At 37.7% G+C, this 144,179-nt stretch overlaps 3 protein-coding genes across 12 annotated transcripts; 2 read left to right on the forward strand and 1 right to left on the reverse strand.

Annotated features, from left to right (window-relative positions):
* Positions 1–22,745: 22,745 nt before the first annotated feature.
* UTP3 (UTP3 small subunit processome component) lies at positions 22,746–24,334 on the forward strand. Its single transcript, XM_054589729.1, has one exon. The coding sequence runs from the start codon at positions 22,886–22,888 to the stop codon at positions 24,308–24,310; it is 1,425 nt and encodes a 474-aa protein (XP_054445704.1). The 5' UTR covers positions 22,746–22,885; the 3' UTR covers positions 24,311–24,334.
* Positions 24,335–32,063: 7,729 nt separating this feature from the next.
* On the forward strand, positions 32,064–102,160 carry RUFY3 (RUN and FYVE domain containing 3). 10 transcript variants are annotated; one of them, XM_054591325.1, is made up of 20 exons: positions 44,954–45,425; positions 45,672–45,894; positions 60,751–60,804; positions 74,778–74,951; positions 75,768–75,885; positions 76,732–76,833; positions 77,626–77,749; positions 78,909–78,970; positions 80,398–80,463; positions 81,882–81,951; positions 84,661–84,753; positions 86,320–86,403; positions 88,025–88,192; positions 88,697–88,794; positions 92,879–92,998; positions 94,066–94,165; positions 95,972–96,036; positions 98,146–98,173; positions 98,915–98,983; positions 100,708–102,160. In XM_054591325.1, the coding sequence occupies exons 2-20, from the start codon at positions 45,717–45,719 to the stop codon at positions 100,849–100,851; spliced, it is 1,917 nt and encodes a 638-aa protein (XP_054447300.1). In that variant the 5' UTR covers positions 44,954–45,425; positions 45,672–45,716; the 3' UTR covers positions 100,852–102,160. The 10 variants fall into 10 exon arrangements, with proteins under 10 accessions (XP_054447273.1, XP_054447291.1, XP_054447282.1 ...); XM_054591333.1 differs by lacking the exon at positions 44,954–45,425 and having other exon boundaries at positions 45,570–45,894; XM_054591298.1 differs by lacking the exons at positions 44,954–45,425; positions 45,672–45,894; positions 60,751–60,804 and adding an exon at positions 32,064–32,622.
* An 8,219-nt stretch (positions 102,161–110,379) lies between these two features.
* GRSF1 (G-rich RNA sequence binding factor 1) lies at positions 110,380–125,133 on the reverse strand. The gene is made up of 10 exons (XM_054591394.1): positions 124,705–125,133; positions 122,305–122,461; positions 121,101–121,256; positions 120,541–120,684; positions 119,775–119,910; positions 117,797–117,978; positions 116,873–116,994; positions 115,597–115,732; positions 115,166–115,241; positions 110,380–114,167 (listed from the first exon to the last, which is right to left on the reverse strand). Exons 1-9 carry the CDS (start codon positions 125,056–125,058, stop codon positions 115,192–115,194), a joined length of 1,437 nt encoding a protein of 478 aa, XP_054447369.1. The 5' UTR covers positions 125,059–125,133; the 3' UTR covers positions 110,380–114,167; positions 115,166–115,191.
* Positions 125,134–144,179: the final 19,046 nt, after the last annotated feature.

Raw genomic sequence — 144,179 nt, forward strand, 5'->3', positions numbered from 1 at the left:
ACATTTTCATGCAACATCAAATCTATGTTACTTTTGGTACTTAGTTCTCTAATTTTTTAAGCATCTCCCACAGTTTTTGAGAGGTACTAAAGAAATACTTTAGGATCGTTAAGTAGGCAAGCAGATTTCATAGCAAGCTGTAGAAAACAGCAGAATGAAAGCTATAAAGTCTAGCATGTAATTGCTCTCCTTAAATCAATATGTATGTAAAGTTTAGCAATGTGTATTGAAAGTCAAGCTCTAGAACACACAATACTGTCTAGAACACACTATACTGTCAACATTTACTCTAATTTTAATTTCCACTATCATAGCACTTAGAAACTATTCGGGGTTAAGAAAATACACTGGGTTCACATGAACAATTATACCTAGTACAAAAAGAAACAGACCTGAAAGCACATTATTTTAGGTATGTGGTCAGGATGTAAAAACAAATATCAACCACTTAAGGGCTCCTCATCTTTAACTGCAGTTTCTAAATAACTGATTTATTCCATACTCCAAAAAAAGAGTAAGTAAAGTTAGCTTGATACATTTTTAGAAATTGTTACTCCCTTGAAAGTAAACTCAAGACTAAACTGCCTCCCGAAAACAATTGGATAAATTCTTAGGGTCAAATTAAAGCTTCCCCAAAAGCTTATTTTGTATAAAAGCAAAAGTTACTTGATTCATAAATACTAAAGGAAAGCTCTATATTTGGTGTTCAGATTCTTTCAATCTTATAGTTTTATATTTCTCTCATGTAAACTATGCATCTAAAAAGTTATTTTAATAAAAATAAGGTGTGGAAATCCAAGTGGCAGTTTTGCCACCAGAAGAGTTACCTAGACTTGCAATACAGTATCAGGACCAGTGTTTTGTCAAGTGTGTTCCAGGGATTATCTTCCCTAGAAATACTTGGAGAACTAGTCAAAATGTGGCTTTCCTGGCTACACCCAATCAGAAATGATGGAGGTGTAACCTTGAAATATATATTATTAAAAAGACTTTCAGTTGATTGTTATGTACACTAAAATTTGAAAATTGGTAGACTAGAAGCCAGGAGAGGGGGTGGGGGAATGACTAGCAGCATTAACTATAAAAGAGCAAGAAGTTAATAAAGGTAATTATTAAAGCAAATTTATTTTTACAACTCTGTGATGTAGATAAATTGTTTCATCTTTTTAGAACTAACCAAATATATCTATATGTTGGCTATTATATAGTTATTTGGATATATTCTAACCAAATATACCTGTATATTGGCTATTTTATATATATACATATATATATTCTATAGAATGTGTGTGTGTAGATAGATAGATCCCAATTTAATTTTTAAACCATTTCATGTGCAGATTTTGTTCTTCCCAGTAAAAAATGTAAAATGTGAATAGAACCCTTCCTAAGCAAGTGAACTAATTGGGAGCTTAGCTACATGTTCTAAATTTTTCACCAAAAATGATTTATTTTTTCACGTTCATACATAATATTCTTACAGTAAGAGGTTCAGTGATAGACTCATCTGAGAAAAAGATCTTATGGTAATTTTATCTCACCTTCGTTACTTCCACTCAATTTTTGTTTCAATTTCCTATACAGCAGACAGTCTGAGTTCAGCATTTGTTTAAAAACCACCTAAAATAGGGCAATGCTTCACTTCCTCTGACACAGCTTATTAATATTTGAGATACTCAAATCATGACAAAGACTTTATTCTCTTGGGACATAGAGAATACACTCTCCTTGTTTTCCTGCTCTCATTGGTGACACCTGTCTCTTGCTGAATTTTCCTCAATCCTCAGCCTTCACTTTTCTCTCAGCCTCTCCCTAATTAATTTTATCTGATCCCATGGCTTTGAATATAGGACATGCTATGTCTTTCAAATGAATAATTCTAGACTTTACCTCACCCACTGAGCTCCAGCTTCCTGTTTGATAGCTCCACGTGGCTGTCTAAGAGGTTACTAACAGGTAACCAAGCTAAACAGTACTCTTGAGGACCAAGTCACCCTCATACCACCATTCCAAACTCTTTCTGTCTTTAGTCTTCCTAAATCAATAGCACCTACATCCAACTGGTTGCTCAAGCCAAAACCCTCTTCTTTGATTTCTTTTTTCCTCTTTCCCACATTCAATTTGCCATCATGTCCTGTTGGTTTTATTTCCAAAATATATCCCAAACTTATCTGATTCTCTCCATTTTCATTGCCACCCTAGTCCAAGCCTCCATCCTTTTGTCAGATACTACAATAGCCTCAATGATAAAAAAGTGGTTTTTCCTTTGACCCAGCACTGGCAACTAGGACTCACAGCTGACAAACAACAATAGCGAAGTACCCCAAATTCTGAAGAGAGTCAGGCACATCCTCCAAGGCTTAACAAGAGGCAACAGAACTCAGCTCACTGCCAGCAACCACCACCCCACCTCTTCCAAGCTCCCTCCTCCAGTCTTTAGATGATTTTGGAGGCAAAAGTAGAAGGTCATCACAGGAGCTGCTGACCTTGCAGAAATAGTAGTGTTTGTGGTGTAAGTAGTGTAAGGGATGCTCCCCCCTCTACTCTTCGGAGAGAGAAGGACAAGGTGTTCTCTAAGGACAAGGTGTTCTCCTCTCCTCAACGTCAAGTGACAGAGAGATTCAAGAAAATAACTCGAAGAGATGAGGGACCCTGCAAAAAAGGGAAAACTGAGAAGCACTATAGCATAATAGTTAAGTGAATGAATTCTGAGTCTGACTGCTTGGGTTTATCTCCCAATCCACCACGTACTAGTTGTGTGACAATTTAACCTCTACCTTTTGATTTCCCAACTGTAAAATGGGGATAATATCTACATAGGGTTGCCATGAAGCTTAACATGCATTACTGTATATAAAGCAGGTAGAGCATATGGTATTTACCATAGATCTTGGCCTATGGTAAATGCTATATAAGTAATTACTAATTATTACCAGAGGCATAACCATTAGCTCATCATCATCATTCTGTTGGTCACTCCTTGTTGAGTTGCAGAAAATGAAATGCAAACCCAACCTGAGGATATCAACTCTAATAAAGTTTGAGGGAAGCATTTTCTCTCCTTGGAGAGCTTGAATTTCCCCTTGGGTTACAGGCATGTAGGAACATAGACACCGATATGCACTCACACAAAATGACCCTTATAAGGTATATATGAAAATATTCAAAAAGCTAGAGTAGTAAAAACAGTATATTACTGCCATAAATCAAGACATGTAGACAAATGGAACAGAATCAAGAGCCCAAAAATAAATCCACACATATGGTCAACTAATATATGATTAGGGAAAGAAGAATACTCAATGGGGAAAGAATAGTCTCTTCAATAAAGAGTGTTGGGAAAACTGGATATTCATATGTGAAAAAATAAAATTGGACCCCTATCTTACACCACTCACAAAAATTAATTTGAAATAGATTAAGGATTTAAAAGTAAGACACAAAACCATAAAACCCCTAGGGGAAAAAAAGGGAAAAGCTCCTTGACATGGATCTTGGAAATGAATTTTTGGGTAAAACACAAAAAGCATAATCGACAAAAGCAAAAATCAACAACTGAGACTAAATCGAACTAAAAAGCTCTACACAGCAAAAAAAAAAAAAAAAAGGCAATAAAAAAGTAAAAATGCAGCTCATGGAATGAGAAAATAATTTGCAAGTCATGTATCTCATAAAATTTAATACATAAAATAATAAGAAACTCATACAACTAAGTGGAAAAAACCTGGTTTAAAAATAGAGGACTTGGGTAGGCACTTCTCCAAAGAAGGCATACCTACGGTCAACAAGTAAATTGAAAGGTACTCAACATCACTAATCATCAGAGAAATGCAAATCAAAACCAAAGCAAGATACCACCTCACACCTGTTAGACTGGCTATTACTAAAAAAAAAAAAAACAAGGAATAACAAAGTCTCGTAAGGATGTAGAGAAAAGGGTACCCCACACACTGTTGGAGGAAATGTAAATTAGCACAGCCACTATGGAAAACAGTATAAAAGTTCTTCAAAAAATTAAAAATAGAACTACCATATGATCCAATATTTCCACTTCTGTGTGTATATCTAAAGAACATTAAATCACTATATTAAAAAGATATCTGCACCCCCATGTTCACTGCAACACTATTCATAACAGCTAAGACATGGAAACAACCTAAGTGTCATGGACAGATGAACGGATAAAGAAAAATGTATTTGTGTGTGTACACACACACATGCCTACACACACATACACACACACACACACACACACAATGGAATGTTTATCAGCCATAAAAATGAAGGGAAGATTTCACTTTTTATGGCTGAGAAATATTCCATTGTGTAAATGTAGCATCACTTTTATATCCACTCATCTATTGGTGGGCACTTGGGTTGTTTGCATATTCTAGCTAAATAAGGCAGCAATGAACATAGGGGTGACATATCCTTTGGAATGAATGTTTTAGGTTTCTTTGGATATAACAAGAAGCGGGGACGCTGGGTCATAAGGCAGTCCCATTTTTAATTTTTTGAGGACCATCCACACTGTTTTTCACAGTGGCTGCACTACTCTGCATTCTTAGAGGGCATGCTAAGTGAAATAAGTCAGAGAGGGAAAAATGAATACCATATGATTTCACTTATATGTGGAATCTACAGAAAAAATAAACAAATGAAATTGAAAAAGACTCATAGGTACATAGATCAGACTGTTGGTTGCCAGAGAGGAGGGGGCTGGGAGATTGGATGAAAACATGAAGGGATTAAAAGGAGAAATCGGTAGTTACAAAATAGTCACAGGGATGTAAAGTACAGCATAGTGAATACAGTCATTATAACAAATGCATATGGTACCAAGTGGGTACTAGAAATATGAGGGGGAACACTTTATAAAGTACATAATTATCTAATCATTATGCTGTACACCTGAAACTAATATAAAATAATATTGAATGTAAGCTGTAATTAAAAGTAAAATTTTAAAAAATAGATAAAAATAACTTTTAGAAAAAGAAGGGAATCCTACCATTTGTGACAATGTGGATGAACCTTGAGGGCATCGTGCAACTGAAATAAGTCAGACAGAGAACACTGAACTCATAGAAACAAAAAGTGGAATGGTGGTTGCAGGCAGGGAGGGCGGGGTGAGGGTTCGAGGAAATGGGAAGATGTTGGTCAAAGATCACAAACTTCCAGTTATAAGATGAATAAGTTCCGGGCTTCTAAGGTACAGCATGGTGATTATGGTTAACAATATTGTATTGTATACAGTTGTCCTCCCTCACCCGCAGTTGCATTTTTCATGGTTTCAGTTACCCATGGTCTACTGTGGTCTGAAAATATTAAATGGAAAATGCCAGAAATAAACAATTCATAAGTTTTAAATTTTGTGCTGTTCTCAGTAGCATGAAGAAATCCCATGCAGTCCTGCTTGATCCCACTCAGAACGTGACTCATGCCTTTGTTCAGCAGGTCCATGGCGCATATGCTACTCATCCGCTACTCAATAGCGGTCTCAGTTACAAGATCTACTGTCGAGGCATCACAGTGCTTGTGTTCAAGTAACCCTTATTTTACTTAATAATGGCCCAAAGTGAAACAACAGTGATGGTGGCAATTCAAGTATTCCGAAGAGGAGCTGGAAAGGGCTGCCTTTAAGTTATAAGCTATGTATGTACAGGAAAAAATATAGCATACATAGGGTTGGATACTATGCAAGGTTTCAGGCATCCACTGGGGGCCTTGGAAGGTATCCCCACAAGGAAGGGAGGAGGACTACTGTACTTGAAAGTTGCTATGAGAGTAGAGCTTTAATGTTCTCACCATAACAACAACATTGTAATTATGTGAGGTGAAGCATATGGTAACTAACTGTGTTGTAGTAACCATTTTGCTGTATATATGTGTATCAAATCATCCCATTGCACACCTTAAACTTACACTATGTTATATGCCAATAAATTTTCAACAAAGCTGGGAAATATAAAGAAAAAGAATATATCCAGAGCTTTCTGACTTGGAAGGGAGGCAGAGGACACTTAAAAGAAGTGTTAGCTTTATTTGTGATTGCCTAAAACTAGATGCAGCCTAAATGTCCATAAATAAATTGGAAAGACAAATTGTAGTATATCCATTACTCAGCAATACAAGTAAATGAACTGTTGATATACATGCACAACAGGGATAAATCTCAAAATAATTATTCTGAGTGAAAAAAGCCAAACTATTAAAAACAGAGTACATACTCCATGATTCCCTACATTATGTATAACACTCACATATACATTATAAAAAATATAATTATATTTATATTAAATTTCATATTACATTAAATATTATATATTTTAATAAAATTTTAGAAAATCTAAGCAAATCTATAATGACAGAAAGCAGATTAGTGATTGCCTGGGAAGGTAGAGACAGAGAGAAGAAGAGGGGAAGAAAGGGTTACAACAGTATATGAGGAAATTTTGGGTGAAGATGGCTATGTTTATTATCTGGATGATGCTTATGAATTCACAAATGTGCATATATGTCAAAATTTACCATATTGTTTGGCTCAAATGTATATAGTTTATTGTATATCAATTACATCTCAAGCTGTTAAAAAATTCACATCTTCAGAATTCAGAATTTAAGTATGATGTTACATTTTCTTCTAATGTCCTTTTATCAAGTTGAGAAACTTCTTTTCTGTTCCTAGTTTGCTGAGAGTTATTTTAATTAGAAATGGATACTGAATTTTTCTCAAATGCTTTTTCTCTATTGAAATGGTCATATGATTTCCCTTTTCTGGTTGGTTCATATGGTGAATTACATTAATTTTAAGTGTTAAACTAACCTTGCATTCTTGGGATAAATCCAACTTAATATATAATAACATTTTTATAAACTGATGAATTCAATTTACTAAAATTTTGCTTAGAATTTCTGCTTTTAGGTTCATAAAGAGGATACTGGTCTGAAATGTTCTTTTCTTGTAATGTCTTGGCCAGGATAACAGTGGCCCAATAGGATGAGTTTAGAAGTATTTCCTCCACTCCAATTTGCTGCAGGAGTTTATGTAGAATTAGTATTATTTTTTTCTTTAAATGTTTGGTAGATTTCACTATATTAGGATCCACTGGCAGTCTTGGAATGTGTCCCCACAGGTAAGGGAGGACTGCTGTGCTTGAAAGTTGCTATGAGAGTAAAGCCATGGCCTGGAAACTCTTTCAAGGCAGCCAACTGGGACAATTGTTGGGGCCTCCTCATGCGTTTTCTGTCTCTCAGAGATCACTCTTCTTCATTGCCTAATGTCCAATGTCTTAGAAATCATTGTTTTATAAATTTTGTCAGCTTATTTCCTTCCAGTTGTTTCCATTGGGAGGGTCAATCTTGTCCTGTTATTCCATCTTGTTTTGAATTGGGTGTCAGAGATTGGAAATTAAAAGTGAGTTTGAGATACAAGTTTTTAGACTGAACTAGAATTTTATGACCACTTTTTAGAGCAGTTTTAGGTTCATAGCAAATAAACAAGACATTTAATAATAGAAAACCACTAAAATTATTGAAGCTTCTTCTTTGGCCAAAGTCACACAGCAGATTTGCACCAGAGTTGGGACTAACCTCATCCCTGTGGGCGGGGCAACTCTGTTTGGCCCTAGAACTGAATGGCGAGCATGGGCAAGGGCGCGGGGTTAGGCTCAGCAGTGTTAGAGAGGCCTCCAGCAGTGTCTGAGCAACTGGCACTTTCAGGAGTGTGTCAGGGATGGGGATAAGGGCCTGGGCTTGGGCTGTGGAGCATCTGAGAGAGGGCCCAGAAAGGCTCGGTGCTGCTGGCCGTTGGGTGTCCGCCTCGCTTGCACTCAGTACCTATGGCCACCTCCCCATTTTCTGTCCCTATCTCACTGTTTCACCTCACTCCAAATTGTTTACTCTGTTCCTCTCCAGAGGTGTTCTGTCCCAGTTAAACAGCTTACCTTTGAGTCCTAAGCCTTTGCCCCACAAGCCATGGAGAGGACCAAAACCAAGCTGCTTGAGCCCACTCTCTTGCTGCTAGTCCAGGCCTGCCCGCCAGCCAGCAGAGCCCCTTATGCAACCCAGTACTACCAGCCTGCTTCTGGGAGCCAAGAGTGGGGAAGGCACCTGGGAGGAGCCCCGGTGAAGAACTGGACTTGACCCAAAGGGTCAGGGTGAAGACTTAGCCCTCTTGGTTTGTCCAGCCCTGGGGTAGCAGCCTTCCTTATTGACCTTTTCCCCTTGTGCCACCAAATGATTTCTCCTTCCATAGGGGAAGGAAACGGGCAGACCACACAAAGAAGGCCAGAACCCCAATTCTCACCGACATGGGCCTGTGGCTGGATGCAGGCCTTCAAAAAGGGGATACCAAGAGATGGAGAAGTGGGGACCGCCTGGCCACCCAGTGCCTTCCTACCCCTAAAGTAAGCACAAAGACGATGAAGCAGAGAACTGTCAGAGCTAAAAGTTCCCCTGGTTGCTTACAACTCAGGTGTGCATGCTGTGGGGCAGCTGGGCAGCAGAGCCCTACCCGACCAATAGTCCTGTGCACCTGGACTGCGGCCAGGTTATGGACTCCAGCGGCCTGCGGCTTCGCCTTTTTGCATAGGGTTTTCCTCCATTAGTAACTACGGGGACACAGACATCCTCCACATTGGGCACACTGGTTCTGCCTTTGTCCTCGTAAGGTGATACCTGGCATTAGCATGAAACTTGTGGGTATGGAAGGGTTTAGAGAGAATTCTAACACAAAACATCCTATTAAATTGTACTCTAGAGACGAAAACAACTCCTGTTGTATTTTGATAGGATTGTTTTATTAAAATACACATACATGAACAAAAATAAATAAATTTATGGAAGCTTTTTATAACACTGTCAAGTCAAATGAAAATTTAATTATAAGTAATTTAGAAGCAACGATTGGGAGAAAAAAATGGTTTCATGCTTAAAACTCATTATTCACTGCTCCAAGCTCTTCTCCACATCCAAGTCTTACCCTTATAAATCATGTCCACTCAGCAGACAGCAATCTTTTCAAAGGGGAAGCCAGACCACACTTGACTTAAAGCCCTCTACTGGCTGGCTTCTCACAGCACTTGGAATGATCTCAAACTCATCGTGACAGATTTCCCACTGCTCTCCCTTTCACTTGTCACTCCCCAGCCACTTCTGTTCAGGGCATTTGTACTTGCTAGTTGTCTGCATGAACACTTTCCATATCCTTGCATTGCCGGCCCCTCACCACCACTCAAGTCTCAAGCCAATCCCATTGCCTCAGAGAGAATTTTCCTGGTTGCTAATCATCCTAAACCACCCACCAGTCACTGTCCTATTGCCCGAATTTACTTTCTTAATAGTATTTGTCATTGCTTGAAATTCTTATTTACTTTATTTAATACCTATCTCCTCCTCATTTGAATAAATCTCCTTGAGAATGGCATTGTCTTGTTGTTCATTTCTTCTTCCAAGAAGCAAGCACAGGAATGCCTAAAATACATGGACTGAATAAAGCATGAATGGAGAACATTTTCACAAGGAAGTGAAAACTCTCTGATCTTAACAATATTAGTCTCTTTTTTGGACAGGCTCCATATTGTCAATGTTGCTTTTTTAAGTATATTATCCAGATGTATACAACAGTCCAAGTGTCATCTGACCAAGGACAAAACATAGCAGAACTGTAACACTTTTCAATAAATGCCACTTAAAATGATTACATGACACTATTGGCTTTTATTAAGTGTAGAGTCAACTAAAATCCATTTTTTTAAAAAATGTGTTCATACAAAGTAATAATTTCCCCACATTTAATAAATAGTTGAGATCTAGGTATGCAATTTAGCATTGGTCTCTCAGTTTTATCTTGCTGAATTCAAACCAACATTATGCCTATTTAGATTCTTTTTTGAGTCCAGATTCTGAAACCTAGCACATTAGTTATTTCTCTCAGCTTCACAGCATCTATAAACTCAATATGCATCCTATCAGAATCCTCATTTAAATCATTAAGAAAAATGTTCAAAGTGGTAGTGCTGAAGATAAACTTCTATGGCATACACCTAAAGTCCCACTTCTAAGCTAACACCAATCCGTTAATAAGCACATTTGGGGTATAGTAGTTCATTTCAAGTTAATTCACATAATACTATCACACAGACTATAATTCTCCATTTTGTCCACAAGCATAGCATTAATAATTAGTAGTACTCAGTCTCTCCTTAGCCTCTATCTTTAATATCATGTGATTTCTTCCCTTAAGTCTCCCATAAAATAAAAGGCTCTTGTATCCTGGAATCTTGCCACTTAAACACTTAAAAGAGATGATGATATTTTTAAAGAACTTCTTGGCTCTAAATCTGAGATGTGGCTGAGCTCTCCTGATTTTCCTTTTAATGGATTAAATTCTCTTTTTTTTAATTTGTTGTTCAGTTACAGTTGTTCCTCCTTTTTCTCCCTTGCCCACTACAACCCCGCCCCCACTCCCACAGTCAATCCCCCCCGCCATTATCCTTGCCCATGAGTCCTGTATTTGTGTTCCTTTGCTTGCCCCCTCCCCTTCTTTTCCCCCTTACTCCCCTCCCCCTCCCCTCTGGTCACTGTCAGTTTGTTCTTTATTTCCAAGTCTCTGGTTCTATTTTGCTCATTTGTTTATTTTGTTGATTAGGTTCCACTTATAGGTGAGATCATATGATATTTGTCTTTCACTGCCTGGCTTATTTCACTTAGCATTAGTGTAACAATTCATCGTTCCTACTGGTCCTTAAACATTATATGAAAAACAATAATTTTGGTAATAAATAGTGTTACCCAAAAGAGCTCCAAAACCCCAGCTTCCGAAATAAGTTACAGCATCACCAGGAACAGAGCCTTCACACTGTCTCCACACATACTCTATCTCTTGTCTTCCGTACCTTTGTCACACTAGACAATAGAAAAGTAACTTTTGATTTAACCCTCAAAAATAAACTGAGGAAAGATCCTATTAGCCCTGGAGGAAAGATCTTTGCCAGAGAGGCTAACAGCAAAAATGGTCTCCAAGATAAGTGAAGCAAGATAAAGCACTCAAAAGTGGAAAATACTTTATCTGTATACATACACAATAAAATGAATATATAATTATCCGTTTAATTTTAAACATTCTAAGAGTCCCAAAACCTCCTATAGTCACTCAAAGTTCCACAAATCCATTGTACATGAAGTTAGTCACAAAGATTAAAGAGAGAGTTTTCCTATGACACAAGTGAGCTAAAGGTTGATCCAATTGGCAATCTCTTCCTCCCCACAATGACCCTGGCTGGGTTGCTCTGGACTTCCCAAAACCCTTGGAGAGCACTCTTGCAAACTCCACAAAAGCAAGTATAACTTATCAAGAATCCCTATCAATAAAAATGTTAAGATATATTTAATAATGTTTAGGAGGATACAAGTGATTACAACTGTATTCATCATGCTTTATTTCTTAAAAACCAAGGTGTGGTTATAGGAGTGTTATCCTTTACAACTTGTATATTCATAATAAATTTAAAACAATTGAGTTATTATCCAAAAAAGACCAATTATCATTCCAAACAATGAATGCCTATCCCTTCCCTTTCAGAATCTTTACTATGGATCTATTTAGTCAGTTAAAAATTAACTAATGACCCCACATTTTGAACATTATTATAGGTTAAGCAAATTCTTAGTATTAAATGCAGAATTAAAAATACTAAACTTTATTTCCAAAATCAACTTCTAATCTTTAAAAGCATATGTAAATGCATTTTTCACAACTGTACTTTTTTCTGCAAACTATTTTGTGTTCCTTTTTGTCATATATGTTTTACATACCAAGTTCCAAAAATTGATATATGAGGTCTGTCCAGAAGATATCCAGCCATGTCATATGAAAAATAGAGACATTTACTGAAGAAGATACAAGATAGAAGAAACATTGTACATAGGACAATGATACCTCAGTCCCATTCAAAGTAGGGACCTTGGGACCTCACACAGTTCAAGTAGCCATCAGCTGCCCCTTAGTACTTTCCTGAATCTCACTGATGGCCTGAAATCTCTTCCCTTCCAAGGGTGATTTTAGTTTTGGGAAAAGCCAGAAGTTTCACGGTGTCAAATATGGACTGTAGAGGGGCTGAGTCACCTGTGTGATTTGATGTTCTGCCAAAAAACTCTGCATGAAACATGATGCATGAGTGGGTGCTTGTTGTGATGTAGCTGTCAGTCACCAGTTACTCATAGCTGTGCCCTTCTGAATCATCCGCATAGTTTCCCTAGAGATATGTTCAAGCTTCATGCAAAATCTGATGCAGAATCATCACTCTACTCACTCAGTCATTTTGAATGGGATGGCCATACTGTATACATACTCACTTATCTGTGTCTACTGCCCCCACTGACTAGTATAGTGAAGTCATCATTGTTCACACATGTGCATTCCAGTCCACTCTCCTTGGCTGCCAGGTTACATCAATGTCACACAAACCATTCTCATGTTAACAATGGCCGGACTTTTTCCGAACAGACCTTGTAGAAGCCATATTAACCTTTGATATAATTATGTAATATCCCATTATGCTGATATACCATGGTTTGCATAAAGTCTCTACTACTCCATTTGGGGTTACTCTATTTACTATTAAATCAGAAACTATTTTCAACAAATGTATGTTGCAGACCTAATATGCATCTGATATGTTGAACCCTTGGTGCTAAGATATAAATGACCATGAACAACCAGGCTCTGCCTTCCCAGAGATAATACTCTAGTGGGGAGGACAGATAAGAAAAACAAATAATCAGTTTGAAATAAATTCAATGAAGGAAATAGAAAACATCTGGGGTAGGGTTGAGGTAGTCTACTTTAGAAGACATATTTAGGAAAAGTCCTCTCAGAAAAGGTAATATCTAGGCTGAAAAGGGGGTAAAGGAAAAGGTGCCTGTACTAGCATAGGGAATGTAGTCCGTAATATTGTAATTACTATGTATGCTGCCGGGGGTGCTGGAAATATTGAGGGAACACTTTCTAAAGTATATGATTATCTAACCAGTACACTGTACACTAATACAAAATAATGTTGAATATTACACACACACACACACACACACTCACACTCACACACATACACTTTTGATTAAATGGTAAAAATGAAAGAAAGGGGAGTCTATAGTACTTTTTGGTGCTCCCTAACAAATTACCGAGTGTCTTAAAACAACACAAATGTATTATTTCACAATTCTGTAAATTGGAAGCCTGGGTAGGCTAAGCTCCTCTTCTTACCTTTCACAATGTGGAAACCCAACGTGCCAGCCAGCCTAGCTCTTATGCTGTCTCTGGGAGAGAATCTACTTCCAAGCTTATTTCAGTTGTTAGTGGAATTCAGCCCCTCGTGGTTTCAGAGCCAAGGTTCCCATTCCCTTGCCTACCAGATGGAGGCTGTCCTTGGCTTCTGGATGCTGACAGCATTCCCTGACTAGTGGCCCCCTTGACCTTCAAAGATGGCAACAGTAGCCCAAGTTCTTCTCACGCTTCAAATCTCTCTGACCCTTGATTTTGCCTCCTTTCTCCTGCTTTCAGCCAGAGCAAGTTCTCTGTTTTTAGGGATTCATGTGATTCATTGGACCCATCCAGATAATTGAGGATAATCTTCCCATTTTAAGGCCCATACCCTTAATCATATCTCCAAATTCTTTTGTTATATAGCAGGTAATATATTGACAAGTTCTAGGAATTAGGGCCTGCACATATTTTAGAGGGATATTATTCTGCCTACCACAGAGTCAAACTTGTCTTCCAAGAAGAAAGGAAACAGCAGTAAAAGGCCCAAGACAGGGAAAAGCTTGGTTTGCACAGGACAAGTCGCAGGGAGCAAGACCCCTGGAGGGCCAGCAGAGCGACAGGGACAACCATAGCAGATGACACCTAGTACTTCTTTACAAGAGTAACTTTTTTCCCCATTTGAATTATACAAGGTTAGAGTCTACTTTGAACTTTAGGATCAATCTTAACCATTCTAAAGGTAAACCTGGAGCACAGGCCTCCTAACTTCCAGTCCATAACATTTCCCACAAAACCAAAAGCCATTATTATTCCTTTCGCATCTATATGAAGAAATTTCTTCTACTCGGACGGTTTTCAACCCTAAACATTTTGGTTCTTGCATGCAGACTTTCTTCAAATATGCTTCTGTATCCAATCAGCATATGTAAAATTTATATTTAGACATAAGGAGGTAACAGCTAAATTAACAAAAAACTGAAAATAGGAGGTAGACACTGCATCCCAAGTTCTTTTTAAAACTTAAAAAATTAAGATAAACAAAAAACTGAATTCTCTTTTTTTTCCAGCGGCTTTCCACATAGACTTTAGGGTAGCGTTTTGTGGTTAAATGTTTATAAGGAGAACGGCACCTGTGTTGTGGTCTGTTTTTAAATAAACTTGCACCTGCAGGGGCTTTTCATAGAACAGCTGTTTGGGATATTACATGTCAGTTATTTGACCATTACTCAGAGCTCTTTCCCCTCCCCACACTACCTTCTGGGCGTGCCTTAATTTACGACTAGGCTATTTCCAAAAATTCATTTGAAAAACAACAGTTTAGAGTTCATGATCATTTCCCTAGAGACATAATAGTAAACAAGATTCCCAGGAAACCTCTCAAACAATACGTCTTTCAATTCGTTAACTTCAATGGTGTGACCCCTCACTATTCTAAGGAAATACTCATCTATTTTCAGGGGAGGCCCAGGCTCTAGTCAAATTTGTCTGCTTTCCTCTTCTTCTATGTAATTAGCTAATTCCTGATTCAGAATCTTTTTTCTCTGTCGTTTTCCTCATCATAAGTTTCTTTTTCCTTCCTGCTAATCCTTGCTAAAAATCCAAGTCTTTAAAACTAATTCCAGTATGACTTCCGTGCTTAATATCATCCAGTTCTGTTCACCATGTTGTTCTGTTTCTTCATTGCTAATAAATTAATCTTGTCTCTTTTGATAACATTTTACACAAGCTGGCATATTACTTTACATTTTTATCCCTTTTATTCATATATAAATAAAATTATTTCTTATACTATAATTAATGCTTCTTAGATGCATAGAGGGTTTCATAAAGAGCAGTTGCAATTGGATAAAAGGATACAAGGAAACACTCAAAGACAACTATAAAGATTCAGAAAAATGGGTGATAAAATAAATTTTTTTTTGTTCTAATACATAACAAGGAGGAATGTAGTTTGCAGGTAAAATTAGGCTGCTAATCAGCTAGCCTGAATTATCCAGGTGGGTCCAATGTAATCATAAGGGTCCTCTTCTATTCCAAGTTTTACAACATATTTAAGTACCATACTGTCTATTTACCCTAATAACAAGGAAAAAGCATAAATCCATAGTGGAGAATATCCAGTTAATTATTTTAAAATATCTGAAGCCTTCTTTTAATATAATCATAATAAATATTTTTGAATCTCTCTCAAATTTCAAATAAGTTGCTTTAGCCCAAAATATGTATAATAATTAATTTCCAACTAACTTTGCAACATTATAGCTATAAATTGAATATTCAAATAATTAACAATACCTAAAACACCATAATACTTTACACTGTAAAGATATGTCTTAAGAGACACACCTACTCCATCTACCATCTTCCCCCTGAACAAAGAGCAAAGGTGCTGGTGTCAGACTGTTTGAGTTCAAATGGAACTTTAGTGGGTTATTTAACCTCTCTCTTCCTAAATTTCATCCATAAAATGAGTATGACTGTAGAACTCAATTCTTAGAATTGATTAGAATAAACTTAAAGAAACTAGAACATGATTATAACATATAAACACTGAATTATTGTAACATTTATTATTATTATTATTATTCTTTTATGTTGAGAAAAGATGGCATCTTCTTTTCCGGCTAATGTAAATACTAAGCTATTATGGTAGGCAGGAAAATAGCCCATCAAAGATGTCCATGTCCTAATTCTCGGAACCTGTGACTGTGTTATAATACATAACAAGGAGGAACATAGGTTGCAGGTAAAATTAGGTTGCTAATCAGCTAGCCTGGATTATCCAGGTGGGTCCAATGTAATCATACGGGTCCTTATAAGAGAAAGAGGGAGGCAGGATAGTGAGTGAAAGTGTGAAAGAGAGGACTGAAGGTTTCACACTTCTGGCTGAAATAAAGTTGCCATTACACCAATGATGTTTTTGTGGTCTGTAAGGCTAATGGTGCTTACCAGGCCCTTAATTCAAATGGTTATTCATTCATTTTTTCTTTCAACAAATATCTACTGACATCTACTCTATGTAGCAGAGGAAACAAATGAGATAGGCATGACCTTTGATCAGGTGGGTTTACAGTCTCTTGGGTAATGACATATATTACATGATGACAAATGTGTCACAGGAGCACAGATAACGTAGAGGAAGGGTGGACAGGGTCAAGGAAAGCTTTCCAGAGGACATGATGTCTATGATGAAACTGAGAGATGAGCAGAAGGCAAAAAAAGGGACAAATATGGTCTAGAAAAGAATATAACATTGACAACTTAGAGTTGAGAGAAAACATGACTATTCAAGGAAATGAATATCCAATATGGCAATATGAGTCCAGAGACCATATATTGTATATGTTTCAACATATTTAACCTTAAGCACCTCCTCTGATGCTGCATGCTGTGCAAAATTAAAATATTTTACATGAATGTAAATTTGGCATTATTGTATGATGTGGTTGTAGTGATTTTACATAGACAACTATAAATTATACTTGATTATAAAATATCTTCATTCAGTGCCTTAGTGATATGAAACAACTTTTCAAATATGATATGAGAATATTAGTGATTTATATAAAAGGAAACTTAAATAATGTGTTCATTGCTATGTTAAATATTGTACAATAGAACATTAATCATAGTAGTTAACAATCACAGTGTGAAGTAATATTCTGATACGGCAATCACTATAGAGAAAAATAAGTTGAAAGAAAATATAGTAATTTACAGTGAATAAACAATTTTACCAAAATCACAGAAGCAAAAAAACAAAAGGCATAATAAATCTGCCCCAAATTAATCAATGAAGGAACAATAGACCAATTTCTGAATGTTATCCTCTAATTATACTTTATCAATATTTGCCTATATATACCTACTGCATTCATGCTTTCCAAGGTTCCAGAACAAAACTGAAGGGATTCAACATGGCTGAGGCCTCCTGCTTCTCTCCTTTTTTTTTGCCATTATATTGGTTGAAATTGATCCCATATCTCTCAGTGATCTTAATCTATAAATATGAAGGGCCAAATTTTTTCAATACACAGTGAAGCATCTGTTTCTGGGCCCTAAAAGTTTATCATTAGTGATAAAATATAGACTAGGGTCTTGGCTGGGTGGCTCATTTGGTTGGAGTGTACAAAAGGTTATGGGTTCAATCCCAGTCAGAACACATACCTGGGTTGCAGGTTCAATCCCCAATCGAGATGCATATGGGAGGCAACCGATCGATGTTTCTCTCTCACGTCAATTCTCTCTCTCTCTACCCCCCCCCACTTCCTCTCTCTCAAATCAATAAACATATCCTCAGGTAAGGATTTTAAAAATACACATATAGACTAGGAAACTGTATAATAAAACCATTCAGAAAACCAACTTCAGAGTGAGACAGCTTTGAGTTTAACAACCAGTTATATAACCTTGGGCAAATTACATCACATTTCTGAGTCTCATCTGTGAAAAGAGACATAATAATGGCAACCTTCTTATAAACATATTATGAAAATTAAATAAGAGGATGTACTTAAAGTACCAAGAACAGTGCCTATACATAATTAGTATCTCCCCAAATAGTCAATATTATTGGCAATAGCAAGTGGAAAAAGCCCAGAGAGGTATTAAAAATTGAGGACATGCTAAAAATATGAGTTGAGTGCATATGAAGGTTTTATTCAGATGTATTTTGTTGGTGGTGGTGGTGGTAATTTTTCACAGGATAAGTTTAGAGGTCTTAAACTTGAATAAATTTAAATTAGACATTTAATTGCATATAGCTCATTTATCAATCCAAATCTTTTAAATTTGACACTTGATGATAGATAGTCCTACAACTGTAGGTAAGTAGTATACCCCCCTGGGCTACTAGTTCATATGTGCTAACTACTTAGGTAAAAACAATCCAAAACCTTACTTTATCTGTTTTTAGTTTAATATGTAATAAAGTTCTGTGTTCTACTGAATATGGAAGTCCCCAAATCTTCATCTAGTTCACATTTTTCTCCCAAGCCACAGACTCACATATCCTACTTATCTAGAAGATGTTAGATACTTGAACCTTTTCACATCCAAACTTATTTCCTCATTTCCTGCACCTTGCTCACCTTTCCTCCCAAGTTTTCTTAGTGGAGGGCACTGTCATTTACTCTGTTGTCCAAGAAAACCTGGGAGTCACTGTAACTCCTCATCCCTCATACTTAATCACACACTAAATCCTATAATACTGTTTCCTAAATAGTTCTTAACTTATTTTTTTAAATCCTTATTCCCAGGACCCTATTTAGACATTATAATTCATCACCAAGATGACATTAATGGCCTCACACTAACCTCCTACCTGCAATCTTACCTTTTTTCATCAATTCTTTAATCTTACCCTGTTGAAAACCCTCCAGTCATTCCCCATTGCTCTTAGTATAAAGTCTAAGTTACCTCTGAATATCAAAAATAGATATAAATCAATGTCACATTTTCAGGCATCTTATTAATTTCTTAGGTTGCTTTTACTAACTTCTAATACCTTATTGAAATTTAACAGAACTTGATTTAACTCATTATTTGATTACTTATTTATCAGTACTTATAGGTGTAAGTTGCTGTATTAGATAATGTAAAGATTGCAGAGATGCATAGTGATATATCTGGCAGAAAAGTATATAAATACCTGTAGTTTTAACACAATAGAGAAAAAGTTTTCACACTGTAACATAGGAAGAGTTAAAGGGCTATTAGATGCTAATAAGAAGACATTTTAGCTGGGCTTTGAAGGCTAAGAATAGAGATGTGGACAGCCTAAGAAAAGGCCAAGAGAAAGAAAGGTCAAAAAGAGAACAATGAGTAATGTAGTTTGGCTAGAATGTAGAATTTCTCAAGGAAAGTACTAAGAGAGAAGCTGGAAAAATAAGTTGGGGCCAGATAAAGGCAGGCCTTGAATATTAGGCTAAGAGTTAAGGACTTTATGCTATAGAGAATTAGGAGTGACTAAAGAAAAAATTTTACATGAACAGTGTTTCAAAAGACCTTCACCATCAAAGCTATAATTACCATTAAATCAATAGTTAATATATAAATAATTGTATCTATAAGGTTCCTCATGATAAGAAAAAATAAAAAGAGATTAAAATAATGTTCAGAAAATAATTACACAGTATTTCCTTGGGTGAGAGTTTGGAAGGGAAACCAGTGTCACAACTTCATTAAGTTCTTTGTTTCATAATTAAAGCTAGCAAACCAGTCATTTTTCATTAAAAGCTTAAAGGGGTTCATATGTTTATCCCATATTTCAGTAGAAGTTCTGTATTTTACTTCCAAATCACTTCTAGGATTTTCGTGTCTTTAAATAAATACTGACCTTAGCTGCAAAAAGAATCTACAGCTTACTGGTTTCAGGGTAAGTGGTTTCCACCAGAAATGAAAGCAGATGGCAACTATTCTTCATTTCTTCCATTTTCCTTCTTAAACCTAAAAATATCCCTTCTTTCTATTTTTGTACCCAAAAATAGTTCAAGGAGTTTCTGTGATTATATTAAATTATCTAAATAAGTTGATAGATGTTAACACCAAGAATCCATTTCCCCATTATTACTATCATATCAAACTATTTTTATTACTATTACTACTTCTCCGAGCATTAAAAAAAAAAAAAAAGCTACTTCTTTAATAACCTCACTCATCAAACCTTAATAGTCTATGATGCTGGAATGAAAAATAAATACACAGCTAACTATTAGCTTAAATTTACAAAAGTCATATATTAAATATCTTTTAAATTAAGTTAAATTAATTTTTTAAATTAAAAAAAAAATTGTGCTGATGACTAGAGAAGCACAAAAGACACTGCAATTCATTGTTAAAGGCTACTGTTTTGATATGCTGACAAGACCTAGATTCTAGGATTTTAAAAAAATGACTGCTAGGATCTAGACTTAATGGAGCTCACACAGTTAGTGGAAGAAAGCAGTAAATATAAATAGAAATAAGTATAAAACAAGAGGAAGTTCTTCTCCTGTCTGCGGAGGCCAGGAAAGGCTCTTGAGGTGAGATTTAAAATGAGTCTTAAAGGATGAATAAAAGTTCTCTAGAAAGCATAAAAGAAACATGTGCAAAGGAAAAGAGGCAAGAAATAGCACAGCCTACACAAGGTTCATGAGAAACCTTGTAGGTATAATTATTTATATATTAACTATTGACTCAATGATAATTACAGCTTTGATAGAGAAAGTCTTTTGAAATCCAGTTCACATTAATTTTTTTCTTTACTCAGTCCTCATTCTCTATACAATAAATGGTTTGGCTCTTAGCCTAATATATTATATATAATGTATATGCACATGAAAAAAAATATGCAGTGTTATGCCTCACATGGTGGCAGTGAGACTGTAGTACAATGTCAAGTTAAAGATCTATGCAGGAGTCAGGTCATAAGGAATATGAACCTGATCCTGTAGATGCTGGGAAGCTTTTAAAGGACTTTAAGTTAGGGGTCTATATGGTCATTTTTTTGTGTGTGTGCTTATTTGTTTATTTTTTTTTAATTAAACCTGAGATGCAAACAGTTATTCTCCTCAGTTCCTGGTACATTCTCATTCTTGGTCCATGGAAAGTTCTCCTATTCCTTCCAATCTCCAAGCCTCATCCCATTCTTTGCCACTCCATAGTAATTGTCTTCTCATATTTAATGTATGTTATTTTGTTTATATATGCCTTACAAAATATGTTATACTGTGCATGCATTTCTAATTTATGTTAATGCTATTGTAGCACATACCCAATTGTTTACTCTTTTCCTTAAGCACAATGTCTTTAAGAACCATTCTTGGTGCTTTATGGATATACTCATATAATCTACTATTTCCAATGACTGGGTAGTTAAAATAGCCATATAATTTACGATTGAAATCATGAAAGTAAAAGGGTGTGCTATTAATAACTATACTGGAATAACAGGTTAAACGGGGCTGTACTAGGCAAACCAAGATGTATGGTCACTCTATGCTCTTAAATTCCATGCTATTCATCCATGACATTTTATTGATCTTCTCTTCCAGGGATGAGTGTCCAGCTTGTCTCCAACTCCCTGCGGTCAAAATAGCTTTCCAAACAGCTTCACACAGCTCCATTATGGACCTGTGTGAGAATTTGTTAGCCAAAAAGATGTCTGTAATATTTATAAATTTTTGATAATTATGAGAACACTGAAAAGATGAGCAAAGAGCAGAGAAAATTGCAAAGCAATGTTTCAAGAATAGAGTGGTAGAGCACTTCAGTCACAATGGAAGGTTTTAGTGGGGGGCAGGGGGATGGTAATGAAAGATATGACTGGCGGGAAAGTTGGCTTTGTGGCAAAGACGTAGGAGGGACACATAAGAACTTTGTTTTGATAGTAACTGAGAATCATTGAAAGTTTTTGTAAGAGGATGTGGGACGATGGACATGGCATTCTAGAAAGACTTATCTGATGATACTGAATCAAATGTACAAAAAGACTGGAAATGAGAAAATGTATTGAGTGAATATTTGAAAGCCAGTACAATACAGTAGTCAGCTACAGTACAGTATGGATTCTGAAGCCAGCTGTCTGGATTCAGATCTAGTTGTACCAATTACCAGCCTTATAACCTCATTTAAACTCCATATGCCTCAGTTTCCTAAATTAGAGACTATTATAGTACCTTCCTCATAGAGATGAATGTTAAGAGCTTTTAACAGTACCTAGTACAAACGGCTCTCATTCTTAAGTATTATTATTGCTGCATAGTCCAGGAGGAACTTCAGATCAATTGAGCTAATCTGACGGTGGAATACCTTCAACACCCAGAACTCATGCCCAGAAGAAAATATGCTAATTTTTCACCCCTCCGAAACACAAATTCCCGAGGAGTCACTGAGCCCTGAGCGTAGGTAGTGGCTAACAACGGTCCAGAAGCCCGGCCTCCGCTCTCGCCGGGAGCCGTTGACAGGATCTTCAGTCCAGCGGCACCAGCGGCGCCTCAGGCAATGGTGCTCGGAAATGTATTTGCACTTGGCGGAGAGAAAAACAACCTGATTAACTTCCAGACCGAGAAGCAGGAAAGATAAAACAATTCCAGTAAACTAGGAAATCCTATACACCTGCTCTTGGCTCCTAGTCGGAGATACCGTACACGTGCGCAATACAGCCCACTGCACAGCGCAGGATACCTCCCCTAGCCGTAGAGGCAGAGCGCCCTCTACTGACTCTGGCGACCTCACTTCGCGGTTCAATCACTATACCCGCCCCCGCCCCGTTCAGAATCGCGAGACTAAGAACTGAAGTGTCCGTAAGGGGCGTTACGGAACTAAACTTCTTATATCTATTGTTCCTACACGGAAAGATTTTTCTTTACCCGATTCGACTGGCATTAAAGGGCAAAGCGAAAAGGGACGTGCTATTAACCTAAGCCTGAAGGACCTAGCGGAAGTTCCGGTTCACACGCCACACAGAGAGCATCCTGGGAGCCGGAAGGATGTGGTATCTCATACGGCCGACCAGAGCGCGAAGTTGCATGGTAGGAGAGCGCGTGGCTGTTTCAGAGTGTTGCTGGAGCGTAGGACGCGTGCACGGAGAGCAGGAGTGACAGATTGCTGGACCTCGGTTTAGACCTGAGACCGTGAGCTATGGTGGGGAGATCCCGGCGGCGCGGAGCGGCCAAGTGGGCGGCTGTGCGGGCCAAGGCCGATGGTGGCCCAGCGGACGAAAAAGAAGACGATTTAGAATTGCCGCCATCACCAGGGGACTCCAGCTACTACCAAGATAAGGTAGATGATTTCCATGAGGCCCGATCTCGAGCCGCCTTGTCTAAGGGCTGGAGCGAAGTAGAGAGTGGGGACGAGGAGGAGGATGGCGATGAGGAGGAGGAGGTGCTAGCCCTAGATATTGCTGATGAGGACGATGAAGATGGAGAAAGTGCCGAGGATGAGGATGACGATGATGATGGTGGGAGCTCCGTGCAGAGTGAGACTGAGGCCTCTCTGGATCCCAGTTTGTCGTGGGGTCAGAGGAAAAAACTTTACTATGACACGGACTACGGTTCCAAGTCCCGAGGCCGGCAGAGTCAACAAGAAGTAGAGGAGGAGGAGAGAGAGGAGGAGGAGGAGGCACAGCTCATTCAGCGGCGGCTAGCCCAGGCCCTGCAAGAGGATGATTTTGGGGTTACCTGGGTGGAGGCCTTTGCAAAACCTCAGGTGCCTCAGGTAGATGAATCTGAGACACGGGTCGTGAAAGATTTAGCAAAAGTTTCGGTGAAAGAGAAGCTAAAGATGCTGAGGAAGGAATCACCAGAGCTCTTGGAGCTGATAGAAGATCTGAAAGTTAAGTTGACAGAGGTGAAAGATGAGCTGGAGCCATTGTTGCAGTTGGTGGAGCAAGGGATCATTCCACCTGGAAAAGGAAGTCAATACCTGATGACAAAGTACAACCTGTATTTGAACTACTGCTCCAACATCAGTTTTTATTTGATACTGAAATCTAGGAGAGTCCCTGCACACGGACATCCTGTTATAGAAAGGCTTGTTACCTACCGAACTTTGATCAACAAACTGTCAGCTGTGGATCAGAAGCTGTCCTCTGAGATTCGTCATCTACTCACACTTAAGGATGATACTGGAAAGAACGAACTAACTCCAAAAGCAAAATCCACCAAGGCCAAACCTAAATCTGTTTCAGGGGCTGTTGCTCCCTCTGCTGCTACAGTTCTTTCTGATGATTCCAATTTTGATGAAGCTGCACTGAAATACTCTAAAGAAACAGAAGACAGGCAAAAGCTGAAGAGAAAGAAAGAAGAAAATAGTACTGAAGAACAGGCTCTTGAAGATAAAAATGCAAAGAGAGCCATTACCTATCAGATTGCTAAAAATAGGGGACTTACACCTAGGAGAAAGAAGATTGATCGCAATCCCAGAGTGAAACACCGGGAGAAGTTCAGAAGAGCCAAAATTCGCAGAAGAGGCCAGGTTCGTGAAGTACGCAGAGAGGAGCAACGTTATAGTGGTGAAATATCTGGAATTCGTGCAGGAGTTAAAAAGAGCATTAAGCTTAAGTAAAGTTTTTGCTTTAAGTTTTGTTTTTTTTTTAGATCAATAAATAATTTTAAGTAGTGAAGTGATTGTATTAATATATAATACCTAACCTTAAATTTTAAATATTCTTGTCAGTAGGGAAATTCATTTGGGCTATTGCTCAATTTCTTTGTCCTTTAATTTGTATTAAGGTCATACTAAGAACTGTGGGAGCAATATTAAGGTGTTTGGGAAAAGAGAAGGTGTTTAAAAAAGTTCTCTAATATCCTAGGGGAATTTCACAGCCAATTGTGGAGCAACAGTCAAAAACTTAGAATACTTCTGTAATTTTTCACGTAAGCAAGTGAATGCACCTTTCACAATTATTTGTAAACCAGCCTATAAAATAGATCTGACATATTTCATTTACCTAAGTATAATTCGTGAACAGAGCATCTGTTAATAAGTAGGTTTAATGTTAAGAATTTTGTACATTCTGGGTGGTAAAAGCTTAGGAGTGAAGAGGAACTATGGTTAAAGATAGAGATATTCCTTAATTATATTGTGATATTTTCTAATAGTCCTTAATGTGGTAAGTAAAAATTCCATTTCCCTTTCTGTATTGGTGACTTTCAGTGGTTGCTGTTTCTACACTCCATTTGCTGAAAATTTGGTATAATTATCCCTAATTAAGTGCCCACTTCAAGTGGTAACAAAGTTAAATTTTCATAGTTGCTCTGGTATTTACAGTAGAAGAGATTGAGATGGTGAACTTAAAAATATTTAGGATGATGCCAGGTAAGAAAATGAGAGGACTAGTGAAGGAAAGCACAAAAGATGTATTAACTGTGTCACTTTTTGATTAAATGCTGTGCTACCTGCTAAAGATGCAGAGATGATCAATGGTTAATATTTAGTAAATACTTTCCATGTACCAGATGTGTATCACTTCATTTAATCTTTGCAGTAACTTGTGAGGTAGTATTGTTCCATCAGCAATGAGGATGCAGGTTAAGTTTCTAAAGGACATCTTGAGATATGGGTCCAAACCAGCTAAATTTGAGCCTTTACTCTCTTAATCTCTGGCGTACATCTACTTCCTCAGAGTAGCACACATGTCAAATAAGTTTATCTTGTGTTGTAAATAAAAGAGGTAGAAGTAAAATTAACATTTGCTGAGTAGCTAAAGTACACTTGATACTTTCTTTTTCCTCACAACTCTTGTAAATTCTGTTATCCATAGTTACAAAGATGAAAAAACTGATGAAGCTGAGCAACTTCTCAAGGGTATACAGCTATTAAGTGGCAGAGGTAGGATTTCATGCCAGCTTTTCTGGCTTCAGAGCCCTGTCCTTTTGGTAACACATAAAAAGTAGAGGTTTTAGAGTTAACTTAGGGTGTTTTTGAATTAATTGATCTGATTCATTTTCTTCATCTGTATACTACTATTATACCTACCTTGAAGGAGAGATAAAATGATGGTTAAGAGCTGTGAGATCATAGAAAATATGTCTTGCCCCGCACCCCCTACTCAACATTTCTCAAACAGGGCTCCTAAAAGCCTTGTCAATTCCTAAGTGATTAGAACACTTGGGAGCCTCTTTTGTTCTGATGAGGTAGCTGGATAGGCTCTTGAATGGCTCCAGAATGGGGGCTGGTCACCAGAAAGACCAAGCCATGGTTAGAAACTTGATATTTTTAGTCCCATTCTCCAGAAAAGGGAGAGAGGCTGGAAATGGAGTTAATGATTGATTATACCTTCAAGAGGAAGTCTCCATAAAAATCCCAATAGTGTGGGGTTCAGGGAGCTTCCATGTTGGTGAATATACCCATGTACTGGGAAGGTGATGTACCCCAGTTCCACCGGGATAGAAGCCCCTGTGCTCAGGACCCTCCCAGACTTCTCATCCTATGCTTTATCAGTTCACTTGTACCCCTTGTATCCTTTTAGTAAACTGGTAAACGTGATTCCGTAAGTTCTGTGAGCAAGAAGTGTTAAGGTATGTTTTAAATTTCACCTACACAGCTGACAGGTATTTTCTCATCAGTTTTTAATATAGTCTCTTTACATGTACCAAATGTTTTCTTTTAAAAAAATAATTGATTTTAGAGAGGCATTTGATTTCCACTTATTTATGCATTCATTGGTTGCTTTTACATGCCCTAATCGGGGATGGAACCCTCAACCTTAGTGTATCAGGACCTATTCTAACAAACTAAGCTATACCCAGCCAAAGTTCCAGATGTTTTAACTCAGCTATTCATTTTTTGGGGGGAAAGCAATGATTTTCTTTTATATCTGCTTCAAATTGAAGCTTTAAATATGGTAAATTTTGAAAATCAACATTTTTTAAAGTACAAAACAAAAAATAATCCTGAAAGGGACTAATAAATAATGTTCTGCCTTACGAGAAACAAGATAGGGTAGCAATTAGGAACTTGATCTCCCAAGCCAGACTGAGTTTAAATCCCAGTTTCACCACTTAATAGTGTGTCTGGGGTCTACTTAACTTTTCTGTGTCCCAATTTCCTCACATTGAATAATATATTATTGTTATAGCCATTTAAAAGGTAAACCATATAACATACACTTAGAACAGCACCTGGCAGGTAGTTAAGTAGTTAGTATTACTATTATCCCATTAAAAAAAAAAAAAAGCTTGAAAGCATTAATTTTCTCCTTAGTTTTATCATGCTTCTTAAACCAGAATGCCTAAGGATCAGTTGGTAAGTTTAAGATGCAAATTTTGATTTAACTGGCCTGATGTCTACTCAGAGATCTGTATTTTTAAAAAAGTAACTCAGATGTTGCTGATATAGATGGTATATAGCACTTCAGGAAACACTGCTCTGGGCACACTGGTTTTTAGGTTTCTCTTTAGTGACAAAGACATGAATGAAATTACAAGAATGAAATATGTGGAATTACCATGGGACTACAAAAACCTCAAGGGTAGCCCCAGAAGAATCTGTTGAAAGCAATGGATCTTCTCCCCAACCCCCAGAACAGTAACATAGGCCTAATCACATTTTACATACCATGTCAGTGGGTTCCTGAAGCCAAGAGTCCTTGGACCTCAGTAGGAATACTTACACTAGGGAACTGTTCTTTTCATACCCTTAAGCATTGGTTTACATGGCCTGGGTTAATATGTATACTAGGAGGTATTACCATGGGTGGGAGAGGGGATTATTCAAAGTAGATGACTGAACAGAATTTTATTAGCACCCAGAATTTTTTTAGTATTTATTAAATGAGCTCTTTTAGACACATTTCTAATCACACACGCCTGAGTACACAAGGGAAGTTGAGGCCAAATAAGTTGATTAAAATTATATTCAGTTAAATTTTTCTGAATCACTTCTATTTAGGGTTTCTCATGGCCACAGAATCAAAATTTTGATAAGATTTTAGAAAGGGATTTTTAAAAAGGTGTGGGGGTGGGTAGAGGAATAAATTGGTTGTATGTTGTAAAAAGGAGAAATTCAAAGATGACAACTTAGGGAGTGCTGATAGAAGAGAGAAACACATTAACAGTTCACCCATTTGCTGCATACTAGCTCCAAGTCCTTTGCAATAGCACAAGCAAGAAAAGATGAAGATTTCAATTAGCGCAGAGAGCACAAATTAAACAGATTTGAGAAATTTATAAGAATTTGAACACATAAAAGCTGGAAAAAAATAGTTACAGAAGCTCAGCAAAAGCAAGCAAAGAGGTTTAGCAACACTTAAGATATTACAACTCTTAATAGACATAAAATACAATAAGCTCCTTTAGGATAGGAATTCTACTCCACAGTATACACAAGGAATACAACTTTGCTGTTTGCAGATCTTCTTAAAAAAGATAGACTATTAAAACAGTCCCTCAACATGTTTTATTATTTTCTATTATAAAATTAACATATTCATGATAGACGACTTGCAAATACAGAAAAGTAGAAAAATACATCCATATTTCTACCACCCAAAGAAAACTGCCATTATCTGACCTAAATACATTGCTTATGATAAAAGATATTTATTGAGAGTGCATCATTGCATTAATAGTGTTTATATTAAGAATATTACAGCCCCTGGCCAGGTGGCTCAGTTGGTTGGAGTGTTGTCGTCCTGTGCATCACTAGGTTGCAGTTTTGATCCCTGGTCAAGACATACCTACATTGTGGGTTCTATCCTTGGTCTGGGAGCATCTGGGAGGCAATTTCGATCTCTCTCTCTCTCTCTCTCTCAAATCAATAAGCATATCCTTGAGTGAGGATTTAAAAAAGAAAAAACATTATAGATTAAACATGGAGAGGAAGTATATGTTGACTGTTTTTGTAATGTTTTGGAAAAATAATCATCAAAACAGTATTTAATGACAGCAATTAAAACCTAGGAATGCAAAAGCAAAGAATGATGGAATCTTAAGAAAGCTTTTCAGCGGGCTCTCCCTCCAGAGGCATGCACATGCCTCTCCAATCCCTTTCTTCTTTCCCTACAAGTGTGCATCTCCTAAACTCTACCGGTCCCCAGGAGACTTGCAACCAGGGAAGCAATGGATAGTGGCAGCTCCGCCCAAGCTAACCCTCTGAATCTGTCTCCAGGTCCCCCTTTCCTCTGACTTCTCAGTGAGCTAAAGCAGCCCCACCTAGGCTTATTTCTTTCCTATAACATTTTCAGAGGACCAAAGCAGCCCAGGCTAGGCTCTTTCCTGTTGCTGCTTCTATCCTGAGCCCTTCCTTGTTTCACTGCCCCCAGGTTTAATAAAGTACTTTCAAAATTAAAAAAAAAAAAAAAAGAGCTTTTCACACTGAGACTTAATTAGTACAAATAAATTCCTGCATTTATTAAAATGAGAAGTTTAACATTAAGAATTAAATTGCCTTGTTTTCAGATAAGACTTTTCCCAAGTACCACACAATGAAAAACAAATGGTTCAAGAAAGCCATTTTAGAATCAAAATAAACCTATGTACTATACAAAAAAAGAATATCAACACTTCCCAAGTGTTTTGTCTGATCACAGCTCTAAGAAGCTTATGCTAAATGTACACCCATGACATTGATCTCTAAAAAGTTGTGTAATCTAAGTGTCCACCCTTGAAATCACCAAGGGGTTTCAAAAAACCAAGCATGGACAAATAAAAATAAAATACAGGTACAGTAGAAAAGCAGCCCTTTGTATCACAAGAAAATAGAGCTTGTTCTTACAATGGCTTGGATTTTTTTGCTCTGCATTTTCAAGAAGCAACATGTTTAGGCTTATTTTTATAATCTTGGCTTCTCTAAATATGTGTAGCAGCTGAATCAGCCCTTTATGTCACTAGAGGTTATGCAGAGCTGATGACATTATTGATCCAAATGCTGAAAGCCTAAGAAGCTAGGAACTTGGAGTACCATCCATCTTTAAAGACAATGCTCATAAATAGCATTCCCTGTAAAATTTAAAGGACTCAAATTTCAGTTGATTTTCTATATTCATTACACTGTCACTTAATGACATAAAGCATAAGTAGAACTTTTTTAAAGTAGAGAGGTATACAAAGCCCCAATACTCTGCAAGATTCCACAGCATGTCAGTGTTTCTAATACCTATAGGTATCTTAGCTAACTAGAAAGGAGAGTTAGCAATTTAGGCTCGATAGCATTTCATACTTTGTTAACTCGATGACCCTCTTGGCTGTTAATTGGCCTTTCTCAAGAGTGATTTGTGAGGTCCCTGCTCTTCTACCTACAATGGCATAAGTGTATATTGTCAAATTCTTTACTGAAACACTACAAAACATCTCTGTGAAGGAACCTGACAAGAATATAATGGTATTTCAAAATTTCTACAAGCAAAAACAAGTTAAAAGAGCCAGTTAAGGATGAGTGTTAAAAACATATAATGTAGGGCTGGGAGGCTGGGTGAAAAAGGTGAAAGGATTAAGTACAAATTGGCAGTTACAAAATAGAAGGATGTAAATTAAGACATACTGGATATAGTCAATAATATTGTAATAACTATCGTGTCAGGTGGCAACTAGACTTAGGGGGATCATCACGTTGTAAGTTATGTAAATGACTAATCACTATGCTGTACACCTGAAACTAATACACTACTGAAAATCAACTGTAATTGAAATTTTTTTTTTAGGTTTTTAAAGAAAACTGACGGAGACAAATTTTTAGGACAAATTGTGGATTCTGTGTCAAGTTGTGATAACTAAAGTCTGTCTACCTGTAGTTATGTCTGGAGGTTAAAATAAGATATAAACAGTTCTCCACAGGGGGGAAAAAATGACATCTGTAATCTCTTCATTTTTCTCCTCAAGATTTTATACAATTTGCAACTCCTAAAAGGCTAATATGTTTTTTTATACCCAGTCTCTCGCCATCACCAAAACTTAAATAAAAAGGCCCAACAAACATCCAGAATATTAAGGAAATGATGAAAAAAGGCTTTTCTTTTTCTCAGCTGAGTTTGTTCTTAAATTATATGCTGTTTTGCCAAAATGATAAAATATAGCTAATAACTATTATTTTACCTATGCCAGACTGTTTTAAAGGCTTTACTTATAGTTCTTATTTAACCCTCACAATATGCCTATGAATAAGTAATATAATCATTTTTACAGAAGAGGAATCTAGGCTCAGATGACAACTTAACTCAAATGGGCAGTAGCTGTGGGATCTACAAGTTAGGAGAAAATCAAGTGAAAAGCTACTAAGAAATTTTCTGACTGCTTCAAGTTAACTTCTTGTAAACATCTTTTTACATGTCTTATTTAAAAGATTTGGTGAATGATAGTATGGTAATTTCTTGTAGTAATTTCAAGAGTGATTTTCAGAGAGTAACAATGAAAAGGTTTACTTATTCTTTCAGAGAAGTAACTTCTACAGGAAGAAAGACAAACCAGAGTAAGAGGGAAAAGCAAGTGGGTAAAGTGTTACACAACAGTGACTTTTAATTGTGAATCTACATGAATTTCATGCCAGCATTTTGTAAAATGAACACAAAGCCAATGAGCTGGGAAATACGGGAGCACATTCACGGAATTCAGCATAAAGAATAATGCGAGTAACCGGAAATGTCTTTATTAGAGAAAGATTGTTTACTTATTGGAATTACTGGATCGGCAATCATTGATTCAAATAGTCCAAACAAAGCAACAGAGGCCAATTACTAGCGAGGCAGTATGAAAGTGAAAACTGTCGACCTGTAATAGATGCTTGTCATATAAATTCTAAGCTGTTTGGCTTAAAATGCACTCATGCGCACCCCGAACACCGGAAACCAGGGAGTGAAAGTCAACACAAATTCAAGGTTTCCATAGAGCGCACATGACAGGGAACAAAAGAGGTGGTGAAAGAAGACACCCGCCTCTGGTTTCTCACACAAAAAGCTCCGGAATCAAAACAGTGAATCCGCGTTTAAAATTCTAGCATGTGAAAGGCAAGCGGTACAGTTTAATGCTCGGGGGAGAGAGGAGGTTCCTTTTTAAAATTAGCTTTCGCCTCATCTTCAAACCCTAATCTTAGTCCCTCTGCACTACCGATGAAGTTAGGCGGTTACACACAAAAACGCCTCTAGGCATCTCGTCAGGGCTCCCACCATTCAAGCCCCGGGGGGCAAACACCTGACCGCTTAGAAGGGCTGTGCGGAGGGCAGCTGAGGACGAAGCACAGCCAGCTGTCTCCTCTCCCGGGTCGCCAGGGAGAGGCGCGTCGCGGGAGGGGAGCGGAAGGTGGGAAGTGGGAAGAGACACCGCCCCCTAGGGGAGCCGCGCCGCAGACTGGGGGCCGGGGCGGGAGGGGCAACGAGAGGAGGCGGCCGGTAGGGAGGCCGGGCCGTCGGGCGGGGCTGTCGCTCCAGCTGGCTTGGACCCCGGCGAGGAGGGCTGTGGACCGAGCGGCGGAGCCCAGACGGCAGCCTCGGAGAAAGGTGGCGTCGGCACGGACGGGACGGGGCAGCGACTCCCCACCGTAACCCACTACTCCCTTGCCCAGGCCAGGGAGCGAGTCGAAGGCGGCGTAGGAAAGAGCGAGCATGGCTGAGACCTCACCACCGCCCACAGCCGGCGCGGAAAGTTACAGCGAGGAGCCCGCGAGGGGCGGGGAACAGCGGCTGGAGCAGCCGCGCCAAGCTCCGACCGGAGGCACGGACCCAGAGGGCGGGGCGGGGCCGCTGCTGGCCTCCCCCAGCGGGCAGTCGGAGCCCGACTCGCCGGTGGCCGCCCCCTTCTTCCTGCTCTACCCGGGAGATGGAGGAGCCGGCTTCGCAGCGCGCCCGCCGCCGCAGCAGCAACAGCGCGCCTGGAGGACCCCGCCGTCGCCGGGCTCCCCGCTGCCCTTCCTGCTGCTGAGCTACCCAGGCGGCGGCGGAAAGCACCGTGAGTGGCGGCGGGGAAGGGTCGGTCCGGGCCCGCGGAGCCCCGCAGCTCGCTCGGTCTCCGGAGCGGGGCACCGGGCCGGCGGGGAGGCGGGGGCTCTGGGGAAGCTCCAGTCCCGGAGTGCAGGAGGCGGCCGCAGTCCTGGCGCTCGATTATTTACCACCAAGTCTCTCCAGGCCGCGGGCTCCCGCCCGGCGCGCCCTCCCCTCCTCTCCCTTGCCAGGAGTTCATCCTCGGCTGACACTCACGTGCTCGCTGGGTCCCAGACCCCATCCCGACCTGGGATCTTCCCCAGGAGGAGGGAAGGAGGGGGCGGTGCCCAAACACCCGGCAGCCTCGCCGGCCCGCCTTCTGCGGTCGCCCGGCGCCGCGGCAAGCAAGTAGGTGTGGCTGCTACGCCGCCGCCACTGGAGCGGCCTCTACTGTACCAGTAAATCTTTTACGAGCGTTCGCCCGACCCCGTTAAATAGTACAGATTCGTCCGCGGGAATGGGAAGAGAAATCAAGAACGGTGCGCGAGACGTAGACAAGGGGGGGGACGGTGGGGCGACTTTGGAAGGGCACCTCGCAGAATTATATCGTTTCGCTGGAAGAGGCCTCCACCTTTTTAAAACCAGTGTCACAGGAGACCTCTGAATGCAGTTAATTCCACACTGTGTGTGCTCTTTAGGTCAACAAATGTTTACTACTACTTATCGTGAGTGGGGCCCTAGGGTAGGCAGTTGGGTATAAAAGACTCTGGGAGGAGTGTTAAATCAGATTTAAAAGACCAGAACTTACACTGTGAAAATGTGACTGAAGGTACAAGACATGAGATAGATAGATACATACATACATAAATACTTTGCTGTATGAGTTCTGAAAAGGCAGAGAAATTTGTCTGGAGTGACGAGGATCAGTCTCTCTCACGTTCTCACAGAATTAGGGACTTTTTTTTTTAGCACCAGCGCAAACCTTTTAATTGCTCTGTACTGCCAAGAAACCCTGACAGCCTTTCTGCCCCTGATCCATCGTCTAGGACATGAACCTTAGTTGAATATTTCCTATGTGCATCGACTGTGATTATCATAGTTTATCATCATGTCTCTGTGAGCCAAATACAATGCACTTTTTCAGGTGAGGGATCTGAGGATCAGTATTAAGTGATTTGTTCTAAGTACAGAGTAAAAGAAAGAAAGACGCTGACCCAGATTCCTTACCTACCAATCTCATGCTCTTTAAGCAAACACTGCATGTCCAAAACTGGTGGGATAGTTCCTTCTAGGTTATGGTCCATTGGATTCAGTTACAAGTAGTCCAGTGTCACCTTTCTTACTTCCCTTTCTTTCTTACTCTTTATTTCGGTATTACTTACCTACAAAGAGCTAACACTGACCGGTGACTTAGAGTCAGTAAAACCATGAATTGTGTGTTGCGTTGGTCAGCACTAATCTCCAGATGGGAGTATCTAATCAGGGCAGGAATGAGTGCTTTTCGTTTTCTAAGGAATCTGCTTTTTACTGTGTTCTTTAAGCACAGCCTCTTTTTTCTCCGTAAAGTTTTTTATTTCTGTGTAATCTGTTTATTAACCACATCACTATAGAATGAAGAAGATACTCCTATCAGTTCTTTGTAACTGTAACAATTGTGGTACAGGGTTTGAAATAGAAGAATATTTCAACAGTTGGCTAGTATAACTAGTAGGGATTAATCTCAATTTCATTTAATTTTATTTGATTCCTTCCTCTTATTAAGGGTTGACACTATTTTTTTAAGTATTGTTCGAAAATTGGAGCCTAAATATGTATGATCAAGATCAGAAATGGAAGACTTAAAGCTAAAGTTTCACATGTCCCTACAATAAAAGCAGGTGTATAGCACAGTTTGTTAGTACATAAAGCTCTAATAGTTCCTCATAGTCTTTATTTCTGAAATAGTTTATAGTATAAGTGCTCAGAAAAATTACCAGGAAAATGTCAGTGTCCCACTTCCACTGTGTTTAAAGACCAGTCACTGAGGACATTTCAAATTAGTAAAAGTTCACTGATACATATTTTACTGACATATAAAATTGACTTAAGGTATTTCTTGTTTTAGGCTGAGTTTTTACTTTTAACCTATTATTTTTATATATACTTTAGAACCCACACATACTTGGAAATAGGAATATTCTGTTTGTTAGTAAAAATATTTCCTTGTCACTGCCCTGCAGAGTCAGTGCGATACTGCTTTCAGTGATGTCCCTGAATATCAGAAGCCTGGCTCTCCTGGCCATCTGAGCAACTGAGACCAAGCAGTTTTTTAAAAGACTTTGCATTTCAATTACCAGGACAGTACTTGCACTCAGCCTAAACAACCAATGAATATTTGCCTCCTCAACACCCAGTTTTTAACTCTGGCTAATATATATGCCAAGAGTGTATAATATATAACTTTGAGAGACTATACGGGGTGGGGCAAAAGTAAGTTTACACTTATTCGTATAGAAAAGAATACAGTAATTAACAATATAATACAAAAGTAAACTCTTTTGCGTACTCACAAGTATAAACCTATTTTTGCTCCATCCTATATGTTAGGGCATTATCTTTTTATTTTAGAAATCCTGACTGTACTCAGAGATTTTAAAGTTAACCTTTACGTTTGAGTTAAAAAACACTGATGAAGATAGCAAAAAGGTGTGCAGAAGAGATAGCCTAAAGTTTTCAGGCTTCATGTGTCAGTGTGACATCTGTCAGGATATAATGTCCAAAAAGTATTCAGTGTGCCGAAATGCTATGTGAAGGAAAGGTGTCTGATATGCCTTGTTATGTCCCTTGTTAGTCTTCGAGGGCTGGTAATCTGCTAAATTTTTGTACTTCTACCTTTTAAATCTCATAGAAGTTTCTACCATGCCATTTTTAATTGATATTTAAAAATCGCAAGTAACACATGGATCTATTTTCATTTTAAGATGTTTTATAATAATAACATATTGAGTACAAAGTGAACTTTCCTCTCTGTGGGTCCGCAACCCCCCATCACCACCATTTGTTACCTGAGGACACCACCTTTGAGTTCGGTGAGTTTTCTTTCAGAACTTTTACATACATTCACAGACATGTAGATGTTCATATTTAATGGGGCCATTTCCCCCTGGGTATATAACTTTCCACACCATTTTCTCATCAACTATGTACGAAGGAACAATTGGGTTGGCCAAAAAGTTCATTTGGTGTTTTCCATAAGATGGCTCTGGTAGTGCTTAGTTGTCTTTAACGTCATTCAAAACAATTTTGTTAGATTATATTATAACAGGTATCATATCAGCCTGTATTAAAAAGAAAAACTTACCAAATTGGTGAATTTTTGTGTAGCAATTTTAGTATTGAAGATGAAAGAAAATATGTGACATTTTTGGCACATTATGCTTTTTTATTTTCAAGAAAGGTAAAAACTGAAACACAAAGATTTGAGCAGTGTATAGAGAAGGTGCTATGACTGATCGAATGTGTCAAAAGTGGTTTGCGAAATTTTGTGCTAGAGACTACTTGCAGGGCAATGGTCTACAGTTGAGTAGGCCATCGCAGTTGATAGTGATCAAATCGAGAGATTAATTGAGAACAATCATTGTTACACCACGTGGGAGATTGCCGAACCACTCAAAATATCCAAATCAATAAAGTTATTTGTGAAAATGAAAAATGTGTCTTTTATTTTACAGATAAAACCAAACGGACTTTTTGGCCAACCCAATACTGGCATGCCATTGTCCAATACTTTTAATACCTTCCTTTTCCATCCTAACTTTAGAAATCATCTTGTGGATGGATAGGATGGGTAAGAGATGGCTTCTTCTTGGCTTACCTACAAGGTAAGAGGCACGCCTGCCATCTGCGAGTTACTCTTTTTTTTCTTCCAACTCTCAGAGCTGCAGTAAACATTTATTTTTAAGGCAGTGCCATGCAAGTAGCCCCCGTCTGTGCCCTGGTCTTCTCTCTCCCAATTACATCACTAAACCAAAAAAAAAAAATTACCCCACTCACAAAGAAGCAGCCTTCTTTCTATATTTGTATGTGCTGTTTTGAGATGGGAGGAAGGCTAGGAGAGGAATAGAAAGGAGGAAGGAAAAAACCTTGGAAAGGACTGGCAGCTATACTGGATCTACCCACTTCAAAGTTGAGTATACGTACCTATGAGTGCTTTGCTTGAGCCATGGGAAGTGCAGAGAGTAAGGCTCCTAGAAGCATTTGACTGTTTTTCACAGAAGCACTTAAAGAATTTCTGACTTGGGAAAGGTGCTTTCTTACTTATATATAAACCCAGGGATGAATATTTAAGATGAGAAAATTACTTTTATGTTCACAGTTTCATATGCACACAATATAAAGATATGTATATAGTATGTATGCATGCATGTGTGTATATATATTATTTGTGTATATATATGTATTTGTTGATTTTAGGTTATCCTTCATAAGACACTTACTATTCTCTCACCTTTCACTGTTTAGTAGTACCCTAGAAAACATTCTATTGTATCTGGTCAGGAGTTGAATACACATTAATCAGTTCATCTGCTATATGCTTTTCAAATTTTGAAAAGACAAACATACTTTATTCTGTTTTGTAAATATTGAAGCAGCTCCTTAAAACTGGGAGATTGGAGGGGAGAGTGTTCAACCATCAGAACCAAAAAATTTTGAGCATTTACCTTAATGGTAATCATTTTAGAACAGCAGCTTCATTTGTGACTTTTTTAAAAGACAGCATTTTAATATAATTAACATAGAGAAGTGCTGCATTTACAATACTGTGATTAAGAAACTCTTTGCCATCAGCTCTTTTCCAACTGTTAAGAACACAAACAGCCACTTTCTGATCTATTAAATGCTGTTTTGTCAAATGGAAGCTATAAGCTAGCACCCATAGGGGAAAATAAACCCCTCAGAAATGGTACTTCTTCAGACAATGTGTAATTGTAAATTACTGACTCCATAGAACTGGAGGTTAGCCCTTAAGAGTATTGAAATGCAGGTGGGTACTTTCCACCTGCTGAAATAACCAGGGACATCTTGAGCTGCTGAGGTATAGGGAGCTGGTCATGCCCCATTTCCTGCCTCATGGCTAAACAGCCTGTCTGCTGCTAGCCTTCCCGATTCAGCTTTTATCACCACTGGCGCCTAAACTATCAGTTTGTCTTCCCAGCCCATTTCTCCCTTCTCTTCTGCCACCTTTCTTTTCTTTTACCTACCCTTATGGCCTGGCTTCACCAAAAAGGCAGATGACCTTTCTGACTGATAAAGTAACAATTTCATAATGTTAGGTGGAATCTCTAAGTCTTTGATTTTGTTTTGGCTGCTCCATAATAATCATTCGTTCATTCTTTATAGAGTTTTCTTTTTTCTTAATTCTGATCTTCATTCTAGATACTAAAGGATCCTAAAAGGCTCTTCATTAGGTAACAAAAGTTTTGCTATAGTTAGGTAACCCAAACAGTTACGAATAAAGAATGTGACTAGTAAGATAATAACAATACTTATTGGCTGCCATTTATAGAATATTTTTATGTACCAGGCAGAGAGCTAAAAACTTTACATGTATTAATTTTTTGTTTTATATATATATATTTTTTTCTTTACATTTCTAATAGAGCCAATTCATAAAAATAATTAGTTAACAGAGCTGAAAAGAAATGGGGAAGAGGAAGAGTCCATATTGACTTCATATAAGTAAATGGATGCAACATATGTTTTTCATAAGAATATTTGACTCAATGTCTCTAGAATGACTTATCTAAATTATTATAAAATTCAAAAATTATAATACAGCAACTTTAGAAGCTGATTGGATTAAGAAGCTGATACTATAGAGATACAGATTCTGTATGTCAAATCGCAGCACACGTCAGATCTTGTTAACGCAGATTTCTGACCCTGTCCCCAGGGGTGTTTTTTTGTTTGTTGTTTTTATTGAGGTATAATTGACACATAATATTATATTAGTTTCATGCGTACACCATAATGATTCCATATTTGTATGTATGGCAGTTTTTTTAACTGACAATTAATTTATATTCCTTAATCGTCTGACTCAAAATGTTCTTAATCACTGAATGCCACCTCACCACGGCCTTAACTAAACCAATGTGGGTAGAGGGCGGTAAAGGTGGCTGCATGGGAAAGAGATCAGAGGAAAGATAGCAAAAGAAAGCAACTTTTTGGACTAAAAGATGAGTTATTGGCCTCAAAACATACTCACCTGACTATTCAGTCTTGCATCTTTTCCCTTTTTGTTTGACTTTTAACAGAAAATTCTGTGTTAAAAAGTTTCAATTTTATGAAGAAGCTAAGAGAACATATTTCTCTAGGGTAGGTTACAGGTAGTAAAAAGTCTAGGTAGATGAAGATGAGAGTGTGCCAAAATAAACTGGATGAAATAATGATATTTCCTTGTTAACTAGTCTTACTGAAAATTCCTTAAATAATTAAAAGATTTGCTTAAAAGATACGCTTCCTCTTTATCATTGTACTATAGGTAACCTGTAGGCACAATAATAATAATAGAATTTTATGATAATGAATTTTGCAGGATATCACAGCTGTGATAATTCTACCCAAACCTTATTAACAATGAAACTCTTTCCTGTAGTGCAAAGTGGCTCAAATAGGAACTTTAAAATTTACTTTGGGAAGTCTATAGTGCACCATAAGCATTAAAGAATTGGCTCGAAATTATGTAAAGGGAAATGCTTTTAGAGTAACGAAGCAGTGTATCTGAGAGGTGAAGTATCAGTATGGCCATGCCCTGTACTATAGCCATATTGGAATAATTGTGAAAAGTTCAGTCTTCCTAAAATGTATCAGGAGTTGAGACCTGCTGACCAACATGGTATTCTTAGCAGAGCCCTTCTTAGTGATTGTAGGGTTCTATACTTGTTCCACACCAAATGAGCCGGACAGCAGGCGTCAGAGAGAGTGGTGTGAAGGAGGGTGGGGCAGAGGCGGGAAAGTTTGAAACCTCATAATCACAGGAAAGGAGAGATTGGCAGGTTGTGACAGCAGCAGGCATGTAGAAAGCAGGACAAATTGTTTCAGCCTGCTGGCTTTTAGAATACAGATGTTCTTACTCTAGAATCTGTATAGGGACTTCCCACAGACATTCATCTGCTTCGCTTGCCTTTTCATGAACTTAAGAAATCTGGTCACCTGATATGAATGCTGGTAAAATTCTGACCCATCTCTTCCTTCCTCAAAGGCCAAAAGATGCCCTAGCATACCCTTTGCCCAGATCTCCTTTATTACTTTCTTCTGTCTCAGTCCCATGAACATTCATCTTTACTGATTTTCACTTCATGCGATGATGGGGTTTCTGCTTCCCCCCCACCCCCGAAGTCTCTTCTAGAAGGCAGAGAACTAATAATGATGATAATGCTGACATTTACTGTTTGCTTTGTGCTAAGCACCATGCTAAGCATTTTACTTACATTGCTTCATTTAACTCTGACATCGTTATTATCCCCATTTCATCAGTGAAGAAACAGGCTCCGAAACAAGTAATTTGCCAAGGTTAATCAGCTTCTCAGTGGTGGATCTAGGATTCGCTGTGGGCATTCTGACTCCAGTGTCCACGTGCTCTCTCAGCCTGCCCCACCACCTCCCGTAACTAGGATCCTGTCCTAAATCAGAGGCTCCTTTCCAGGCAGCAGCAACCCTCCAGTTCCTTTTCTATTCAGTAAAGCCCCTTTTGCTAAAAATGAATGAATGTGAAATTGACAAGTCATCAGTTTGACAGAGAAAACAGTTAAGTTTGTAAACAACACTGAATAGCTATCTGTGTGACAAGGACTGAGGAGTATCTAAAATACCTGTAATTGCCTTTTTCTTGTCTGTTGCCTTGTTCTTCATATTTCTCGTGGCTGGCATACAGTAGGTGCCACATACATATTATATGAATGATTATGTTAGATACAGAAGAATGAAGACTGTTAGAATGACCTGTCTGTTGGAGCATAAATATAGCTTCATTGTATAGAACTTGTGGGGTTTGTTGGTTGAAGTGAAACAGGAGGGTGGAAATATTCCACTGCAAGAATATGGAGTACTTCAGAGGTACGTATGTATGCCAGTAAGTATTGAGACTCTGGCGTTTGGTAGGTGCTGTTTTATGCAGATGTACAAGGGTGAAAGCAGGCAAAGTTCTTTTCCTGGAGCCTACTATCTTTGTGAAGTGAGTTACTTAGTTTCATTTTATAGCTGAGTACATAAAGACAAGAGGTTAAATTTCCCAAGATTATCTACTAAATCATTGGTAGATTGATGTCTTTAAATCATTGTCTACTGCCATTTAGCCATGAAATCAGCTTAGTTGTTAAATAGGAGTATTTCTAGACTTACTCTGGTTAATTTTAACAACTAAAAAGATTATGCATTGGGTGTTTGTTTTTACAAAATAATAACTCAGCTTCTCAGTTGTAATCATTTTAAAGTACTTACTACCATCCTTGGTTAACATCTACGAAGTAGTACTAGTCTGCCAAGTATATAATCCTAAATTGTAGAAATACTAGCAGCATCAGAGGTTATTAGCATAATAGAGTTTTGTCTGAAAGAATGAAGGGAGCCTTTAAAAAAAATTTTTAAAAAAAAAAAAAAAAGGGAAAAAAAAAAAAAGAAGATGTTTTTTTTTTTTAAAATATAAAAAAAAAAAAAAAACAAAAGAAAAAAATTTTAATTTATTTAGGTAAAAAAAAAAAAGGAAAAAGAAAAGGGGTTTGTTTTTTATTTTTAATAAAAACACAAAAAAAAAACAAAAAAAAAAAATTTAATTTAAAAAAAAAAAAAAAAAAAAAAAAAAAAAAAGGAGACAACTAACTATAAAAGAAATCAGTGAAATGGTGTCTTATCTTCAAACCTGTCAGGAGGAGTTAGCATACCTGCAAGAAATCTATTTCTGTGTGGCGGGTTTGGCTCTGTGGATTGAGCAATGGCCTACAAACAGAAAGGTCACGGGTTCAATTCCTAATCAGGGCACATGCCTGGGTTGCAGGCCAGGCCCCCAGTTGGTGTGGGGGCGGTGGATGTGAGAGGCAAGCAGTTGATGTTTCCCTCTCTTTCTGCCTCCCTTCCTCTCTCTAAATAAAAATAAATAAAATCTTTAAAAAATAGAAATCTACTTCTGAAAAGTATCTAAATAACATAATGTAAAATGAAAAAATTAGAAATAACCCAAAAGCTCACCAGCGTGGAAAAAAATCAGGAAATTGTTTATACATACAATGAAATATTACCTTATAATTCAGTAGCAAAGGGTAAACTACAGTGGCCACATAGTGTGGATGAATCTTAGAAAACACGATGTTGAGTGAGAGACTTAGAAAGTTATAGAGAACATCAAACCCTTTCTATAAAGTTAAAAAACCTGAAGCTAGATCTATTGTTTAGGCATCTGTGTAATTGTAATAATATTTTAAGAATAAGACAAGTATTTATACCATATTCAGAAATGATTCCACATGATCGTGAAGATCCATGCTGAGTTCTCAGTTTCTCAGAAAATAACCACTTATTAAAAACCTGACCTAAATGTATAAAAGTGACTAAGTGGAATACATGGTTTGTGAAGCAGCAAGGTATATAGTATGAAAGCTGATAGTTGCAAAGTATAAAAGAAAACGTGGACTTTGAGGCATCTACACAGAAGCAGCTTAGAATCCCAGACCTGCCACTCACTAATTGTGTGAGCTTGGCCAGTCACTTGGTTTAACTTTGGTTTCCTTGTATAAAAAGAGGTGGTATCAATATCTATTTTGCAGGATTCTTGTGAGGATTTGATAAGGTATATATAAAGCATCTTGCAGAAAATAGAAATTCAATGAATGACAGTTTCCTTAAGTAATAATTTTTCCACATTGTACATCAAGGACGTTGAGCATAACAAAAAGTCTTTGTCTTATAACAGTAACTGAGTAAATGTACTTTAAAAGGAATATAACTCCTAAGTTTGAAATGTGAATCTTGTTTGCTTTGAATCAATCATATTGTGGAAAATTTGAGCTGTGTAAACAGCTAGAACATAGTATTATTCAGATCATCATCTTGGGTTTGAACTTCATATAGGCCTATTAATTGGTCTAGTGCCATAGCCTGTATACCAGCACCTCACAACTGTTTTACAAGTAGGTGTCTACTCACAAGTGGGATTAAATGAGAAAATAATTCAATACATCTTATAAATAGTATATGAGAAAAAAGTTCAAGGTTTGTATGTCTTACTGATGACTTAATATTACCTTTATATTCTAAGTTAATGTATGTACTTGGTAAAGACCCACATGTAAAAACAGTACTAAGCAATATTTGGAGTTATTTTATTATTCTTTTACAAATAGTGCTTGTTTTTTGTAGTAAATTCATTGCTTTACAAACAATGAGTAACTGTTCACCATGAAGACACAAGGGTGTTTACCTGAAAACAGGTATGACTAGAGAGTGGAAGTACAGGTTTTCCTGCCCTCCCACAGTTCTTATTTATGAAATGGCCGCTAATACCTCCTCAAACTGATAGCTCCAGGAAACTCAAGGAGAGCTGGTATTGGCAGGTTTTTCTCTTCTTAACAAAAGTTTTAGTTGCTTTGGACTTTTCTTCCGTGTCTCCTCTAACTGAAAAAAAGGAACTTTGGAAGGAAAGTTAACCAAGTTTCTCTGCTTATTAACCTAAATGTTCTTGTCCTGGCACGTAGTAATCAACCTGAATCTCCTATTCAGGGGTTAGTGAATGCTTATTGGTTGGTTGGTAGAAAGATTGTTTGTCATGGTTTGTGACAGGCTGAACTGGGGTATGGGTAAACCACAGGTAATCCCAAAGCATTCAGACTTATTTATGTATTTCCTGTTGTACATTTTAAGAATGTATCAGTCATATGTACAGGTAGCCAGGCCTGTTTGTCATTATGGTTCCAGGAACTATTCCGTATAAGTTTAACTTAAAGTTTTAATGAATGCTTACTATGTTTTGAGGTATTGCATGGCTTAACGTGAAACTATAAACTATCCCCTTTCAGCTTTAATGTATAACATGGAAATATGTCTAGCTAAAAAGGAATCAAACTGTAATTCAATGTGTTTAGTATTTGGATACACAAACTCTGCCTCCTCCGGAAAGCGATCTTGTCTTACTCCATGCCCAGTGCCTGGATCGTTGCCTGGCAGCATTGAGTATTCAGTGGATATTTGAATGAATGAATGAATGAATGAATGAATGAATGAATGAATAGCTCTGGGTCCAGATGTAGGACAATGTTGGAAGAGATTTAAATAGAAATGAATCAACCTAGAATATTTTCTTTTCCTTAATAACTTAATGATTTTCTTCCTAATTTTAAATATATATACTTGTACATATGCAATCTTACACTGTACCAGTTTGCCTTCCTCTAAAAATACAAAAATTCCTGTTTACCTACAGAATCTGGTTCTTAGCATTTTTTTGTTGAGCTTAATCTCACATTAGGGTGAAGAATTTATGAAATTTTAATAATATTCAAGAAGAATTTTTTCTTTTAGTTTTCAGAAATTAGGAAATCAAGGTATCCCTCTAATAAGAAATCTCTAGAAAGGAATAAATCATCTTGGGATGTATTTGTTAAAGCTGTATGTTCTTCTTTACAACCAGACCCTTAATTAAGAAAAACAAAAACTTGTTTTCAATGATCCAAAATATTTTCCAAAATAACATTTATCAGCCCATTTCTCCTTGTTATTTATGTAGCTCAGAAAGCAAGGTATAAATGTCTCCTTGAATAATATAGATATGTGTGTGGGTGGTTGGGTAGGTCAGTTGGTTGCCTGGTTTAACAGGAAAATGTGCCCTTAGATTTTTTTTGGAATGGGAGTATTTTTAAAATATAACATAGTTTTAACTTCTGATTAGAAACACAATTCATGCTTAATACAGAAACTTGGTAAATACAGAAACATCAATAGGGGGTGAAATTGGCATTTAATCGGGAAGGATTTTACTTTTAACTTAAAGGGAGTTTTTTTCTTGCACTTCTGTCAAGTCTAAAATGTCAGGTTTTTGTACTTTGGAGAAGAAAATTACAAATGACTGAGAGTATACTTTTTAAATTGATAATCTGCTTTAGCTTTTTTTAAAACATTGCCTTTAGCAGAGTAAATAATTTTAATAGCTAGAAGTCATATATAAGGATACAAAATAGAGGTTAATTATGTGCATGTTATTATCCTCCTGTTATCCAGCTCTTTTATCCCAAAGTGAGCGGAATTGATGAGGATATGTGCATTGTGTTATGTCTGATCACAGTTTGACTAGCACAGTCTGGAAGGGGGTTGTGCAGGATGAGAGCGAGCAGCCTAATTGCTCTCCCTGCATCAGCAACATCTATAAAGCATCCTGGGAATTGCTTGCCCTGCGTTCAGAGCAGCTGGTCACATGAGCCTGAATTTTCAGTTCAGTTCATTAGTCAGCCATTTTGGTCACCACCCTGCTTACTGCGCACAACCAATCCTGTCAGAACTCAGCATCCTGGCTCATCTGAGCTGATCCTGGAAGTGGTTTCTGCAGTTTAGGATTTTTTTTTAACCTAAATTGAAAATATTGGTTTATTTCGTGTTCATTTTTTTCTTTTGTATTTTTTTTTTCTGCACAAAAGAGGATTTTTCACTTATACATGCAGAGGCCAGTTTTTTTTAAAGCCAGCTAAGGCGGCATGAGCTGTACAGGATTTAAAGCCTATAGCTCAACTGAATAAGAAGGGAGTAGGGAAGGGAAGATAAAAGGCAAGAAGCGGGGAGAAGACAAGCATCATTTTATTTTGCTATGTGGTAGGAACTGTCTATGAGAAAAGATAGTAGAGAATTGTTTATCTTGAATAGTTAGTTCTTAAACCATAAGATTTTTCCGTGTGTGTGTGTGTGTGTGTGTGTGTGTGAGAGAGAGAGAGAGAGAGAGTGAGTGTGTGTGTGTGTGTGTGTGTGTGTTTAACCTCCCGACCCCTTTTCCTAAGAGCTTTGTTCCAGAGCTTTGGATTTGGGGGTTGTTGGTGAGGAGGTTTTATTTATTTTTGTCAGGTGTGTGTGTGTTTGTGTGTGTGTTGGGGTCCCAGCTGAGTCATCATGTCTGCTTTGACGCCTCCAACCGATATGCCAACCCCCACCACTGACAAGATCACACAGGCTGCCATGGAGACCATCTACCTTTGCAAATTCCGAGTGTCTATGGATGGAGAATGGCTCTGCCTGCGAGAGCTGGATGACATCTCACTTACGCCTGACCCAGAGCCTACCCACGAAGGTATGGTCAGACCCCGTCCACTACTGTCTCTCCAGCAACCTCATTGTTGTGGCAGGCTGGGAGGGTCAGGGCAGGTAGGGAGAACCCATGCTTCTAAACTGTTCACAACCCTGGAAACCTTTATTCCTTGACTACTACCCAGTCTTCCTTCTCTACTGAGAACTAAATATTTTCCCCTGCTCCCCTCCCCCAAATGAGGTATCCTTTCAAAACATGCTGCTGTTTGTTTAGAGCTCTTTGTCTTTAAGCCTCTAAAGAGAACATTTGAGGTCACTTACCACATCTGAACCTAATCTATAACGAAAAAGCTATTAATTTTGATTATATACTAAACTATTACAGAAATCACAGTGACTCCTGTTAGAATGAGTTAAGACAGCATGATTATAATTGTGCATGATACAGTTGAAACCCTCCAGGGGCATCGTATCATCAGGATATAATGTTAAACAGAACTATGATACCTAGAAAAATATTTGTTCAGATGTTGTTTTTTTAATAATATGGATTGTTAGGTTAGATGAGAAAGTAGTTTTACATATGGACTCTTAAAAAAGCATAATGCCTGAAAAGGTTAAACATGATTAATAAGGTAATCCCTACCCATGGAATCTTTTAGCTCTTGCTCCCCCCCCCCCCCCGCCCCCCAGTTATTTGTGGTAACTGTAATGACCTATTTGAAATTTCCACTGTCAGTACCTTTGAGACCTTTGTGATCCCTTGACTTGTGAATTTCTCCTAGAACCTCTCTAAATTGTGAGAGGTTTTCAGCTTCTACCCCTTAATTTTCTTAATACAGTAAGGAAGAGAATTATTTGAGTCATAGCTCCTAATAGTGGCCTGTTAGCTAGTGTTTGTTCTATATCATTAAAATAATGAAGACAGAAATGCTCACATATGAGAGAAATTTTTCATAAACATCTTCCTGATGTTTATGGTATATCATCTGCAAAACAGGGCAGAAAGTAAATTGCACATAGCAAGTGGGAAAGTAAATTGCACATTGCAGTGGGAAAAAGTGATTCCTTGCCCTTGACCTTGCCTTGCCATCTTATCATGACTCAGGTTTCACCATTGTGTCTGATAAGAAATCTATTTTCCCAGTTAGACTTAGCCTTGAGTAAGTATTAGTGAGGGTTAACATCACAGAACACAAAAGCAGTCATTTGGAGTATGTCTTTAAGGGTAACATTTCAGTAGTTTTTAAGACTTTCTACATCTTTGAACAACTGGTTTTTCAGTTGGACACTTCGAGCTCTAAGTTTTAGAATGTGCACAAGCGTTAGAAGACGTCAGCTTTAATTCCATACAATGGCAGCACTGTTTAAAACAAACTTTAGGGATGAAAAATACATTTTTAGCAGGCTACCAAGAACTCTTTTAGCAGATGTCTCAATTTGCATATCCCTAACCATTTTGAAAGTCATGCAATATGAAATATTACCTTGATTGTAAAATCCAGGGTATCAGTGTCTCAAAAATAGTTTTGAAAAATTTTAGTACTTGAAGTATATATTTGTTTCTTGAGCAAGTTTCCTATGAGCGAGCAAAAATGAGCTATTTGGTTTATGTAAGCATTTGTCATGAAGAAAATTGTGACAAAATTTATGAGGGCTTGTGATCTAAACTCCAAGTGGAACATCCTTTGACTAAAGAAAACAGACAAATGACAAGTTCCCAACCCCTTAGAATCAACTCTAGAGAATGTGGAGGAAAAGAAAGAAATGCTGACAAGAAATTTTGGAATTCTGTCTTAAATTTGTCAAGAGTAGCAAGAATTTCAAATGGTTAGAAATGGAAATAATAAAAGGAAGCCCAGGCCCAGGAACACCTCTGCAGATTTAGTCATCTAGGAAACCAGGTGGTACTTTAAAGGCTTTTACTTCCTTGCCCCACTGGCTAACTCTGGATGTATCAACAGTCATTTGGACTCAAGAAATGTCTGCTTTAATATTAATACCAGTGACAGTTGCTAAGTTTCATTCATAACATGAATCTCACCTTGTTGACAAAAGGGAGCACCTGGTGCCTGGACACACAGGAGTATTCATAGAATCCTAGCCCATCCACAGAGGGAAAGACATCTGAGCACACAAGTCCTACAGGGAGGACTCCTGAATCACACCAGAGAGAGGGGGCAAAAAAGCGTAATGTACTCTTAAAAAAAGGTATTATGTTATACCTTGTTTCAGAAAGGCTTCATCCAGTACAGGAGACTTGGGCTGGACCTGGTGTGATATAACTAGGTGATCACCAAGCAGATATGGCAAGTGCATTTCAAACAGTGCATGGTGAACTGGCTGAGCTGATAGTTAAGAGGATTAAATGAGATAATTAACATAAAGCATCCTGTAAGCATTAGCTTTTTGTGTAACCGTTATTGATGAGCAGTAGTTTGAAGTGCAACAACAGTTTAAGCCAGATTCCTAAATATATTGCCATTTTAATGTATATTTCTGTTTTTATATCTAACCTGAAACAGTCTTAAGGTGAACATTAGCTTAAATTCATATTTTAGTATTGTCCTTCTTGGATTTCTATAAACAAAATAATTGGTTAAAAGTAAAACTCAGTTATTAAGAAATACTTGTTTTCCTATTAACCTTCTTTTAAAGATGGAGAATCTGGTACTGAGGGGTGATGCAGGATGATCAGTTTAGTAGAGTAAAATATACCATTTGGTTGCAAAGACAACTATAAGCTTTGAAATTATTTTTTTGACTTAGAAAATGTCCTTCTCAAATACAGGTAATAAGGGACAGACTGAAGAAATAAAATATTGGACAGACACATTGAGAAGAGAACCTTTGCTCATGTCTTTTGACTTTAAGGTTAAATAACTGTATGTGGTAGCAGACTTCATACATGTTATTATTGCATAACTCTGCAGTTTTCCCCTGGCAGTTGTGTTTTGTTTTAGTGTTCACTTAGGATATCTGGCACTTACACTGTAATGTATAAAGAGAGAGTTTACATGAAACATCTCTGAGTATAGTAATAATACTGCACTACACACAGGGAATGTGTTTTGTTCTGTCAGTTGGACAGAAATATTTATTGGGCATCCCTTGACACAGAGCCCAGTTCTAGGAACTGATAAAGACAGCCCTTGCCCCTGAGTTCACTGTCAAGGTAAAGAGATGAAGCAAAGGTGTCAGAGGCTACTATAAAACGTGTGAACTACTTTGTTGCCAAAGGACAGCCTTGTTTCTCAGGAACCAAGACATGGATTTCAAAGCCTTACAGTACTTAGAGTGATCACTTTTCCCAAAGGACAGTATGTATGCAGATTAGGCATCCGGGTTTTTCCATTCACTAGGGAATACTGTACGGATAGGGTCTAAGCAAGGAAAAATCCCCTGAAGATGAAATGAAAGGTGTTTGTTATTCAGTGACTGTGGGAAGTGGCTGGTGCTGAGGAAACTCCAGTGCCATTTACTAAGGTACTTTTACTCATTAATATTACTGCATGCCAGTATAATCCCATGCTTCCTGGGAACTGCACAGGTTTTAATGAAAAAAGTACACATCCAGGTGGGCATTTTGGTAGGTGAAGCCAATGGCTGTTTTCCAAGAAACTTCATAGCATGAAATCACTGCAGTCTGGTGCAGGGCTTTTATTCCTGGGATCCATGATCCTAAACATTACACATAAAATCTTATATCTGTGCATTTCCCCCCCTTGGGGGAAGAATCCTTAGTGTTCATTTGAAATTCCAGAGGAAAAAAAATAATGCAGCTTTTATTATGAGATCAGACTCTCAGCCCTTCCATTTGACATGCATTTAGGTATCCACTCATACTTTCTACTCTAGGTCCTAAGGTATAGCCTAGTGAGCAAGCTGGGTCCTCTGTTTGTGCCATTTATACTTCAGGTTGTAGCCATCAGACATTTTCTGTCAGATTTCTCCATGAAATCAAACAGCACTGTTACAAATGCTTACATGAACCAAACTGCTCACTTGTGCTCACGCATAGGAATCTTGCTCAAAAAACAAATCTATACTCAAAGTACTAAAATCACTCAGAACTATTTTTGAGACAGTAATACACTGGATTTTATAATTAAGGGAATATTTCACATTGCATAACTTTTAAAATGGAAGGGAATACTTTTTCAAACAAAATAAGCAAATTGAGGCATTTGCTAAATGACTTCTTGGTAGCCTTCAGAAAATGTATTTTTCACCCCTCAAGACTATTTTAAACAGTACTGTCTCTGTATGGAACTCTAGTGATGTCTTTCAACACATGTGCACATTCTGAAACTTAGAACCAAGGGAAGCATCCAGGTGACCAACCAGTTGTTCAAAGATGCAGAAGGTCTTAACCGATGAGTGGGGGGGTGGGGTACTTCAAACAATGACAATAGTAATCCTTGCAGTGCAATGCTATAGGACCAAAAATCTTATCTTAGGGAGTTGCAGGAAAGATTGCCAGTTGCAGTGATGTTTGAGCAGGAGCTGTCAGGGCACTAACTGGAGGGGGTGGTGCGGGGGAGGTAGGGATACAGCACTTGCGGAAAGACTCACATGCCTGCCACAACTGAAAGATTTTAGCATGCTATTTTCACCCCCTTTCCAAATTCCTTTCCATTAAATGCTGATCTCTTTGATCAGAAATATTAATAAAGCCCCATGTTCTACTAGAGACAAAGTCTTAGTGGTAGTAGTTTCTTTTTTCTCTTCTGAGCGTGCACAATCTTAATTTTTTAACATTAAAATCTGAAGTGTTTTAACGGTGAATGAGGTCACCATGTGTGTGCATTTATTTCTGTACTTTAATAAAATATGGTTCTACTAAATCATGTAAGACTTAAACAGAATCATATCTCCCAATTAATAGAAAAATAAAATAACTATTAGTCTTAATATTGAATATCAGTAACAAATTTATAATTCCACTTCCTGTTTTCACTTCTTTATGTGTGAACCATCCCTTGTCCTTTTGATGATGAGCATGTATTTCTTCTACTAAGAAAATAGTAAGCATGTAATGCTCAAATTGACATTTGAAGATGTATAGTAAGTGGTAGAGCCAGGATTCAAACACAGGCAGCCATGGTTCTACCCGTGACGTGGAACTCCTGTATGAGAATTCAGTGAATATGAGTCCAACAATAGACCTTTATATAATAGGGATGCCTTCCCAGTCTCTGGTGACATATTTCCAGTGGTTTTGTACACAGTGGAACCAGTGAGCATCCAAATGAAGCAAAAAGCATGCCATTTTGGGGGAGGGGGGGGCTTGCTTGGTGGTTGCCATCAATTCATTGGAGGCCTTTGCATTTTATGCACTTGTTTTCCTTTTCCTCTTTCCACTGATAAAGTGTGTGAAAATATTTACATCATGGTGCAGATACTGCCAAATAGCAAAAATGGCACACTGCTGAAACTGAAGCACCTTTATGTGCTACATTTAAAACATTTCTCAAGCAGAAAAAAATGATGTGAAAAACTATTTATGGTAGCAGTAATGTTTGTGATCATGGATTGTTTGAGATAGTAACTAAATCTTAGCTAAGTATTCCTGTGCCCTTTTGGGTGAGCTTGCTTATCCAACATTTTTCAAACTCCTTTTCAGTATTTACCTGTTCCAGCCAGCTGTCAGTTCTGTACTTCACCAAAACCCTGATTATTTTTGTTACACTACTCTCTCTTGAGAGTCTTCATGCTGACGTTAAATTGGGAAAAGGAAAGAACCCTTGACTCCCTTCATCTACCAGGCCTTCTCTAACAATTCCAACACCTTCATCTCGTGAATCATTGGGAACTGCCTGCATTGCTTGATTCAGTGCATTTGGCATCTTCTCCAGGGACATTTCTTTTAATCTATGTGATTCCTCTTCAGAAAGCCTCACAGTACTGTGTACTGTTTATGATAGGTATCCCACACACTTTAGGTGATCTCAGTAGTACTCCATAACCCCAGTAAATAATTCATTTTAAAAGAAAAGGTTATTAGAATACCTCCCCCTACTGCATACAGTTTATGGTTTCTAGGTTTTAAATGTTTTCTTTTTAATCACTTATCTCATATTCTAGATATACTGTATCTTGATTAGAAAATAGCAGTTTAGTATAATATAATTTGTTTAAAATATCTGTGAATAATATTGAGTGCTAATGAAATAAGAAGACTCAATTGGGGGTTCAGCTAGCAGAGTATGTGTTGGTACAGCCTTTTTGGAAATTGCTTTATGAGTGTGAATCAAGAACCTTAAAAAATTGCCCTGACTGGTGTGGCTCAGTGGGTTGAGTGTCATCCTGCAAACCGAAAGGTCATTGGTTTGATTCCCAGTCAGGGCACTAGCCTGGGTTGCGGGCCATTCTCCTAGCTGGGGGCGTGTGAGGGGCAACCAAGCAATCCCTCTCTTTCACCCTCCCTTGCCCTCTCTCTAAAAATAAATAAATAAAACCTTAATTTTAAAAGAAACCATAAAAAATTAATTCCCAGTGATTATACCAGACGTTGATCCTAAGGAAATAATCAGAGAAATAGGGGAGAAGTTTGCATAAATATATTTATGATAATATTAGTAATATTACCTTATATTGTAGCAAAATCTTAAAAACAACTTAAATAGCTTACCAGGGAAATTGTTTAATAAATTGTAGAACATCAATACAGCAAGCCCTAAAAATGGTGTTGAGGAAGAGTAATGGCGTTAGGATAATTTTTGGAACATAATAAGTTTCAAAAGCTGTCCCTCAAGGCACATGTACCCTATGATTATAGTTTGTTATAAATGTAGGTACATATACACACAAGTAAAGTAGAATGTACCAAAAATGTAAAAAGTGATTATTTCTGGACAGGGACTGAGGCAATTTTTATGATATTCTTTATGTTTTCCAAGTATTCTACAAGAGCATACTCGTATGTTAATATAATCAGGAAAAATGCAAGTTTTTAAAAGAAAAAAGCTTTATGGAAACTAGGTGTACAATCACCCATCCATCTGACTCATTTATTAAGTACCTTTTATGACAGTTTCATACATCCATGAACAGGAGCAGTCACTTAAAAGCGGTGCTGCTATTTAAGATTCAATTTCCAGCATAATGTTGTAACATTTCTAGTAGATATTTGTGTTTTTCAGGTCACAGGCCTGTGTTTACTTACTGCCATGCTTTGTTTTCAGAGCTGTCTAAATGCCGCATGCAGTGTACATGGTGCACAGTGTCTACACCTCGGTGCAGTTGGTACAGCTTTATTCCTTTCCTAAGCGTTCAGAAAATAAAACCTGAGTCATTAGGAATCCTTTCTTTTTACAGTATCATGTTATTCTTTGCTTTCAATATGGCACGCCTCCTTTTGTCATTGGCCCTTGGTGAGATTACTGGAACATTTTTTGCCACCAGCCCAGTTAGCCTGAGATTTACACTGTCAGGTTCTCCAAGTTGTGATTACATGTGTACAAGGCAGTCTTTGTGAATTTCTCAAAGCAAAGCTGTTGCTTTTAATTCCATCTCAGACGCCTACTGGGCAAAGTTCTATGGACAAGGTTCATTCCTCCTTGTTGTTCTGCTAAGGGAATAGCCTAGCTAGACACCCTATCAAGGTAAGTTTTACCCTCCTGCCTCCGGGATTTTATAAAATCCTAAAACGGGGAAAGAAATATTAGGAGAGTGGCCTTTACACTCTAGTTCATATTTAAACCACACCAGAGCTGTCTGGTGTCTCTCAGCAGACCTCATATAACGTGTTCTCCCTATGATCAGCTCTCTCCTACCATTTTGGGTCTACTTTCAGTTTCTTCCCACCTCCTTAATGCTCCTGCATTGGTGTCCGCTTAGTGTGCTGTCATTAATCACAGTGCCTTTCTGCCCTTCTATTGATGAGCCTTTTCTGGACCTTCTTAGAATGGAGCTTTTACTTTAATTTGTGCCTTTCTTCATGGAGTTTACTTTAACTCTTCTTGGATTATCAGCTTCCACCAGCAGAAGGTCATTTGTCCCAAATTAATCACAGACATATTTATCATTTTTCATAGGTAAATGCTATACCAGATTAGATAACTACTACTCAGTGATGGAGCTCAGATTGGAATTCCAGTTGTCAAATTCCCAAGTCTGGGTGCCTATGAGAACCAGCTGGAAAGAGAGCAAATGCTGTCATTTCAAGCACCCACAGTGTTCTCTGCTCTTCAGCTGTGGTTCTGAATAGTTTTGGAGTTTTGATGATGTCTCTTTTTAGGGGAAAGTGGAGAGTGTAATGGGGTATGATTTTCCACTGCAGTTCCTCCAACCCCCTACCAATCCACTAGGACTGCTACAAAGTTGCTTTTGAGCACAGGGGAGTAAATACTAAAATCTGTTCCCTTGCAATTTTTACTATTTGAACTCTTCCAGAGAATACATAGAGGGATTTGATGGGCTAGAAACAAAAGTACTGAGCAACAGGGAAGCAAACTTGTTGCCAAATGGCCCCTAAGTAATTATTTATTTTTCATTGTAATTAAATATTCCCAAAATGAAATGTATATGTCAGTATGTTGATAATAATTGGATTCTTTTGGAAATATATTTAATATTGTCATGTAAGTATTTTAGTGAAAACAACTTCATTTTTGTAGTTATAGGAAAAATTGTAAGTGTTACAGAATACACAAAAGTACGAAATACAAATAGCCCTGACTGGTGTGGCTCAGTTGGGTGTTGTCTCACAAAGCAAAAGGTTACCAGCTTGATTTGAAGTCAGGGCACATGCCTGGGTTGCAGGTTCAGTCCCCAGTTGGGACATGTACAAAAGGCAACCAGTCGCTCTTTCTCTCACTTTCTTTCCTCCTTTTCATCTCTCTTAAAATAAATAAATAAATTTTTTTTTAAGTACAAAATGCAAAATAGTATAATTCATCTAAAATTCTAGCACATATTTATAACCATGATAAGATTCAGTAATCAGATTCTTTTTTTAATGTATACATGTGAAGTTCACTTACAAGCTTATATTTTATACATGTAAAATCACACCATACCTCTGTTGTGTGGCCTGCCTTTCTTCCTTTGCAGTATCTTTCCACTTCAGTGAATATAAATCTGTATTACCTTACTTATGTCTTCAGTTATTTGGATGTGACGTAATGTCTTTGACTCCCTTATTACAGACATTTAGGTTGTTTCTACATTTGGCTACCACGGGCAGTTTTGGCACATTGTTATGTTTATGGCTTGAACACTTTACCAGTTTTCATTTTTAGAAGTGAAATCTCTGGATCAAATAATGATGTATTTTAATTTTTGTTTACACACATTTCCAAGCTGCCATGATTTTTTTTTTTTTTTTTAATTTTAATAGCATGGTATCATGAACTTTAACACAGGCTACTTCTTTGCAACTCATTTTTGTCTTTCACTGCTGCACTTGGTTGTGGTTTCTCACACTGCATTAAAATCTGTACTTTCCAAAGGAAACAGTTGTGGTTCTTAGGACGGTTGATTGAGCAACTGCAAACGGCATGATACTGTTATATCTGTTCTTTTTTTTTTTTTTTTTTCTTTAAGCTAGTGACAATGTCCAAAGCAGAAGAGAATGAGTTTTACTGTTAATGTACAGTGAGGAATTTCACACTTTTCTAAAATTGCTAGAATTTGCTTTCTGGGTTGAAAAGACTGCTAAGATTTCACTTTTCTTTCTCCTAGAGCTATAAAATTTAGGGTGTGTATTAGAAGTCTTGGATTTCGTGTGAGAATCCCATAAAGTCTAGTCCTCCCCAGTTAAGGTGTTTAAGAGACAGTATCCCTTCCATTGCAGCCATTTTGGCAAGAGGGCAAAGGGTCTGCTTTCCCAAGTCCCCTCATCCCCCTCTGTCCCTCTCCTCCCTAGCCTTCCAGCGTCACCTGGCTGCTCCCCTGACTTAGGAATCTATTTTATCCTCTCTCATCTCTGATACTGATCCCATTTGACCTTGTGTCATAATTACCTAGTTCTTATAAGGACAGTGTCTGTGAACATTTCATATTTGTAACTTTTGTGCAAATTAACTGTGCTCACTACCTTCATAAAGTCCTCTGCTCACCATAAATGCTCAGTAAATATTAAATGGCTCAAATGTCAATAACCACATTGAAAAAACCTACAGTTTTACTCCTGTGTCTTTCTCCTTTCACACAGAACATTTCGCTTCTTACATTACTTGCCAAATGTGTGGGGAAATTTTCCGACACCAAACAGTTCTGCAGCTGCAGCTGGGTGTCCTACAATTTAACTCAATTCTGACTCTACCTGGAGATAGCATCAGATCCCACAGGTTAAGAGTTTAGTCCCATGACACTGTCCCCCACTTCAAAATGCCAATTGAAAGTAGTAGGTCCCCAGGTTACTCACAACTTTTGTCCTACTTGGCTACAAATTAGAGCTTCCCATGACATCCTCCCCCTTGAATTTGTTTATTTGCTTGAACAGCTCACAGAACTCAGGGAATCGTCTACATTTGCCAGTTGATTAAAGGACATGATAAAGGATACAGATGAACAGCCAAATGAAGAGATACACAGTGTGAGGTCTGGGAGGGTCCCAAGTGTAGGGGCATCTCTGTCCCTGTGGAATTGGGGTAGATCACCCTCCCAGCATGTGGATGTGTTCACTGGCCTGAAAGCTTTGGAACCCCTCACTGCTGAGGTTTTATGGAGGCTTCCTCATGTAGGCATGCTCAGTTATAAACTCCACTTCCAGTCCCGCTCCCCTTTCTAGAGAAACCGGGGCAAGACTGAAAGTTCCAAGCTTCTGATTATGGCTTGGGCATTTGGGGGACTAGCCCCCATCCAGTAAACATTCAGGACTCACAAAAGATGCTGCTTGTGCTGTTATCACTTAGAAATTTATATGAATTTCACGGACCCTTTCATCAGGGATTGGGGATGAAAACCAAATACATATTTCTTATTACAGATCACAGTATCAGAATAACTTAATGTTACTTTTCCTAGAACCATTGTATTTCTTTGCTGATATTTTTACATTTACTGTACTATAAGGAGAAGACAGACCTTGGACTAAATTAGTGGTTTATTAAAACAGGACCTCTTGGAATTTGTTTAAAAATAGCTTGACAGTTCCTTTGTTAATTTTTATCACATTACCATGCTGATTATATTATTGTTAGTTTAACAGTATCTCAGCTGCTAAATTTGTCACCTGGTCAACTTACATTGACTTGTTTTTTTGCCTGTGTTCAGTATTTAGTTTAGGTTTTCTTTTAATCCCATTCTCTCTGTTTTCTTTGAATAATTATGGCAAATAGAAGAAACCAGTTTATAGCCAGGTTTGAATACAGGGCTCTCACTAGTGTCTTGTAAATGGTAAAGTTGTCATTGAGTATCTATGATGTGCTAATAAGTACTTTCACCGTGTGAGCTTTTATTTTCAGAAAGTTCCTCAAAGAATTATTTGTCATGTCTAGTCAGGGCTTCAGGAAGGCTTTCCCTCAAGAAACTGTGCTAAACTTTTAAGAGAGGTAGCCCTCTAAATAAAAGACACCTAGCCTTTAGGTGACAGTGTAATTTGGTTACATTTGTCTCTAAACTTGACTGTAACTCTGTTGTCTATAGTAATAATACTCCTGTAGAAAGAACATGCCAAGAAGAGGAGGGATCTCACAACCATGTGTCTATAAACAACGAAGAGGCACTTTGAGCCCATTCAAGTGCCACTTCTCAAGAAGGAGGGAGCTGCAGCCAGTTCCTCATCCAGTGAACGTAGAAGTAGCTTGCCAGGGCCCAAGGCCTTGTTAGAGCAGGTTCCCCACCAGCCCAGGTCTGCCTCCGTGTAAAAGCCAGGGCCCCGTCTGCCAGACCACGCTGCTGTCATCATTGAGTCACCATGTAATTACTGGAAGAACAAACCTTTCACAGTGCAACCTAATTAAATATTTTCAGAGCTATATAAATTAGTCTACTGATCCATTCATTGTTAGACCTGAAACAGAAAGAGAGCCAAGAAAATAGTTAAGTGAACCTCAAAAAGCTATGCTTCCTAATTTGGGGTCTTTATACAGTTCCAGTATTGTCTCTTATCTCATGACTTTAAAAATGTCATTGTTTATATGCATCTTAAAAATAAGATTCAGTCTGTTAGGTGCAGCATTCTGACCATTTATTCCACGTATTGGGAGTAGGGTAGCGGTAATGATGTTTCATTACCAGTCGCATGGCACCGCGCACGGTGGCAGCCCCCTTGGTGTTTCTGAGCTGCATGCTCCTTTTCTTGCGAATCACTGTGTTGAGTGAGAACTGTTGCACATCTGGCACAATCCTGATTGGTACAATCTGAGGTATGCAGTATCTATAGCAAAATTTTAATCCAGTCCTATCTTCTCTATCACCTAGCAAGACTTTATATTACTAGTCTGTGAATGTGTATTATGATGATAAAAATTAAAGTTAATATAGTTTTCTGGACCAGGCAAAACATTCTCAAGGCAATAAAGTATTATCCCTAGAACAATGAAATGTTCCGGAAGGAGACAAGAGTTGTCGTGCCATCCATCCACCTCTTTGATTCACGTATTAGATACTGTTGTTGTTGTTTTAATAATTTGAAGATATTCCAGAGGGCAAAATTTTTAAAATACACTGTATAAATCCTTCCACATGGTGTCCATTCCCAAGTGCAATGAAATCCTGAGCATGCCAAGATAAAGTGGAGAACAACTTTAAAAGGAGAAAATATTCCTTTTACCTTTTAGGGGAGGAAGGCCTTTTTAAATTGGTTCCATTGCTGTGACACTTGTAACTCAAAATTTTGTTTTAAAAACAAAATATATGGTTGGAACAGAAAAGTACTCTAGATGGGACATGCCAAGGGGAAAGTTAGAGAGAGATCCCTTGTACTTAACCACCCATTCCTACCTAGAAATTCACTTTCCAGAGCTCTGCACAAATCTTGGAGGGTCTTTATATTTTACCCTAATAAAGTAGGCTTTTATTCCATTAGGTGACAAATACACTTTCTAGTTCAAGAAAGTAAAGAATGAAATAGGAATATTCGCCTTACTGACTTTCACAAGGTCACATAACAAGTCTGTAGAGCAAACTAATGCATTGGGTAAAAGGGTACATTCGTGTGAATTTATGGCCCTACAGATATAAGGTAGGTTCTGCTCTTTTCTCTGTTTTATAGATGAGGAAACTAGCTGAGGAAAGAGAGATGAAATACCTGACTAAGGTCAGAGAGTCTGTAAGGGGTGGAGCTGGGATGGGAGCCCAGGCACCTGGCTGTTAAATAAGTCTGTTTTCTGAACCATCATTCTCTCCTACCTTTGTTTATTAAATGGCTGACTTGGGATGTTGGTGAAAATAGGAATTTAATCCTGGTTCTCTGTGCTACATTCTCTGTACTTGGCTTACTAAACCATTAGGTTCTAGACTTTTGAATTGGGAAACAATGCAAGTGTAATAGGATATAGGGACTTGCATTCTTTGTATATTATCTGCCCTCAGTGTCTGACCTAACCAATAGTCGAGAGAGAGAGAGAGAGAGAGAGAGAGAGAGAGAGAGAGAGAGAGATCTCTAGTTTCCAAAAAGTTCCATTTTAATCACCTCACATCACTAGATCCCCATCTGCTTCCCTGTTTTCTGAATTTAAATTTTAACTTTTTATATATTTGTATCTCTTTTTATACATCTGTGTAGGATAACTGATTATATGGCACAAGAATGTACCCTTACAGCACACTTGTTTAGTAAACAAGTGAAACAGTAGGACAATGACAAATTCATTTCCTAGATGACAATTCGAAGTTACTGCTTCAGACCCTATCCTGGCTTGTGTGTTAAATTTTTCAAGGAAGGCTTACTCTGAACAACATATTCTTTATCCATTTTCTCATTTTTGTTTTTTCATCCTCTGAGAACTTCTCTTTATTTTCTAAGGATTTACACATTGTGAAATTCACATGATTTAGTGAGTTTAAGTATGAATATTGCAGTTGTGTGTAATAATAGTTTTGGAGTTATTAAAGGATGAAGCTAATCCACTTTTTAAAAATTTTCTATAGGGCCTCAAATTTTATTTCAGAATAGATAGTGAAGCCCTGGCTGGTGTGGCTCAGTTGGTTGGAGCATCCTCCCATAAACCAAAAGGTCTCAGGTTTGATTCCTGGTCAGAATAGATAGTGATCTTACAACCTTAGGATAGAAATATCTATTATATCTGTAATCTTCACATTCTTTCCTGCCCTTTTGCTGCACATGGAATAGCCCATACAGAAAAAACACTGAATTTATAAAGTACTATATTTTTAACAGAATAAACATCTGTCTTTATTGAATTGTAAGTAATTTGACAGTCTTCAACATCTTTTGCTTTACTTTTGTTTTGAGAAGGGAGAAGGGGGGGTAGAGGGAACTGGGAAAAGTATTTAGATTTTTCTTTGGTTATTTTAACAAGAGTCACTAGTTTGCTGCACCATGATGTTTGTCCTGAATCTAAAAAAAATATTCCACATGTGTTTCAGCTTCACTAAAGTGATCAAAATAAATGTTGAATGAGATCAACATTGTATACACTTAGAATAAATACAAAGAGGCTAATACTGATTTTCAGTGGGGGGAAAAATCTGCATTACTTTTTTATGGGATATGAATCTTTGTTTCCTTTTATTAGGAGTTTTGAAATTATTAATCTTGGCTTTGTAATATATTTAATAGAGTTAATACCTCTGCTTAATGTCATATCCCTCCGTGGGTATATTCCCAGGCCTTTTCACTGTTAACCTCTGGGTTAAGTGGAAAGAGTTCTAGGAATCTCCCTTTCAGTTATCCCTTTTGAAACTTTGATTTTAATAGCACTTTTCTTTCTTGGCTTGCATGACACTTTATCTTTCTTTTCCTTTCTTTTTGCCGTTTGCAAAGACTCTTGGGAGGATTTGACAGATTTGGTGGAGCAAATGCGCGATGATACAGAAGGTGCGTGCCACACCAACATCTTTCAGCTTTTTTTTTCTTTCTTTTTAAAAAAATTTTCTAACCACCTTTTTATTGTTTCTCATAAGAGGGAATGTCAGCTTTAGGTTTTATTTCCCAGGGCAATAACTGGAGAAGTAAGCATATTTGCCAGATTTTTCATATAGGTACCTTATACAGGATTAGGGTTCTCAGAGTCTTGCATTTAAAAAATGTTCATCCTTGTGGTTTCAAGTAAAGTGGCATTAACCTATGTTTATATTGCTCCCTTAGAATATTTGTTAAATGACATGTTTGAAAGGGACTTTATTTCAAGATTAATAGATAGTTTTTCTATGGCTGTTTTTTCATTTGTGTGTTGGGAAGATGTAAATTTTTTATCATTCATGAAAATATATACATATTTATTATATATACATATTTATATATATGTGTGTATGTAATTCTGTGAATCCTACAGTAGTAATCTAAAGTATTAGTCTGGAATGTTGCTCCAATTTGTAGGTTTCCATGACATTAAGTGCTTGAAACTTGGAATTAACTTTGAAAAGTTGCACATATATCCTAATGTATGAAGGTTCTCCAAACTAGTAATTGTTTCTTCCGTAATTGGCACCTAATTTTCGAGAGCTCAAGGCAATTTACACATTTAAAAAAAATTGAAAAGTTGAAGCTTGGCTCCACTTTACTGTATGTCATTTTACAGTCTTGGGCTTTGCCCGGGCGATGAAAGGTGGGCAGCCTCAGCGCGCGCGCATGCACCGCTCTGCCCAGACGCTCCTGCTCCCTGACTGCAGGGGTGCCCGCAGCTTCCTCCTGGCGGGTGCCCCAGGACATTTGCTCGCCTGCTCCCTGGACCACTTTGGCCCACATTCCTTTTTTCATTCGCTCAGGTCCCACAGAGCTTGGAGCTGAAGGCTTTTGTTCTCTAATTCTCATATGTTTTATCATCCTAGTTAAAGAGTAAAATCCTTGAGAGTAGAGATTGTCTTAAATTTCTTGTTGTTCAAATCAGACCTGGGGTGGTCACACCAGACAAAACTAAGGCAGTTTTCTATCTCTATTGCTACCCAGTAGTTTCTCCAGCACTTTACTTTAAATGAGTAAATTATCCTGAGTTTTATTTCATTTCCTATAGTGAAACTTTTTATTATATTTTTGATTCTGCTTTCAATCTAACTAGTTATGTATAATTCAGTGAAAAAACAAATCAGTATTCCTTGTTGCCTGACAGTTCACAGGTAAGGAAAAAGAAGGAGGGTATAGATTCATTTAGTGAGTAGTGTTTACTATGATGTTATCTGCTATTATTACTGTTTACCAGGCACTAGACAGATTTAAGGTTTCGATTTCTTTAATAGACTAGGTACTAAAGACAGATGCTGCATAAAAGCCAACCAATCTGTGCCCTTCTTAAGGAATTCTTAACCTATGACTCAACCCTGGTAAAACTATTTTTCTTTAATACAAAGTACTACTGCAAGAATCGAGCCTACTGTGAGAGTCAGCCTTCTTTCCCATTCTGTTTTTCCTGGGATTTTTGTGATTGTCATAGGTAAAACCAAAAAGGCAAATGAGATGAGCTGTAACAATAGAGCACATAAAAAATCCAGAAGATGTGAATTGTATCAGTACTTTGATGATTTTAGACTACCAGTCAAGCAGTACATGATAATGTTGGCCAGGAACTTGTTTACAGAAAAGGCTTTCTGGAATGTAATTTTTTTAAAAAATCAGGATGGGAGAAGGGAGATGGCTTTATTTGTTAAATTTGGAGTCATTTCATCCTTGTCTTTTTTTTTAATCATTCTCTACTTCTTTTGTCTCATTTCAGTTATATGATATAACAGAGTTATATCATATATTTACTGTATTGCATAACTTTAAGTTTTTGTAAATGAGTACTTGTAGCAAGAATAAATATGAATTATGGAGAATTACACATAACACATAAACAGCTCAGGGTCTGGGAAGGGTGCTGGTTTCAGACCCTGGGGAAGCTGATAGATACGTAGGCTCAGATCTTTTCAGACCTTCACTGCTGAGCTGTTTCAATTCTGTTTCTTACCTGTTGTGTGGATGTCGTAACAGTTGGCATTTTAATGGATAAAGCGTTAACGCTAGCGCCCAGACTCCTAAAAAAAAAAATGCTTTTTAAAATAACAAATTCTTGGAAGTTGCAGATTTGAACTGTTAGATTTTGTTTGTTTTTTAATTTTGGCGAGATTGAGGTTTTTCTGCTGATTTCTTATAGTGATGATTGGTTTTACATTCAGTGTCTCTCGTTCCTGTCCAGTAGAACACAAAGTGTCTCCTTAGGGTGATCGGTTATTTTGCATCTCATCATATGCTATTAATTTGTGTCTGTGAGTTTTTAAACTCACTAGAAAATTATGAAGATTAAGTTAAAAAATAAAAAGTGCATAATTTATATTTTTGCACTTTTTAATATGTTTATAGTGCACTTTTTGCACTATAAATATTTAATTCCTTTCTATCTTGATTATAAGTCTTGTAAACACGTTCTGGGAATTTGCAGTTGCCCAGATTATTATCCACCCTTCTGGCCTCTGAAATGATTGGGACATTACTTGAATTAGGAAAACAACATAGCTGTGTGGAACATTACCTGATCAAGGTTACTTACTGTTTCCATGCACTATTTTCTTTTGTGTCAAGATTTGATGTCCACCATCCTGAATAATGGAAGGAACATAATCTAAGAGATTTTATTTCTAGCAATATGTCATATACTGATTTAATAAAGGTTTATCCTAAATTAACTAAACTGTAATACTTATATTTATGGAGGGTCATAATAATGTTAATAGCTAACAATTTTTTGTGTTTAGTATGTCCCAAGCATTTCTAAATGCTTAGCATATATGAACTTGTTTAATCTTCAAAACCCAGTTATTTTATAGATGAGAAAAGTAAGACCTCCAGAGTAAGAAACTTTTCTAGTAAAATACTACTGAGCTATAAAAAGAAATGAACTATTGATACATCAACAACCTGAATGAATCTCTAATGAATTATGCTGAGTGGGGAAAAAAGCTAATTTAAAAGGTTAGATACTATATGATTCTATTTATATAGCATTCTTAAAATGACAAAACCACAGAAATGGAGAAAAGATTAGTAGTTGCAAAGGGTTAGGAGAGGGTAGGGGCTGGAAGGAATTGGGTTTAGCTACAGAATGTTGATATGTAGGGTCCTTGTGTTGATGGAAACATTCTGTGTCTTGACTGTAATGTAATGTCAGTATCCTGGTTATGATAATGTACTCTAGTTTTGTAAGATGTCACCTTTGGGGGAACTGGGTTAAGGGTACATGGTATCCCTGTATTATTTCTTACAACTGCATGTGAGTCTACAATTATCTGAAAATAAAAAGCACAAAAGAGAGAGAGAGAGAAAGAAAAGAAACATTCACAGGGTCACACAGTTTGGTTAGAGTTCAAGTTGGTTCAGACTTTAGCAGGCTCATGCCAGAGCTTAATGCTATTACCCATTGTACCAAAGTTTTTCAAACTTTTTTGACTCAATATCCACTATAAAGCATATTTTTATCTAAACTCAGTACACACATTTATTTGTACATATCTAGAACAAAAATTTCATGAAACAATATATGACCTTACTATGTGAAACATACTAAATAGATTTTATACTTGAACTAAAGGGGTGTGACCTTTAGTTCAAGACACTCCAGTGTCCTGTACTGTCTCTGGTATGTAATCCATTTCCGCTCTAGCTGCTAAGATATAAGTCATTCCTGAAATAACTGGGTTCTCTTCCCAGCCTAAAATTGTTGGAATGCTTTCAGGGCTGAGCCACTAACCCTGTGTCCACCTGTTTCCCTTTAAACCATCTCCTCTGGTGAAAATATCTTTTCTAATGGTTGCTGCTATTATCCTTATGCTGGTGATTATCCAGCCCCAAACTTTAATTTGTATTTACAATGATGTGATGAAAATTATGCCAAGAATGCTTCCACATAAATATCCCTATCTGTATCCAATACCAAGTGGATCTTTCCCCTTACCTCCAAAACTGTAACTCAGTTTTTTCATTTCTGTTTCCAGTCTCACAAGAAAACTTACATTGTTCTTGACTCCTGTTTCCTTAGGAGGTACAGGTCTTCATGGCAGGCCATTTTGATCTTCTTCCCCCAAATTCACTTTGGATAATCCTCTCAGACTAATGATCCCCATACAAAGTTTTAATCATACTACTCAAAACCTAGTGGTTCCCATTGCCCATTTCATGAATATACAAGTCTGTCATTTTAGAGACCTCTCGCCTCCCTGTGTTTCCCATTTCTCCCCAGGAAGAACTCTCCTTCCTATTCCTATTTCCTTCCCCTCACTTTACACACCCATTCCCACCTTTTAGAATTCTTCTTCCATATTTTTGGTGTTTTCACATTTAGGGCCTGCCTCAATTTCTACAGTGTACTAAAATGTATCATGTTTTTATTTATGTTACTTTTGGTGTTTCTTTTGGAGCACACATGTGTGCTATTCCAGGAATTTAAGGGTAGAGATTATTCCTGGATTTTGTCAGGTCTACTGTTTACCCTACTTAAAGCCAAAAAAAAAAAAAATTAGCCTGTTACTAGTTTCTTGGATACTGGCAAAACAAGACTCCTAAGACAGGGACAAAGGACTTTATTACTCATGACACTGCAAGCAGCCTGAACATCCGCACTTTTGTGTTAGTTCCTCTTACACCAGAGTCCCACCTGGGAGGCTCAGCACGATGCTGTGCCTGTGGAAGGTAGTTGTGTTGCATCTGAGGAACACTGAGTTTGGGGAACCCATTGCTTTTATAGGAAGCAGTAGGAAAGCCTCATCTCTGGTGATTATCAGCTGCATAAACAACCCTAAGAAATGGCCTGGGTAAAAGTGTGGTCAGGGCCTTGCAGTGTTGATACAACCCAGTAAACACATGTAGTAGCACAAGAGATCCATGGAAGATTGTGTCTCCCAATATTTTACAGGTGAGCTATAAAGAAATGAGAAATTTCCCTAACACTACTCAGGGAATACGAGAGAGACAGAGAGATCTAATTCTTCTAGATCAGAATTCCAGGTCACAGTGTTACCCCTAACATTTAAATCATTTCTGTGGAATAAATCTGAGCAACACAAGAAACTCGTGGATTTGTACTTACCACTAAATGTGTTGTGTTGAATCAAAACAAAAAAGACTGGCTATTGTCCTAACTTCTAAGTGTTCCCAGACATCTTCTAGGTATTCTTCTGTGGTGTGTAATTCCTCAAGTAAAGGTTCCTGAAGAAGTTTAGGAAATTTTCCAAAACTAAAATTGATATTATGATATGGTAACCCAATGAAGAAGAAACCAGTGTGGTTTCATAAGGAACTCTTGGACCAGCTTGAATTATAAATGAACATCTTTTAAAGATTAGAGAAATGGGTACCTAAAAGAAAAATACTGTTTTTTTCTCTACACTCCCAAAATTTCTGACCCTAAATGTGTGACATTTTTCTCCCACCAACCAATTCATTCAATTCTGACACTACCTGGGGTTAGCACAGACTTCACAAGTTATATAGGCTCAATCCTACAAGACACTCCTCACATCAGGTGCCATTCATAAGTCCAGGCTGTCACCTGTGCTTCTGACCAACCACCTATAAATCAGAGGGTTCTATGACCCCCTTTGATAATTTTCTAGTACAACTCACAGAACTCAGGAGCGTTTACTTACCAGATTACCAATGTATTATAAAAGAATACAACTCAAGAACAAGCAGGTGCAAGAGATACATAAGGCAAGCTATGTGGGAAGAAAAGGCACTGAGCTTCCCAGCACCTCCACATACTCACAAACACCAGAAGCTCTCTGAACCATTTTGGTTAGGATTGCTATGGACACTTCATTACAGAGTCATGGTTGATCAAACCATTGGCCATTGATGACTGAACTCGATCTCCAGCTCCACCAGCATCCCTGGCTTTGAGGGTGGAAGGGTGGAAGCGAGGCTGAAAGTTCCAGCCCTCTAAATCACAGGGCTACTTCCCTGGGCTACCACCTCCATCCTTTGGGGTTTTCCAGAAATGATCTCATTATCATAAATTCAGCTTTGTTGAAAAGAGCTTGTTATGAATAATAACCAAAGATGCTCTTTTTCTTTTAAATCTGGAGCAATTACAGAAACCAAATTTAAATCTAACAAAAGATGCCCCTTCTCCCATCCTCCCCCCTCAATACCTCTTACCACTTAGGAAACTAACTTAGGGTTTTAGGAGCTCTGTTAGGAACTGAGGCAGAGAGAGATATAGCTATAGGTATATTAGCATTTCACAATACCCAACCAAGAATGAGTAAGAGTATATAAAAGAATGTTTGTGAAGTGTTAAATCACCAAATAAGCTTATTCATTTCAATGCTAAGGCCAATCAGAAGATTTTTGTTTTTTTAATTATGTTCAGAGATAGAAGAAAGCAGCACTAGATTCTTACTAAACTCAAGCAGTTAAACCTTGACCTAAAGCAAGAGAAAGCAGAACCTCTTTTATTTTTAATTATGGAATTTTTCAAGTACGTAAAGTAGGAAAAAAATAGCGTAACAAACCCTAACGATTCCATCATTCAGCTTCAGTAATTATCAATATTCGCCAGTATTGTTTCATCTATTACTGCCACATTTTTGTTTCTGGACTATTTTAAAGCAAACTCTAAATATTGTCTTGTTATCTGTTAACTCATTACCACACCTAACAAAATTAACAACTTCTTAGTAGTATTTAATATTCAACCCATTGTTGAAGTCTTCTTATCTCATACATTTTGTCAATTGTTTTATTTGAATCAGGATCCAGATAAGATATATATTACGTCTCTTAAGTTGCTAGTGTTTTAAAATAACAGCTTTATTGAGATCTAATTCATGTACCTCAAGGTATATCACTTTAGACTGTACAGGTCAGTGCTTGTTAGTATATTGTTAGTATATTCACGAAGTTGTGTGTCCATTACCACTATCATATCCCAGAATATTTTCATCACTCCAAAGAAACTATACCCATTAGCATTCACTCCCTATTCCTCCTTTTTTCCCAGTTTCTGGCAACTACTAATCTATTTTCTGTTTCTGTAGATTTGCCTATTCTGAAAATTTCGTCTAAACAAAATCATTAAATATGGGACATTTTGTACCTGGTTTCTTTGACTCAGCATGTCTTCAAGGTTCATCCATACTGTGGCATGTAATTGGGAGAGGAACAAAATTTTCTCTACTCTCAAGGTTATTCTGGCTGGTCTAACAATCAAATAGACATGAGACAGACTAGCAAGAGAAAAATAACCAAATTTAAGGCATACTAACGTATGGGAATCCCACTTACCTGAGAAAGTCAAAGCCCCCACATGCAAGAGAGGTTCAGAAATAGAAAAAGAGGAGACAGGTATATAAGACATTCTGAGCTAGGGATGAGGTAATTCACTTTGGGGGTTTCAAAGGGTCATTTCAGGATAATAAGAGCAGGTATTTAGTAAATAGAAGTTTGCCCTACAGTATTGGTGGGTCTAAAACTTTGTCACTGATTGATAATCTTTTATAGCCAAAGCCCCTAATTCAGGTTTCTTTAGGTAGTTAAAGGGTAGGGCAGAAGCTTCTCTTGAGCCTGTGGCTAAAGTTGGCTTTGGCTCAAAACAATCTGCACACCACAGAGGGGCATCTTGGGTGACTCACTCTGGACTCCCACATATCAGTACTTCATTCCATGTTACTGCTAAATAATAGTTTAAATAATAGTCCATTGTACAAATCACATTTTATATCTCCATTTGGGTTGTTTTCACTTCGGCTATTATGAATAGAGTTGCTATGAATATTCGTATGTTTTATGTGAACGTATATTTTCATTTCTCTTGGGTATATACCCCAAAGTGGAATTTTTGGATCATATGGTAACTATGGTTTATCTTTTTAAGGTATTGTGATTTAAGCTTTTGGGGAATTGCCAGACTGTTTTCCAAAAACAGTTGCACCATTTTATACTCCTACCAGCAACACACCGTAGTTCCAATTTCTCCACATTCTCATCAGCACTTATTATTTTCTACTTTATTTTTTATTATTATATCATCATAGTGAGTGTGAAATGTTATCTCATTGAGGTTTTGATTTACTTTGTGCCTAGTGAGCATCTTTGCATGTACTTACTAGCCATTTGTACAATATATCTTCTGGAGAAATGTCTATTCAAATTCTTTGCCCATTCTTTTTTACTGGGTTGCCGTTTGTTGTTGAATTTTAAGAGTTGCTTTATCTACATACCCTGGATACTGGATCTGATCATCTAAGGGACTTAAGGTTCTATTGATTATTTTTAAATGAGGATTAAATAAAAGTTCATGATTCACTTATAAAAATAAGTGTCATCAGACTAGTTAAAAGATTAGAAGATCTTTTTAGTGCTTTCAGTAATTTCCTTCACTGTCAATGACAACTCGTTTTATGTTCAATTTAATAGTCGAATAAATATTACAGCAAAGGTTCAAAATATATTTATTTAGGAATAATTGGTCTTCAGTCATTCTGAACATAGAGTAAGCATGCCTTCCTATACCTCTCTGTTAGTTTGTCATTTTAAATCTCTTATTAATGTTAGGTACCACTGGAGAAATCTCTGTATGACAACTGGTTTGTTTCTCATATAAAAGTTCTGTTTTGTCAAATAACCAGGAAATTCTGAAGATTAACTAATGTTTTGCCACATATGAATTATCCCTACTGTGCCAAGAATTGGGTACAGTGTAACATACTTAATATTAACATACTAAGTATAACTTACTTTTACTTCAGTTATTCATAAAAATAATTTCAAGATTTCTCTGTATGAGCATTAGTCATTGCACTATAAAGAGATAAAAGGGGGTCTTGGTCAGGGGATTGGTTTACAGAACAGTGTGACTCACTGTCACTCTCGGCTGTGACTTTGGGTTCACTTCTGTCATCATATTAACTAAATGAGCCACATGACTGTAAAGTTTATTAGAATTTTTTCATGTGGAAGTTAGCAACCTTGAAAAGATATAATGAAGACCCACACATTCTTGAGAGAAATTTGAATCAAAAACCTATTAATATAGTTCATTATTGTAGCTAGTCATTTCTAGAAATTTTTTTTACTCCGCTCTCCCTGCTGTGTTCCCCTCCAAGGTGATTTGCCCCACCATTCATCGAATCACCAGAACTAGAGACATGAAAGGTACTCTCCGTTCTTTCTCCTTCCCTCACATCCAAGGGGTCATCAGGTTTTGAAATCCTGACATTCTGCCCCTGGGTCATCACTCAAAGCTAACTCCCTCCTCTCCACACAGCACCCACTGCTCTGTCTGGTTCCATTCCTTGTTATTTCTCCTCAACTACTGCAGTAGATGGACCCTTACTTGCTCTTCAGCTTTGAGTTCTAGCACCCTTCTAATTCATCTTCCAAAGGGCTGCTAGAATGGCTCCTCCAAAATTCAAATCTGTGACATCACACCTCACATCAAAATCTTTACTGACTTCAAGGTAAAATCCTTACTCCTTAAACTAGGTTCTTAGCAATCTCTGTCTGGGCCTATTTCTCTAACCTTATCCCACAACACTGCATGCATCGCAAACCTCAGGCATTTTTTGTTTTATTTTTCTCAGCGTGCTATGTTCTTTCCTCCTTCTGTGAGTACTAAGCTGTTCTTTCCATCCACGCCCCCTTCACAGCTGTGCCCCTGCCCCTTCCTTGCCTGATGAATTTCTGTCCTAAAGATTGAACTCAAAAGTCCCATCCTCTGTCAGTGAAATATATGGCATCTAGTGATTCCTATATATGAATTTTGTACTCTGCTACCTCTATGAACTATTGTATTTTTCTAGAGATTTTAGTTTATTTTGTCCAATTTTCTGGGTGTAAAATCAGATTGTATGAGAACAATAATATTTGATCTACTCTTTTATAGTTTATATGTTTCCATTTTCTTTATCTTTAATTGCTTGGTTCTGCCACCTTCAGTACAATGCTAATAGTGATGTTAATAGATATTGCTTAATGTCCTTAAAATTCTATGGAATATATAAACATAAGTTTTTAAAAATCCTCATACTACAAGAATTTATACATAGGAGTACGTACCTGCCCCTTAAATTTGAATGGACGGCCAAGTCAGGTAGCTTTTTTTCTACATATACATGGTATCCTATTCATGTTTTTGTTAGTGTTATTGCTATATGTTTGCAGTGCTTTCAGTGTTTGCAAACGTTCACAGGAGCACATCAGTGGCAGAGGAAGTTGTATTGGACTTGCAGCCTTCCCGAAATGCTGCATTAATATCATGTTTACTGGCTTAGCCTTAAAAATATATATAAAATTTACATTTGATTCCATAGAGTAGGTATTATATTTGATTTTTACAAAAACCATTTTAATGTACTTGTCTTGCAATAAGATTGATCTTTGTCAAAAGTGATATTTTATCCTGAAATTTCAGGCATTCTCTCTAAGAGTCCCTGTTTTGTTCTCCAGGCTTCTCTATTACCCAAGTTTCATAAATAGGAAGTACTTTGATGTCAGAGACTAGGTCTTTTATCTCTGAATTCCCAACATTAAATATAGTATCTGACACCCAGTATATATTCAGTATTAGTTGAAGAAAATGAATGAATGAACAAAAGTTCAGTTTTGAGATTAAATGGTAACATTGTGAAAATTAAAATTTTAATGATTTTTTTCTCATAGAAAAAGTATGACTAATGATATTGTGAAACTCATGTGTTTTTAAAAAATCATTTTCCGACTTATACAAAATAAGCCTTTATTTAACTTTTTATACTTCAAAGTATAAAATATACAGAGAAAAGATCACATAAGTATTCAGTTCAATGAATTTTCACACATTTGATAATTTCACATAACTAATGTCCATATCAAAAAAACAGAACTTTACCAGCTTCTCAGAGATCCCTTTATGCTCTCATCTGGTTATTGCAGCCCTTTTTAACAGCATATAATTAGTTCCACAAAATCATTTTATACTTTAGTATAAGTCAAAACACCAAATTAATTGAATCAAGAATTTTGTATTCTATGGCAAATTAAGTTAATGATTTCGTATTCATAGTAGCCAATATTACAAAATTTAAAAAATAATTAACTTTACTAATTATTTTCAGTAGTTTCATTTAATACTAACCAGAAACATAATCAAAATTATTTGTAATGACCATTGATCTTGTATACTATACCACACAAAAATGTTGGTGATATGCATTAAATAATAATCAGTTTAACTTATACTTTAATTAAATAATAATGAGCGGTAAATTCTTTTGAGCTCTTATATGTGTCAAAATACCCTGATTTTTGTTTGACTTCTAATAAATTTGTTTAGAGCAGTAGTTGTCAGCAGGGAGAGAACCTGATTTTGTCTCCCAGGAGACAATTAGCAGTATCTGGAGATTGAAAACATTTGTGGTTGTCACTATTGGAGCGTGCTACTGACATCTAGTGGGTAAAGTTCTGAGTTACTGCTACCCTTGATTCACAAAACAGCTCCCTCACCCCACCCCAGAAGAAAAATTATGGCCCAAAGTGTTGGTAGTACCGAGGTTGAGAGTAATATTTTCTAAAGAATGGGTAGATAGTTTCTGTTTGATTCAGTTTAGTTCAGATAGGGTCCAGCACCATACCAATAGAGTCCAAGGTATGAGGAATTTAGTTTCCCTAGGCACTAGTTCCATCTTCCTGTAGATTATGCACCCCAGACCCCAGCCAGATGTCTTGAACATGTCTGCTACTGATACAAGAAGAATGAGATGAAGCAATATAGAAGACCTGATAGAAATCTATCACTCCTTCTGGAAAAAATTTTAAAGCATGATATTTTATACATAATTCAAATCCAGCTGTCCCCACATGCCTGGTCCTCACAAGGTTGGAATCAGTTTATATGCTTTGACTAGCAGCATCATTTAATGATTTACAGGCTTGAGGTAGAGGGAATAAATCCTTATGAGCAGCCAGTTACCCTACTTCAACCACGTTTTCTTGCTGTCTATTGAGAGATGTTCAGTGGAGAATTCAGCAACTGTCCACAAACGTTCATGCATACCCGCACACCCCTGCCCTGTTTCTTTCTCCCAGTGATTATGGGAGGTCAGAAACACTACCATAAATGCTGATAACAGATTTGGAAAGTAATATCTGATGAATCTGTTCTTCACAGCTGTTTTTCAGGGGGTAGCTTTAAAAAAAAATACTTCTGTGTCCCCTGTGAGCTTATTCTAGTCTTGACAACTTGACCTACCTTCAACAAAGAGCCACATTTGAGGCATGGCCCTGAAGCATATGTTGGTGTGCAAGAAAAAAAAGTAATAGCAGTATATACCGATTCTGACTTTCATAATAAAGTATTCTCTAAAAATATTAATGTAGAGAACACTACAATAAACCAAGATTTATATAATTGGAGCTGTAAATCTACAGTAAGTCCTTAAACTTAATGGAGAAGATAAGTTTAGGATTTGGCTGTTTGATCTTGCTTCTCAGTTTAACTGTGAAACCATCTAAATGAAAACATTGCGTGAAATAAATTGCTTGGGGCAATTTAAATAACTTCTTTTTTTGTGTTGTGGCTTGTTTATATTATGGGAGCATAGAGTTATCAGTATTTTTTATCTTCCTAAAAAAGTCAAAATAGTTTATAGATCTTTAGGCCTTTTTCAGTTTTTATAGAAATTTGACGTATTTGACGTTTGGGAAGATGTATGTCATAGTGCAAAGAGCATATAAATTTTCGTATCAGATCCAGATCCAAATTCTGCCGCCTCTGAACTTTTCGGCCTTGGACCACTTAACTGTTAAGGGCCTGTTTTACCACCTGAAAAGAAGGGATACTACTTAAATGGCAGAGTCACAAGAATTAAATAAGGTAATCATGTAAAAGAATGGTCAGCTGGAGGGAAGAATAAACACTTTTTGTAGCCATTGATTCACTTTTAAGTGGATTATGATGGTCATAGGCAGAGGTTTTAGAGCTGGAGAAACAGGGTCTAGACTCTGGCTTTATCATCTATTACTAGCTGTGCACAGAGGCCAGCTACTTAACTCTCTAAGGCTCATTTTCCTTCCTTGCAAATTGGTGCTATTGGTAACTAACTGTCTTGTAGCATGTTATAAAGAAGGATTAAGATCATAATTTTAAGAAGCAGCCCACAGTATCTGACACAGGATACAAACCAGTAAATGAAGATATTGAGTGTCCAGATTGCTCTGAATTCTGTCAATAAAATATGGTACTTAGTCCCTTTCATCAAATAGTTTGTCTGGTTGATGAGAGCCACACATTATATGCTAAGTCTTAAAAAATTTGTGAATTGTTGTAGTTCTAATACTGTGTTATACCAATAATGTTAATTAGTTTATTTAATAATGCTTTAGTTTAAATAATAGTGATGATATTAGTTTAATACTAATAATGCAAATGGTGCTTTGGAACAAATTTTAGTACATTATCTTTCTCATTGGTTTTATTTTTTAAAGCACTTCACAGGTCGTGTAGAGAATAAGGGAACAGCGCAAGGGTGGAAGCAAACCAGCATGAAGGCGTGGAATAGTGAGCTCTGATGGGTACCTGGGTTAGGGTAGCAGCAGAAGCACTGGCAAAAATATTAAATGACTGTACTCAAAGATCAGAATTTGATAAAATAATTTTTACTGTTATTATCAAGGATATTCCTAAGGGAAATTGATACCATTTTTTTAAACAAGTACATGGCAGAGAACACAACAACTAATAGCATAAATTGGAGTCACTGTCTTAATTCTTGCCAAGACATCAGCAGTTTTACCCACCATTGCTTTTGCACCATCAAATGCAAAGATCAACACAGGAAAATTATATTGAATTTTAAAATGCGCTATTATCAGTAACGAGGCATCATCATCTTCTCCTTCGGCTGCAGATCCTAATTATCTCATGGCTAACGAACGCATGAACCTGATGAACATGGCCAAGCTGAGTATCAAGGGTTTGATTGAATCAGCTCTGAACCTGGGGAGAACTCTGGATTCTGACTACGCGCCTCTGCAGCAGTTCTTCGTGGTGATGGAGCACTGCCTGAAGCATGGCTTGAAAGGTAGGCCGTGGCCTCAAAGTGCAAATTACATGCAGCTGTTCCCAAACACTACACTATGTGCTCAAGAAGGAAAGCATTTTTTGTGGAGCCAAAGAATAAGAGGCTTGAGTTAATATTAATCCAGTGAAGTACAACCTGTACTTGTACTAGACAAATACAGGGATATGGTTGATTTAAAGGACTTACAGGGCTTAAAAACACAGACCATTAAATGCTAGAGCTGGAGGGGCCATTACAACTTTCTAGTCTGACCTGGCAGTTGTGTTGGACAGATTGCAAATAGGCCTAGAATGGGCCATGATTTTCCCACAGACACACAGAGCATAGGGGCAGAGGAGTGCTCGAACTCAGATCTCCTGACTGACTTTTGCTTCCTTGCCCTTCCCACTTAACCATAAGCTCTTGAACACAGGACCAGGTTTTTTCACCTTTGCTTCTTTTTCTTCTTCCCCAATATTTGACAACCTGTTTCTGAATTATATATTCTTTCCTCTTGGACTGTTTTCTTCATCAATACCCCACAGCTTTTAGTAATATATTGTTAAAAGGTTTCTTACATTATAGAAATAGTCCAGAAATTCTCCCTGAAAGAGGAAGGATTGAGTCTTGGGAAGTAAGGGGCTTTTGAGTTATGTAAAATATTACATATTTGGAAAGCATGAATAATTTTAGAAATATCTGGTAATCTAGGATTGGTTCCCAGAAAAGAGCATTGACTAGATGGGAGATGGCTGTTTGTGTGTGCGTGTGTGTGTGTAAAGGGCATATATATGTTATATAGGGTATTAAAATACTGCTTTGTTTTTATCTCCTTAGCTAAGAAAACTTTTCTTGGACAAAATAAATCCTTTTGGGGACCTCTAGAACTGGTAGAGAAGCTTGTTCCAGAAGCTGCGGAGATAACAGCAAGTGTTAAAGATCTTCCAGGACTTAAGTAAGCTTAAGGTTGAATTCTGTTTGTCAGGGTGAACATTCTTGTTAACAGTCCCCTTGAAGAATGAGTTTAAGACAGTGATGACCATAATAATTTATTTCATAACAATCCAAAATGCATCCTTTTGTTATGAATAGACACTGTTTTGAGAGAACTGAAAATGCAGAATATTAAGAGGTATGCCTGCAAGGGATAATATTCATTATTAATCTGAAAGAGGTTGTCTTCATGTTAAAATACCAAACGTTTTCTTATTTTTTTAAAGTACTTGTGAGAATCATTTAGGGAATTTCAAGAAGTTAGATGAGGTAGCATACGAGACTTGGTTTAAGAAAAAGAATGTATTCGATGGAGTTTGAAAACCAAGACTGAAACAATTGTCAAGTGAACCTCAGGAACTGACACCTGGAACCTGCATAGAACTTGAGAAAGAGTACTACTTACCTTCCCAAATTAGATTGGTTTAGTTTTAATCAGATAGAGGTCTAAATCTCCCGTATCCACATTATGATTATTTGGGTACTTAATATGATCCACACTAAATTTATGAGGATTGACTAATACTAATTTGATGGAACATTTTCAGTTGAGCCTCCTAGAGATCTTGCCTTCAAATTTGGTCTCATTCAGTAATTAATTCTTCACCAGAGCATTTGTTCCATACACACCCTTTGGGTCTCTCTAGGCCACACAGAATTCTTCACATAGGATATGGTAGGAGAAATTGTGAGGGGCAGCTCAATGTCCATGTTCTGCTGGGGTACCATTAGCAAAAGTAAGTGAATCTGTCCCACTGAGACCCCTATTTCTGCTACTTTTAGTTACTTGGTTTCTGTGTTTTCTTAGGACACCAGTAGGCAGAGGAAGAGCCTGGCTTCGATTGGCATTAATGCAAAAGAAACTTTCAGAATATATGAAAGCTTTGATCAATAAAAAGGAACTTCTCAGGTATGAACATCTTGTTGAACTTTTTTTTCTTGCCTCATTCTCTGTCATATGAGATCAAATTATATAAATTTATCATTTTCTTAGATCAGAAACAGTTGATTCATAAAAATTTCACATAATTCAACTGACAGCTTCTCCCAAACCTCACACACATACTCAAAGAAGAGATGTTTTTATATTACATGTGGTGTCTGTCACTGAGGCCTATATATGGTCCTTTGCAGGAAAGTACAAAACTTAACACCTCCAGAAAACAAGAAAGGTTTTTGATACCTTAGCATGCACCCAGGCCCAATAAGACAGGAAACTGACATGTAACTTTAAATTCAAATACAACATACACAAAATTGTTTTTCTAGATGGAGCATAGATACAAATGAGAAAGAGGAAAAATAAAACTTTTAGGAGAAAACATAAGGGAGACAAAAATTCCTTAAACAGAATTTAAAAGTTCTACCTGTAAAGGAAAAAAATGGACAAACTGGTCTACATTAAAATGAAGAACTGTTCACAAGTACAAATATGTGGGAAAAGCATGAATACTCATTTCAGTGAAAGTACCATTTTGATCGCTTTTCTTTCAGCTGGACTGTTTTTTATCCTGAGCCTATTCATGCATCTATCATCTAAATAAAGTATCCAACCCATCCTTTTTTATTTTTTTTTTTACTTTTTTGCTATTATGGATGACCATATTCAACCATGAGTCAAGCATTTATCTCCTTGTATTGATTAGCACGTTGGTTCTTGAGGTTTTATTACAATAGAGCATCCCATGGACCTCTCTTACAGTGAATTCTATGAACCAAATGCCCTCATGATGGAAGAAGAAGGAGCCATAATTGCTGGTCTTTTGGTGGGTCTGAATGTCATTGATGCTAATTTCTGTATGAAAGGAGAAGATCTGGACTCTCAGGTATGAGAAAGATTCTCAGTTACCAAGTGTGTCACCCTGAGTTCTATTATGACAGAATTTGGATTGGTTAGATTATACCAACCAAATTAGAGGAAATTTCTTTAAGTCACAAATAGGATGTCCTTTCATTTTGATGCGAATATAAAATATTACTTTGTTTACCTTCTCACCTGGCTCATTTATGCATTCTGAATATTTTTCAAGTTCTTATCTTGACTGTGATCCCTGTTAAAAATATTCTGTGCAGATTAAAATATACAGGCTAAATTATATACACAGGCTAAATAGTAAAAGTCAGTATAGAATGGTAGTTAAGAGTGAAGGCTCTGAAGCCAAATTGTTTAGGTTGAGATTCTGGTTCTTTGTTTTCTACTTAGTTTCTTGATGGTTCAGATGACTTATCTGTAATACGGGGATAAGAAATACTATATCTGTTTCATAGTGATATTGTGAGGAATAAACAAGTTAGTACATGTAATATACTTAGAACAGGGCCTGGCACGTATTCATTGCCCAATAAATACACCTTCTGCTTTCACTATGACTTTCTCACCCATCTGTATGTAACTATAATGTGTTACATTTTACTCAGAAAAAATGGAAAAGGAAGTATATTTTGATGTCGATTTTAAAAAAGAAATAAGCTGAATGGTAAAATAGAAGTCTTGAAAAATTTAAACATGCATAATTGCAAATTTGGAAGAATAGATACCAAAATGTCACACTGGTCATCTTCAGGGAATTGGGATTATAGGTGTTTTATATTACTTCCTTTGGTTTATCTGCATTTTCTAAAATTTCTATAAGGGCATGTACATTACTAATGTCATTATATTTCAATAGTTATTTCTAAAAGTGAATATTGGGGATCAGTAGCAGAATAACTGAAATAAGCAAAAAAGAAACTTTAAATTTATATTGTTTTCTATTGATCTTCTTAGTCTGATCTGGTCTTCTTGTTCTGTTGACTTAATCTTGATTCTTTACTTACAATCCTTGTCAATTCTTGATTATAATAAGGGTAAATCATTAAAATGTCATTAAATTTTTTTAGTTATTGTGAGGACTATATAACTACTTTGAATGTCTAGAATGAGACATGTTATGCCTTGGGAAAAGAATCTAATTTTATATTAAATTTTGAAAATTTTCTTTGTAGGTTGGTGTTATAGACTTTTCTATGTATCTTAAGGATGGGAACAGCAGTAAAGGAAGTGAAGGGTATGTACAAGGAAAATTAGGTTTCTTTTTGATTTAATTGTCTTTGATAGTATTTGCAATTTATAACAGTTCTGCTTTATACAGTCTTGCTCAAAGAATTTCTAGTGGTACAGCTCTAATAGTGTCTTGTCCAAAGTGTCTCTTATGTCTGCTAAACCCCAAAAGAGGTTTAGTTAAAGTGATTTTCCTCTTAGGAGGTTCAGGGGAAAATAGAATTAACATTTTTATAAAAAGAACTCAGTGTTCCCTCTCTTCAAGTAGTGTTTGAAAGCGTGGTCTTTCTTGACAAGAAGGGTTGCATTCTCAGTTTGCTCTAAATTTACAATATTAAATATGTATCTAGAGGTTATGTAAAATGTTACTATTTAGGGGAATATATGGAACTGCATTACTTGTACAACTCTTGTAAATCTACAGTTATTTCAAAATAAGTTGTTTTAATTCTGTTTTTTAAGGACACAGCTTTTTTTAAAGATTTTATTTTTTCATTTTTTAGAGAGGGAGGGAGGAAGAAAGGGAGAGAAACAGTGATGTGTAAGAGAAGCATCGACTTGTTGGCTTTTTCACACCCCCAGCTGGTGACCTGGCCCATAACCCAGGCATGTGCCTTGACTGGGAATCGAACCAACAACCTTTCTGTTCATAGGCCAATGCTTACTCCACCGAGCCACACCAGCCAGAGCTAAAATTCTTATACTACTTAGAAATTAGAATCAAAGCACACCTATGCCCTTTATAAATTTAGTGGTTGAAAGCATAACTAGTCTGAAGTTGTCAACCTTGGACATTGAGCTAAGATTATATCACTTATTCTCTAGGTAGTTGTAGAGGTATGTGGCCTTGCTTTTTGTCTTCCATTGAGAAGTCTGGCTGTTGAATGTGTGCCTGCTATATGTTAGTTGGTTACAGAAGTGAACCTCCCTTTTTCACACTTTATTTTTTTATGTAATAGTAAACACTGATCTTTATGAAAGCCTTTTATACCATTCATTTTTAAATACAAATGACATTTAAAGACAAATACATTCTTTGAGAAACAGCTGTTGTCACACTAGAGTAAGCTTATTTCAGTTCCTACAACAAATTGAAAATTGTTATAATACTAGTGAAGTTAAAAAAAATCTATCAGTTGGGAGAAGAAAATGGTTATTCTTTAAATGCCTCTGATAGATTTTAACATTATAACCTAAGTTATTAATGTATATAAACTATGACAAAGGCTTTCTTAATATGGGTTTTTGTGTGCCTTTTTCTTTTTAAACCTTCAAGTCTTTCTTATTGATGTCAAGGAGTTATACATCAGATCTCTCTTCTGGTTAAGTGTGGTTTATGCCACAATTTCCTTCCTATGTTTTATGAAAAGATTGGGGGAGGGGGAAATCTTGATATTTCTAATACTATTTTCTATTTTCTCTCCCCCACCCCAGAGATGGCCAGATTACTGCAATTCTGGACCAGAAGAACTATGTAGAAGAACTCAACAGACATCTGAAGTAAGGAATGAATAAACATTATTACTTGGGGTTTTGTTGTGGGAGAAGGGAAAGGTAAACTGATGAGCAGTGAGGATAAATTGAGACAATACCCAACAAGTACATATAGAAGTCCTGCTTGCCAGGCACTGAGGTAGGCACTGGAGAAAATGGCATTTAACTATTTTGGTGACCTTTAGTGAAAGGCAGTAATAAGATTAGTATGTAATTATACCTCTAGTGATTAAATAAATACATTTAGTTAAGTTTCTTAAATATGTGACATACAGTAAGTCCTCATTTAGTATTGTCAGTAGGTTCTGCAACTTTAAGCAGAACGATGTATAATGAAATCAGTTTTACCATAGGCTAATTGATATAAACAGGAGTTAAGTTTTGACAGCATCTCATGAACATTATAACAAGACAATGTTGAAAGAAATGAAATTATTCAAGGACCTACTGTTTACAGTTGAAATTGGTAGCCCTCTCCATTCAATAGTTCTAGCCACATATTTCAGGACTAATCTTGGGTAAACCCCTCATTGCCTTAGTACCTTCAGATTAATCATATCTCATTGGTCTCTTGCATTTCTCATTAAAAATTGGATTAATAGTATTAATTTGCCCCTCTTCATTATCACTATCATTAATTTCCCAAGTGCTCATCAAGTATTTTTCAGAACTGTCCAGAACATGAAATAATCTCTCTCCCAAGGACTGGTATTCTCAAGCACATTGATGTTCTAAAAAGACTGTCAAATAATTAAGACTTAATATATCTATTATTACCTCATTTATAGTTTTCCTATGAAAGGTTACTAAATTTAACTAAAGACCATAACATGATTATATCAATATCAATTTAAATTGCCATTTTGGTTCCAGCTAGAAAACTCAAGAACAATTTAAGTACCTTCTCTGGGGACCGAGAACTAATAATGACTACAGAGAACTAGGGAAATGTTAGTCAAGCAAAGATACAGTTGACAATGAATATAAGCGTGACACTATTAATTTTACTCTTTTCATGCCTGAGTTTCTTTTAATTGGGGATATCCAATGCCTAGGGTTGTTGAAATGAATAAATAAAATAACATGAGTAAAATCATTTAGAATAGTGTTTGTTGAGTGGCAAGCACTTAATTCATGTAGCCTGTTATTATATATATAACCCATATAAGTAGCCTTAAAGTTTACTGCATTGTGCATTTGTTCTTTTATTTTATTCAACACATTCTTATTAAATACAAACTTCAGTGCCAATGATGTGCTGCTAAGACACACATCCCCTCGTAAGCTGTCTTAGAGCTTTGTAAGTCTATCAAAAATCGTGCACATTGCAGTGAATGATAAGTGTGATGGATGTTTAAAGGTAAATTACAGGCTATTTTTCTGTTTCTCAAAAGAGACCATTATGTTTTTTCTTCTCTTGATAGTGCTACTGTAAACAACCTTCAGGCAAAAGTGGATGCATTAGAAAAATCCAACACTAAACTGACAGAGGAAGTAAGTGTTTGGAAATTCTTTGATTGACTTACAGAATTTAGTAATGTGCATTAGTGGAAAGTAATTTCTCCGAAACCTTGGAAATAAAAAGCTTGACTTTTCAGATAGTATCTGCTATAGGACATAACTCCTTGTTCAGATTACAAATGGCCAGCTGGCTTGTCTCTGGGGTCTCAGTTATCCAGTTGAACTATGTGGGCCTAGAGCATAGGCTGATCAAATGTGTTGCTTTGTTATGTTTTGTCTAGGCTAGCATAGAGTTAATGTTTAGCATATACATGATAGGCATCATTTATTCATTCAGCAAACATTTTAGGTAATACTGACGAGCTAGAGCTAGACAAAGATTTATATGTGCCAGGCATTGATTTATGTGAGACAGGTTGACAAGCTCCCCACTTTCACAGACCTTATTTTCTCCTTGGGGTGGTGGGTAGATAACATAAAGAGCACTGGTCAGAAGACCAGTAAATCCCTGCTTAAATGACATGTCACATGTCATGTGCTGCTGAGCAAGTAAGTCACTTGATTTCCAAAGGCCCAGTTCCCTTGCTGACAGATGAGAATGTTTATACTTCCTCTTTCAGCCTCACACTTACACTAAAAATAAGAATATATATGTAAATAGCCTTAGAAAATTCCCTAAAATAAGAAGAGAAAAATAACTTTATGTTCCACTTCTCATTAATGTATTTTTTCCTAACCTACCAAAGTGTAAGCTACATATTCTTTTTTCTTCAGTGACATTAGATGTTTTTATTAAAAACCTTAAATAATTTTTCCAGGTAGAAGAGACTTTATCTTCTCTATTCTAACTATTCTGTTACATACAGTGGGATAAATAAAACCAAGTTAAAACACTAGCTACAAAATGCTGTTTAATCTTTTTTTTCCAGAACAAACATTAACATTGTTGTAACTTTAAAACACCTTCCTTATTCACAATGCAGTGTGCAGATGATGTTTTGTTGAGTACACTTGAAACCTGTATGGTTTTGTGAACCAATGTCACCCTAATAAATTTTTTTAAAAAAGATCTTTAAAACTCAGCTCTGTGGGCTTCATTTTTTAGTATAGAGTCTTAAATCATATTAAAATTTTAATTTATGGATATGAGCCTTAGAATTTGATCCCACAAGGCTTTCAAAATATTCTGCACAGAAACTGTGAAATGTGATTCTACTGCTATTAAATGTATTGAGGCAATGTGGCATAGCAAGTAAGCATATTCTCTAGAGCTGGGCTACTTGGGTTCCTGTCCCAACTCTGGCCTTCTCATCCTGGACCAATTACTTAAGCCTCTATTCCTTGGTTTACTTATCTGTAAAATGGGGATGATAAGAACAGTAAAATTTTTGTGCAAATTAAATGATTAATACATAAGGGCCAAGACCAGTGCCTCACACCTCACAAGCATGCAGTATAAGTATAATTGTTCATTTTATTCTCTCAGTCGCAAGATTGTCCTCCAGACCTACGTTTATTTACTGAAACTATTAACTTTCTCATTCACTGATTTATTTATTTCATCAAGAAGATTGATTGTCTTGAAACTTTTGAACTTTGATAGGTAAACATTGGGTGCAGGCTTTATAAAGAGCAAATAAAGCTAACAAGGCCTGCATTTTCTCTTTTGGATTTAAGAGGATGAGTTTTAAAAATTAAAAAAGAGAACCCTTTTCCCTGCCTGAGTTCTGAACCAATATAAAAAATGAGAAGAATTAACCAGTGAAGGTATAATACCCACTCGTGTGTGTGTGTTGTACCGTGGGTTTAGAAAGCCCATTGCGATCTGCAGTCACCATTTCCTAATACTTGGCCTGATGGTGACATCTTGGAAGAAGCTGTCTGAGAGTGCAGTCGGATCTAGACCAGAGACATCTTCACACACCGTCAGCCCCATGGAGCCGACAGAGAAGTGGGCCTCCAGACTTGCCTCTAGAAAGCATGCCTGAGCCCCAGCTGCCCTGTTCTTACACGTTAGAACAGGATCCAAGCAGAACTGTACCCTTTGCTAGTGAAGAGGTAATAGAAAGCAAGCCTCGCCTGGCTGAGAAGGGTCTGTCTGCTCAGTTCCATTCCCAGCCTCATGTAGGCACCTTCACATTCTCTGTGGGGAGTAAAGGTCAGTAGGAAGGAAAAGGTGTTTCCACTGTACTTTTCCCTCCTGTGGAATGGGGACATCCGCGCTTCCCCTAGCACTATTCTGCTAATGACATTCCCTTACCTTTTTTAGGTTCTGAAATGAAAACTCTCTTCAGTGCTTAATGGCACCTTTTAGAGTGAGAATTTAAGAATTCATTTCCTTACTCTTTTAAAAATCATCTGTAGAAAGTCTTATGGAGGGTTCATAAGATGGGTCCCAATGCATGAAGTGACCTCTTAAACATTTTAGAAATAGGTCTTGTAACTAAACATAAGTTATCCATGAGGACACCCTTAAGGTAAATGATGTTAAGTTAACATTTTGATACTTAAAAAAAATTACACAAAAAACAGCAAAGGGAGATATTTTAAGTTTGTGTCTAACCTACTTTTAAAATACTTCTCCTAAGTTCCCTATAAGGACATTTTTATGGAGTTATAGATAGCTTTCTTTCCTTCTAAGAATATCTAGGCCTGAAAATCACATCCTAGCAGATCATGAATTATCCTATCCTGTGCTAGTAAAAGAAAGATAAAAGATTATTTTTCTAATTTTATCAACAGCTTGCAGTTGCAAACAACAGGATTATTACCTTGCAAGAAGAGATGGAACGAGTTAAAGAAGAAAGCTCCTACATACTGGAATCCAATCGAAAGGTTCATCTTACCTTTTGGATTTCTAAAATATTCCCAGAGCGAGTGTTGGTGTGTTGGCAGTGGGGGGGGCCCTGGAAGCCCCTAGGGAAGCCGTGAGCGTTCACATGTATCAAGCAAACCGTTAACTGAGACTTCATGCAAAAGCTAGTGAACCACAAAGGCTGTGGGAGGGCGGTGCCCCATCTCCTACAGATGCTCTTTGCACTCACCACCGTCTCCATCTGTTTAGAGACTTTAGGAAAACAGTCTAATTCAGCGTCTTGTTTTTATGTACGAATGAATTGTACTGTATTTAAGTGTTGTGTTATAGTAAATGTGTCATTATTTTAGACAATTTTACTGTTTCATAAGAAGTGTTTATCTGATACCACTGGGAATGAGTTATTATAGAAACGAACTTTCTCGATAACTTTATCCCTTAAAGTATGTCTAAACAGATATTCGGCAGACCTTTTATATACTGTACAGTTCTAAGCCTTCTTAAGTAGAGGATGTAATGTAACATATTTAGCTCTTTATGATGACTGAAGATCATAATCATCAGCATTGACAATTCTGTACTAAATTATAATGGTGCTACTTAAGGGAGCTATTGAAATTGATAGAGCTCCTAGCACTTGTACTTAAATATTCCCAGATGGCCGTGGGTGTTGTTTTCTGCTTTTTATGACTTTGCTGGCATCTCTTCTTACTGCTGTTAGTATTACTACCTCTGGAAAGGTCTTCCTGTTCCCTTTTATCCTCATGCTTCTAACCTACTGTGACTTAGGAATCCAAACATCAAGTTATTAAAAAGATCCCTAGCCCTGGCCTGTGAGGCTCAGTTGGTTGGAGTGCCATCCCATAACCAAAGGGTCGTGGTTTCTATTCCTGGTCAGGGCACATGCCTGGGCTGTGGGTTTGGCCACTGGTCGGGGCGTGTATGAGAGGCAGCCGGTCGATGTTTCTCTCTTGCATCAGTGTTTCTCCCTCTTAGTCTTTCCTTCCGTTCCCCTATGTCTAAAATTAATGAGCATGTCCTCAGGTGAGATTAAAAAAATAAAAATAAATAAAATGATCCCTAAAGAGTAAGTTACCAGGCTGAGTGGGGACCAAAGTTGTTTTTCATGAGTAACTTTTGACTTTAATGTGTAGACTTTGTAAAAACAACTGTGACCACTCAAAAGAATTCTCTGATGACCTTCTTATTTTTACCTGTGACCTCTGAATAGTCAGAGGCACTGGATGTCAGATCTCTAGAGAAGGAATATATTACCATTTGAATTTTTGGCCCAATTCATAATTGACAGTAAATGCTATTTTGTTTTTAGAGACTGATTTTTGAGACTTCTACTACTTGATTTTGGTAAACTATCTAAGGATTTCAAACAAAATGGCAAAAAATCCGCAATTCAACTTAAGAATTCTTAATTTACTCAGCCTCTTTAGTTTCTTTGTTGTCTTCATTCATTGTTGTCCCTGCTTAGGTATGATCAATTTTCCTTAATAAATAGCAGGGCTGGTGTTAGCTAACTGTATAGATTCTGTAAATCCTTAAAATGTACTGTTTTGTTTCTTTTTTTCAAGGGTCCTAAGCAAGACAGAACTTCAGAAGGACAAGCACTAAGTGAAGCAAGAAAGCATTTAAAGGAGGAAACACAATTACGACTGGTAAACTTTGCTTATGTTCTGGCAGCTCAGGAGCAAGTTAAGTGTAACAGCCTACTTAGGGGTTTTATCTTACAGACCAAGGTCAGGAATACCAGTAGCGTCCTCCTGACACATTTATATGGATCCTATAAAACTGTTCCTTAATCTTATTAACTCGATTCCCTATTGCGTTCACAGCCCATTTTCTGAGTAATCTCAACAGCCAATAGGATTTTGCTAATGTATGTTTGTTTGTTTGTTTTTATAGTTTGTATTGCAAAAACATTGTGTATATAGAGCCTACTTTCTAAACTACGGAATGCCCCCTCCCCACCTCATCCTCCCTCCTGCAAAGATTCTGATATGTTTCTTTAGAGGGGACAGCTCCTCTTCTCATTATTAAGAATCATTAGTGTAGAACTGTACTCTTTTACTTTAGCTGTTATTTTTTAATTTAATCATATTCTTATATATAGATAGAGAAATGTGTCATCAATATTAGTCTTAAAATATTTTTAAATGAAAAATATGTAAGAATGTATAAGGAATAGTATTATTGTATTAGATTTTATCCAAGTGTGAGTATATTAATATACCCCTGGTATTAGCATATTAACTCTTCCTGCAACTTAGGTAGTATGACACCCCAAAGGATTCCACTGCCGCCCCATCGTGTCTCTAACGATAGGGAGAAGGTTGAAAATAAAGGGTGACCTGATTTGTACTAAATATTATCACAAGCTAATAGTGCATAGAATAGAATTTCAGGTTTTCTGAGGAAAAAAATATTAACATCCTTGAAATAATTATTGTTTTCCTTCTGTGTGTTTGTGAATTAGATCTCAAAATACTTTTCATAAGGAAATGCCTACAAATAATATACGTTGGCTTTATAAGAAGCAGTCTGATTCATTTTTTGTTATGCTAACCATGGTCAGAAAAGTGCCTCAGTTAAGCAACATATGATAAAAATTTTACACACAAATTCCCATATCCTTGTCTCACAAAAAGGTAAACATTAAAAAAGGAAAGAAACCAAGCAAGCAGGCAGGGTCCTAGGTGTGCCCTGGGCATCACAGCCTGACTGCAGAACAACCCAGGCTGTTTGTATCTTTCATCATCCAAGTAGTGCTGCGGTGGTAATGGTCGAAACAAAAAGGGGGTTTGTGTTACGTGATTATAAAAATTCAGTTAGCCGTATTGACTAATTCACAGTAATTGAAATGTTACCCTGGGGGCTCAAAGTATCTTCTGGGTTTCTTGGGCTCTTGGGTATGTTAAGAGCATCCAAATTAAAGAGAATTGCAACGGCCTCATTTTACAATTAACAAATTACATTTTCTAATTTATTAACAATTAACATTTTGCTTATAACAGTTTATATATGTATTTCTATAATAAGACCTCAATTTTCTGTCTTAATATCTGATGAAGCACCTACCGATTTGGAAATTATTGAGTAAATGTTATTGTAATTATCCTAATTATTATTGTTCTTAATGTCTCTGCACTGAATGATAGTTTACAGCTATTTTGCCAGAATATTCAGACCTGAGATTTGGTCTACCTTTTCCTGTGGAATTTTATGGTCTGTGCTTAGAGGAGGAGAGAGAGCAAGCAGTTTATTTGCTTTTGGGGGCAGGATGTTGAAAAAGAACTGGAGATCCAGATCGGCATGAGACAGGAGATGGAACTGGCTATGAAGATGCTGGAGAAGGACGTCTGCGAGAAGCAGGATGCCCTGGTGTGTCTGCGGCAGCAGCTGGACGATCTCAGGGCTCTCAAGCACGAACTTGCCTTCAAGCTACAGGTAGGGGAAGTAGGAGGAGTAGGCTCACTGACTCTCTAAAATCCCAGCGCTTTGCTCTGCTCCTCTCGTCTAGAATCATACTTTAAATACAAGAAGAAAGAGTCGCGTCTCATTTTGAGGCTAGGCGCCTATAAACCACTTTAGGAGTCAGACCACCACGATGGCTGCTTTTCAAATTCTAATGGTGAAAGGGGGTCTTTTTCATCCTACAAGATAATTTCTACTCTCCAGTCTAACCTACCGACTGGGTTACGTATTCCGTTAGCTTTTGTACTAGAATATGCTAAATCGATGAACCTTCCAATCTTGATTTTTGTAACAAAGCTGCATATAGCCATACTAATTTTAAACATTGCATTTTGTTTTTTTTACACTTGGGAATTAACTGACTCCCAAGTATATGAGCATTCCTATTTCTCTATTTCCCACTTACCATTAGGTTCAAAAGGCATGTGTAATTTATTTTTAGGATTTTATCACTCATAATTTTTTTTTTCATAACAGAGTTCAGACTTAGGAATGAAGCAGAAAAGTGAACTAAACAGTCGCTTGGAAGAAAAAACTAATCAGATGGCTGCTACCATTAAACAACTGGAACAAAGGTAAAGTGCTATTTCTTTAGTGAAACATTTGGGCCTTCAATGCTGGGAGTGAAGAGAATGTACTAAAGATTTGGCAAACAAAGTGTATTAAATTCTCCCAGTTTAACATCAGGCATGTTGGTAGAAAGAAAGCCATTAAAATTTTTTGTTTACTAATACAAAACGTTGAAAACATTTTTAGGAAACATCAGCCTTTCACAACTGTTTTGAGCAACAGAACTCTAACCCTATCACTTAATCCCATTTCCACGTCATGTGTTGGGAGAGGGATACTTAACAAGGATGACAGACCTTCCAAATATGTTTGCAATTCTGTTATTGTTCACCATTAAAATCTTTGAATACTTTGGTACAGGGTGATATAGGGCTGCGGAGGGCCCTTCTAATAACTTTAGCCCCTTTTTCTCCTTCCTCCTGAATAGTTCTGTAGCTTCCACTGTTACCTCCTGCCCATGACTCCAAAATATGACTGTCTCTAGCTCAGTCCTCCGTGTGGAGACCAGTCTTTAGTCTTCATCCTCTAGACCAGGCATTTCCCACCAGTATCTGCCATTCCTAAAGTACATACTCTCCCCGTGCTACTCTTTTGTTTCTCTTTTGGTCTGAAAACACCATTTTCTTGCTGGTGCCAAGAGAAATGGTTGTGACTGAGTTCAAATGAGCCACGACACCCAGGGTCATTCAGTGTTGCCAGCCTCTGCCACCACCTTTACACTCACTGACCACCTTTCTTGCACCTGAGCAAAACTAAACTACTTGCTGGTCCCTGGACATGCTTCCCATTTTTCCCATCCATTTTTTTCCTAATAGTTCCACCAATTAAAAATGCCCTTCCTCTCCCCATTTCCTTGTTCTTCAGGTATTCTTTTTTACATTCAGGCTCAAATGCTGCCTACCCTGAGTTTCCTCTAGTACTTCCTTCCAGCTAAAAATAATCTGCCAAACTATCCTTGTGGGAATTCCCATGGCCGTACCTACCCATACTGCTTATACCACTTCTCTTCTCTGACTTACCTTATACCCTTGATATATGTATCGAATCTTCTGATAATAGCATGAGCTCCTTAAGGTTAGTTAACTAACTTCTTAAGTTCCCTCATTGAATCTGTCACAGTGCCTTGAATTTATAAGACATTCATATAGTAGATACATGAATGAATGGATGACTTCATTTACTCAGATGGTTCTTGACCAGGGAGGGTGCTAATGACACTGAATATTAATGTCAACTCAAAACTTATTTGGAAATTAATAAATAAGCTTGAAACCTCTGGTTTGGCTGACTTTAAATAAAACGGTATCAGTCTACCCAGAAAGTTATCTGAGTGCTTGCTTATAAGCAATTATATGTTTGTGACTCAACAAATTAATTTTAGTGTTCATACATTATATATTTGAAGTATATCAAATTATTTATCAACGGTTTTTTGACGTGGAATTTAAAGCAGACAAAATTAAAATAATAACATCTTTTCAAGTATTAAGCTGACTTGTTCTCTTGCTATTTTTGTCTTTCCTGTTTATCCATTTTCTCATTCCCCTTTCACTCCATTTTTATTTTTATTTTATTAATTTAGTGAAAAGGATTTGGTGAAACAGGCAAAGACCTTAAATAGTGCAGCAAATAAATTGATCCCAAAACATCATTAGGCATTTTGCAGAGGGTCACCTCACAAGTCTGATATCACAACTTGATTGTAAAAGGAAGAAACCTGAAATCTGTTATATTTAGGCTCTGATTTATATAAAATATTACCAAAAATTGATTTTGAATTTGTTGGACTTAAAAAAAAAAAAAACACACAGTCTGAGATATAGGCTGTGTTTTTCTTTATTTTCTCCCCAGAGTTAGAAAATTTAGTATAAGTTCTTAATTAAATGCCAAATAAACTTTGAGAAATTACTTCTGAGTTGACCAATAAATAAATATTCCAATTAAAAAAAAGAAGAAGCCTAGGGAATTAAAGCTTTGTACATATTATTGATGCCTTTACAACCCAGTCCCTAACTATCAGATTCTAGATGCATTGTCTCTGTCAGCGAGCCTGTTCTGCCCTTACGATGTAGTGAACTAGAGGTGACGACCGTATGGACTTGGACTCTTCTAAAGTAGCTCTATGTCTCTTAGGCCATGACCCTTTTTCACTTTTGTTAATATAGGTTTAATCCCCAAGCCAGAATAAGTACTTAGTATTTCCCTACAGGTCTATTCTCAGTAACCAAGATTGCTTGCAACTTTTTTGCCTTAGTGACTTTGGGGGTAGGAAAACAGCATCCTTATTACATTTCTTTAAAGTACATAGAAATAAAGTTAGCAGTTAGGTAGCTTATGATAACATAATAATGTGGAAGCTTGGGAAAATCCTCCTAATATTTGTCATCTTCTACCTCTGCCATTTTTCTGCAATTTCACTTCCCATTTAGGTAGTTAGAACAATTTTCATAAGAACAGTCCTCTCCTATTAAAAAGAAAACCCACACTACACATTTTGTTTAATCTATCCTGCTTTTCCTTTTGGAGTAAAGACGACAAGGTATTGACACGAGTGATGGTTTTTTACCTGTCGTTCTCTGCTATAATCCTTTTCTTAGGAGTTTCTGTTTCTTTTTGTTTAAATGGGGATTTGCTGAAGTTTCTAGGGAACTAACAGTCTAATTATTAGAAAACTATTCCAGAGTAGGAAATAGATAAATGGTAAATATTCTTTATTATTATTTAGTCTAAGAATAAAGATTCCCAATAGATACCCATGAACAGTAATTGACAGCGCTTCTTTCTCTAAGTGACCACAGTTTAACCCTTTCTAGGCTTTACATTATAACTAATCCTATAAATAATGTGATTTTTAAAAAATGACTTTCAAATTATGGGGGGCAGACTTTACATAAGCCTTTATTTCTTCAAAAAGTCATGGCAATTTCTTTTCCTCTTTTTTCATTCTGGTCTTATTTGCAGCATTTCAGCGGCTTAGGTTGGGACAAAGATAACGCCTTTGCTTCCTGCCCCTGAAATCCTGTACCTTCTTGGAAAAACCAGAATTAAAAGAATAAGATAGATTTCGTGTATGCTCTTACAGGCCCTTGCAGACTTGAACCAAAGTCAAGCCAAAGAGCAAGCCCATGACCAATCCCACGGAAGATCTTACGCTCTTCAACTCATTTTACTTCTTACACTTTTGCACCTATTTTTATCTTCATCAATGCTTTGTGGTGACTTGCCTTTTATATGAGCATTTTGAAGGACTGCTCAAACACCAAAAAAAAAAAAAAAAAAACATTTTAAAGACTGCACATAGCATGCTTCCATATTCTACTTTATAGAGCCCTGGGTGCTTCACCTCTTAGCACATGCTTCTTTAAATAGGTGCAAAGCTATAGGAAATATGGAAGAAGACATTCATCAGAATCTTCCAGAGATTATAGTCAGGAATCCTGTGCAGGCTGGTGCTGAATTGTTTGCCCACTTACTCACACACCACTTGGTAGGAATAGGAAATAAAAGAGATGGCCAAACCCTAACAGAGGCTTATATAGTAACCCAAAGCCTCAGTAAGGGCTGATGTATAATATCCAGTGATTTAATACAATTGGTGGTTTAGGGGAAGGACCAGAAAAATATTCTAATTCCATATATATAAGAAGGTAGTTGCCCACTTACAAGTTCCAGTTATTTGTATAAAACGGAAATAAAAAGTACCAAATCGATTAGAAAATAAAAACGAAAAAGTGGATTTAACTTTAATTATTGTGTGCTTGAGGTTGGCTTTGGATATGGATTTTCTAAAAAGTGATGTTTTGTTGTTTATCATCTAATGGCTGTAAACTGTAGTACTAGAATAAAAAAAATGGAAAATTACTTTTCCTCTGCCTGGTTCACCTTCATCTTGCTTTTCTTTAGAATTTGTTTCTTCCCCATCTTTTTTCCCCATAATTTCTTCCCCTGTGTCCTTGCAGTGTGTTTTTTTTCCCCTTTCTCTGTCTCTCTGTGCCTTCTTCCTTGGGTTTTATTTTGTGTTGCGGACTTGGTCTTCCTCCCCACCATGGCTTTTGTTTTTTATCACAAGTTCATATGGCTCACATCCAGATTACGCCAGGCTGAGCGAGACCGCCAGTCTGCTGAACTGGACAACCGGCTCTTCAAGCAGGACTTCGGAGACAAGATCAACAGCCTGCAGCTGGAAGTGGAGGAACTCACCAGGCAGCGGTGAAGAGGGGAGCTGGATGGAGCTGGTGGGGAGGCTGTGGGGAGTTCCAAGGCCACCAGCAGAGGAGGGTTCTCATGGTCCAGCCGTCTCCCTTCTGTCTTTGCAGTGTCCTTTTTCTGAAATTAGAATTCAGAATGCTTCGTATATATTAGCATTCCTGAAAGCTTGTCAACATCCTTTGCAATCAAAGAATTAGGAAGTTAGAACGCAAGGCCATATATATATATATATATATATATATATATACACACACATATGAAAGAGTAAAAGAATAACCAACATAACACTAATAATAACAGTATTTCCTTAATCCTTACTGTGTACAAAATACTAAATACTTCACATGCGTTCTCTCCAAACATCTCCTCATCAACACTATTAATTAGGTGATCTTATTTCCCACAAGGGGTTAAATTGTCCAGCTTCACACAATTAAGCTAATACATGCAACATTCTAATTTAAAAACGTCTCTCACTGACTCCAAGCCCTAAACCCATTCTTCCATATTATCTCCCAAATGAGACTTAATTCTGTGCTAAAGCCACTGACTTCAAACAAGTAGAACGTGGTCACTCGATATAAAAGCATGTATTACTAAAGACACTAGTCATTAAAAGTATAACTAGGGATTGAATACTGTAACTATAGAGAGATAATTAATATGAAATGGGACTCAAGTATCAGTGCTTTCATACTGTAGCTTGCTGAAAATTTATAAATACTATCTTTCAGTTACAATAAATCCTACTAATTGTCATTCAGTTGACCACAACTCTTCATTAAGAGGTCCTATTAAATATTGACATTGAATGGTAACCCGCAGGCACTGGGAGGTACATTCTTAGTCTAAGAAAGACTGGAGACGAAACATGTTATATGTATTTTAGTGTTACTGGCTTTATTATATTGTATCTTACTACTTCAAAACCTAGTTTTCCATATATATGGTAACTTTGTACTAATCAGTAACTTTATTATTAAACTTTAAGAAAAGCGTTTGTTATTCTTCATAGAATGAGTACAGAAATCCAGATGTTCATCCTTTTCCTCTCCCACCTGTCCCAGGAACCAGCTTGAGTTAGAACTAAAACAAGAAAGAGAAAGAAGGTTACAGAACAACAGGAGCATCCCAGGAAGGGATTTCCAGAAGCCAGAATCCAAAATGGTAATAATTGTTACTCTCTTGTTCATTTATTTACTACTTAGAGGCCACCTTGATAGTCAGAAGTTTCCTCTCATGGAACACATGCTCCAGGCGAGAGCTTCAGTCAGCAGGTGGGAGCTGCACTCCGAGTCAGCCTCTAAGATGCTCTAACTTGGTTTCACTTGGAATCAAGGGAATTAAAACCATTCTTTCCAGGGGCCCCATTATGCTTTTTAATTTTTTAGGTAAGATTAGTTTAGTTTATTAACGAAAATACGCTTTTTGGACTCCTGCTGGCTAGTTTTGTTAACAATATGGTATAGTAATCCCTCCCCAAACCTGAGCTCTCCTTGGACAGAACTGTCTTAAATGTGCATTTACATCTGTGCACCTTTTCCAAAATCATGAGGGTTTCCATTTTAGCGTACTCAAGGTACTTCTTTGGGGAAAATTAGAAAAAGATGGAACTCGGCTTGGGGAAGGGACAGTAGCGTAGAGAGATTTAAAGAGAAGAAGTAGAAGTTTCAACAGAACAGTCTGAGGACAGAGACCTTCAGCGCCTAAAGTGGTGAGGGAGCTGAAATTGGGTAAGACTGTCTCTGGGGCCCAGAAAACAAGAGCCAGCCTCTTCAAATAACAGAATTTAAAAAGGTAAAAAAATTTTTTCTATTAAAAACACAGAAGAAAAATTTACCTTTCTTGTACATTTATATATAACAAAGCAGAACAAATTCATTAGCTTCTTATTTAAAATTTCTAGAGTGTGTGCTGCTAATTTGCTGGAGAATAGAAAAGAATGATAAGTGGAAATTTATTATATAGAACTCATTACTACTAATTTATTTATTTTTTAGGTTTTATTTGAGAGAGGGGAAGGGAGAGAGAAATAAGAGGAGAAAAACAGTGCACAACCCAGGCACGTGGCCAACTGGGAATTGAACCGGCAACCATTTGGTTCACAGGCTGGCACTGAATTCATTGAGCCACACCAGCCAGGGCTCATTACTACTAATTTAAAGCGTGCAAAGTACCACTGTGTAACATGCTATTATTTCAGTTTAGCAAACATAAAATGTACTTACAAAGGCTTATAGAGATTTACTAAAATCTTGGCCTATCTTACCCAGTCTTTCCAGTGAGGCCTTGGGTTTATCAACCTTAAGTTGCCTTGCAGTAGGGTTTCCCACAGGGTAAACACCCCATTGACCTCCTTCCCTTGATACTTGAGTGGTCTGAGAACCTGCATTCTACTTTTGGAGGCTGATAGACAGCAGTTCAAAGCAGGAAGCAGAGTGTGTACCAGAGAAGAATTTGTCTCTAAAAGCTGCCCTGGCAGGGCCTCAGAGCATGGGTAGCAATGCAGGTTGGAACTTTACATTGGTCCTGCAGAGAAGAAAACTCCTTGAGTCGTGTAGGCTGTGGAAGTGGTCATGGCACTGAGCATGCAGAGGATCACACAGCCTGCTGGCTATGGCCCTGCTTGGTGTTATTGTTTTTCCAGAGCTCAGCGGGCAGGTCTAAGAAGTAACTGATAACTTGAGCCCACTTTGCAAGTAAATAGTGTACATTCTGAATTGCATTTCAATCGCAAGAATTAAAGAAAATATCTACTCTGAAAATCATTTGTTGCAAACTCTTATCAGAATAATCTGTTAAAAAACTACTTGGAGCAAAGAATTGAAGAAGAACATCTTAAAAGTTAAATTCCTTCTCTTAAAAAAATAAAGCTGCTTAGCTTTATACCCAAGCTAAGAAAAAAATGTCTGCAACATCATCACTGTTTAGCATTCTGAATAATCAGTAAATTGGGCTGTTTTCTTTTGGCAGGATGGGAAGCACAAAATTCAAGAGGAAAAAGTTAAACTAAAAAAGCCCCTGGAAGAAAGCCACAGGTGTTTGTTAATAAAGTATTAAATAAGATGTAAAGTCATTTTGGGGTGGTGGGAAAGGGGGAGATTTTGATATACATTGGCAATGACACAAGACTGGAAATTGACCTATAATATTCATATTCTAGAAAGATATTTTGAAGAGGAAATAAGAACATGGTAAACCAAATAAACATTATAACACATTAAACCAAACACATTTAGTCCATTTCAGAAACAAGAAGGATGATCCTGCCCCTCTGACTCCTCCCTCATTAATCTCCTAACTCAAATTAATCACCTAAAAGATTATTTCTAATCTCTGATTGGTATCACAAAAAAATGAAGCACAAGTCACAGCATTTCTTAGGTACTTAAATGCACTTGAGTATGACTTGTTTCTATCTAAGTAATAAGTCAAAGGCAGCTGTGTTTCAAGGAAATCCTCTCATCTTCCCAAATTTCCATTTTCTTAAGGGTCTCAAACAGTTTAACCTTATTCCTTTTTCTTAATTCTTCATCTGACTTGTTCACTATGATGAAGAGCATAGGATTGTTTCAAGGAAATTGACTTTTAACCTTGATTCTAGCAGGTAGAAATATAACAAAGTACTACATAGTGGCATTGCATTAAAAAGAAAAAAAGGAGGTCCAACTATTTGGCATCCTGGAAAAGGCAAAACCGTGGAGATAGTCCTTGCCAGGGGTGAGCGGATGTGGATGGAAGGATGAATAGGTGTAGGCTTATTGATTATAACATCATGTACCAACCACTCTGGTGCGGAACCTAAAACTGCTCTAAAAATTAAAGTCTATTATGACAACAACAACAAAAGGTTAGTAACAAGGAAAGGCCCCATAGAAGGGTTCTGAGAACTACAATGTATGTTTTCGGCATCTGCACCTGTCCGGACTTTGATGCCTTAAGAATGACGATGTCCATCGTCTGGAGCAAAAGCAGCTGCTGAAGAAGATAAATCACACAAAGCAACAGTAGGCTGATTATGCGGGTACTTAGCCTAAACAGCCCTTCCTCACCACCAAGGCCAGAATGATTCCAAAGTCAGGAGCAACCTTATACACAGCCTGCTAACTCATCAGAGCAGCCTGGGCCATGGAGGTGAACAGGCCTTAGAATTAACCAGGACTTAGAAGTGCCTTTCGCGATCAGCCTCCTTCCAGACTAAAATCAGGTCATTACAATCATGAGTGTCTGACATACCAGGCTCTGATTTAGGCCCTGGGAACCTACGACAATACTACCTTATATCTATACAGTGCTCTGCAGTTTGAAAAGGGTGTTTCACATTCGTTATCTCCTTACAAAGTTAATTTGTCTGACAAATGTTTAATCTGTTCCTGCTTTACAAATGAGAAAGCTTAAGGAGCACACAGAGGCTGGGTGATAAACCCAAGTTGCCTCTACTTACGCTGTCTTCTCTTTTTAAGTCCTTTGTATCTGCACTACATAACGGCTGCTGCCAGAGCCTATCCTGGCTAGAACTGCAGTTCTAGAACATACCCAGGCTTCCCAGGGTTGTAGCCCAAAGAAGGGCTGAAAACGAGGTCACACTGGTTATCTCACTGCCACTTAGCCATAGAGAAATAGAACCACTGTAGATCTGCCGTACATTTTCTCTAGAACCAGAAATAGACCTTGCTTTCCTCTTACGTTCTTTTTCAAGTTGGGAAAGTCGAAGTTAGCTTAGTTGGGTCTCATGAAGTATCCCTGAGTGGACACTCATGTGACAATCCCATTCATTTCCTCTTCCCTGATTAACTTGGTAAAGTTCACATTTTAACTTTATTAGGGAGAAGCGACCACTGCATGACATAATGAATAGATTCCTGTAATATCAGGCAGAAAAATCAGATTTGGAAAAATAAGTGCTATTTGCTTGGTAGTAAAACACAAAAAGTAACTCCAAATCTATTTTTAAACAGGAACCCTAATGTAGGTCAAGGATTAGATTTAACGAACCAAATTTCCTCTCCTTGGAGGTTAAGATTAGTGATTATATTGGTTCCAACAACATAAGAGAACCATGGTATTGCGCTTTTTGTGCTTTCAAAACAATACAAATGAAAATATAGTAAGTTGCCGTTTTTACCAATTTTCATTTTCCATCCTAGGCTGCAGTCTCACCCTGTGGATGAACAGGTAACTGAGGCTCCTTAAAAAAGTCTCGTATCTGCTATACGGTTGGCTGTGCTGTGCCTGGCTGGCAGCAGGGCAGCAGGGGAGGTGCACGATGCACACAGGCCCCTGTGTCCATCCTCGCGACACTGTCCTATGCAAGCACGCACTTGCCTGCAGCTCTCACCGGTGGCGGCAGGGCTTGGAACAATGGACTAAGTAAACAGCCTGCGAACTGAAAGGTTACAGGTTTGGTTCCAGGTCAGGACATATACCTGGGTGCTGGCCAGGTCCCCGGTTGGGGGCGTGCGAGAGGTGACCATCTTTCTCCCTCCCTTCCCCTCTCTTTAAAAAATAAATAAAATCTTTAAGGATAAATAAAGGGGAGAGAAAAAATACTTTTCAATCACTTAGAAATAAGCAGACATAAATGATTGTAAAATACTTTGCAAATAAACAGTGTATGACATCCCAGTGAGAAAGATGAATGCTTCTATGTCCAGGTCACCCTGTCATTCATGTATTAGGATATAAAATGAAACCTTTTCCATAAAATCACATATTACTTTATTATGAAAATTAAATGATCTCCAAGGCTGAGAGTATTGCCAGAGTTGTATCAATGTGGTGGTGGGACTTCGTTTAATTTGTTAGTTTCCAGATAGTCTGCAGTGTGTTTATATTAATTTTGTAACTAAAAATGCATATTTCAAAATGAGTTTTTCTGAGGCTAAGAGAAACTAACCGGCTCGCTGTGTGGTTTAGGATCAGCTGCTGCTCTCTGAAAAGCCACAGATGTGTCAGCTATGCCAAGAAGGTGGCAGCATAACAAAGGTAATGGTGGTGAGAAAGGAACAGGTTCTTCACAGGGATGTCCTCTACACCACCAGCCCCTTCCAGTACGAGGAACTCTGCTGTGGAGGGTGCAGAGAGTCAGGGGAAAGCAAAAGGAACAAGCATTTATTGTGTACCTACTGTTTTTGGTCATGTTAAGTCATGTTAATAAATCCCCATTAAAATAAATAAAAGCAACTAAAATAATTTAACACAAACATAAATTTATAAATTAACATCTCTTGAGCACCTGCTGTGTGGAATGTGCTATTCCATGTGTTAGAGAGTGATGAACACAGTGTACATCAAGTCCCTGCCTTGTGAAGCTTGTGTCCCTTGCGCCATCATTTTATAGATGAAGAACCTTGGACTTAGGGATGTTGAGTGTATTTCTCAAAGTTACTCAACCTGTAAGGAGCAAAGCCCGTATGCAACCTTACTTTGCCTCCAACGTCTGCACTCCTTCCAATAGTCCATCCTGTTTGGATAAGATAGGTTTTGGGAGAGGGTACTTTGAATTATTTGGGGAAACAGCCTCAGAGGGAAAAGAGCTCTCTCCAATAAACTACTTTTCCCCTCAGACCCTCAAGGGTCTCTGCCTGAGCATCTTCCCAGTTTGTTATCCTAGAATAGGCAGAGTGGCACATTCAGAAAGAGTAAGCGTCACTGACAGGCAGATCAATGCCTTGTTCACAGTAGTGCCCCCTGTCCCCAGCATCTAATACGGTGCCCAGTTCCTAGTTGACTCTCAAGAAATGTCATGGAAAAATGACTGTAAGAAACAAGTGCTTGGAAGAGAGAAGGAAACGCCCAAATTCTGGGTTACAACTTGCTTGCCACCATTTGTGATCATGCTACATTTTAAAAAATTATAATAGGGCCTACTCTTAAATTGAGAGAACTAGATAACATGAACTGCCTTGATAGGACTGGAAGTTGTGATTTTAGAAATATAGAAGAAACTGCTATTCTTGCGGCATCTCTCTTCTAACCCATGCAAAGTAACCTTATGTCAGAGGAGAATTCCTCCCAGGCTTTCAAGTAAAAGTGTCCCTCCCTCCCCTGCACCCTCAGGAAGATGAATTGTTAGAAAGTAGCATTATTCACAGGGGAAGTTATTTTGCACAGCCTTTCCATGGGGACTCTTGGAGCCTGATGTGAACCACCCTGCCACAGCCTTACCAGTGACTCGGCCATGCTGACCCACGCGCTGTCCAAAGACTTAAAGTGTGTAATAAAGAGACTCATTTCCCTATAAACAGGATGCAGGAAGCTGTGCTCGTGCTGCACTGATGTGCCAAGCCTGTGCTTGTAGAGCATCACAGGAAAGCACTGAGCACATCAGTGTGTTCGGAATTAGACTTTGAGTTCAAACTCAGCATGTTTTTTAATCTTAGGCTGCTCCTGCCTTGCTTGGAGTATGCTTAGGTACTTGTACACTGCTTTTAGAATTAGTCCACCTAACAGTGATATAGTGAATGAAAGTATATATTCTAAGAGAAAGAATTTGTGTATTTTTCAATTTTGTAGCACTGCTTCATTTAATTCTAAGAACTAGATTGTAAGCTTATTTGTAGGCAGAAATTGTGCTTGGTCAGGTGACTTTCTGGTGCAAAACATTCAGGCAATACTTGACTAGACATTGAGCATTTACAGTATTTGGCCTTTTATATCACATGCATCCTTACCCATTCTATTACCCACCTAACCTCTTCTCTTCGTAGAATGAATGTAAGAACTGCAGAGGAACCTTCTGTAATGCCTGTTCAACAAACGAACTGCCTCTTCCCTCAAGTATCAAGCCTGAGCGAGTTTGCAATCCCTGTCATGAGCATCTGATGAAACAGTACTCGACCAGCCCATCGTAAGACGAGGCCAAAACCCGGACCACGATGTCTCTGCCTGTGTTAGATGCCAGGATTCCCTGGAGTCCAGACCTTAGAATCAACTCCAAGTTGACAGAAATGATTTAAATAAACTGGGTCCAGGGAGAAAAAGGCAGTAGTTGGGGGTGATGGAAATTTTGCTCGTTTTCCCTAATGACAATATGAATAAAAGCTACTCGGTTGAACCTCTCCCTTCTAAATCTAAACAACCCCATTTTGAGGGATTCATTTTATAGCATGTCTTCAGAAGGGCTGTTTGTTTCTGTGAATAGTAGTAATAATACTGAATAGATAGAATAGAAGAGAGTGTTCTTAGCAGATAATAAGGAAAATTATCATCTTTCTGTGTTACATTTGCAGATTGGGGGGAAAGATAAATGTTAACTAAGATCAAAATGACAGATGTTACTTATTTTCCCAAGTGCTGCTAGATGTAAACATTGCTTCCTCTTCATCCCCACTTACTACCTCTTTAAAGTATCTCTACCAAACTGTGAACCCAAACTCAGGGAAAAGAAAGTAAAGAGTAATATAAATTCTGAATGTACTTAAAACAATTTTGTAATATATTAATAACTTCAGGACCAGAATTTTCTGGTCCTGGCCTGCAAGTGTTTTCATCATCAGAACAAGGTGGAGGAATATTTGTTGTTTTTCCACTTACTGACTTGAAAAGTAAATATCTGCCCTTTTCAGGGCCTCCTACTACAAAACAAGCCATCTCTCTTCCCTAGTCCCTCCCTCTTCTGTAAGGCACAATGCAAATTGTTAGCTTTAAAGATGAGATTTGACTTCACAGAAAGGAAGTATTGAAAGCTAAGCTAACACAGGTATAAAGTAGAACAAATTTAATGTCCACAGCAGAGAACCATGAGCTCAGAATATTTATTAAATTCTTTCTTGACTAAGGGATCCTCTGTTCTGAGCCAAGAATTAGAACTGGTAGACAGGTTTCTCGGAAAATGTGATACTCAGACATCTTTCAGTAACAAGCCCTACGGGAGCAGAAGGAGGGAAGCGCACTTAGCAGGGGAAGGAAAGAAATGGTATCTGCTATTTTCATTGCTATGTGTGTTTAGATTGTTTGATTTCAAATAAAACCTAAGAAGATACGCTTCTGTAACTGGGTTATAATTCTGGGGTGGAAACATCTGGAACCATGATACTTGTTAAATTCTGTCTCCTAAAAAAAAAAGGATTACAGCGTGGGAAAGAGTTGTTACTTCCGAAGTCTGGCATGTAACTTTGTGAAGCTGAGTTTTAGGAGTACTAAGGAAAAATAAAGTACAGTAATTCTAGCCTAGTTTGTTGTCTTTTTTTGCCCTTTAGTATTTATTCTTTTGATTCTTCATCCTTCTTATTTTTGGCCATATATGCCGGCAGTATTGTAGGTGCTGCAGATATCTTGGGAAATTATCCTAAGTTAGTAAAAGTTATTTTATAAATAGTTTCAAATTAAATTGAAAACAGGCAGCTCTGTAACAAACTGTAAGGTGGAATAAGTAGACACAGGATTTTATTCTGAACTGAAAATAAGCTGTTTAACCTTTTTCTGAAGCTTTAAAGATCTGTTATTAGTGCAACAGTCCACAAAAACAAGGGACCAAGTCATGAATCCCTTGACTTGGTGTTTAATTCTATCTTCCTTAAAAGTTGTGCTTTCCACCATTTTCAACAGCATCAACAAGAATTAAGCAGAGGTAAACAACTTTACACTGAAAACTACAAAACATTGCTGAAAGAAATTAAAGATACCAATAAATGAAAAGACACCCCATGTTCATGAATTGAAAGACTTGATATCGTTAAGATGTCAATATTACCCAAAGCCATCTACAGATTCAATGTAATCTCTACCAAAATCCCAATATAGTAGCGATGGTAGAAATAGAAGCATCCATGCTAAAATTCATAGGGACTCAAGGCATGCCCAAATAGCCAAAACAATCTTTATAAATAACAAAGTTGGTCTTACATTTCCTGACTTGAAAACTTACTACAAATCTACAGTGATCGAAACGGTGTGGAACTGTCATAAAGACAGACATAGAGACCTAAGGAATAGAATGGGGGGGGGGGGGGAGGTCCAAGAAATAAACCCCCATATATATGGTCCAATGATCTTTGAGAAGAGTGCTAAGACCATTGAAATTAGGAAAGCATAGTCTTCTCAACGAATGAAGTTGGACCTTTATACCATATACAAAAATGCAGTGGGTCAAAGATGTAGCATAGGAGGACTATGAAACTCTTAGAAGAAAAGAGAGGAAAAGATTGATGGCATTGGATTTGGCAACAGTTTCTTGGATAAGACACCAAATTCACAGGTGACAAGAAAAAATATTGGTTGGACTTGATCAAAATTAAAATTTTTTTGTGGAGAAATTAGAATCCCTGTGTGCTGTTGATGACAATGTAAAATGGTGCACTCACTGGAAAACAGTATGGTAGCTCCTAAAAAAGTTAAACATAAAATTACCATGTAATTCAGCAATTCCACTTCTGATACACACCTCCAAACAAAAGTTAAAGCAAGGACTTAGACATTTATAGGTCCAGGTTCATAACAGCATTACTTACAGTAACCAAAAGGGCGAGCAACCCAAGCATTTACCATTGAATGGGTAAACAAAACTTAGAAAGGAAGGAAACAAAACTTAAAAAGTCTTAAAAAGGAAGGAAATTCTGATGCACTGAAACATGGATGAAACGACATAATAAATAAGCTAGTCAGGACAAACGATTCCACTTGTATGAGGTTCCTAGAGCAACTAAATTCAGAGACAAAGTAGAATGAATGGTAGTGGCTGGGACGGGAGGGAGCGGGGCAGGGGAGACGAGTACAGTTTCAGTTGGGGAAGATGGAAGATTCTGACAACTGATTGTAGTGTTTGCACAATATGAGTGTACTTAATACCACAGAAATACAAACTTAAAATAGCAAAGTTGGTTATGAATATTTGGCACAATATGTAAAAATGCTTTCTAAAAGGGCAGGTACAGAAAATAGATAATGTTTGCATATATGGGTTGGGACAAAGACATAGTGCACTGTCCACTGAGGGGACCTAGAAGCCAGGGCTCTAGGAGCAATGATCCTAACCCAATGACCAACCTTTCATTGGAAACCGAAGCATAGTTTCTAATAACATTCTACAGTAACAGGAAGCTGGGCTCCTTGGAGAAATGGCTAAGTCTAGGTCTAGGGCATCCTGTAATGCCAGAAAGGGTGCTTTAAAAGCTAAAGGATGAGGACACCCATCAAAGGGACCCAGGAGACAAGTGACAGCTCCCATAGACCAAAGCTGAAATGATGTGAGCAACAAAATAATGTAGTATAGAATTTAACCCAAGGTATAAAATAAATATCCATGAGTTCATATTGATATAAGAATTAAATAAATGGGAGGCTTTTGGACCACGCGGCTTAGGAAGTAGGATATAACTGGGAAGGGGAGACAGGACCTGGAAGAGAGAGAATGGGACACAGACTCTGGGGAATAGTGTGAAGACCACGCGGGAAGGAAAGGGGAGAAAGGACTCTTGCTAGTGGGCCACAAGAAGGTGCCATGTGGTTTTGGATTAAGAGCTGGAGATCAGGGCAACGCAGAGCTTAATGGTACAAATGAAGATGCTCCTTTAATTTCTTCAGTATTCGAAAGAATTGCATCTCAAGTTGCTTTAGCAAAATGACAGTGCTGGTTCAGATTCCTGCACCTGTCGCAGTGATTCTTCGATGGAGAATAATGCAATGCCCCCATTGTTATCTGCTGCTGAAGGACCTGCCGTTTTATGACTCTTCTGTTTATTCTCATGCAAAGACATTATTCTCAAAGTGCTCAGAACAGCTGTGGGATCGAGAACTTCAACATCAGCTGCCTGTTCATCTAGAATCAGTCCTCTTGCAATGAACGATAGGCCTTGGCTTTGAACCTATGTCTTCTGTCCAGGTTCTGTATTTCTTCATGGCGAGCCCCCTTTGGAAGGCCTTCAATAGATCCCAGTTGAGAGCATCACATTCTATCAAAGAGGATTTAAATTTGAATATCAGAACGAAAGTTGTTGAAACAGCCACCATCCAGGCATTCCTTAACCTGCATGCAAACTTCCCCATCCAGTCACAGTAAAGCCATTGGCACAACAAAGAGCGTCAGGAGGTTTTGGTAAAGACTCCCACGTGATTGTAATTAATGTTCACTTGCTTTACCTATGTATCTGAGAGGAATTGTAAATGATTCTTTCTGGAACCAAGAAGTCAACTGTTTATGTCCTCAACATCTTTTACATAAGAAAGACAAAAACAAATTAGAGTCTGCCTTTCTAAGCAATTTGATATAACAGTGGCCCAGACTATTGAAAAACTTGAAAGCCTTAATATGACATGAATACATGGAAAACCTGTAAAGAAAGAGACTTTTGTCCTGATGTTTGAATACTGTATGATCTAAGAAAAAAGTCTAAAAACTTGTATAGGGATGATGGATTTATGAACATTTGACTTGTCAACCCTCACTCAAGCTACATTTCACTCTATTGTCAGGGAAAGGGAACATAAGAAACCATCTTGTTTAGAAGGGACCATAACGAGGTGAGAGGGTAGGCAACAGAGCTCTGAATCCAAGGAGACACCTGAACTGCATGTTGACACTAATTTCAGGGTTGGCCTATGACTGATGTGAACATGTTGGGCCCAATGGACTAGAGGAGGAAGTGCCATGAAGTTAGAAGTTATTGGGACAACTGAAGTGCAGCTGAGCAGCCAAGGACATAGGGGTTCAAGACCCGTGATGTCGGTGGCTTCAATGACAGCAGAGAGTATTCTATGGCAGCGAAGTCAGTGGTAGCTGTGCTGGTGTTCTGATTGTGTTTTATTTCATGTTACTCCTTCTGGAATATCATTTTCCAGCTTTCCTGTCTATTCTGTGAGCCGCCAATATTCTTCCAATAAATTACTTTTTTATGCTTAAAAAAAAAATTAGATAAATGGGAAGAAGTCGCTTATCTCCTATATAGAAAAATTTCATGTAATTTATGTAACTATTCCTTCAAGAAGCTGGAACTTAATTCTCTACTTCTTGAATGTGGGTTGTGCCTAGTAACTTGCTTAAAAAAAATGTGGAAAGAAAAAACTGAATTTATTTTCAATTACACTTTACATTGAACATTATTTTGTATTAGTCTGGGGTGTACAGTAGAGTGGTTAGACAGTCATATACTTTTCAAAGTATATTTCAAGTACCCACCTGGCACCATACTTAGTTATTATAATATTTTTTACTACATTCCCTGTGCTTTACATTCCCATGACTATCTCATAACTACCCATTAGTGTTTCTTAATCCCTTCACCTAAAGTTCATAAAAAAGGAACTTTGTAGTAGCCTAGCAAATGCTATCTTGGCCAGGTGATCAAAATTCACAGCATCAGTAGTTAAGTCATACTGGTAACATGAATCCTTAATAAGATGTAGTGAGAAACACACCTTTGTGTCCTTCCTTCCAAAAACTACAACCCCGGACTAACCATGAGAAAAACCTCAGAAAACCCAACTCGAGGACATTTTACAAAATATCTCACCAGTTGCCCTTAACATTGTCAAGATCATCAAAAGAAGTCTGAGGTTAGGGAGACATGATGACTAAATAGGTGGGATCCAACATTAATTGTGACAAACTGGAGCACTGTAAGATGTCAACAGCAGGGCAATTAGGTGAGATATATATAGGAATTCTATTTTTACAACATTTTTGTAAATCTAAAAATTTATTTAAATAAATTTGTGCTTTCATACTCAAAACAACTATAGATCTAACCTAATGAGGTTAGACTAAACTTCCTAAATGCAGTTTATTTCCACATAGAATCTGAGGATTTTCCTTAGCCTGAATATTTTAAATCAGACGTATAGCTCAGCTTAAGGTTCTTCATTCATTATAGTGAGGTTATAAAAATGTATGATGAAACAAAGGGAATTTAATTATTTTGTGAAAGGACTCCAGGTGTGGCCTAGTGATTTTTTTTAAAGATTTTATTTATTTATTTTTAGAGAGAATGGAAGGAAGGGAGAAAAAGAAAAACATCGATCAGTTGCCTGTTGTACACCCCTAACTGGGGACCTGGCCCACAATCCAAGCATGTGCCCTGGCTCGGAATCCAAAGCCGCTCCATCCGCTGAGCCACAGTAGGCAGGGCTGGTGTAGTAATTTTGAAGTAGCTCCCAGGGCCACTATTGCAGCCTCATTTTATCTTTGCTCAACAGACAATGCCGGCCCTTTTCAAAGAATTGTATCTCAGAAATGAGTGGCTGTGTTTTCATAGAAAAATGTCTTTCAAATATCCCAATATATCCCCCTTCCTAAATGTTCTCCTGGGACAAATCTTAATGATTCTTAGACATTTGTTGGCTTGGGGACTGTCAATTATTGAGGTCTTACATTATATTCTCAGCACTCCTCAGGACAGGTGCTTTTGTTGTTAACACATTAATTACTTTGGTATGAGATTTTTGTAAGCATGTCAGTCTACCGAGTCAGAATCAAGTATCTGACAAGCACAATTTCTATACTAAAAATATGACAAACTTTATTCAAAGACAGCCTGTTATCTTGAGAAATAAAGTTGATCGAAAGAACCAGGCACCAGCTGTAAGCATGACTGAGGATGTCATATTCCTAGGAGTTATTGATACTCAAGCTTGGTAAAGAGCACTCAGGCCTCCTGGAGGCAAGTAGGCGGTGGTGATTCCTTACCACTTGGGGGGCTGGTTTCTGGCACAATAGTATCGCTCATGCTCATTTATAAGGTTTATCACAAATAACTTACTCTTCTACATTAGAGCAGGTTAAAAATTAGCCCAATATGACCATTTGAATTTCATTTGCTTTCTTGAGGGAGCAAGAAGTGAATGAAATTACACCCATCTATCAGAAATTGTGAATAACTCAGTTTCTCTTTGGCTTTTGACCTTTATTCCCAAATACCATTATCAAGTAGCTGAAAGAAAGGTGGAAAGCCTCTGTGTTTCAATTAGAACCAGGTATATTTTGGGACAAGTCTTTGAACATACTTGTGCAGAGTCACCTATGCGATTCAAATCAGTCTGGATCGCTTGAAAAGCTCTTAAGTGTATCTTGGTGACCCGTGTAAGCGTCACTGAATCCACCAGTTTTCTAGAGTTGACGTTGGCTATATGCCTTCTGTCTTGTCACCAGGTGCTTCCAAAATCATTTCTCTGGGATATCCTAATTCTAACACAAAACCTAGAAGCCATAAAAGGGGAGATTTAACAACTCCACCACATAAAAATAATTTCTGCCATAATAAACACAGTGACAAACTTGGGGGCAAGGGCCAGTAATTTAAAGCTAGTTCATTGCAAGAATAAAGGGGTCCTGCTAACTGGTTAAGAAAAAGACCAAACAATAGAAAAGTGGTCAGTAATCACAGACAGGCAATCAGCAAAATTCAGAGTGTGCAAATGTCCACAGGTGAATCTTACTTCTTCAAAAATAAAGGAAAAAGAAAATACCGGATCTAGCAGAAGTAAGGCCTGCTTGAGTGTGGTTAGTAGGGTAATAATGCAGGTGGAATAATTTATACTTTAAACTTGAACATTTCACCTACAACGTCATATGGTATGCTTGAGTGTGATACTGTTGTTACAGAATTCCATGCTTATGATTTTGTAATAAAAGATTTTGTAATTAAAAAAAGGGGCATTATTTGTGCTGGAACCTGTAGAAGAGGAAACATACAGATTAAAATAGCAAACAGGCACTCTATCACTGAAGAAATTTATTGAATGCCCCAAAGCTTATGAAAAAAAAAAATGCTCAATATCATAGATTGTCAAGGAAACCAAATGAAAACTGTTAGGTAGCCAAGGTGGCTAGGAAAGGACCCAGAGCCAGAAAAGTCCAATTAAGGGCTTTTATTCGAGTAGGGACACTGCAATCTGGCGGGCTGGGTCTGAACTGACAGCAGCCCCAAGGGAAAGGGTAGCAGGGCTTTCAAGGTGTGTAACGGACCCTGGGGGAGGGCAAGTCACCCTGCTCATCTGCTCCAGGTGTCCTGGGTGTCTGCTCTGGGAGTGCTGATTCTGTAGAAAGCTTGGAGGGAGAGGGGAGGGGGCAGTGAGGATTCAACGGGTTTTCAGTGGGATGCCGGCAGCTATGCCTCCATTACTTCTGATGTGGGGGAAGCTCGTGGCCAGGCATACCTTCTTGGTTCAAAGGCAGTGGCTTAGGTCCATGTCCCAGTGCATTCTAACAGAACCACTGCACATAGAATGGTTAAAATTATAGGATGACACCATCAAACAGTGAGGCTGTAGACCTACTGGAACTTTCATATTATTTGTGGGTATGTAAAATAGGATGACAGCTTTGGAAAGTGGCATGTCAATTTCTAGTAAAATTTAAACTATGCCAATCTTACAACTCAGGATATTCTGCTAAATACTTGCTCAAAAGAAACTAAAGCGTAGGTACACAAAAAGGCTTGCACAAGAGGTTAGGTTCATAGCAACTTTATTTATAATAGCCCAAAACTGTAAACAGCCCACAGTCCACCAGCTGTTCACCTAACCCATGGAAAGTTAAACTGTGGCATAGACATACAATGGGACACCACTTAGCTAGGAGATGAAAAGGAACAAAGCTGAAACACGTGGATGAATCTCAGAACTGCTAAAAAGAAAATTTACACAAGAATACATACTTTATCATTCCTTTTATATTTAGTTCTGAAATGGACAAACTCATCTATGGTGAAAACAAAATCTCAACAGTGGGGAAGGGATGATTGAGGTGCGGGAACCAACTGGGTGAAGAAACTGTCTGATGTGATGGAAACATTCCGTAACTTGCTAGGGGTTTGGGTTACAAGTTGTACATCAAAACTCATCAAATGGTACACTTAAAATATTTGCTCACTTCACTGTAAATTTTACGAGGGAAGTTATCAACACGTATGCCCAAAAGCCTGAGTCAAATATAGATGTTTACACCTTTGACACGCATATAAATAGATGAATGGACACAGATGATTAAGAAAATACGGTGAAATACTACTGGTAGACTTGAGGTGATAGGTATAGGCATGCCTATAACTGAACTTTTCTGTATGCTTGAAATTTTAGATTTAAATAAGTGGGGAAGATACATACTAACCGATTGTAACATGGACAATTTAGATCTTGATTGAAACGTTTTTTAAAAAAGGACATTTCAGATATTTGATAAATTAGCATTTTTAGAGAGATGTATACTGAAATACAGATAATACTATGGTTTGGTTTGGCTTTAAAATTAATGAGGAAAAAAATTTTAATGAGGTAAGTGGATGGGGTTATAAGAGAAAAATAGGAGAGGGTATGATGGGGATTATAAGAAAAATGGGAGAGGCTATGAAGAGAATTCATAGAAAAGGAAATCAAAAGCTGAATGTGAAGTGCTACTTTATGAGAGAATACCGTTGTGTGGCGTGTGTGTGTGTGTGTGTGTGTGTGTGTGTGTGTGTGTGTGTGTGTAACCTCTCAGACTGGCAAAGAATAGTGGCTAACACACTGCGTCAGTGAGGCTTTGGGGAAATGAGTGCTTACCCTGCTGGTGCGAAGAAAAAATATATAAACAATTTGATATAAATTACAAATGCACATACTCTACATTATCCTACAGAGAAATTTACGTATGTACAAAATGACAAATTTATACAGGGTAATTCACTTCAGCATTACAACAGCAGAAGACTGGAAACAATTTATATGTTCATTAGTAAGGGACAGGTTCAATTGCATACATCCATACTATACAATCACTTTTAAAAATGAGGAAGGATTTTGTATATTGGTATCAAATGATCTTTAGGATGTATGGAAAAAGGGTACAGAACAGTAGTACAGTATGCTATATATTTTAAAAAGAAATGAAAGTGTCCATTATATTTGTTTACCTAAACAGTATCACTGGAAGTTTACCTTTGAAACTGAGGACAGAGTTGCCTAAGGGAAAGTGGCTGAAGTACAGAATGGGAGGGAGACTGGATCTCTAGAATTTTATATCCTTCAAAACAAATATAAACAATTGAAAAAAGTATCCGTTTATTTTCATATCATCAAGGCTTAAGAACCAAATAAAACCTTTTATCAATAGCCCGGTAATTAAGAAAACCACCCAACAAAAACACTTGGCAAAAGATCTGGACACTTCACCAAAGACAGTGTGTGATATTCAGATATATCAAAAGATGCTCAACATCCTATGAAATCATGGAATTACAGGTTAAAACGAGACCCTACTACACACTTATTAGAAACACTGAGAACACCAAAAGCTGACAAGGGGGAGTTGCTACATGATGCAAAATGGCACAGCCACCTTGCAAGATAAAGTTGAGTGGTTTCTTATAAAACTAAACAGTCTTACCATATGAACCAGCAACTCCACTCCTTGGTGTTTACCCAAATGAGATGAAATGTATGTGCACACAAAAACCTACCTATGAACGTTGACAGCAGCTTCGTACAAACCTCAGAGATTATTTTCTAATCTGATGAATCAGGGACACACTCCATTCCTACTACATTACAGCAATTTTTTTGAAAGCCCCCAGAACTCTACTGCTCAAATAATGCCATTCTGCTCTATCATACAGGTCCAACTAATTGAACGTAAACCCTTTCACGTAATTTAAGGGGAACTCTGAAAACAACAGAATGTTTTCAATCGTAAAATGAATAGGATGTAACTCGGAGAAAACTTCCCTAATGAGAATCTGCTGAGGAGCTGTTAGGGCAGAGGATACCCACAGGGCACGTGGACAAACAAGCAGCGAGCGTCCTTGCCTCAAAATGTCATGTAGGTGGAAGTAGCTTTCTCCCGATTCTTCCTCGCCACACTGCAGATGTAGCAAGGATTTGGAGACTCCTACTCCATGGTCGACTCAGTCTCCTTTCCCACCTGGCAGAAGCCGCCTTCCCCCAGGCAGAGAGGGACAATCCTCTGGCTCTGCTTCCTTCTCCGGTGTCAGTGAGTGCACCCGATCACAGCCTTTAGCAATTTCCTCCTTGGTATATCTACATGTTACTTAACAGCGTCCTCCCTTGCACCTCCTTGAGAAGCAGCTAGCTAAAAGCAGGATATGGGGAACATGGTCCCATCCAGGCCTATTTTCGATAGCTTTACCTCAAAGGCAGTTATAAAGACACAGAGAGAACAGAAAATCACTGTCATTACTTATTTCAATAGCAAATGATGATATACAACCCAGTTCTGTCAAATTTTCAGAAAGAGAACTGTCTTTTGATAGAAATAAAAAATCACTTTTATTCTATTACGTGCTTTTTGCACTTGTCAGCAATCATTCACTTAGTAGCCTAAATTATGAGCAATAGCTTACTAAAGGGAGTATAGAAAAGTACATGAATTCATAAGATGACTTCCCAAAAATGACCTTTTTTATTTTTACTGAGAACTCAGCCACTAAGTGTGACAAGAAGATACACCCTTCCAAGCTGACTCACCACACAACACTTTAAGGCTTTTGCTCTTATCTTTTCTGATATGCAAAAGAAATTCATTAGCTTTAAAATAAATTACAAATGAACTGATTCCTCACCAACCCCAATCCCGAAAGACCTTACAGACTTTTTCCCAGAGCAAATTAGATAGATACCTACTGCTAAAGGGCAAGAGAAAAGATCACATTCCAACAGACCAGACAGCTACAGACACCAGTTCTCACAGCTCAGTACACACATATGAAAACACATTTCCGTCTAAGTAGTAACACTGAAGCTCTTAAGCTGGTTAATTAAGTCACGTCCTTATAGGATGGCAAACACAACTGAAAATTAATCATTTCTCCTTACAATAATATATCAGGATTTGATGTAATAAAAATATATTTGGTTTATCCACACACTCCAAAATAAATACTCTTAGGTAATCTGCAGCCTGAACCAAGCCTTCATTTATTGACTATTTACAGTACAGTGATTTTGTATCTTAGCTGGTAATCAAAGATGGTTATGTATTGAGTGAGAGAAGACATAATCTCTTCCAAATATCACTTCTCCGAAATGAGGGCTAACTTGATTTTAAGAACTAGAAGTGCATCTCCTGGTAACTATGTAGCAGTCGTCACCCTGAGAACAGGAACAAGGCAAATAAAGTATACAGGACTTTGATTCTCCTACACAGGTGCACATAAAATTAGTTTATTAAAGACTACATTTTGAAGCCAGCCATTTTGATCCAATATTTAAATAACAAGCTGTTTAATATTAAAGCAGAAGGTACTGCCACAATGTGACAGAAGTACAGTTTTATCCATAAACCCTTCACACAATTATACATTAAATGCTATTTTTATTTAAGCAAGGCACCCCTACTTGTTCTACGACATGGGATGTGCTACCCCACTGAAAAGCAAAGGAGGGGACTTAGATGGTTTCCTATCTAGCGCTGGTTTAAATTCAAGTGAAGCCATCGATTTACCAGTAGGGACTGTTTTGACACATCACTTCACAGCTTTGAGACTTAACACCCCTAATGTTTACCCACAACCAAAAAAGGGGTAGGGGATGGGGGCATGTGTACAGACAACTTCTAAGCTGAGACTAGAATTCCCTCCTGAAGTTCACAGGCACTAATGTCAAATGCCAGTAGCACAGGCTTAGAAAGGCAAAACATTTCTAAAGATATGAAATGACCAAATAGGTGTCATTACACTCACTAACCTGTGGTATTTATATTTTTGTTTTGAATCCTGTTTTTCTTTTTAATTTCTATCTCTAAGTCATCAAATACACCTAAAATTTTAACTACTCTGCCAAACCATAGAGGTTCAAAGGTATGAAACCTTTCCTTGCTTTGGTGAGTATTTGGTTAAAATAAATGAGTATTTTATTCCATAGGAAGTTTTATATCACAGACCTCAAACAAATCATTTTTAAAATGAGGGAAAGGTTTTAAAGGACAGTGCTGAATAAAAATATGCAGTCTTCACATTGGGTAATGTATCCTCTATGAAAACAAATTATTTAATCATAAAATAAAGACCAGATTTTTAAATCAGATCCTATCCTGGACAGCTTAAACAAAATTTAAATGTGTAGTTTATTTAATCCCAAAATGAATCTTTCCTTTTTCTTTCTAAACAGTCCACTGTGGAATTTTTCTTATAAGCAATTAACCCAAAACCCCCAAATCCTTTGTCAAGCAGTGGCTGCTAAAAAACTGGAACTTTATATCCCATATCCAAGAAAGATGTGCAAATGAAATGCTTCTTGCTTCATCCTGAAAATAAAACAAAGTATTGCAAATTTACTAAAAATGAAAAAGTATTAAACATATTCCTATACCATTTAAAATAAACTCAGTAATTTTTTTTTCTTTCCAGTTTCATGCAATTTATCTGACAAATCAATTAAGTTGAGATAAATAAAATTAGTTAGGCATTAATATTTGCAGCATGGTATGAAGGTAGGAGATTTTTTAAGTTGAGCACAGGATACATTTTACACAAATTTTAGCTAAATGTAAATATTAAATATCATGAGATTGTGCAGCTTCAGATCCAAAAATCACTCATGACAACCATTATAAAGAAATGCCCCATGGGTTTTGAAGAAATCATTACAGTTAAGTGTCTCAAAGGAAGGCAAAGAACCACTATAGGTGGGAAAATGATTACAGTGAAATATATTAAAAGATTTTATAGGGTAACAAAGATACCACATAAGATTTGGTCATGGTAAAAGACATTAAGACACATATTTAATAGATTTGTCACAAGTAAGTTAACTCTATGAAATCATGTCCTTCCATGTCCTCTATGAAACCATTTTCATAACACCATTTTAGGAAAACAAACAGTGGTACATTAAGTATGTATGTCACTGATACAACCTGGTTTCTAATGTATCATTTTAAACATCTTAAAAATGTTTTAGAACTGAGGAAATGTGTTTAAAATTGTATAGAAAAAAAAGGATGCAAGCACATTTCCAGTGTATTAATCTATAGTTACTAAAGGTGAAAAATTATTTTTAGGTACACAGAATGATTAATGTCTCAAGATGCAAAAAGATTGTTTATGGGGAAAATACTCAAAGCCACTACACTATCATAATGAATTATTTCCCAGGATAATTTCATTCCTTGTATTGATGCTTCAATTATCATGATTAGTTTTATCTTTATTAAAGAGAATGGTTTCCAGCATTATTACAAACTTGTATGTTAATAATTAATCAATAGAAAATAATTTCCACAATTATATCTCTTAAATTTACCTTATTATCTGGAGTCCCTGGGAGTCTTATTTTCCCTTTGGACATGAATTCAGGAACAATTCAATATACCTATGTTCTGAGAATGACCAAAAAAAGAGACTTATTTCAAAAAGCTGAAAGGCAGAAATAATATTGTAGCCATTCCTCTCGTTGTTCAGACAGAAACTCAAACCCTTTCCCCATTCTTTTTCTTAAGTGAAATAAAAAACAAAATTAAAAAATCCTAACTCTAGATAGAAATATGCAAGATAATCAGCAAATAATGCTTTTCATTATAGTGTTTCATCCTTTTTAAATTTAATTTAGTAGAACTGATAAGAGTATAATTTTCCCAAGGAAATACTCCATAGACAAAATCCAAAACAGAAAAAGGCATTTGTGAATGAAGACACACATCAAAAAGGACAGTGAAATCCGCAGGCAGCACTTACGGACGTGGGACCGATCCTTGAGCATAGCTGCAACGGCATCTTCGTGGGTATCGAAGTGCACATCAGCTTCTCCGGTGGCCTTCCCACTGGAACTGTACTCCATGGTGATTCTAACAGGCTTCAGCGGAGCAAAAAACTAAACAAAGGAAGCCAAAAGGAACACTGGTACTAGGTCCAATTTCTAGAAGTTTAGTGGTTCTGTATTTTTCTTTCTGATCCTGATTCATACACTTTGATTAATTGGCTTTTAGGAAATCTCTTTAAGCAACGAAGTAGTCAGACAGCTACAACCTTCTCTAGCTTTTCTGATTTTCTTAGAACTCAAGGTTCATTTCAAATGTCTGTTCACAGAGAACTTAAACTACAAATATAATACTATACAACAAAGAGTTCTCAATTTTTTTATACCAATAAAGAACACTTTCATTATTCCTCCCACACACATCCTTCTGTTTCTAAAGACTCTCTTCTCTATCAAATATATTTTATTTCTTAATAATTCACTTTTACCATTTTTCCATCACGCATACACCTGCTAACCAGCTTCTTATCAGCACTACATAAACACACAGAGTGGTTAACATCTCAAACCAAGGCAACAAAATGCAATGCTTTACTCACACTGCACAACCTTCATTTAGGTTAAGATCTGGTACCTATTAGGGTTTTTGAAATCATCAAGAGAACTCTGAGGCCCCACTGCTAACTGAAGTCTCCAGGTTTGGATCTACCTTAAGTTTATGTCCTCAAGTTCATGAAGTCAATAAGGGCTTTGTTGTCTTATCTTTTCATTTCATACAGTATCTATTATAAAATAAAAATATTTTAAACATTCCTTTTCTCAAAAGTTAGGGAACCGTAATGTGAGAAGGCTGCACGGTCCGATGAAAGCACCAAGCCTCTGAGAGGGCTGAACTCCTGTCTAGTGGAGAACCGGCAAATTCCCCTGGGGCTCAGGCTCCTGAACTCAAAACTGAACGTGGTGAGCCATTTCTGAGAAAAAAATCAAACTTTCTTCAAATAAAAACTTACAACATACTATTTTGCATCTATAAAATCTTCTTATCCACTATACATTTCACCTTAATATGTAATGTCCATACTTTTCAAGTTAAGACAATGAAACAAGCCTCCACAACCACAGAGATGCCATGTGACTGTCCAAAGATACTCCAGAAATACTGTGCTTTCTTCTCTATCTTCCCAAAACTAACAGAAGTTCAGCATTAGAACTTTCATTCAAACCTATTGAGATTGGAATCTTACTGCCACATACGTTTATAATGTCTTGGGCATTGGCTTGGAAAGGCAATCCTCTCATGTGAACACAATGTAGTGAAGAGGAGGTTCCAAAATCAACAGCCTCTGGAAGCTTTTCTGACATCTCTTTAGGCAGTTCTGAAAAGTGGAACAAAGGGCACTGTCAAAGAGCATAAAAGCTTCAAGAGTTATTAAGAGATTACAATTAGGTGTGACCTTTATGTCAAAAATCTTCCAATCCTCTTGAACCATTAAGAAGGGCTTTACTTTTAAAAGCCAAAATGATCTGAAATTTCTGCCACCTTAAGAATATCACCTGAACACCTGTAAGAATTTGGTGCCTCAACCCATTACCAGATTACAAAAGGACATTTTTCTGTAATAATAACAGAGAGAAGTAAAAATGACTATTAATGAAAAAAATAAAGGAAAGACTAACTTTCTGGGTTATAAGCAAAAAGAAGGGAGGAGAGAATGAAGGAAGGCGGGGGGAGAAAAGGAGGGAGAGACTTAACAGGGTAATCCCAGGGCACCGATTTCAAAAGAATTTATCAAACTTCAAAGATTCCAGATGTTGCTCTGGAGTTAGGAATCAATGAAATACCTTAAATGCGGAAGTAAACAAAACTCCTTACTTCATTACTGCTCTCTATCCGTGTGTTTTCCCACCTTAGTCTAAATGTTGACATTTTACTTCCTTTTGATATATTTGTGCCACCCAGTTTTTCTGATACAGAATCTACAAAAATTATTAAATTTAAAAATCTTCTGCACATATTCAAAGTGCATACTACACTCAAAGACATTAAATATTTAACTCAATTCCCTTGTCTGATAGTCTTACAATTTAATACAACATGGTAAAAAAAAAACTTTTTTTAACAAATATCAAAACATACAACACAGACCTAATAAGTCTCAACAAGTGGCAGTTCCTTACCTATTTCCTTCTCACTTTCAAAAGCTGTCATAGGTCGAACATCCTCATTTACTTCGTGTTCTTCAAAGACCACTTCTGGCTCAGTTATGTACTTAGCAGTAGGAGATGCCATTTTCTTTCCCTTATGAGACCCAACATATGTTCGAACTTCATTCCTTCTGCTTGGAAATATCTCTATATAGCTATGTCAAAGCAAAAGAGAACAGGCACAAATGGTGCAAAGTAACTTTACGCTGCGCTCATTTAAAATAAAACATTTATATATAATATTTCCAACAGCTTAATGAAACACAAGTGCCCCAAGTAATAGGTGTTGTGGGGCGGGGGGGCGGCGGGGAAGGGGGGCAATACTCTTGACAGAACAAATCACTGATTTAATTTACCCCAAGATAAGTTTTCTTCATATACCTTTTAACAGTATTTTCTACCGTGTTTGCCTCATGAGAACAACTATACTGAGATTAACTGTGTATATGCAAAGAATTAATCTAGTACGAAGAGTTTTATATTGAAGCCTTAAAATTCAATTCTTTGAAAATTAATCATATCAGTATAAGATATTAAAAGTCACAGTATATGAGGAGCTAACTTCCTCCAGAACTTTGCTAACAGTCCAATGAGAATTCATGAACTAAATGTCAATTCTGATCCACTTGGCAGTGAGTCTATCTATTAAATCCAAGCTTCTGGATCCAGTTTTCTTTTCTCAATACTGCTTTTCCAAATCAGGTTATTAAGATGAATTGTAAAAAGTATTTATATTTACAGACCTATAAAGATTAGATGGGCAGCATTTTTTAAATTTATTGAAGAGATTTCTATACTGCCTTAACATTCTCACAGAAAATAACTGACGTGTTCCAAGATACATTATAATATGAAATGCGCTGAACAAAATGGGGAGTGGGGGGAATGCTTTGCATATACTTTTTTCACTTAAAATTTAATAAAGACCTCTGAGCCAATTCTGTAAGTAATTCTGACAATGGCTTCAGAATGGCCTTTTTTTTAAAAAAATTTCAAAGGAGTCAAGTAAAAGGCCAGAAAGCGACAAAAAAGCAACTTAAAATTTGATGCTTTTGAGTACTCCTCCAAATTAAAGGTAAAACACAAAAGAAACCACCCATTACTATTTGCACCCTAAGGTGATACAACATACAGCATACAGAATCATCTCGCAGGGGTGACCAAACTTTTGGCATCTCTGGGCCACACTGGAGTAAGAGTTGTCTTGGGCTACACTTTAAATACACAAACACTAACGAAAACTGATGAGCAAAAAAAAAAGGTTTAAGTAAATTTACGATTTTGTGTTGGGCCGCATTCATACCCATCCTGGGCTGCATGTGGCCCATGGGTTGGACACCCCGATAGACTATCCACATCAAAATGTTAATCTGAACCAATTCAAGACTTTAGCCCTAACTCCCAGTTTTCAAGGAGTAATACAGATACAAAGGAACACATTAAATGACACCATGAGGAAATAGTAAGATAAATATAGTACGTGAAACACTGTACAGGACAATGGACCCAATTTCTTCAAAAGCCAACAACATTTAAAAAGGGGAAGGGAATAAAAAAATAAAGAAGGGGATTTGCTCTACTTTAAAAGAACTGTAGACATAAAAATCAAATGCAGTGTGGACTGGTGCAAAAAAAAAAAAAAGACTGTAATGACATATTAGGTATAACTAAGAAAATGTGATTATGGACAGGCATTAGATAATAAATTGTTGCTAATTTTGTTAGATGTGATAGTACTGGGATCATGGAAGAAAAAAGTATTTTAAAGATGCATACTGAAATAACAAAGAGCAAATTAACACGTCAATAATTTGTTAATAGGCATTTGAAAGCCCATCATAATATTCTCTCTACTTTTTTGTGTTTCGATCATTTGATGTCACATTACAGTGTAGTCATCAAAATGACCCAAGGATGGTACTCCTGCATTATTAGTATCTGCTTTACTCACCGGTTACCAATTTCTTCCCTGTGTTTCAACAGGGCTTGGTTGGCCATTTCTGGTTCTTCAAACTGCACATAGGCTTCCCCTGTTTTCCTTCTCCCTCTGTAGTCCATCACAAAAGTAATGTCTACTATATTCAGTCCTAGGACACCCAAAAATTTTCACAAATTAGTGCTGCTAACGGGAGCTTTTTTTCATCCTTAAAATTAACAGTCATCCACATACTAATATTTTTACTTTAGCAGTAAAATTTGGGAGCTGCTCTACCAATCCCAGAGCCAGATACATGCCTAAACTGGAAGAAAATTAACTATGTAGCCCAAACCAGCAACACCTATACATCTATAGGCAGAATGTTTAGGGTCCAAGCATTTCTTACACAATTCTCTTTCTCTCTTTTTTTGCCATTATATAATAGGGGGAAAAGATTTTGACTAACATCACTACTAACGATGCAGGCTTTACAGCTAAGAATTAAATGATAATTCTATTAAATCATATAAATTGTTACTGTCTTAATATAGACACTGTTATGAGAGGATATTTCCATCAATAGTAAAATAAACCCACTTGAAATCTGACATCCTGATCACCATGCTAGGTCAAAACACTTATATAATTGATAAATAATGGAAATTCGAATGAAGAGCTCTCCCCAAAAGAACTTAATAGAATACAACTGCAGGCAGTTACCTAGGAAAAGGTTCAGGTAAGATAAGAGACAATCGGGGGGAAAGATATGAGGCCCAAACATGATAAAACTGAAAGGCACCTGCAAAGAAGTCTACAATGTCTTTCTCGTTGCAACTATAAGGCAGTCCTCTCAAGCGAACCACACCATCATTTACCACAGGGGAAGATTTGACCTGCAGGCTCTTCATTAAGGCATCCACATCTTCATTGTTTATCTCATATACTACAAAGCAAAAGCACAGAAAGTATGCCAAATTTATGCAACAAAGAAAGCCTTGAAAAAATCATACTTGCTGGGATATCCAACAATTGAAAAACTAGTATGTTTTCATCTTTATGTATTTCTTTGGAGAAAATAACAAATGACATTTATTGATATTTACCATGTGCGAGGAGTCCCCCATTTAAACAGCACAAATTGTGAGGTAAATTCAGTCAACATCTTCATTTTATACATAAAACACCCTTACAGATTGTCTTATACATAAAAGACAATCTCTGCGCTCCTTTTGGCACCCCGTAAAAGGGTGTGCATAATACCTAACTACTTCGCTATTGCTAAGGAGGAAATGAAAGTGCCTTGGAAAGTATAAAGTCTAATGTAACGATCTTGAAAAGCCACAAGGTGACTTCACGTACCTTCCACATACCGCTGCCCCATGTACAGGCGGTGCTTTTCTAAGGCTTTCTGCACATCCTGCTCTGACTCCATTTCAATTAAGGCATCACCCCTTCGCTTCCCATCTCTATTTAAGAGGAAGTGTATTCCATTCTCGCCGTTGCGAATTCTGCAGTCTAAAAGTACGTAAGTAAAAATCCATTAAAACCAGAAATCAAACTTTTATCTCAATTCTACAAGTTACTGGAATGCAATCCTCCAACAACACAACAAAGCGTTGGGAACCAAAATGCCTGCCATATTCCTTATACAAACCCCCATCATTCAAGCCATCCAAATGCCAATGTGGTGGTAGTCTCTAAAACAGCCCATGTGAAAAGAATAGGCAAACTTTGTTGCACATGAGCTTATGATCTTCTGATCTTCAAGCTGGGCTCAACCAAAAAAACTGTACTACTACGCCCTTCCCAAAGCTTCTATTGTTATGTTCATGCATAAGTGTCTTTTGTCAAAATCATAACCAGAAAAACTCTAAAATATCTCATAAAAGAATAATTTTGCTACCATAATTTAACCTTTCCCCACTTTTTGTTACTAAGAAAAGACATCCTCCTATTGCATACTTCTTATAATGGGAGCAAGTAGAAGATGGAAATGACTTTATAAAATGCTTGACCACACAATGCTATGCACATTAAGGTACCTAGTACATGTTAAATTGTTTTTTTAACCTTTAAGGTAGCATCTTCTAAAATTTATAAGGAAAATTAAAAATCAGATACAGAGACAAAAAATAAAACAACCACAGATATATAAACCTGCTTCAGACACGCTACTAAGGCAACTCTGTCACTTAATACTAAGTGATCTTGTATTCTAAATGTATGTATTACATAAAGATCTCATAACCCATATTTCCACTAATAGGTCTCTCTTTTTATCTTTACATAATAAAACATTAGAGAAAACTGGCTTTATTAAACTTTAGTCCAAGCATTAAATTTTGTCATTTTAACATTAAACATTTTCTTGCATTCAGTCTTTAAATTGGTATATATCACAAATGGTACACACATAGTGTCACTTTATACACACATGTAACCAGCCAGATGAGACAATTCTCAACCATCAAATAACATATTTACAGCATAGTTTAACTTGGATTTTGTGGGACTATCATTTACTCAGACAAAATTACCTATTTAAAACATACATAAAATATACCTGAAAAAAAGCTAAGCACATCTTCAACAGTGCACGACCATGGTAATCCTTGAGCTCGAATGAGATAAACATCATCCACTTCCTCTCCTAACTTGGATGGAGCCAATTCATACTCAGGGAGAGGTGGAAGGTCTTCCAGGTAGGTAGTTTTAGACTCCTTCCAAAAGAAATAAAGAAACATAAAAGTATTTTTTTGACAACCTACTTAGAAAATGTTTACTTCTGCAAACTAATGCTCTGGATGTTATTCTTGGGGACAGTTACTATTTCAGAGACAAGAAATAAGCTTCACAAATCAAACTCATCCTGTTTTGGCTTAAACTGCGCATCCTAAAGCAACAAGCAGGTATATCTTAATGGTTTGGCAAGACACAAATTTTATTCAGGACTTGTTTTGAAATTCTTCAGTCCCAAATTACACCTAATAGCACTTCTGTTAAGGCAGAACAAGAGGGGTTCCTTCAATCTGACAAATATGTGAGTGCCTCCTACTTAAAGTGTGCCATATTATTAGGCCTTTATCTCAAAAAGTTTACCATCTAGACTAAGACAAGCACACAAGATGAGATGCTTTAAGTGCTTGATGATACAAGACATTATAAGAATTGAAAATAGAGCACTAACAGAAGAATCAAGACATGGTATGAGATGGACACTGAAGGATAGACTTCTGACAGCGACATATAGCTCAATGTGTCTCCTTAAACTGGTAGGGAGAGGGGAGTTAGTAAAAGACATTTAGAAGTGGATAAATGAACAAGACAGCGCGATGCTTGGAAAGATTTATCTGTCAACTAGTATGTCACACCAACTGAATAGGAAAAAAATAAAAGGCAACAGCAATTGTGTAAGATAACAGGAGCCTGAGACATATCTAAAGAACTCTATTTTACAAAACTAAGCAAAAACTGGAATTTAATGAGTCCAACAATCACCATAGCCATGACACGGAAGACAACTCGAGCATTAAGATTTGCACTCTACTGGGCTAAGGAAAGAGATTCCTCTGTACTTGCACTATTTACACGAAGACTCATGTCTAATTCTACGGAAACAATGATAAATGTAAGCCTCTAGCAGAGGCCTAATACATTTTTAATAAGAATGCAACTAGCACTACAATTAACCTTGGAAGACAGCTCAGGTTTTAAGACAAATGACTTGCACTTCACCGGGCTAAAGAGAGATACTTCACTCCTTTGTGTGTTCCCATCATTTTCATGAAGACCTACATTTAATTTTAAGAAGTCAATAACAAATGTAAGCACAGTGCATAACACTAGCAGAGGCTCAACAGTTACCATTATAGTCAATTTCTCAGGAAAAAAAAAAGAGAGTAGCCAGAGCACAAGGGCTTATTAGAGATAGTTTGTTTTTTAATAAAGGCAACATTCCCCAATTTCCCAGAATTCCATAAATATCAGAAGCTTTTACAGAAAAGGGCAGCAAAAAGCATTGGGCCAGGATTCAAGTCAATTAGCTCAGCCACTGGCAGACAGCAGCCATGCTGATTAGCCTCCCAGTTTGCCTAAGTTCAAGGAGAAACACAAAGTGAATTAAAATAAATATGAACCCAAGGCATCAGGAATTGAATAGTCGAAAAGCGTAGTGACATTTCCCAGATGTCATGTAACGAGCAAAAAGGTTCCTACAAGGCACAAAATAGTTGCCATCTGAGTTCTTGAAGCACACACTGACTTTAAAAAAAACAACACTGTAAACCCACTCCTAGATCCCCAAATCGTGGCCTAGACGCCCCCACTCCTCGCTCCCCTCCCCGCATCTCCGTCTCCAAACTGGCGAGGATGAGTGACCCTTGGTCGAAAAGGACCTTCTTTCTGTCAGAGGAAGTGGAGGTGCAGAGGTGACCTTCAGTAATGTGGGGCAGCCCGCCTTCCCCAGCGACAGTAGACAGAGCAGCGTCGGGGACGAGCCTCCTCTCCCACAAATCTAGCCCACGCAACTGCGCGCGTGAACCTTCACAGCAGCGGGCCACGCGGCGCGCCGAGGGCCACCCAGGCCTAATGCTCTGGATGCGCGGAAAGTCCCAAAGCTCCGCGCGGGCTCGGCCTCCCAACTTCACAACCTGCGGCCTGGGAGCGACAGGGATGCGGAATGGGGGCGGCAACGGCCTCGGGAAACCTACCATGGGCCGGCAGGAAACAAGGCCTCAACATTCACCCCCAGCCACACTTACACTGCCCAACCGACCAGAGCTCAGAGGAGAACAAAACAAGGAGAAAACCCGTGGCCGGGGGAGAGCGTCCCTTGTTCCGAGGCCCAATAGGACTGGGCAGCAGGGGTGGGGGCGGGTGTGCGGCGCCAGCCGCGGGTCCCGGGCCGCGCACGCGAAGCGCACGCGGAGGAGCGCGGGTACGCGTACGCGCGGCGCCCACGTACCTGGCTGTAACCCCGAGCCGGGCCCGCGGCCGCCGCCAGGGACTGCGGCAGCAGAGGGGCGCGCAAGGCCGGGTAAGACGCGGCAGCCGCGGCAGCGGCGGAGGCGGCCGCAGTGGGAGGCCCCGCCAGTCTCCCGGTGGGCCCAGGCCCGGTCTGGAGGCCCCGCGTCTGTGAGGCGGCGGCCGCGGCGGCCCCGAGCAACAGCAGCAGCCGGCGGCGGCCCGAGACGCCCGAAGGGAAAGAGCCGGCGGCCGAGTAGAAGGGCAGGCAAGCGGCGCCTGTGCGCCGGCAGCTGCTGCAGTTGCAGCCGCAGCCCCGGAGCAGCGCCCCGAGCACCCAGCGCGTCCCGGCCATGGACTCCGGAGGCGGCGCGGGGCCTGTAGGCGGCTGCGGCTGCAGCGCGAGCGGAGGGGAAGTGGAATCCAGGGCCGGGGAGGGGCGCCAGGCACATGCGCCGCGGGCACCCGGGACAGCTGCGAGTCGGGAGGAGGTGGAGGAGAGAGCGCAGCTCCGCCCGGTCTCCGCCCTCGGGGCGGGGCTGCCTGAGGCCTGCAGGGGGCGGCGGTCTCGGGCACGACAGCTCTCCCACTAGGTGAAATCTGAGGTCCGGAGTGGGCAAGGTAAAAAGCTTGCCTGCTTTGGAGACGGCCCAGACTTGGAACGCCGGTCTGTGGACTCCCCGTATGGCCCCCACACCCCCTCCGAAACGCGTGACGTGAGGGGCAAAAAGGGCTCCTTCTGGAAGGAATTGTGGTACTCTGCTTGCAGAAAGATGTTGGGGCAAATGGAAGAGGCTTGCTAGCGCCCGCTCTTGAGATATATGTAGAAGGCCAACTTTTAAAATGAAATAGATACTTATACAATGATTATATGTGCATATTACAAGGGTAAAGGCTCCCTTAATGAGTTAGTGTATTCACAAGTGGACAGGCAAAGGTTTGCAAAAGACCTGGTTGTGCAGTTTTCTTCCTCTTGTGGCTGGGAAACGTCTCACAGTAATAGGCAAAAGGGAGTGCGGAGAGTGAAGAATAGAAAAAGCTAAAATTTTGAACTTTTTATTGGGAAATCTCAAAGAAAAGCTTGATGAAGTTATAAAACTTAAGGAAATACCAATACTTTAAAAATCTTGTTTTTATTTATCCCCACCGCCACCTCCCAAACATTTTTTCTTTGCTGAACTATTTCAAAGCAAACCCCAAGGACCACAGCAATCACCCTTTCAGTATTCCTCTTAACCTGATAAGGACTTCGAGAGAAACACAAACAAAAACACACGATACTCAGATTAGTTGTTTTGAAGTATTCAAGATTATTGAGTTTAAGTTTACTATGGCCTACTTTTAGGAAAAGGAAAGCTGGGAATTCCTCTCTAAACTCCCCACCAAACAAAAGCAAAGAACAAGAAAACATCAGATTCACTTGGCTTGTGGACCTGGAGTATCAAAGAGAAGGGGACTTCTCACCTGCAACATTTAGAAATTTTAGAGATTTTTTCCCCGTAAATCTCCTCTTAAGAAGGGAAATGGGTTATCCCTTCCTAACATTATCACTATAAATCACGATTTGTGGACGTATTAGGGATTCTGCCCATATTTACTCTTGCCTTCATTTTCTTAATAGCTGAAGTCGTCATCCATAATGTGTAACTCTTAAGTTGGAAATCTAAATACATAGCATGAAAACTTACAGATTATAATCAGAAGTAAATGCCTAAGTATTTAAATTGAAAGTTGTTTTTGAATTAACTTATAGTTGACAATTTTATATTGGTTTCAGGTGACTGAACATGGCTATACCTACAATGTGATCACCATGATAAAATCTAGTAACTCTCACCATACAAAATTAAAAGGGAGAGTATAAGAGAGAAAAGAAAGTAACTTTGGCACTGACTCATGTGGCTTGGTGGGTTGGGCATCCTTCCGCAGACCAAAGGGTTACCAATTCGATTCCCAGTGAGGGCACATGCCTGGGTTGCTGGCCAGGTCCCCAGTAGCAGGTGCAAGAGAGGCAACCACACAATGAAGTTTCTCTTCCTCTCTTTCTCCCTATCTAAAAATAAATGAATAAAATCTTTAAAAAAATGTTTAAACTAACTTTGAATAATTATTCACCCAACAAACACATTAAGTGCTCTTTGTGTTCCAGGCACTGTGTTGTGCCGTGTGCATTCAGGAATATAAAATAATAAGCTTACAGGCTAAATAGCAAAATGATGTTTACATTTGTTTATGTCTAGATTACATGTAGAGAGACTAGGAAATTTGTAAATTAAAATGAATGCCTTATGGAACACCAGGCTTCAAAATTTGTACCAATAGCCCTGGCTGACATAGCTCAGTGGATTGAGTATTGGCCTGCAAACCAAAGGGTCGTAGATTCGATTCCCACCAAGAGCACATGCCTGGGTTCTGGGTCAGGTCCCCAGTAGGGGGCGCACAAAGGCAGCCACACACTGATGGTTCTCTCCCCCTCTGTCTAAAAATAAATGAATAAAATCTTTTTAAAATGTTTAAACTAACTTTGAATAATTATTCATCTAACAAACATATTAAGTGCTTTTTGTGTTTCAGGCACTGTGTTGTGCCCTGTGCATTCAAGAATATAAAATAAGCTTACAGACTAAATAGCAAAGTGATGTTTACATTGCTAATGTCTAGCTTATATGTAGAGAGACAAGCAAGTTTGTAAATTAAAATGAATGACTTATGAAACACCAGGATTCAAAATTTATATTAATAGCCCTGGCTGGCATGGCTCAGTGGATTGAGTACTACAGGCCTACAAACCAAAGGGTGGCTGGTTCATTTCCCAGTCTAGGGCACATACCTGGGTTGCAGGCCAGGTCCCCAGTAGGGGGCGCGCAAGAGGCAACCACACATTGATGTCTCCCTTCTTCTCCTTCCCTTCCTCTCTCTCTCAAAATAAATAAAATCTTTTTTAAAAATTAAAAAAAAATACAATTTGTATTAGTAAATATTATTTTAAATCCAAATAACTAGCAGTACTCTTTAGTGCTAAATTTTTATTATGGAAATAAAAAGACTCTTGAAAAAAAATTTACATTAGGAGACTTTTTGAATACAATGGGGACAATGGAGAAAAAGAAGATTTGACAGATACATACACACACACACACACACACACACACATGCTAGAATCAACAGAATTTGAAGCTAGCTTAGAGAGAAAGATGGTGTTTTCTGCTATTGTTACTAGGAGTTGGGAGGGATGAATGGGGATGACTTTTCATCCCTGGGAAAATTTAGAAATACATATATATTTAAAGCAAATCAACTCCACTTTGTGTCAAGGCAGAGAAATACTCATTTGGGTGTTGTCAGTATAAGTGAAGCTGCTGGTTTGGATGCGATTGCTTGGACAAGGTTAGAGTGAGAAGAAAAAAGGCATAGAAACAAATCTTGAGGTACCACAACATTGAAGCCCTGTAGAGGAAAATAAAGTTGCAAAGAAAGAAAGGAGCAGCAAGAGAATTAAGAGAAAATTAAGCAAAGGCAACAGTGTTTCCAGAAGGACATAGGGAGTATTTAACAGTGTCAAGTTCTTGCTAAGATCAGTAGTTGTTCAGCAAGTGAGATGAGAACAGGAAAAAAAATGTCTTAGTAAATTTAGTGATATGGGAAGGCTTCAGTGATCTTATCCATAATTGGGGTAGTAATAACAGAAGCTGGAATAAAGCAGAGGTGAGGAACTTGAAGTAGAAGTGCAAAATAAGTTTAATTTTATAGGTGGAAAAAAAAGACAAAGCAGCAAAGGAAGTACAGGTCAAAAGGGGGTTATGTTTTGCCTTGTTTGGACTAAACTGGGTGATAGGGCCTGTTGAAGTGATGTTGGGAAAAGATTTCGTTGTTAAGGTTTAATTGAGTAACCAGAAGAAAATAGGTATAATTGATGTGGGTTTCTAGAAAGGTGAACAAATGTAGGCATCAAAGCTCAGCTGCAGAAATCAGCTTTAAATAGGAGAGAGCTCCTCCACCTTTCCTATAATAAATTAATTATAAAGCATATTGTTCTTCTGGTGTGGACACTTAGCACTTATTATACAGTACAGCACTATATACAGAGTAGCACGGACAGGGTGTCAGCCTTCTTCTCTGACAAGAATTTCGGAGGTAGAGCTAGTCAAAACTGATGGAAAGAAACACTAGATTGGGGGAGGAGAAGAAGGAAGGAGAACAATCACCACCCTTCAGTAGGAATGTTCCAATGAAGCCTTCTGAGCTCTACAGAGCACATTCCTATGAACTGGGAGAGGAGCTGGGAGGGGATGATTGTTGTGATATCTAATAAATAAATTCAGGAACTCACTTTATTGTCTGTGCCCCTCATTTATTAGAGGTGAACATACTTTTCTTCAGATATGCAATGAGGCTGAGTTCTTCTGAAAGGGTCCTACCCCACAGCCTTCTTTGCATTTGAAAGAAACAAAAAATCATGAACCGTGGATGTCAATAAGCCTAGGGTGGCAAAAGGAAAAGGAACTGAAGTCAAGTACCATAAAGAAGTGGTGCCCATTTGTGTAACCTGTGATTAAGGTGCTATTCATCATCCAAGATTAAAGGAAGAAGTTTATTACATTGAGTGGATAGATTCAAGAGAACTTCAACAATTGGAGCTACCAGTTACTTCCAAGGAAAGACAAAGAGGTGCATTTTATCACCACTATCACTACTTCATTCTTTTATCTGACAAGGAACACGGATCCACTGGAGCCACAAGCTCTAAGATTTGTGTTTGCTGCAATGATGTGTTCTTAGGTGAGCTTTATCAGTTGGCCTATATTCACTATTTACAAGTCCATGCTAACCACTGTTTATGTCTCTTCCATAGGTTATGTTTGGAAAGCCCTTCTGTGAAGAAATAAAATGTACCTGTTTTTACAATCGACACATGACAGACCAACAAACCTAAACACTGCAGCATCTTCACGTGTTAAAATTAAAATAGGTCTCTGGGAAAGTGAGTAGCTGATTATTTATTTAAATGAAATGTACTGTCAAGAATAATAATTTAAATAAAAATAAAAGGATTATCTTAAATTAATCCCCATTTCCCACCCACTCTGCCAAATATTTGTAAATGAACAGCACTGGAAATGTGACCTATGTTCCTGAGGAAGTTCTCAGAATAGTGTCAACATGATTTTTACAAGGAACTGATTTACTCCAGTTAAATGTGGCAGCCACAAAATTGAACTCCCTGTGGAAGTTGAGTCAGTACTACTGTGCAAAGTTCACATTGAGAATATTTAGAAAGTGGAATGATGGACTAGGGCATTCTCTGGCCATATTTACAAATTTAAGGTAGTGGTGTGTTTTACTAGCCAGATACCAAGATGACCTCCCATCAACGAGCTTTTCCTAGGAAAGCCAAAACTAAGGTGAAACCAGCGACCAAAGCTCTGATCATCATCTGACACACGCAAGCTACAAAATACCAAGAAATTTTTGTTAATAAGCATCATTATTAATAATCACCTCTTTAAAATACATGAACATAATTTTTTTAAAGTCATGCAAGATTATATACACAGGTGCAAAAACACAGAGTAAGGTTTACCTCTAATGACTGTCCTCTAGTCAAATATTTCTCAAAGATTAACAGTTACCAGTTTCTTGTGTATCCTTTAAGAGATGATCTGTGCAGTGTTTCATTACTTTTAAATTTGGTAATTCTGCTGTTCTTGGGATTTTGACGTTTTTCCACCTGCTGTCAAAAGATGAAGCCAGTGTGTTCACAAAATTGAAAGCAAAAGGAAAAGGACACACAATAATCAAATGAGATCCTGTGTCACAAGAAACAAAGGATACTGAGGAAGAAGTTATGAAGAAAGTTAAGTCTTCTATGATATATTGAAGAATATTTTTTCCTTATTTAACAGCATAGCTTAATTAGGAAAAACATAATACTTCAGAGTTAGACACTGATAATTGGCTATGTCACTGTGTGACTTTGGTCATTACTTAATCTCGCTGAGCTATACTCCTATATTATAAAAACAGAGATAATGTTAACTACCACATAGAGCTGTGAGGTATCTGGCATATATTTAGAAAGAAACTTGTAAATGGTGACACTATTTTCTTAAATGTTGTTTAAAGGAAATGCTTATTGTATTTTAATTCTGTTTCTTCCCTATGATTCCACCTCGGTACTTATTTTTTTAAGGAAATATAATTGACATATAACCACCACAACACTTATTTTTATTAATAATGTATCTAAGGATTTAAGGCAGCATCCTCCCCAGGAAAATAAATTTTCGTTGAAAACAAATTCTATGGAATTAGAAAATAGCACACTGAAGGTTAAGTTCTAAGAGGCCTGTTCAAACATATCCTATGGTTTAGGGCAGATATGTATCCTACTGGTCTGAAGGACATCAAGGGAATGAGAATTACCACTGTAAAAAATCTTGGAAATACCTATTATATACTATATTTGGTCTGTTTTCCCTACTACATTTAAAACAGTGCTTTGTATCATAATAAAATCTTTATCTATGGTGATACATATATATATATGAATGTGTATATATCACATATATATGTATACAGGGCTGGGCAAAAGTAGGTTTACAGTTCATATGGAAAATAATACAATAATAAATAAAAATATAAGAATGAATGCTGTTTTGTGTACTCAAAACTGTAAACCTACTTTTGCCTACCCTTGTATATATCTCACACATGTAGATATAGACCTGCACACTTTTTTGCTCATAATCAGTATTTAATAAATGTTTATTGAATTTAAATCAGTAGACTATTTTATTTTATTTATTTTTTAATCCTCATCCAAGGATATGTTTTTTGATTTTAGAGAGAAACAGGAGATAAGAGAGAAATAAACATTGATGTGAGAGAGAAACATTAATAACTTGTCTCCTGAACACACCTGGACCAGGGATTGAACCTGCAACCAAGGTATGTGTCATGACCAGGAATTGAACCCACAACCTTTTGGTGTACAGGACAATGCTCCAACCAACTGAGCCACCTGGCTAGGACCAGTAGACTATTTTATATGTATGTGTGTGGGTTTAGGGATATAATGCTAGTTTTATAAATAACATTTCCATTTGGCCAAGAAGTAACAAAAATGAAAAAGCTAATGGTAAATTGAACATGGGATAGGACATTTTTCTAGTTAACATAAACCTATATTTTCTAATCATCTTTATATGTATTTTTAATTTGACTGCATTTGTGGGCTCCATTTAATAACACTTACTAGTGGCTGTTAGAAGTACACATTGGTACCTAATTTATATTGAGGTCCCTTAAGCAAATACAGTATCATTTGTAGGTTGGCATGGGAAATGATTAACCTACTACATAATTCCACTATGATTATTTGTACTTCACTTACACAAAATTAATTATTCCACTTAACTACTGTAATCACAAATTAATCCTCAATATTACAAGGGAAAAAGGTTAACAGTAATTTGTGGGGCCTGCTTTCTGTTTTTTCTTCAAGTAAGAACATGGCATAGTTGGAGTTTAAGCTATCACAAGAAATGTCCCTTTTTAGAAAAACTCAAGAAAGTACTTGCATTTCCACGCCCCCCCCCAAACTCCCCTCCCATTCCATGCCACTTCTGACAACTTTGTGGATCTCTCTGTGAGTTTCTAGGTCTCCTTCCACTCAACAATCAGTAGCATCCCCTTCTCAGTAGCATTGAGGTCTGGTCCTTTGAGATATGCCACCATAGTCCCGCCCCCCCTGCCACCCGCCCCCCCCACACTCATCACAGTTTCTGTTCGTAATAACTTTCCTGAAGGCTGACCATGAATCTAACCTCATGCTTTTAGTAAGATCAGAGTTAGGAGTCATCTATTATGAGAGTCATTACTTGCAGAAATATTTATCAATGAACTCTTTGTACTAGACACTGAAAAATAGTTAGTGCAAGTAGTCCCCACTTCCAAGGCTCTCACAGTCTAGTGAAGAAAATGGCTAAGAAAATCAATTGCAACACATTGCAATTGCTGCTATAAGGAGGCATATCAGGATGCCATTGGACTTCAAAAGGGGGACCCTTTCACACTCTTATGGAAATCAAAGATGATTTCAAGAGAGTTGACACCAAAATTGGATCTTGAAGGAATCAATAAAGATTAGCAGAGTGAAGATGGTAATACTGTCCTAGTCAGAGGGAATAGTTTTTAGAAACCCCCAGAGACATGAGAAGACCTAGAAAATTCGAGAAATTGCAAATGGTTTGCAGCAGGAATACAAACATAATAGGAATTTTGAAAAGACTAATAGAAGTCAAATCATTGAAAAGTCTTATACATGTATTGTAAGGAACTCGAACTTTATCTGGAAGATAATTGGAATAGGAAAGTGATGTAAGCAGGTTTACATTTAGAAATCAGGCTCTGGCAATAGTTTGGAGGAGGAATTGTACGAGGACAAGAGACCTGTTATCCAGAGGTGGTAAGGGAGCTAATAGAGTAACTCACAGGAGGAAAGAGGAGTGCCTAGACCATGAGAACAATTTGAAGGGCTATTTGGACTGCCTATGGAAATCTTCCTATCATGGAAGTATCCTCTGTAAGGCTTATGGCCGCCCTGGGCAGTCAAACTGAAGGAGCTAACAGACATACATCAAAAGGTATCTTACTTTTTGATCTTACTTTTTTGATCTTATTTATCACAAACTGGGAATAATCAGACCCCCCCTCAAAAAAAGTGTTTTGTTTTTTTTCTTTCACTATGTCAATTGATCATAAAATCTTCAAGATAGAAAAGAACTTAAAAGTTATTGAGAGATTCTAATCCAGTGTTTAAATTCCTTTTACAATATCCCTGCCAAGTGGGGATTTAGACCATGTTAAATAACTCCAGTGAGAACAATCCACTATTACCTAAGATAGAGCTCAAAGTTTTCCTGAAAATTAAAAAGAAGAGGAAAAAAACCCAACCAAACAAAAAAAACCAGGAAGCTGTGTAGGGACTTGCAAGTCAAGATTCCAGATGTTACCATGTTTTCATTGACTTCACTCACACCCTCTTCCTGAAATTCATCCCTGTATAGTGATGTATAATTTATATGTAGGGCTGACTTTATGGGAAGGTAATAAAAGGAAGCTATTCCCTAAGCAATGTCCTTTTGGGGGCCAAGAAGCAAAGTTTCTCCTCCCTCACCAACCTCCACCCCAAGCTATCATAGAATCTCAAATACCATCATTAGCATTTCTGAAGAAATGGCACATTAAACTAAGTCACACTAGGGTGTTAATGACATATCAGGTAGATTTCATCCTGACATTGCCAACCGTAGGAAGTACAGAACCACTAGGAAAGGAAAGAGCACTAAAAGTAGAGAAGAGAAAAGCAACACGAAGGCAAGATGAACCAGAGGTGCCCGGTGGTCCAAGACACAAATGTTTGATGGCATAAGGAGGATCTAGAATTTTTTCAAAATACTGTTTCTGGAACTCTTTGTATTATGTTTGTCTCAATAGATCTGGGGTAGATTCCTGAGCAATTCTGACATGCAGCTAAATTTAGGAACTGTTAGGTATGAAGCCACATTTATATATATTTTTAAAGATTTTATTTATTTATTTTTAGAGAGAGGGGAGGGCAGGAATAAAGGGAGAGAAACATGGATCAGTGTGGGAAAGATATCGATCGGTTGCCTCTCTCATGCCCCCAACTAGGGACCTGGCCTGCAACCTAGGCATGTGCCCTGATTGAAAATCAAACTGGTGAGCTTTCGATTGCAGACTGGTATTCAATCCACTGAGCCACACCAGCCAGGGCTGAAGCCACATTTTATAAAAGCAAAAACAACATGACCCCCATCTCACAAGAATACACAAAGTCATTGTCCCTATTCTCCCTAGGGCCATATTGGTTTGTTCATACAAAGCTCTTGCTCTAAATTCTCTAAGGTGAAGGTTATGAGTGGAGTCAATAGCACATTAGGTGTCTGGTGAAATATGTCACTGACTTTTTAAAGATTGTATTTATTTATTCTTAGAGAAAGAGGAAGGGAGGGAGAAAGAGAGGGAAAGAAATACTGCTGTGTGAGAAAAACATTGATCGGTTGCCTCTCACACATGCCCCAACCAAATGGGGACGGGGCTGCAACCCAGGCACATGCCCTGACTGAGAATGGCATTGGCAACCTTTTGCTTCACAGGATGACACCAAACCCTCTGGGCAGCACTGGTCAGGGCCATGTCACTGACTTATTAAAAGATTCTAAAACTACTTCAACAACAGCAGGCTTTCAATGAGCAGAGCTATGTTGATGAGTACAGAAAGATACATTAACACTTTGCCTTTAAAACTTTTGTCAGTTCCAATACCTATGTATCTTAGGATGAAAGTTTTATGAATTTGTTAACATTCAGACTTTGGTCTTCATAATAGGTTTGTGAAGCAAGTGGCAAATTTTGGCTCTGATTTTTCTTGAGAACATGAACAAGGAGGTAAAAATGCCTTGTTATAGTAGTGCAGTGACAAAAATGTTCTCACATCGTAGTTGAAACACTCAGATCAAAGATATGAAAGCAATAATTAACATTTCTTTAGCACTTTACAGTTTACAAAACTCACTTGCATATTTGATCCTTCTAACAACTCTGGACTAGAGGTAGGATAGGTGCTAGGACACCAATTTTATAGATGAAGACAAGGCTCAAAGTTTGAGGAATTTTCCCAGGGTTTATAAAAGTAGTCTAGGCTTTTTCAAAAATTCAGCTATGAAGCAGAATTTTTTACATTGCTTTCTGTTTTCTAAATAATTCTACTAAACTCAGCATATTAATTCAGAAATTTTAATAATTTTTACAAAGACTTGTTTTGTTATTCCTGGGCACGGGTAGCAAAAGTTTCCAAGTGGATCGTTCGAGATAATAATGAAAAGCACTCCCATTTTCACTCACATCATTCCCAAGCCCATGGTCCTGGCTATAGAAGAAAGAGCCATCTATCAATATAGTCTGTTCTGGGTTAGAGAGTAAACTGCATCGTGGAGGACACTGCTTCAGCTGCACAAAGTGTGCAATATGCCTCTTAGTTGGTGCCATAAATGAATCTTCGAACACCCATTCCACCATTCTATCAATCCAGTGGCTTTAGGAGGAGGAGGAACAAGGTAAGACTGGAAAATTCGATGAGCGTGGTCCCGTTGCCTTACTTCATTTCTATATAAAGACTTCCTCTGGCAGAAGTGACGTTATGTGGTTACCATGACAGTGCATAAGCCATTCTGTAAATCCAGGGATGGTGATTTTGGCATAAACTTTTTGTGTAGAGAAAGAAAATATATGGAGAAAGTGTCTATTTCAACTATGGAGAAAGTGTCTATTTCAACTATGGAGAACAAAGTGCTGCTCCTCCCATGAAGGAACTGGTTCAATAACAAAAGTCCCTGCAGATAGGTCCCCCCCCCCCCCGGAATGGCTCTGTATAGGAGGTTCCATTTTCTTTGCCCTAGCAAAAACACCACAGCTGGAGCAGTAGCTACAATTGGAATCACTTATCTGATTAAGTTTATAATAATCTGCTATCATGCTCCAAGATCCATCTGTCTTCTATAGGCGGAGTTCGGCAATTTGAACACGGATGTGGCAGGTTTCACCGCCTGTGCATCATTCAAGCCCTTGATGGTGGCACAAATTGCTGTACTCTCTCCAGGAATGCAATTTACTATATTCATATATAAAGGTAGTTCTAGTGGCTTCCAGTTGGCCTTTTCTACTATAATAGTGAATCCCAGAAAAGTATTATGAATCATATTATTGTCATCTCATTTCCACCAGAACCCAACTAGCCCATCACTCAAATTCTATTAGGTTAGCGAGTCTAACTTTTCAAAGTAAACTATATATTTCTTTAGCTGCAGTTCCTCTCTGAGTCTGAATTAAAATGTTTACTCTATTTTCTTATTTGTATTAAAACAAATTGTGCATTCATTATTAAGATTATAAAGTATTATCTTAATCCAGCAGTCAATTTTAGTATCACTATTAGTGGGACAATGAGAGATAACATGGTTGTTAACGTGATGCAAGATGAAGTATACAACATTACTTGTATCCTAGCACAAAGTGTTCAACTTGTATCTGCTACCCTTTTTACTAAATTTCCAGTTTACAGGAAATACAACAGTACAGCAATAAGCTAAATGATTTCATGAGGAAGCCATTGTGCAAATTCAGAATGTGGAGCATTCTACAGGGCAGTTGATCACTTTAGCAAGTCAGTGTCATGGAAAACAAAAAGGGCATGATAGTTCCAGATCTAAAGGGTGTGTCAAACACCACTTCTGCTCTCTTTCAAAATGGCCCTTGGCCACCTGTACTGGCCCAGAACGTCTGTGGGGAGCTGTAGAAAGCAGCTCTATATGAGTTCCTGCATCAGAACCATCTCACGTAGGTACAACCCTATATATCACTTGGCCTTCGCTGGCATTTCTCAACTCTTGTCTCCTGCCCAGAATTTTCCTCTGATGGTGAGGCATGGCATGCTTTGGCCTGCTGAGTGTCCGTGTATTTGTAACCTAGAAATAAGAGGAGATAGTGCCCTGCTGTAATCGTGTAAACTGAGGCTTGGTCACTTGGCACCTTGGTTTTACATGACTTGATAATTAGTGTCGAAGGAAACAGGTTTTTATAAACAGGGTTCCAACCTTGGGGGGGGACTAAGAGCACTTCTGCTTAGATCTCTTTTCTTCCATGAGACCCAGAACTTCCTTTGCTTCCCAAAAGGCTACAAGCCAAAACCATGCCCAGAAATTCCCCATATTCTCATTTGTCTATTAATCAATCACACAAACAGATTTCCATTCTTCCTGGAATGTGCACTTGTGGGTTTCAGAGTCACCAGTCTTTTGCAGCAGCTTTCTTCTTCAGGAATTGGGGTGTGCTCTCCTTAGCCTCCATGTAGCATTTATAAAACCGGAAAAGCCAGCATTCATGCTGCCTGTCACCTACCAGGCCCAATAAACAGAGACAGGGATTGAATCTTAATTGGCACATTATGCAGATGGTTGGCAATCTGAGAAGATGGCGGGTTTGTACCCTAACATACCATCTTAAATTCCATTTTAAACCAACTCTTTTAATAAGGAGGAGAAAAGCATAGGTAAAGGGTTTGGGATTCAGGGAAAAAGTTAATCAGATAAAACCTGCAGCATTCTTTATCTGTGCTGGTAAGGGGTTTGGGATTCAAGGAAAAAGCTAATCAGATAAAGGCTGCAGCATTCTTTCCTCTGTGCTGGTAAGGGGTTTGAAATTCTGGGAAAGAGTTAATCAGATAAAAGCTGTAGCATTCTTTCATCTGTGCCCTGGGCGGTGAGTGTCCCACTCTGGACACTCAGATACCATCTTGATTGCTTGCAGTCCTCCTGAGGCACAAAGGTGGAACTGGTTATGGTCTCCTGGAGTCAAGGTGTGTCATACCTTCAGTTCCTGAAACATTAGCTTTTACATACATTGATTACTAAGCATATTAGCTAGTACCTGAAACTAAAGTTTTCCCAACATATGAGTCCCCCATCATTTCAGGAAACCATGTGCCATGTTACACTGTCTCAGAGGGCAGAGCCCAGGAAGGCACATGTCCCTGCATGGGACCCTGACTCCAGGAGTGGGCCCCCATCCTTTGTGTAGCCTTAACTCCTTGTGGGCCCTGCAAGTCCTAGTCCATGCAGGGAGCAGATTTAGAAACCCAGAACATCCAAATGCCAAAAACCCAAATGGAGAGAGCTTCCACCAAGCTCTAAAGTCCTGTACCAAGAAGCCCCACACTAAGAGAATGGCTGCTTCATGTGTCCTTCAGAGAGGCAGATGTCTGAAGCTGAGCATTCCCAGTCACAGTTCAGCCCTAAGCACCTCTCACAAGTCTGGGTAGCCTGGCCTGGCAGGTCCCCCCAGCTTCGTCTGCTCTGTCGCTGTCTTCTCCAGGCAGACCTCCCCCTCTCCTTATGGCTTCCTCTCTGCAGACCTTGTGGCAGACTCACTCATAGGCAGACCCACAGACAGACCTACAGGTACACCTCCTGACCTCTCCTGATCTCGTGTCTCCCCAACTGACTTTGGTGTGCCCTAATTTAAATGCTCAGCTCTGAACTTCCTATGTGACTTCGTATCTTGCTCTTCCCATGGTGCCTTAGAGTCTGCCTTTTTTGTCAGCACCCCAGTGTCTTTGACCTTCTTTTGGCTGCCATCTTCAGTCAAGGCAAGAGTTCCCAGTGACACACAGGCATCAAGGAAGGCATCCACACTGCCCCCCCCCGCCCCCCCAACCCAGCTACGTCAAGAGTCACTGCATGTTTTCACAGTCACGTATACAGTTCACCTTGGGCAGCAGCCCTCTTCCCTTCAGGGAGGCATGGCTGTGAATTTGCCTTTGTTATGCAATGTGTCTTCAATGCAGTACTTCCCCACTCAGTGGGCACCCTGCCCCAGATGCTGCCTGAAGGCAGGGTTGCGTGGGTTGTTCCCCTATCATCAGGGGACCCATGATCTGCACCCCGTTACACCATGGGGCAAAATCTTTGGGTGATAGGACACAAGAATTGGAAGATAAATCTTCTTTGTTCTTCTTTGGACTTTCCTGAAACACATTTGTTTGTCCCACATCCCAGAAGATGGTCCCACAGGAATAAGCAATCAGACATTCTTTCTTTTATTTTTTAAATCATTCTCTTTTTTTATTGTAAACAGCCACTTTAAAAAAATGTTTAATTTATTGATTTTTCTAGAGAGAGAGAGAAACACCAACTTGTTGTTCTACTTACTTACGCATTCATTGGCTGATTCTCGTATCTTATATATGATATGCCCTGACCAGGGATGGAACCTGCAACCTTGGCACATCGGGATGATGCTCTAACAAACTGAGCTACCTCGTCAGGGTGCAGTCATTCTTGATAAAACTGGTAGCCAGTTTGGTAAGTCATTCTCAAATTTGTCCTCCCAGTTTTCCTGCCTCACTTCCCTTTTCCCTCACTTCTGCTGCCCTAAAATTGCACTCTTATGAAGTAGTAGCATATAAGCCTTTGCTTCAGGCTCTGCTTCCTCACTTAGACAAAGAGACATATAGAACATAACACCAGATGCAATACATAGCCCTGGTTTACACATACCAGCTCAAGAACATTTTGGGAGATAATTGAAAAAGTTTGTGTGTAGATTGGATTTTAGATTATACTAAGGAATTATTAATTTTTTAGGTGTGATCATATTATTTTGACAAGAAATATTTTTTAGAGATATATACCGAAGTACTTAGCGGTAGAATGATATACTGTAGTTCACTTTTAAATACTTCAGCATTGAAAAAGCGTGAATTAAGAGGAAAAAGAATTACAAGATGTTTCTGTATGGCTTTGTGAGACTAAGCCAATGATATGGATGAAGGTCAAATTTTAACTTAAAAAAGAGGAGGCCTTCCTTGGCAGTTCTGGCTCAGTTGGTTGGAGTGTTGTCCAGTAAACCAAAAGGGACGGTTAGCTTCCGATCAGGACTCATGCCTAGGTTGTGGGTTCAGTCCTGGGCTGGGGCGCATGTGAGAGTCAACCAATCAATGTTCCTTGAATTGATGTTTCTTTCCCTCCCTTTCCCTCTTTCTAAAGTTAATGGGCATGTCTTTGGGTGAGGATTAAAAGGAAAAAAAACAAGGAGGCCCAATAACTGATTACAAATAAGATAAATTAATGCCAATTTTTACATATTTTACAGCTTTTCAGTCACGTATTTTAAATCACAAATTTAAGAAAATTTAAAAAATATAAGAAGGCTGTATTATTTCAATATATACATATATACATGTATATATATATATATCTATATCTTGTATAAATGTAATATTATCTGGAGCACAGATAACTAAAGTTACATCCAAGGTTACATAATAAATCAATGGGGAGGTAAGAATTATTTAGTGTTTCACAAGAACACAATTCCTTCTTTCCAACCTTATCAATATCAAAACCACAAACAAATCCTAGAAAGAGAATGCAACTAACATAAACATGTCATTCATCTTCTCAGCATTCATTGTTATACAATTTTTCTGCCTGTTGTTAAGGTTATAATTTATCAACATAAAATTATTGTGTACCTTACAGATATTTCAACAGAAAGTGAGTTTAGATATTACAAAGTGAAGAGGACTGTTGTTTCCTTTTTGGAGAAACTAATATAAACCAGTAGGCTGGGATAAAGGTTCATTATTGTCCAAATTATGCCTGATTAGTCCTTTGTTGCCTCGTCCATATTTTTATGAGAATGAAGTGATAACCAGTTCAGAATTCATAGGAACAAAGACTTCAGCAGTCTGTCTGGCGCTTATAGAGCATGAAAATGGGCATTTTTTTCTTATTATAATGTATTTTTCACTTCCTTATTTTTCCCCAAAATGAACACAGTGTCTATCATTTGTTTATACAGAAACATGAAAATCTAACCACGAGGACTCTCTCTTGGATTCAGTAATAAGACTATGTTTTTCTAAGACTTTAGTGGCTTGCCTTGGAAGTGAAGTTAGGTTGCTCTCCCTGGCCAACAGATAGTGCTTTGGAGATGGAACTGGGTGGGTTTTTTTTTTTTTCTTAATGTTACTATAGACACCTTTTTAGACTTGGACACTTTTATAATTCTACCAAAACTGAAAGAAAAATGGAGAGTATTTTTTTTAAAGCACCACCTTGAACCTCAGCCATAAAGAAAAGCTAAGCACTTCTATGTATTATAGTGGCAGCTACTATTTATTGTGCACTTATCCTCACAAAAACCCTACAAATTAAATATTTTTAAAAAGATTTTATTTACTTTTAAAGAGAGGGGAAAGAAGAGAGAAAGAGGGAGAGAAACATCCATCAGTTGCCTCTCACATTCTCCCCGTTAGGGACCTGGCCCACAACCTAGACATGTGCTCTGACCAGGAAGTGAACCAGAGGCCTTTTGGCTCACAAGCTGGTGCTCCATACACTGAGCCACACAAACCAGGGCTTCAAGTTAAATACTAATCCTATTTGTTAAATTGAAAAATGAAATGCAGTGAAATTAAGTGACATAACCCAAGTCCCACAGAAGGTAAAGACTTTAAGGCAGAGTTCTCACTCTTCACACTACTCCACATTTTAACACAGTGAATTATGTTTTTTATTCTCTTCCCATAATGGCCCTGGTATTTCATGACATAATTTTATTTTTAAAAGGGATTTTAGGAAGAGGATAATAAAAATAGTAAAAATTAAAATATTTTCCAAGCATTTTTAAACTCTCTGTTTTTACAAGCATTTTGAATTTCATAAACACTTTTGTAGTGTTTACCACATCCATATTTTTCATTCTTCAAGATAAGTTGAAGAGAATAATGATGACAACTGTGAAACTTAATCAATTCCAATGAAAATAATACCTATGAAAAGAGTCTGAAAATCTGCAGGTCCCTGCATAGAGATTAGCAATTTTTATTTATTAACTTCTAAAACTTTGTAATATAGAAAAGTTAACATATGTAAAAGTTGAACAGTTACAAGTCAAGATCAATCTTGTTTCACTTTTTACATATGCCCACTTCTTCCCAAATTCCTAGATAATTTTATTATTCGTAAGAGGGAATATCTTTCCCAAATTAAAAAATTGATACAAATATCCTGATGATTATCATTGATCAGATAACACATTTTATGAGGTATAGTCAGCCAAGGGTTTGCCTTCAAGGTAGTCAAAATCCTCTCCTCAAGTGTATTTTCTCCAAGTCTGGAGGCTTAGTTCCTGAGGGCTGTCTTTCCTAGAGCTACAGCAGCAAGATAACTCTGATTGACTGTTTCGACCACATCTAAATTCTTGGAGTAGAAATAGATGATGGTTCTTTAATAATGATACTCTGCAGTTTTTGCAAGGCCACCAACTAGACTGTCACAGCTAATTGTAATCATTTGTCTAACTTCTTGTCAACAGAGTATGAACAGAAGTGTTATCTGCCATTACCAGGTCTTTTTAAGAAATAAATGACATGCTTTCAACTTGTCCTTCTGGTTGGGATACAAAAATGAAAGTGTGAACAAGAGCAGTCAGCTTGTACCCAGAGACAAAAAACACATGTTAGAGTTGATAGAGCCTCTTTACCAGCCCAGATCACCTATCTCTGGACTATTAGGTGAAAGGGATAAAATGATTTTTTTCTTTAGCCACGGTATTTTAACTCTGTTACAGCAAGCTTAGACTACCCCTCAACTAACTACTGTATCTGTAAAATACTCAGACTGAAACCAAATAATTAGATTTCTTTGTTTGCTTTTTTCCTATTATCATCTTCTGTTAACATAAGAAGAATCATAATCTCTAAACCCTCCAAGGACAGAGATTGTGCCTTCTCATTTTTGTATCCCTACACATATATAAAAATAGCCTAATAAATATGTACAAGGAGCTTCAGACCTCCCTCAAATTTCTCTACCAAAAACATCTTGTTGAGGCATAACGTGGACTAACCCCATGCTTATAGACAGAGATGGCAGCACTCGCCTCCCTGAGACCATAGGGCAAAAACAGAATTCAACCAGAAAAAGTACCCGCTCCAGCTTTGCTGTCATTGCTTTACCACTGTTACATCAACAATGAAAACAAAATCGCTATCATCTGACAAACAAATACAAAATACACATATCTACGCAGTTCCAACACCTGACCTTGTCAACTGACTGCTGTGAGTTGGCATATTTAGAAATGCGAAATTTTCTATTTGAAATTTCATTTCATTTGCCTAGACCTGAATAAAAGGTAGAGTTTGAGTTGCAGTGATGTTGCTATAATCTATCAATACAATATGTGATTTTGTGAAAACAGCTTTGATATTAACTAACAGTAATGTCATTCTATTTTTTAAATAGCAAAGTTGTATTTCTTTCATACAGCTGAATAGTAACCTAAAGATAGTTTTATATTTAATATTAATTGTGAACCTGATTCTACATTGATTTATTGGAAAGTTTTAGGAAATTACATTTGAGATCAAGGTTTAGGAGGGTTAGATAGAATTTAGTTCATTATTGCTTGACACTTACTAGTCAATTTTTTTAGAAAGTATAACTCAGATAGAGAGTAGAACATTATTATAAATTATCCTCTTCAGTAAGAGAATAGAATTCTATTAACACATTTAAAAGTAAATAATCTGTTTTCTCCTTTTGGTATAACATTGTATAAGAAGACTTGTTTACTTTTGTCAGAAAACAGAAATAAATTCGTTTTTTGTTTTTCTTGTATATTTTTTACATTCAAGAAAGTATATTAGATAAGTTTTTTAATCCTCACTCGAGGAAATATATATTTTTTTTATTGATTTGAGAAAGAGAGAGAGAGAGAGACATCAACTGGTTGCGCCTGTACATGCCTGGACCAGGGATCAAACCTGCAACCTTTCATGTATGGGATAACACTCCAACCAATTGAGCCACCCATCCAGGGCTAGAT

The sequence above is a fragment of the Pteronotus mesoamericanus genome, unplaced genomic scaffold (genome assembly GCF_021234165.1).
Source record: "Pteronotus mesoamericanus isolate MK-2021 breed Mesoamerican mustached bat unplaced genomic scaffold, CSHL_Meso_final contig_130, whole genome shotgun sequence".
Lineage (NCBI taxonomy): Eukaryota > Metazoa > Chordata > Mammalia > Chiroptera > Mormoopidae > Pteronotus > Pteronotus mesoamericanus.

Excerpts from the sequence above, each read along its gene's own strand:
- UTP3 (XM_054589729.1), top strand. The coding sequence starts at position 22,886 with ATGGTGGGGAGATCCCGGCGGCGCGGAGCGGCCAAGTGGGCGGCTGTG.
- GRSF1 (XM_054591394.1), bottom strand. The coding sequence starts at position 125,058 with ATGGCCGGGACGCGCTGGGTGCTCGGGGCGCTGCTCCGGGGCTGCGGC. Across the intron at positions 122,462-124,704 it reads CGGCTCGGGGTTACAGCCAG|GAGTCTAAAACTACCTACCT; the intron begins GTACGTGGGCGC and ends TTCTTTTGGAAG. Across the intron at positions 119,911-120,540 it reads CATTGTAGACTTCTTTGCAG|GACTGAATATAGTAGACATT; the intron begins GTGCCTTTCAGT and ends TGGGTGTCCTAG.
- RUFY3 (XM_054591298.1), top strand. The coding sequence starts at position 32,280 with ATGGCTGAGACCTCACCACCGCCCACAGCCGGCGCGGAAAGTTACAGC. Across the intron at positions 77,750-78,908 it reads GAGAAGATCTGGACTCTCAG|GTTGGTGTTATAGACTTTTC; the intron begins GTATGAGAAAGA and ends TTTTCTTTGTAG. Across the intron at positions 92,999-94,065 it reads GAGGAACTCACCAGGCAGCG|GAACCAGCTTGAGTTAGAAC; the intron begins GTGAAGAGGGGA and ends CACCTGTCCCAG.